The sequence below is a fragment of the Akebia trifoliata genome, chromosome 9, assembly GCF_017979445.1.
Source record: "Akebia trifoliata isolate Shusen 1 chromosome 9, ASM1797944v1, whole genome shotgun sequence".
Taxonomy (NCBI): Eukaryota; Viridiplantae; Streptophyta; class Magnoliopsida; order Ranunculales; family Lardizabalaceae; genus Akebia; species Akebia trifoliata.
In genome coordinates this window covers 20,670,079-20,813,375 of record NC_141383.1, presented here as the reverse complement: position 1 = coordinate 20,813,375, position 143,297 = coordinate 20,670,079, and the positions used below count along the sequence as shown (strand labels likewise).

The following is a 143,297-nucleotide window of genomic DNA, read 5'->3' as shown; positions in this document are numbered from 1 at the left end:
CAGTTTTCTTTCTTAGGTGGTACCATAGAAAGGTGGACCAAACACCTTGCATGACTGCCAAGAGGACAGTTTAGATAGTGTAGGATAAGCAAAACAACAAAATTGCCCTTACAATTATCTAACATCACTTGGATGACCAGTGATTAAGGGCAAATGATTTGTATAGAGCTGCTATTGGCACCACAACTTTTACTTTTACTTTTTTTTTTTTTCTACCACTCTTTGGTTGAGACTAATCCCACAGTCATAGGCACTACCCCTTGGAAAGTCCTACGTGCAACTGATTGAGTCGAGGGTCAACCAAACCTTGGAGGGTGCAACCCCAAGGAATTCATAGCTTTGTGGGTTTCAAACAGTTGACCTAAGCTTCCTAGGGAGCTTGTCAAGGTTGGGATGCCAATAGAAGCTCTTTCTTGTTATTGTTGTTTTATGTTGTTAGATTTTTATTTTTTGGGTTTATAATTTTATATGAGTCTATTTATAATAGTAAACAACTACTAAAATTATTTGAACGAGTGTTATAATGTTTTGTAATATTGAGATTATAATTTGAGCCAAACCTTGGTAATGTTTGAAGGGTGTGTTTTAATCTTTAATTTGGGTGTGATAAATAATTTAAGTAATTGAGGTGTAATAAGTAAAAGTTGGGGTGCCAATAACATATCTCTGGATTTATTATCCATTTCTTCAATCTCTAGAACCATTAGGTAATAACCAAATTTATAAGGTAGATTCTGTATTCTTTGAACCAAAGACAATATGTTTTCAATCAGATGTTTTGTTTCTTACCCTTTGTTTAGCTGCCTTGTACGTCCTTCTTGCTTCTTTTTCTCTCCATTGACAAGACTTGTTTGAGAATTAGGTTAGATTTATAAACGCCCTTTTTTATTTGGAGATTTTAGGTTTATCTCTCTATAGGGTACCCCACAAAATGCAAGATGAGACTTACCTCATAGATCAAAAATCCCCATCGCCCTACCTTGTGGTGAGATAATGAAGAATTTGAATTTTTATTTCCATATTTCAATTAGATTAATTTGTTTAATTTATTTTTGTTATTGAATAATTTAATCATTTATAACTTTTCTTCACCATATCATATCGAATCTAGTTGATACTTTATTCTTACGTGATTTGGCAAATTGTCTACATCCATGAAGGAGAGGGAGAAAAATTCACTATCAACAATAAAGATTATAGACTCTCTGTCCACAACTACAAGAAATTTGATAGAACAAAAAACATAAAGGAATCCTACTAGAAAAGTCTAAGCCTAATAAGAATACTAGACATCTCAAAAAAAACAAAAAAAATTAAAATCGCTTTAACCATTGGTCCCCATCCTTCATTCTACCTCTTCCTTGTATATTCATCTTTAACAATCTCAATAGTCATCTTAAAGTAATCAAACGAAATTGAACTTAAAACCTCTTAGTTCATCGAATTGATAATTGTGAAAGCACTTACTTGGGTAAGTTATTTATTATTATTATTAGAGTTTTTTATTATAAAAATATAAAATCATCAAAATTCTTTCAATAATATTGAGATGTCCCTTAAACATGTGTTTTACTTGAAAAATAGTAGAAAATGACCCAAATACCCAATTATTTTGATCTCTTTATAAGAATCTTTGATTTTTTTACTCTCAAAAATCCATTGTCATCAAGCTCTGGGACAAGTACTTTTTACACTCATTTTTAATCTCAAGATGTGCAATTTGAGTAAAAAATTTCATAATATCAATTTTTCACAAATAGTGTTAGCCAATCAAGATTTTGGATACTGGAAATTAATTTTAAAAAATAAATTGATTTTGACAATCCGTAATCATAATGGATAATCAAGTTATACACTCATAAGTTTTGCTGAATTAAAACTCTATTTTCTATAATAATAATAATGAACCCCGCGGGATTGGCTCAATGGAAATTTAGGACCAATAAGCGATTAATGCCCATAGGTCGTGAGTTTGATACTTAATATAAGCATTAATTCCTCAGGGGCCACCCAAGAGAGCACACCCTCACTTACCTGGTGCTTGTGATGTGGGCATTGCACATGCCCCAAGACTAGTCTTTGAAAAAGACCATGGTCTAGGATTGAGCAAAACTCAGATACAGGTCCGATCTGCTGTCTTCAAGGATACTCATTATATAAAAAGAAAAATAATAATAATAATAATAATAATAATAAGGGTTTTCAATTCAGCACTAATTTAACACTACAGAAGGGTATAGTATGAATTTTGTTTTATTGTTATATTTTGATAGTTTCACCGACAAGAAAATAAAATTAGTATTACTTTTGCCGTGCCTGTAAATAATAAATCATTATAGCTTAATGATTCAGATCATCCGATCAAACGCAATTTTTGACCCCAAATGTTTATTGATCAATCCTTCAACATGTGCGGTGCAAATACATCAACATTACTCATACTAACAATTATTTGCTAGAGGTCAAAAAGGTATCAAGTAAGTGAGGTTGATATATTTGATTGATTGGTCCAAAAACACAAGAATATAGAGGATTTAATCAAATGAGTAGCAAATAATTGATGAATTTGAACGGTGGAATAGAGCTTTCACTTCAATTTGACACTTAAGAATTCAGTACAGAAGAACAAGATTCAAAATATATATGCATGTATGAAATGGATCGAATATCTGCTAAGAAAATATTTGGTGGGCCTTTTCATAAAAGCAAAAGTATAGAATAGATTCTCATATAAAGATAAAGGTTTCTTAAGCTGAAATAAAGTTGTTATAGAGACCTGACATTGGCTTCACGAGGCTCTTAGTTTGTCGATTTAATAACTTTATTTCAACTCCACTTGTGATTGATTTATTATCTCTTTCAATTTATAAATTAGTCATCTGATCAGTTACAAAAGCAATCGTGCTATGTAAGTTAGATATGATTGGTTTCAATAAAGTAATTTAATAATATTATAAATTTTAGAAAACTTAATGATAATTTTAAATAAATTGAAAAATTATTTTGAAAAATAAAACGATAATATCAGAAGTCTATCGGGTTATATGTAATAAAGATAAAAACCTCTTTTGTTTTCACCAAAATAATTTTTTTACGAAAGAAGGTTGAGAGTTCAAAGTTAATATTTTCTAGATGTCGATTGGAATTAGGGCTTGCCTTGCCCCAACATCTTAAATGAAAAGTAGACGTCGTAAAGGAATCAGACCAGCTTCTTCAAGAAAGTTTTGCATGTTAAATGTTACTTGCTTGAACTTTCCCGTTAATATTTTCTAGATGTCGATTGGAACTAGGGCTTGCCTTGCCCCAACATCTTAAATGAAAAGTAGACGTCGTAAAGGAATCAGACCAGCTTCTTCAAGAAAGTTTTGCATGTTAGATGTTACTTGCTTGAACTTTCTCGGGAAAGTGCATGTTTCCATGACCGCCTCCCATTTTTGGTCACAAATAACGTCTCAAAAAATGCAGACAATCCCCATATTAGGAAACTTGCACTACTTGAAAATTAGAAAATTTGACAAAAAAAAATTGAGGGGCCAAAGGCCTACGAATTTTAGAAAATGAATTTTGACGGTCTAAGATCGTCGAAATTCTTGATATTCCCAGATTTGACGGCTTAGAGCTGTCGAATTTCTCCCATTCTTCATTAATTTGACTATTTCAATCTGTCGAAAAAAAAAATTTTGACAATAAAAAATTCAACACCAATTCGACCATCAAATTTGGGTTTTTTTCACATTATGTTGCAAGTGTGATCCTAACTGAAAATTTTGTTAAAGGTGCAATCACTAATTAGATGACCTTAATCATTGATCAAAACATGATCTAGATCAGTTTGTAATATATCAAGAAATGATCTTGATCATTAATCCGATTACTGTGTTCGATCAAATCGTTAGACGATCTTATCATTGATCTGATATCATAATGTTCAATAAGATAAAAAAGATGACATTAATCATAGACTAGAATTTCTTTTCCTTTCTAAAGAGATTGAAAGATTTTTAAAGGTAAAATATATTATATAATAAAGTAAATAGAAATCAAATGTGGACAAGCACTTACATAGTATCAATATGGGATAAAGATTATGTGAGGAGACATTAGGGGGGCCTACCTCTTTTACCATGAGATGCATGATATTGAACCCTTTTGAAAGACCCCAAACATATCTTAACCAAGTAACTTTAACTACAATCTTCCTTCACGAATAATTTGGTCCTTTGGTCTGTGTCAGTCTGCTTTTTTGTTTCTTTAATGATTTATTATTATTTTGTATTTTACTTTTTTCATTTATTTGTCATGTTGATCTAACCCCCTATCCATACTTTAATCTGTCAGAAAAAATCAGATATAAAATATTTAGAATTATTGGCAAAAGTAAGCAAAAGCATCAAGTAATCAAAGATTGAAACAATTTAACAAAAAAAAAATTTTAATTTATATTAAAAATAGAGAACCAAAAAATCAAAAGTGAATTCTCAAGTAAAAATTTGTTGTTCATAATTCGAGTGTGTTAAGTTGTGAAATCCTCAGTGACCAGAGCGTGGAGTAGGTACGAATGCAGATGTGGGAACGTGGGAATATCAAGTTCAAAAATATATTAGGGTGTAGAACGCCTCCCAAGAATTATATATTGAAATTCAAGTATTAATTATATTTTTTTTATGTTTCATTTACTTATTTAATCCATCACTACTCACTCTTTCTTGCAAAAAAGACATCTTTTGCAATCTACAATTAATAATTTTTAAGTAGATAAATCCATTTTATTTAATAAATTATGTATTAAAAATACAATCATGAGTTGTTATATTTTCACTCCCCCTATGATAACAGCTCCGTTGTTTTTTTTATTTTATTTTTGTATTATTTATATAACTTGACTATATCACCAGTGTCATTATGTCACTGACAACCACCGATTAGTTATAATAAAATAATTCTTGATTCATCTTATTCCTATTATTTGTAATTAATAATCAATATATGTTTTAATGATTGAAGCTTCTTCTAATTTCAACGTTTTAAATTAGGGCGGCTCTATTTGAACACACCAAAATGACTCGATGAACCCACTTACTTTCCATACCCACCCTGAAGACGAAGTGTCTAATTGCACACGTCTAATTCTTCTTATTTATTTATTTGTCTAGTTCTCATTGCACCCACTCTAGTGACTACCGAATCTTTCTCATGTTTGCAATGTTCAGTAAGTACCTATCGACCTTATACACAGAGATTCAAAATTAGCATGACAAATGCAAAGATTTACTTGAGAAAGTTTTGTTCGGCAGTTACCTACTGATATATGTTTGATAATATTCGATAAGTACATACCAAATTAGTTAAAACAAGTTCAATCTAAACCTATCATACAAAATTTGTCAAAAAAATGTAAGTTCTTTGATTTAAAATCATCGTTCTAAAGGTTTTAATAGTGATTTTTTCATCTTCCTTAGTGATTAAATCCAAATAATAATAATCGAAATTTCAAAGAAATAAGATAACTTAAAAAAAATATAAAATCAAATCTCTATTGATTCAACTTCTCATAAAAGCTCAAAAGTAAAAGAGAGAGAAGAAGAATATGAGTGATTTCGAGAAGAAAATTCAAGGGATTTTTTTTTAAGTTGAGAAAATGGCATTTGAGGCTTGTCGTTCACATTTCAATTCATATTACAACATTGACAATTCAAATAGATATGGCACGTAAGTTTATTAGAGAAGACCTAAGTCAAGAGGCAATGTCATCAGTGGGAGTGGGGACAATTGTCAAATATTAATCAAATAGAAGAGTCCTAATAACCCAAAAACTAGAGTAGCGTGCGGGTGGGGACAGTTGCCAACAATTTTGTGGGGGGGGCAAACATGAGGCTAACTCAAAATATATCAAATCGAAAAGGAGAAAATATAATTTTTTTTTAAATTCAAATCCACCCCTGCCTGTGGAGAGGAAATTATTTTGGGATGAAAACTATCCGTTATCACGGTGTGAACTGGCTTTTGGTTATAAGCCGCTCCTCAGTTTTACTTTTACGTATAAAATAACATTAAAAGGCGTATGGTAAGTATCTTAAATTAAGTGAAATTTTTTATGAATATTTTACAGAGATTCAATTGCCAGAACAACTTTTACTAAGAGTACCCCCAACTTTTACCCATGAATTGGCGCACATCTTAGGGTGCTCTTAGTAAAAATTGTTGACACACCTTAAGCATTGTCTTTTCTAGATACTAATAGATAATGATTAGGGCAAAAAATGGGTCAGATTTTAATGCAAGTGATCTGGATCTGAATCCGATTTTAATGAGTTTGGTTCTTTGGATTATATCCAAATGAAAAAATGGGTTGATGTCCCTTGATCCTAGTCAGATTCGAGTCGGGTATGGATCCATCTCTATATTAAGGTAGATTCAAATGATATATTACCTTGAAAATTATTTTTTTATTTTTTCTATTACTTTAATATAACACGAATTCTTATAAATAAAAAATTATAATTGTAAAATAAAATAATATAATATAGTTATTAGAAAAGAAATACAGTAAAAAATTGTTCAACGGTCTGAAATTATCCAATCGAAATTAAGTAATTTGGTCGGATTGAATCTGGATATGGGTTTAGTGATAGTAAAATGGTTCGGATATGATTTTAATTAATAGGATCCGAGTCGAATTCATATCTTGATTCAGATAAAAAATCGGATCTGGGTATCAATATAATTAGATCTGGCCTGAATCCAACCCATGTTAAGTCCTAAAAATGACCAATCCCAAAAATCAATCATCTTTGACATATTCAATGTTTAGGATAAAACTTAGATTTATTTGACAACCCTTGATTTTTGTACTTAAGAAATTTTTTATTTTTTGATTTTTGATTAATTAGTGTAAAAACTTCTTTTTTATTTTTTCTCATTGATTTAAAAGACGGAGCAATAGAGAAAATCAAGTAATTGATCAAATCATCCTTGAGTGCAAGGGATGAAGCCCAAATTCAAAAATGATGGATTTCAAGGGATAAAAAAATCAAGGTATCTCACAATACATTGAAGATAAATTTATTAAGATTATTGGATTCCATATTTACATAGTCGGAATCATGGTTATAAAACTCATTTTGATGTCTCATCTCATCCATGAACAAGACCGAGTCATCTCGGACGATTTTTCTCATTCAACAATGAGATAAATGAACCATGGTTTTAAATCTCGTCTTATACGTTTGACTTATCTATCCGTCTCGTTAGTTGATAATTCCAAGACGTTTCGGACGAGTTGTCTCGGTCTCGTACGAGATTTAAAACCATGGTTGGCATCATGTATTTTTTTCACGAGTCAGTACCAGAACCTGAAGCATAAAAATATTATATATATATATATTGTATATCGAATTGGGTTCAATCATACAAGGATTATTGAGAGATCCGATATGAATCCATCAAATCCGATAAATATTGGATCGAAACCCCCCGAAAATTACTTCACCCCCACCCAATGACACCTATTTAGATCATTTGGTACACAAAAACATTTATGGGAAATGGACTACATGATGGTGACAACAACTAGATAGTGATAGATCAATCTATATGGAATTTGGACTGTGTGTTTAGTTGGTCCCCTCCCCTCCCCACACCATGACCCCAATTGTGCTTGATCATTTAGTGGTAGAGATAAGGAACAACTGTTAAGGATCACAAGTTGCTGATTTTTTGTCACACTTATAGTTTTCTTGTGTGTTTTTTCGAATGTTTGCAGAGAATTTGAAAATGTCAGTGAGAATTCTTCATTTTCGTTCAAGATATCTGATCTCGATCTTGAGTTCGTGCTCAGCTCTATTTTCATTCCAGAATTTTCCAAAATCAAAGATGATTTGAACAATTTTGCTAAAAATACATTCAAATCCTCATTTGATCGAAAAAAAAAAAAAAAGAATGCTCAATTTAAGGTTTAGGCCTGGCCCAGCCCATGGTATACTGAATTTGGGTAGTGTTCCTAGGCCCATTTAGTACCGGACCGAGTCAGATTATCCCAATTCATTTTTTAGAGCTGGGCTCAGTCTTGGGAACTATACCCATCAAGTGCCCGAAAAGATTACTTATAGAATAATGCTGAAGTGACCTCAAGATTGTACCTCATATCGTACATCCTGACGTGAAAGGGTGTACGAACCATCGATGCTTTTTGACTCGTAGGCATCTATGGTTCCTACACACTTTCATGGCAAGATGTGTGATATGAGGTACAATCTTGAGGTCACTGCAGCACGATTCTTCCTTATGTGATAATTTTATTTATAATACGTTATGGCTATATTTATAATATTTAAAAATTGGGCCCATCAAGTTAGCCCATAAATAGGCCCAAATATGACCCATAAATAAGCCCACAAAAATTACCAATGTCCAATATCTAAAAATTGGACTGTAATAGCCCATATTATGGCTTTTACTTATGTGTAGGCTGGCCAGACTTGGACATTGGTAATTTTTGTTAGACCTGGCCGAATATGGGCTATTACAGTCCAGTTTGGGCTTCCCCTGCACTGTAACCAAGTTTGGATCCCATAATTATTTGGTGGGAGACAATTTTGTTACTTTGTACAAAAATTCATTAAACAACTATTTTCTTCAATTTTTTGTGGGCTTGTTTAGACAAAATCTATCATCTTCAACTTCGCTAAAAACCCAATCTCATTCTCGAGATTTGAAAGTCAAAGAATATAAAAGGTTGAGGTTTGAAGGATATAAAATTTACCATATTTGGAGATTAATTTGGCAAAACATTGATTATTTTATTATTTTAAAATAGGAAAATTTTCTTTATAAAGGGACATCTTTCATAATGCTTCCTGAGTTTTAGAGTGGTGATGCATGGAGAAGAATAATCTTCCAATTAATTCGTCTATCCTTAAAAAAATATTAGAAAATTGGGTGTCAAAACTCTTTTGATTCACATAGAATACCCTTGAGATGTTGAGATGTTACTACAGTATCACGGTTTTTAAACTCGGTATTTCATCTCGTCTTGTTCAACTCCGATACCAAGTCGTCTCAGACGAGTTTTCTAATACGTTTGAGACGTCTCATGAGACAAATCAATAAATTGAACTATAACTTGTAAATCTCGATCAAAAAATGACTTTGTGAGTTGGTCTCGATCAGCTCTGATATCGAGTTAATTCAGACGAAACGTCTCGGTCTCAGACGAGTTTAAAAAACCATGTCCAGTATGCATGATTCAATTTATCTTGTGCATGCACATAAGCGTATATCCGTCATCCCTTTTTATTTTCAAGCATTTGTCTTTTTAGGCAAAAATTGTTACTATGAAATTGAACTTCATGTTTGCTTATTAGCATTGTTACCAAAATAATTTCTATGATTTCAGAATGGATTACAGAGTACTTTCTATAATTTCTATATATTTTATAGCTGATATATGTGGTTGAAAAGGATAGAATCGAAAATTTTCTGGGTTTGATTTAGTTGATGGCTCTGTTGGTTAGTTTTAACTATTTCTACTTATGCCCATAATGATTAATTTATTAACAATCTCCAATTTACTTAGAGAGCTGCAATTGGCAACCCAATTTTTACTTGTTACACCCCAATTCCTCAAATTTTTTATCACACACCAATTTAAAGATTAAAACACACTATTCAACCATTACAAAGATTTGCCTCAAGTTATTAATCAACATTACAAAACATTATAGACTCATTCAAACAATTTCTTTAGTTTTTTACAATTAGTATTAGGCTCATATAAAATATTAAACCTAAAAAGTAGAAATCTAACAAAAAACAGAAGAAGAAGAGAGGAGATAGCATTGCCATCCCAACTTTTCCTTATCTCAACCATTCACTTATTTTTAAATGGGTTGTAATTAGTAAAAGTTGGGGTGCCAATAGCAGCTCTCTTTACTTATATCATGTAGATTATTATTATTCCCTGCTTTTAAAATTTGAGACAAAAATTATTAACTGTTGTTGTAATTGTGAAGGAGATCAATAGTTTTGTTCCAAAGGAGGATTTCTTTCATGTCCTAATGCCCTATTGAAATATTTGACATAGCTCTTGAAAGAAAATATTTAGTACACACTATTTCTTATTTCTGATATCTCCATCTAATTATCACCGTCGTTTTTTTCATTTTTTTTTATTATATGAATTTAAATTTTGGTTAATGTGTTGGTGTTCTCGGAGTACCGATCAAATTGAAGGGAAACCTTTACAAGGCAACAAACAATAAGACCTACTATGCTAATCCAAAAAAATATATATGTTATCTGCTAATCTCATTCTATTTTTACCTATGAAGTGTACTGAATAATGTGTGGATCTACTTCAAAGCTTGAGTTTATACTACAGACACTGAATAATGTTGCAGAGATAATGATGTTGAAGAGCAAACTCGAGCAGGATAGAAAGTGGATACAGCAATTGAGAGCTGCCCGGAAATTCAGACCCTACGGATTACTTCAATTTCATTCAATCTTGGGCAAAGCCGTGTTACAAGTTTAAAAATATTTTAAGATGTAAACTTTTTGGCTGATTTAAGATGATTAAAAAATTTTGTAATTGCATGAGTAAATCATGCAAACCTGTTACACTACTAGTCTCTTCTTAGTATTTTTCTTTTATCTTAATTGGGTCATATTGAAAATATTCACCTCACCATGTGCTAAGGTATGATGATGAGTATGCATTTTTTTTTTTTTATGGGGGTATCTTTCATCTAAATTTCAAGAGAACTTTCGTAAAAAAAAAATTAGTTAATTTGATTTTTAATCATAGTTGTTTGCCTATGAAGAGCTCAGCTGGTTGACAAGCATCTCATCTTGCCGTCTCACGCTCGTTGTCTAACAGAGACGTTCTGCTCGTCCTCATTTAGCTAAGACAACCTGGAACATCAAACATTTTAATTTTTTTCTAAGCCTACCCACCTTTTAAATGAGATCATGAGTAACAAATAGTTAGCATTGAATCAAATTTCTTGATGAAGACTTGGTAATCATTAATTAATTATGTATGATCTTTAATCCCAAATACAGAAAAATAGACAAGACATGCAGAGGGATTCCTCCTCATCACAAGATGTGTAGATTCCAACAAAATCTCTACCATCCCATCCCACTGTTTGGATTCCTTTCAGACGTTGATATATTCTTGGAAAAGCACCTTCAATGCTTGCCCGATGTCTGTTTCAGCCTACTGTCCTGGAGTTGCTTCCCGTTTGATTCTGCAGGTTGAATTTGTTTCCCATTTCTCTTCTCATACTCTTGCTTGAACTCCTCCAAATGTTTGGAAACCTATTAGTCGACCAAATCGAAAAATTATGATGCAGAAGTCGAGAATAACCCATTGAAGAACTAATTACATTCTTGAAGTATACTCTTCCTGGGTTAGTGATACCATTGTTTAAGAAAACAAAAAACCATATACCATGGATTGAAATCATGGACGTGTCTGTTTAGTTTTTCATGGTGGTCATCAACAGAAATTTTCCAGATGATTGGTGCATATTGATTTGGATTACAAATAAAACTAGATATGTTTCAACTTCTCCAATAAACGTAGTAGGAAAGTTCTTTCACGATCATGATACTCACATGACAGATTTTCATGTACATCTTTGATGCGTTAAGGTCATTGAGGAAGCCTACTACATGCCGCAAAAAATTCATCCTATCTATTGCACATGCATGTCTACATACATAAATACATAGATATGTTTTGAACGAACATCCCAGTTTACCATTTTGTTTTTTCTCGACTAAAACATTGCATTGAACAAGATTTTAAGCCTTTAATAGCATGACCTGTAGAGTGAAAATAGTAACAATTTGGCATACTTGCCATCTACGGGGCTCTAGCATCTTTCTAGGCTTCTCTACTAAAAATGCATACCGATTTTCTGTTAGCATTAGCTATTGTTAATGGAAAACTATCTGATTCATAGAAAGATACTCCTAAATGTAATTTCAAATAAAGATCAAATGGTAATCCCAGGTTTTCCAACGTGAGATACGTTTATAGAGATGAAAAGAAAGATGTCAAGCTGGTGATAGAGATTCTAGAAAAGTGGATGATAGAGCATTTTTAAATAGAAGTCATACTATTTACTTTAATAAATACTTGCTTGTCAGGAGAAAATAATCAGAGGAAACTCGGTGATAAGCAATTATCAAAACATAATCACATAAAAGTTTAACCATCATGAAATCTCAAGTCTTAAACCAATCCAGTACAGTGCAGGATTGTTTGATTCGCAATGGGAATACTCAGATTTGGGCTTCAGGAGAAACTTCAATGACTAGGAAATAACTAAGGTGGCTTCTCTCCTAGACCTTCTTAATTCCAATCTCATCGGTGATGACGAAGAGGGCAGAAGAGAATGGGTCAAAGGTTAGGGCAGAAGAGAATGGGTCAAAGGTTAGGACAATCTGATTTGGTGTAGTTAGTGTTCCCAATTTTTGCTCCCTTTGTAAGAGAGATGGGGAATCTGTTGATCATATTCTTATTCATTGTCCATTCTCGTTTGCAATCTGAACGCACTTCTTGTCTCTTCTCCAGGTGGATTGGGTCTTCCCTCGTTCGTTGTTTTCACTTATGGTAGGGTGGACTCAAAACGTCTTCTCCAAGAAAAAAAATATATCTTTGGGCTATCCTTCCTTTTGCCATCTGTTGGGGTCTTTGGAAAGAAAGGAATAAAAAGGTGTTTCGTGGAAAGAGAGAATCCTTCCCATGCAGTAAATCTAGAGATCTTGGGATTTTTAAGTCTTGGCTTCAGGCCCTCTGTTTGTTTTTCTTTTCTTTTCTTTTTGGTTTTTTTCTTCTATATCGTGGGCTACCTTAGCCTCTTTTCTTCAGTTTTTAATAAAATCTCTTATATTTGTCCCCCAAAGAATGACATAGGAAAAGAAGTTAACCTTGATTGAGAAAGCCATCGGTAATAGTGTATCTGGGTTCATAGCGTCCTCAGGGAAATTTCGTAAAGCATGTATGAGCTTCTCGAAAGGTAATTTTACCTGATCAAGACCAAATTAACCTTTAAATAATCAGAATATAATAGTAGTATTTTAAGTATAAAAGGAATGTCAAGCACCATCATACTCACTAAATCATCATGGCAATATTTCAATAGGGCCAACCCAACCTGAAATACAATCTTAACACCCTGAAAAAAAAAATTATCTAGCTTTGAGACAGATATAAAAAGGATGCTTAAGCAAAGAAAGAAACTACTCTGTATGTTTAATCCATAGAATAGTGCTTATAAGATAAAGCTAGAGAATGTGGAAATCGCACATAATTCGAAATTTTAGATAACTAACCTCATAGAGAAAGACATCCCAGATTCGAAGAGCCAAATGAAAAGGGAAGGAGTAAGAGAAAACGGTTATGAACCATTGGCTAGCATACATGCTTGGGTTTATCATTTCTTGGGAAAAATGCTCTCCCAGCTTCGGCAAATTCTGTCGCACCAATTGCTCAAATTGAAAGAGGTATTGTTGTACAAGTGGCAAACCCGCCTACTCCACAAAAATAAAGTAACCAGTCAGAGTAGCAAAATAAAAGAGGGAGCATATTGTAATAATTCATGGGTTATTTTGCAAATTTTTGGGATAAGGTTTTGATGACAATAAGTTATTTCTATTGAATTCCAGTACATAAGGCTCTCAAAATAATTTCATTACATAGTAGAGAAATAAAGTATTTTAATAAGCTACTAAATATTAGAATCATGTATGCAATATAAATATTGAACAAATTAAGATGTTTTGAAGAAGTGTGTTGGCATGTGTCTGACACATCAATACCACTCAATATTCAACACAACAAATTCTTGACGGAGTGCCCTTGTTACATAGAAGTTGTAGCTTCTCCATCAGATGAGTGGAGGTCTTCTTTTGTGCAAGCGATAATCAATTCTTCCATTTCACAGCCTAATTCGATTTTGAAAACGAAAGGAGTACGTACACCATACTCATTTTGAATCAAACGTGATTCTATAGCCTCACAGGAACTTGGCTTCTATTGCGGCATATAACATACCAATGTCAAAGTTGTAATCCAATTGTGAGGATTCCAACGAATATATGACTTATTAGATTGCCAATTACCATCCAAAATCTAACTAGAAGGCAAGCATGCTTCATATTTTCCCCCACAGAATATTACTGAGTACATACTCAGCATTTTTCAATCTTGAAATGCAAGAAATTGTACTCTACATGTAACTGTAAGTATATATTCTAAGAATGAAATCCACATCTTGAAATGGAAAGATTACCAAATACAATCCCTCCATTGGAGCCTGAACAGCTCCTTTTAACAAAGCAACCAATAGCCAAAATGCGTCTTCCTCGCTCATATAAAGAAGCAAAAGACCTGCTAAAAATCCCATTCCCTGCATTTCAAAGAGCTATTAAATGGTATTCTAGAAACTTAAAATCAATAGAAGATCTCTATTACGAACCAAAACTAGTGTAAGTCAAGATGTAAGAATGTGATACAAAATGGGTCATACCTGAACATATCCAACATCTCTGTCGTACACAGAATATGCCTTTAGAACATTGTAGAGGGACCTTTGTCCAGGTCCATGTCTCTGCTGAAAGAAAACATGCGAAGGGAAAGTACGAGAAATATCTCGAATTATGTCCAGTTCTGCAGCCGATGTCTCATATATCACTAGTTGCTGCAGCACAAGCAACACATATCAGGACATTAAGTAAACAAGAAATCAAGGTTAGGAAGAAGAGAGTGTCAGTTTTAAGAAGAGATCAACACTACAGTAGGAGTCCAAGTGGTGTTATTTAGGCAGCGTTGTCACCAAAAGTATAAGAGAATTTATTTTTGTTTTAATTGACCAGGAAGGAATTTGAGACGCAATTTAGGTGGACTTAAATGCTTACTGGAATATAACTATCTTTATTCCCAAGTGTATCAACTTAACCATTCTGGATTGAAATTTTGAACCCCCAACTCAGTGCTTATAATGTTTGGTGAAGGAATCTGTGTCGTTATCGTGTTTTTGCACATTTATATGGAAGGACCACCATCTATTTAGTAATAGTGTTGGAAATACCTCATGCATTCATGGGGAACGTGAAAACTATGTTCAGATAGTTTGATATCTCCTCCCCCAGACACACACACACACACAAATAAATACACATTAAAACTTGCATCATAAAATAAAAAGTTCTAACTTCAAGTGATAAAAACATTAAATCTAGATACAAAGCAAATTAACTTCGAGAAAACTTGAAGTAGTTGGAGCATATTAAATATTCAAGGAATATCGCATAACTGGATAAATAGCGCCATGTTGTCAACATGGACAAAAGTTTATGACCCATATGAGATATAGAACTCTCAGCTTGAAGGTGTTAGCTAGCTTAGTTGGTAAAGTCTATATAAGTGATGATACCACAGACCTAGGTTCAATACCCGCCATCACCAAGTTACTAATCTCATTAAAAATATGTTTACTGATAAAAAAGAAAACTACTTAGCTTCCTTGTTTTCCAAAATGAAAAGGTTTGTGTAAATATAAATAGTGGAAATAATCATGTTTGCTAGAAGCTTAGAATCGCTTTAAACCAACCCTAAATTTTTAGGATGGTTAATATTTTCTTATGAAGAATTCAACCACAAAACAATATCAAGCATATTACATACACAAACAATGTAAAGTATAAAGAAAAATAATAATGAAATAAAGAAATACAACATAACAAGCCAGAAATTTTTTCAGGACAAATCATTTAATGAGATGAGTGTCTTAAAAAAAATGGTACCTCATAAACTCCTGGGTTCATTAGCAAGAGATCACGACTTCCAGAGATCAACTGCCAAACAAGACCCCTTAAACAATCAGGAATTCCCTTTCTTATACGCCTTTTGACCACATGAGGTTTCCTTCTGACATAGTGCTTCCAATCACTTCCACCAACACCAATCATTTTCCTCCACTTTCTAACCCTTCTTTCCTCCCTGAGAATTTCAACAAGTGTAATGCTAACTAAATGAAATGGCGCATAATGCATGGGGGAAAGGTACTCCGATATAAAAAATAATATCTCATGAAGAATTTTTATCAACCAAACAGAATAGAGTGTCTCAAGATGATTGTACTCCGAGATTTTCATCATTTTGATCACAAAGAGAAGTGTTAAAATAGGTTGGTTGATCATACCAAAACAAAATGAAAGTACACATGAGGGATATTAGTAGACTACAATTAAAAAGTTCTCCTTCTAAAATACTGGATGAAAACCACAAATAGAGGAAAGGAATTAAAATTAGACAACGCAGAGAATGGGGAAGAGGAATGGAATTAAAAAATTTACTAATAGGAAATATGTTAATATCCACAAATTATAGAACAACAAAAGGATAAATTGGTGCACCAAAGGTGAATCAAATGCAATATGAGATATTAGTACTCTAGTTTTGAAGCAGAATAGGAAGCAGAGGTGAGATTTTGAAGTAGAAGTGACACCTCGGGTAAGACCATTCCTATATCTTCAAAATCAGTGTCTAATACTAGCATGATTATAACATAGTAGTAGCCACCAACTTCATCATTTAAAATTTTAAGATACATATAACATCAAGATTAACGCCAAGAAAATCAGTATCTAATTGTTACCAAAGTTATTGCTGAAAATCTAGGCAAAGATTAACACCAAGAAAATTATCTATCTCATAAAATCTATTCAGGGTCACTCGCATTCACTGATTTGAACATTAGAATAAGATATGGTGTCAGGAGCACAAAGGATTAAAAAGGACAACTACAACAAACCATACCTCTCCTGTTGATTGGCGGAACCACCCTTGTTTAACCCTCGCGGGGAATCATTGGGGTCTTGCTTTACAAATCCAAATCTGTCCAGTGGTCTTGTTGGTGGAACTGGTCCTGGTTCAATCTCGTCTATCTTTTTCCTCTCCATTACACTATCTGATATAATCACTCCCATTCCAGAGGGAGGGCGAAGAAGATCATTTGTTTTCCCTTAAGATGATCATCTGTCCAATTTCTAGACAAGAAAAAACTCTATAAAACTGAATTATTTGAAACGAAAAACCCATTGATTTGGAAAGAAGTGATTTGTTGCGAAATCTTTCACTGTGTTGAATCGAATTAGATAAACCGGAATTCAAACTCAACACTCAGAAATTATTCAATTGATCCAAGATTTTAAAATAGAATTGAACTTCTGAATTACATATACAAGATGGGAGGTAAAACCCAAGAAAATAGAACAATAAGGGAGTAAAATTCAATACACCATACAAGAATATGTTCTCTATGCCACCACTACACAACTCCTTGGCAACAACATACAGAAGATAGCTTCTGCGAAATTTAGAAATCCTACACTATCAATAACATGAGAATCAAATGCCCATCAAGAAAAAAACAAAAGAAATCTATAATCCAAGAAACCAAAACAATGAGAGAAAAAAAAAATCCAAGGCCCCATACAAGAATATGCTCTTCATGCCTCCACAACACGACATAAATAAGAGAATTACTATGAAATGTAGAATTCCAACACTATCAATAACATGAGAAACAAATACCCATCAAGAAACAAGACAGAAATTAAGCCATAAAATCCAACTACTTAGAAGAATGAAATTCACATGGTAAACATGTAAATCAAAAACCCAATAAGAAACAACAAAAGAGAAAGAATTTAACAATGAAATTTAGAAATCCAACACTATAAGTAACATGTGAAACAAATATGAAATACCATACCCATCAAGAAACAACAAAGAAATTAAGCCATTAATAAAAGAAATACTACGAAACGTAGAAATCCAACACTATCATTTACATAAGAAACAAATACCCATCAAGAAATTTAGCTATAAAATCCAAATACTAAGAAGAATGGATCATACATAGTAAACATCTAAATCAAAAACCCAAAAGGAAACAACAATATAGAAAGAATTTAACAGTGATACTTAATGAAAAAAAAGGTTCAGAAGAGTTAAAATTAAAAACCCAGAAATCTTTTTCAAGAAAGAGGGATGAGATCACGTAGAATTTGGGTCGGTTTAAGACCAATAAAAACAAAAATCCTATTTAACAAAAATAAAAATAAAAATAAAAAACGAAATCTGAGAAAACCAACCTGAATTTGTGTTTCTTATCATCTGATGTGAACAAAGCGAACCGATTCTCGCATGTTATAACATACAAAGCGTGCAGAGATTCAGCACTTACGGGTATTGGGTTGCAACCGTACTCCAAGTCTCCTGTTTGGTGTGGTCTCTCAGTTTGACCCGCTAACCCGACCCGGACTGGATGACCCAAAAAAAATATGTGAAACCCTTTCGTTACTAAATAGATTTTGAGCCTTACTAAGGGTTAGAAATGCAACACCACAGCCCTCTACCCCCTTAAGTTTCATCCGAAAACTCTGGAAAAAAAAATTTAGAAAAAAAAAAAAACAATTTCTTTTGAACTAAATCCAAGATTTTGAAAATGGACGGCGAGTGAACTTCCACGTAACTCCCAAATTAAAAATTGGCATTCAACTGTGAAAAATAACTTCTTTTTTTCTTTTTTTCTCAAAATTCAAAGAATTTCGTCCTCTACAACCTTGAAGCATCGGATCATGTTTTTTTATGCCAAGAGAAGAGCCCAAATCTTAGTAAGGTTAGGGGGACTCAAATAATAATAAGATTTAAGGTAACATAAATCTTTTTATACAAATTTGTTTTATTAATCCTTGGAGATTGCAGCCCATTCGAACAATGGATGAGTTAAGTCTCAACCACTAGCAGCCTAAAATTTCTTTAGTTTTCTTCTTTTAATTTTAATATTTTCTAAAATTAATCCTTTAAGGTCACTTACCAGGCATGAATTAATTACTTTAGAAAAAAATTTAATTCCAAGGAAACAAATCAAGATTAGAGATGCCTTTATACATTCAAATAAATGCCAAATCGTATACACAAGAGCTTATGTCAAGTGCTAATTATGTATACACACACTTGACAAAAGAAAACAATCATTACCATAAATAGGGACTAAGGGTATTGATATTTAGATGAGAAATAAGCACCTAAGAAATCATACACACATGACAACAATCATGAAAAACCAACCACACGTGCTAGCTAGTCATTCCATACCCGACAAAAGGCCTTGTCATGCCTCTCATGAATCTCTCATATTTGTTGGTTGATAGAAGAATCAAGGTTCACATTTGTGAACACAGAGTACATCCATTGTAAGGTCATGGTAGCATTACAACATCTACCAACAAACTGTTGGAAAAGAACAAATATTTTCAATCACACCTTCTAACTGCTTCCAATCTCCTCAAACTGTTCGTCTAAGACAATATTACTAGATTTTCCATCCAATCAACTGCTTAACCTAGATGCCTATGCAAGGAAAATACTTTTAGCAATAATATATAAGTTGGATTAATCAAGTACAAGATGACACCATATAAAAAAAGAAAAGTACAAGAATGACAGTAGTATATAAACCAATAATATGAAAAAAATCACTTTTGATACCCGATATATATTCGAATATATTGGATTTTACCTATAGGACTGTCAATTTTTACCATTAGTTTATTAACCACTTTTGATACTCGATATATATTCGATCTATACAAATTTTATTAGAAAAACTAACTTTTACAATGGAGGGAAGAGATTTCCATATGAGAAGGAAATATAAAGACTAAAATATAATAATGGACCACAACCACAATCGACCCAAAAATGTTGCATACTTTAATCCTGAATTAAGTAACTCCAATTATCAATGAACTCTAAAATTTACCTCCCTAAAATCATTCCTTATTGATGCCAAGTCAATAAGGTATGATTGGAATATCTCAATACTTTTTTTTTTTTTTTCTGACTAGGAGGGAATATCTGAATATCTGTTTTTGCGTATGTTTATGAGCGCAAAAACGGAGTCAAAATATACATGTAAGAATCATTATTTATTTTTGATAAATTCTATTTTAATTTTTTTTTTTTTTTATAAATTCTATTTTAATATATTTTAGATTATTTTAAGTTCAATTTTTATTTTAGATGATCATTATTAAGTATTATACTTAATCATATTTTTGGTCAAGTTTATTATTCTCTTTATAAATCAACTTGGCTTTCGATGAGGAATTTGGGTAGAAATTAGAAAGATTGCATTAGAAATGGTATTCAAAGGTACCAACAAAAATGAAAACAATTGGATAGAAAAGGCTTCATGGCCCCTATCTGTCAAAGTGTGTATTTTCTCATTGTTTTATAAGTATTTAATTGTATTTTTTAACTGAAGAGATACGATTTATTCATAAAATCGTGCACACTAGTAAATTCATCATAAGTTATATTTTACTGATAAAATTACATGTATTTTCATGAATTTTTAGGATTTAATTGTATGTCTATTTCTTGCAAACTAAACAGATGAAAATTAAATAATCAAAAAGTGAAAAACTGTCAAAGTCAAAGCACGATCCAAGAGATTCGATGATTCCGGATTTACAGAATCAAGTTCTAAATCTGTTATGTCATACCATTTTGCCTATAACTTTTAACTCGCTTATAAAAATAAGATGAGGTCAAGAGGCATTGAAAGATAAATTATTTTTCATCTGTTTATTTGTTGATTTTCTAGAACGAGTCTTGATTAATATCTCAATCTAAGGAGATTGATGAAGCTAAGATGTTTAATTAATTTTTATTTTTATTTTTAATGTTATTACATATTTTTTAAAGTTCTTAATAGATTTCTATTTAACAAATCACATTTCTAAAATTCTGTTATTTATTTCTCATTATCCTTCATTTCTGGCGTAATCAATTACTATTAGGGAGAACCTATTACATCAGATGCTCGATGTAATGTAAGATCATTAGATGATAAAACTTTTAAAGGGAAGGAAATCTTAGCAAATTCTTAAATTTGTGAAAAAATGAATTTTTATTGTTAAACTTTTCGAATTAAAAATCTTTGTTAGTTTCTTAATTTAAGTTATCTTAAAAGAACTTGAAAATAATTTAATTTAAATTAATTATCTTTGGTGGATTCAATCTGCTTAGATGTTTCAATTCAAAATTTTATTTTAATTAATTTAATTATTTTTGATAAAATTTAATTTTTTTTCTTCCAAAATTATATCATTTTCCTTTGATTTTCTAAAATCTGAAATATTAGTCCACCAATCCTCAGTGGAACGATCTACTTACCAATTTAAAGTAGATATTTAGTTTAATTTTATATTTTGTTATTGTCCTTTTCAGAGACATCTTACTCGACTAACAATTATAAAATAATAATTTTAATCTCATCTCAAATTATTTTTCTACCAAGACATAGATTAGTCCCTTTTTTTTTTAGTTTATAAATTGATCAATTTTCATTCAAATTGATAGAAGATTCCTTGATTGCAAGTTTCTTTGTGAGAATATAGAACATGACCAAAATTACTTTATAGCCTTTTTAACCAAAACCCTTTATTTTCTCCCCAAAGTCTATTTTAACTCTTTCAACTTTACCTTGGAAACTTCGATTTATTTGGTAACTATCTGAGTTAATTTTGATTCATGAACTTCGACATGAAGCCTTCTATTTATTTGTTGTGGTACTCTTTTTAGTAGGTTTGTTAACTTCTCTCACTAATTTGAATTTTTTTTTTTGGTGCTTACCCCCCCTCCCTCCCTCCCTCCCTCCCTCTTAGGGATGGCAATGATCCAAAATATATTCGATGTTCGAACCAATTTGATCTGAAAAAAATATGAAAATTTTGAATTTTCAAATCAAATTCGGATTGAAATCTTAGATCTGATACAATTTTTGGGTTGGATGTATCCCAATCCACTCCAAAAAAATTCAATCCGAACATTTTTTATATATTTTTTGAATTCTTAATTTCATATAAATACTCATAGATAAAACATTTTAGGCTTTTTAGTTTCCCTCTGTATTTGTAGTTGAAAATTTTTATATTTTATATTTTATATGATTTTATATTTTTTTTAAATTTTGAACATTGATAATTTGAAAATAAGGCATGTCTTTGGATTGGTTTTGGATTAAGGATGAAATGAAACGAATCGGATTCAATTCGCACATTCATTAATTTGATAAAATCGGGTACATGTTTTAAAAAAATTTCGAATCGATATTGGAGTGGTATTGATCTAGTACCAAATTGATCCGTTGCCAGTCCTAACCACCACCCTTCAAGTGAGACTAATCCCACGGTCACATGCACCCCCCTCTCCCCTCTCTCTCTCTCTCTCTCTCTCTCTCTCTCTCTTTCTCTCTCTCTCAAGTCCTACATGCAATTGGTTGAGCCAAAGATTAATCAGACCTTAGAGATTGGCCCAAGGATTTCATTACTTCGTAGGGTTTTGAACCTTCGTTCAGTTGGAAAAAAAAAAAAAAGATTTAGGACCTTGATATTTAATCTATTGGGCTCAAAAATTTTAGTTCGTTAAAATTCCAACCTACGAATTAGAACCATTCTAGAGTGATGAATCATAAATCCAAATTCGAACCAACTAACCGGGTAACATAAGTAGAGATAACTAAAATTGGTGAAGTCCATCTTTTTTAGGGGTTCAGGCCAGACTACTTGCACCCACCCATCACTTGTGCTCACTGCACCCACTTATAGCACATATTGGGTGCACAAAGGTTACTGCGTGCACTGAGAAAAAAGGTGGGTGCAAATAGAACGGTCCTATAGAACCCTTATTACCTGCCCCCTGGCCTATAGATCCTTTTCCCCTAAAGATAACCAATCCGTATCCGACCCTAACCCGATCCACTAAGAGCCCCACTCTGTGGATAAGCTGTGAAAATGAAGAAAGAAATCCAATGGTAAGAACTCAAAAGCACTTCAATACAACCTCATAAAAATTTCAAGATTTCTTCTGTGAAACAAAACAAAACCCACTTCTCAGAATTCATTTCAAGCTGAGAAAACCAGGTATCAACATCTCTCTATCTCTGCACTTCTCTTCTGATCCATGCCTATTTCAAAACTGTTGTGAAATCTCTTTTCTTTCATTAGGTCTCAACTGGTTTTTCGTCCATCCATGATTAATATTCAGATAAAAAAGAAAAAAGTTCAAGATTTTTAGTCCAAGGAGGAAGAATTCCTATCTTGAATCCAGATAGTTAAATGGGTCTCTTAGATTTTGTGGAGAAGTTGCTTTAAGTGTTCTTTGTTGAAGTAAAAATGACTCATTTTTCTCTAGTTTCCAATTATAGAGTCATGGGCGTTCATGTTTCTTGTTTCAATCAATCAATGATTTCATGTAGTGGAGATAAATTGAGAGTTCATATTGGAAAAAGACAATCTTTAGAGAGGTATAGAGGAATTTCGATTTCCTATAATGGTTCAATGTGTTTTTCTTCTTTGGGTTGTTATAGCTGTTGTAAATCTCAATATGGGTTGTTATGTAACAAGAAAATTAGCTCACAGATTGGCAGGAATAGTGAAAATAAACAAACCCGTTTGGAAAAAAATGGAAATCGTGATTTAAGAAAGCGGTTTTCGTTGAGATTGCGACCAAGATTGCGTCTTTTATCAATGAGATTGAAAAAGGTATCATTTCAAGCAGTGTTAGAGGAGTTCGGGACATTTTTGCGAAGGAATTTGAAAAGGGTTACTCTTTCTACATTCATTTCTGTAGTCTTGGGGTTATGCTATTTGTTCCTGAAGTTTACGGCCGTGCCTACTCCAAAGATTGTTCCTTATTCGGATTTAATAACGAATCTTCAAAGTGGGTCTGTTGCTAATGCTCTCTTTGAAGAGGGGTCTCGTCGTATATTCTTTAACACAGTCTCTGAGATTCCTGATAATCTTCAGACATCAGAGAATCAATCACCAATCGAAGATACGTTATCTCAAAATGTGGGTGATACTGTTGTGGGGGTCGATGATATGAAAACTCGCAAGGTACTTGGTGTGAATGTGTTAAAAAGATTATTTAGGTCCCGGGTTTCTGCCCCGGAGTGGCAGTTCTCGACAAGAAAAATTGACCATGATGAGAACTTTCTTCTTAGTTTGATGAGAGAGAAGGGAACGGCATATAGCTCAGCCCCTCAATCGGTGCTTATGTCAATGAGGAACATTTTGATAACTATTTTGTCTCTATGGATTCCTTTAACTCCTTTAATGTGGTTGCTTTATCGTCAACTTTCTGCTGCCAATAGCCCAGCAAAAAAGAGGCAACCTAGTAATCAGACAGTCAGTTTCGATGATGTGGAGGGTGTTGATACTGCTAAGACAGAACTCATGGAGGTAAGCTTACTCTCTTTTCTTGTAGTTAACTTCGAGATACAATCATATATACATGCGTACATACGTTACATGATATTTATACTAAAAATCTTTAACTAACCGTCGGCTCAAGGATTACACTTTAAAACCATTGATAAGAATAGGAATTAAAGACCTAAGAGGAATGAAAATAAAGAAGGTATTATCCAAGACTCAAACTCACGGAATGCAACTAGATTTTTTGTTGAACTTGTCTGATTTGGAAATTAACAACAGCTTGTAGTTACGAACTAGTTAATATCCCAATTCATTACATTATTAGTCTCTATTTGCTGTATCTGCGTAAAGGCTAGGAAAGGTCCTTATTCAGTGTTGTGGGAAGAAACTTACCTAAATGCAGAGGTGAGAAAACATTTGGAAGTAATAAAGGTAATAGTCCCATTAATATTCAATAACGCAATATTAGGTACGTACCCAATGCAAATTTGGTATCAGTTCATGATTTCCATGCTATGTAAATAAATGAAATATCTTCTTGGATTATTTCTTGAAAAAAAAAAAAAATTCTATTGGATGAGTGAGACTTTTGATGGATGCTCAACTATGAAATTGGGCCATTGGGGGGTATGTTTATGTGGGGTGGAGTGGGGGTAGATATTAAAAATGTCAATGTGGAAGGTCTTTCAAATCAATCGGAGATGTGAATTCAAATGAAGCGGATGTTCAAGCCATTTTCAAGGTCTTTAGTTATTTTTTCCCCTAGAGGCAGAGGGAGATTCTTTTTATTTTTTTTTTATTTTTTTTATTTTATAACTTACGGTATTTGACATCTTTTGGGACATGGACTAATCCCTACAGCACACGCTCCGACCCCAAGAAGTTTCCCGACGTGCTATAGGGTAAGTCAAGAAGCCACCTAGTTGTGAATACACGACAAGAATCAGAGGGAGATTCTTGCAATGTCATGAAGTGGGGTTCTTATAAAATGATGGTCCTTGGAGATCGGAGGACCTTATTCATCACATTTTGTACCTCTGCTCTGGCAGTGCTTCACTCTCTCACTGCTTGGTTGCAAATGAGATGGAGAATTCACACTAATAGTGGTGTTCATAGACATCATCTTTCTTTTAATAAGGTTTTCTTCTCAACTGTAGAACCTCTCTTGATGTTCTTTTTATAGAAATAGTGGTCTATTAACTGATAAAAATTCTAAAAGTGCTAAAGGGCACTTAAATCTCACCAAGGCACTAAGTTCAAGAGACGTGTGTACTCGTTGCTTCGTTTATGGCCTAGGTGAGTGCCGGAAATGAGTCTCAAAACTCCCCAACTTTAAGACCTAGAGCAGACTTTTGAATTATTGAATGAAGATCTGCCTTCAGTTTTTTTTTCAGTTCTTTTGAGAATTTTGATTGCCTGGATTAGTACTTTTCAGGATATTTTCTTGGATTCCTCTAAATTTCGGCTGAGTGATGATCTGAGTTTTATTTCTTACTTTGTTACACCATTCTTCAAGCTGCTTTGCAAGGAAAAAATTTCCCCTACATAAATAGTTCAGTCTTTTTTTCAATTTTCACCAGGACAAGTGAGTATGTTGATTGCTAGATAAACCCTCCAAACACTCTTAAAGACCTCTTCAAGGTCTCCAAAACATCAATTAGCCTTCTTCCTGATTCTAAAAGTGAAAAGGGATATCTCTTAATCTTTCTGAGCTTCATATTTAGAATGAATTTTCTTTCACACACTTTTGGAATAAGGCTTTGACAAGTTTTATGGTTATGGAATATTATGGACTTAGTTTTAAGCATAAAAAAACAACAACAACAAAAAAGCTCCCTAGTATAGATTAAGCTAGTCGCTGTCAAAATTATGGTCCCATTAATCATTCAAAGCATCCTTTCCTGAGTTGTGGCAACCTTTGTAACAAGGGCATGGTGGCACGCCATTTTTTATGAATCTTCCATATTGGATTCACTTGTCAGATCCAACTTACTTTTTTCAAACTTACCTTATTTTTATTTAAAAAATTGTTTTTGGTTATGTCACAAGCAGTGCAATGAAAGCACAGACAAGCGCCACATGCAAGGAAACTTGCATGTGTGATTCTGATAAGGGACCCTAATATGTTGGAAATATGTGTAGTTCCCCTAAGTCAAGTGAGATTGTCATACCACTGTTATTTACATGTTATTTTTATGATTTTATAGTATATCCTCTTATTTAATTGCGTCAACTTAAAAAATAAATAAATAAAATAAAATAAAATAAAATAAATCCTCCCAAAAGTTGGATTGAATTGCACGAACTTGTTGGCATATCTGGTTTCTAGGTATGTGTCTGATGCTTCGGATCAATGTTTCATTCCAACACACGCCCCATGTCCTTATTGCATGTGTGGCAACCAATTTAGCACTTTTTTCACTTTTCAGCATATAATTCCATCCATTTGCTTCTAGTGACTTTGTTTTAAGATGAGATGTGGTTGTATATGGATAGATTTGTTTTTTTTACTTGTCTACTGATATCTTCTTGCATAGTATTGTGGTACCGAAGCTTAAAATAATTAATTTGTTTTCCTTTTCTGTTTATAGATTGTTTTGTGCTTACAAGGAGCTATCAACTACCATAAATTGGGAGCAAAGTTACCCCAAGGCATACTCCTTGTAGGACCCCCGGGAACGGGGAAAACATTACTAGCCCGCGCTGTGGCAGGAGAAGCAGGGGTACCATTTTTCACAGTTTCTGCTAGTGAATTTGTAGAGATGTTTGTTGGAAGAGGAGCAGCACGCATCCGAGATCTTTTTAGTGTTGCAAGAAAGTGTGCACCATCTATCATATTTATTGATGAGCTCGACGCTGTTGGAGGAAAGCGTGGTAGAAGTTTCAATGATGAACGGGACCAAACACTAAACCAGGCAACTTTTCCATGTCCAATTTTGTTGCATTTCTTATAGAGTTCCGACTAACCTTACCAACTTAATAAGATTTCAACTCTTACTAAGCGTTGTTGAGCTCACCTTGTGGCTTCCAAAAACATGATCTGATGATGCCACAAGGTTGTAGAGGACAAAATTCTACAAACTTTGAAAAATAAAAAATTAAAAAAATAAAATGTTATTTTTCACCTTCGAATTTTAATTTGGGAGTTCGGTAGCCGTCCTTTCAAAACCTTGGATCTAGCCCCCAAAAAATTGTTTTTGAATTTTTTGGATCTGAGTTTTTCCATGAAATCTAGAGGGTTGTTGTACTGAATTGCCAATGTGGTAATCCATTTGAGCTCAAGGACCCTTAGTAAGATTTCAACTCATACCAAGGGTCGTTGAGCACTTTGTGGCATCCAAAAACATGATTCGACACCACAGGATTGTAGAGGACAAAATTCTATGAACTTTGAAAAAAAAAACGTCAAAAAAATGTTATTTTTCACCGTTGAAGTTTAATTTTTTAAATTTGGGAGTTCCTTAGTATGAATTTTCAATAGTCATCCATTTTCAAAACCTTGGATCAAGCCCCACACCCCCCACCAAAAAAAAAAGTCTTCTGATTTTTTTTTTTTTTTTTGAGTCTGAGCTTTTCCATGAAATCTAGAGGGCTAGGTGTTGGGTTGTCAATGTGGTAATCCATTTTTGCTCAAGGTCCCTTAGTAAGAGTTAAAATCTTACTAAGTTAGTAAGGAAAGTGTTTTTCTTTCTTATAATAGGCATGATAATTCCATCTTCTAATTTTGATTGTGAAAGTGTCTTTGCTTATGCAGCTTTTGACAGAAATGGATGGATTTGAAACGGACATGAAGGTGGTTGTAATTGCAGCAACTAATAGGCCTGAAGCATTAGATCCGGCTCTGTGTCGTCCTGGACGCTTCTCAAGGAAAGTATTTGTTGGAGAACCAGATGAAGATGGAAGGCGAAAGATATTGGCCGTACACTTTAGGGGAGTTCCTTTAGAGGAAGACGTTTATCTTATATGCAATCTGGTTGCATCTGTTACCCAAGGTTTCGTTGGTGCTGATCTAGCAAATATCGTCAATGAAGCTGCTTTGCTTGCTGCCAGAAGAGGTGAGTTAAAAGGCTTATTGACCTGATCTTTGTATCTTCGACCTTACCCGTAGTTCTAACATGATGCATGCTAGATTTCTTGTATAGGAGACATATTCGGCAGCCCACATTAAGGAGACCATGTTGGGAGCCAAAATTTGTCTTATATGGGTTTAAAGTATTGGAATGGGTTGATTTTTTGTGAGCATGATCTCTATGGCGAGGAGATCATCCTCTCAAAAAAACAGCACATTCTGAAATTTCTTACCCCATAAAAAGTGGTTAACAAGTTGAAGAATTGTGGACCGTCGATTTTTTTTCCGTTAATTCGTGAACCACTTTTTATGGGATTAGAAGTTTCAGAATGTGCTGTTTTTTTGTGAGGATGATCCTCCTCACCATAGAGATTATCCTCACATAAAATCAGCCCAATCCCAAACTTTTAACCCATATAAGACAAATTTTGGCTCCCAACATGGTCTCCCTAATGTGGGCGGCCAAACGGGACCCTATATATATATATATGATAATGGATTGCATAGACCAAAAAGGACCACATATCCATATGGACTGTACATCCATGTGGTGCCCAAAAACATGATGGGGTGCCACATGGATGTAGAGAACACAATTTCAAGAATTATAAAGGACTTTGTGGAACATTATTCCATTCGTGATTTGTTGGGGCCTTTATTGTATCTTTCAAGATAAGGAGCGGTCATTGCAGGATTTGATCATTTCAATAGTGGGTTTTCTGTGGATTTTTTTAGTGAGATGGGAGAAAGTTTGTAACTTAGTGGAGTCAAAATTTGTGTGTTGGGGGGGGGGGGGGGGGTGCCTTGGTATTAGGTTTTTGTATCTAAGCTTGTTTCCTTGACCTCTCATTTCATTAATATAAATTTTATTTATGAAAAAAAAAACGAATTTTTTTCACTGTTGAACAATGCATTTTAAATTTGTAAGTACAGTGGTTCAAAGCCTTTGGTCATGAAAAAAAATAATAATAATTAAACCTAATTATTACCTTGGCTTTATAACTTAACATCTTGGTGGGAAACAAAATCTGTGATGAAGTATTATTGCCAATTTCTCATTTTTATTCTTATATTGGTTTATGGGTCTCGTTAAGCTGTAAGTAGGATCATATATCAGGAATTACAAGAGCCTCCTAGTATTTTTCATAAGCGTCTAACTATGACATTATGCACTCGATTCAATTTATGGAGTTGTCTCTCTTTTCAGATTTTGTTCATTTTTAATGCTTCACCCATTTCTAGACTTGCATCATCTACTATTCAATTTATGGAGTTTTCTCTTTTTCACAGGTGGCGAGAATGTGACTCGTGAAGATATCATGGAAGCTATAGAACGAGCGAAGTTTGGTATCAATGATAGACAGTTGAGTCCTACCACCATAAGCAAAGAGCTTGGGAAGCTATTTCCATGGATGCCGTCTCTGATGAGAAGGAACGATACAAGAGAGAATGGATTGGAAGGGCCTTTGGGCTACCAAACATTAAGCTGATGGGTATCTTTGTTTCCCTTGGTGCCTTAAATCTATTCTTTATTATTGCAAAACAAAATATGATGGATTTTTTATTTATATAAGAAATTTTTAACTATGGTTGGAGTTATGACCCCACTTTTCGGGATCACCAACCAATGAGTTAGAAGGGAAGGATGTAGGGCTGTGATCATGTTTGAAGATCTGAGATTGAGATGTTCAAATAATTTTCAAACATTTATCTGAGATTGCTGTTTTGATTCTCATTGTACCCTTGTTGGTCATCTCAACAACGTCTTTAGTATTATAATGAGAGAAGACAGATTAGAAATGGTTCAACACCAAAATTTGGATTCCAAAAATGCCCGTACCTTAATATTTAACCATAATATAATCAAGGTTATTTTGGTCAAGAAAATTGCAATTTAATATTTTAAATTATAAATAAGCCCTTTGGATACATGACCTTTTAAATCATATTGGGCTTAAAAATACTAAAATGTTTGAACTTATTTAATTACTTAAAAACATTATTTTTCAATCCTTAATTTTTTTTCTTTCTTTCAACCTTCCCAAAATTAAACCGAATTGACTAATTACCGATAGAGTGCAACTATCCTTACTAAGGGTTCTTAGGTTCAACTTGTGGCATCTAAAACCATGATTAGAGTTGTAGAAGACAAAATTCTATGATATTTATTTTTTAATTAAAAAAATTATTTTTCACCATTGAATTTTAATTTTAAATTTGAGAGGTAGGTTTAAGTTTGGTAATAATCCATTTCCAAAGCCTAAGATCAAGTCCAAAAGAATTTTTTTTTTTTTTTTTTAAATTTTAAAATCTGAATTTTTCTATTAATTCTAGAGGGATGTGGTAATCCATTTGAGCAAAACGCATTTAGTAAGGCTTAAAATCTTACTAATTAGTGTATTCTTCTTGACCATAGTGATAAAAGTCTGGGATTTTTTTAAAAAGTCACAATTAAATCATGATTTTGATAATTATCTATTAAATCACAATTTTTTCAAAAAATCATAAATAATAGTGATTTAATCCTGATTTTTTTTAAAATCACATATTATTTTTATTTTTAACATTTTTTATTTAATATATAAGATATATATTTATTTCAATATTTTTATATTTAAAATAATTATTTAATCTATCCGATGTTTTCGCGACTTTTATTGATTTTTTTTTTTTTGAATTTCTGTTGCCGAATTATTCCCGAATCCCAACTCATAAACTATTTTGTCTGCCGTTGATCAGGTTCACAAGGGTACCAATCAGTGTCTGAAGTGGGGCCCTTTGGAGTCTGGTATATATCCACGTGTCTCGCAACAATTGGTAACATTGTGTCATAAAAAGTCAACGTGTCAGTGTTTGATTGGTGATAAACATTGGAAAATTTTTAACAGCTTTGGAAAAGCCGAAAAGCTGACACCAAATTTTGGCATGCGTGAAGGGTAAAATTTTACGCAGAACAAGAAAACAAGTTTTGGGCGAAACGATAGATACCAATGGATCGGTTTCCGGGATGGAATCCAGATCCAATCCATTCTATTACAAGAATTCAAGGCTTGGAATTGGATTGGGATCATTAAATACTGGATCCATTTTGGATCGTTCCTATCGGATAATGTAACTGTCAATGGGCAAGCTCGAATCGGATCTTGACGAATCCTAACCCAGTTGTACCTCAACCCTATTAAGAGCAACTCCAATCAATCTCTATATCTCTAAATTTATACATAGAGACATCCAAACCTAGCTCCAATCGGTCTCTAAATCTCTAACAACCTCTCTAGTTTACTGTTTATGTCTCTATATATATATATATATATAGAGATGATGAGAATTTTTAGAGGATCTCTATTTCACTATTCATCATTTATAAATCTCTATTTTATCTCCACTTTTTTACATAAATGTCATTCTAACTATTATTATTTTTAATTTTTTTTATTCAATCTCAGCTTTAGAGATTTGGACGGAGACTCTATGGAATTCAACTTGATTGGGAGGAGAGCATCTTCTCTAAAATTAAAGAAGATATCAATATAAAGACAAAAAGTAGAGAGTTGCGTTGGAGTTACTCTAAGCTCCTATCGATTTTATCGAATTTCGGTTACTTTTAGTTTTATAGCAAATTTAGCTTAATTTTTTTTACAATTATTTCATGAAAAAGGGGATTTATTCTATATTCCAAGCAAAGTGGATAGAAAATGAAGGGCAAAAAAAAAAAGTGATTTATTTTGAGAGTTGCTATTGGCATCCCAACTTTTACTTATTACACTTCAAGTTCTAAATTATTTATTAGGTAAATGACACATTTGGCATAAGTCCTTGTTGACCTCCTAGTATTTTGATAATTGCATTTACCTCCTTTATAATTATTTAATGGGCTCATTTACCCCTTTCCGTCTATTCTACTTGTCGTCAGCCAAGAATTTAAAAAATAATTCTTATTTTTATAAAGTTTTTTTTACCATTTTTTAAATATTATTTTTCTTAATAAATAAAAATATCCCTATGAAAAATGGGTTTGTAAGACTATGAATGCTTTGACAGGGCATTTTTAATTATCGTTTTAAAAAAATAGTAAAATATTAGTTAAAATAGTATCCAACCATAACAAATTATCCTCGAGATACATAATTTTAGAATGTGCATAAATCTAAATCATTGGATTTTAACGGTTTATATGATCGGAATCATGTAGTTTTACACAAATCATTTTCTATTAATCACTTGAACTCGATCCTATGGAATACACATATATACGATTATAACATACGAGTCAAATAAAAATATGATAGATTAAATTTAAGTCTAAATGTTAAATTTTTTACCAAAATGACCCTAATTATATTAAGTTTAAATGTTTAGATGAGGGCATTTTTGAAATCTAAATTTTTGGTGTCAAATCATTCGACCAAAATGACCTTGATTATATTATATTAAGTTTAAATGTTAATGTGAGGGTAATTTTGGTGCTGAACCACTATCTACTCTGCCTTCTCTTGTTATAATAGTAAAGATAATACATGTCAGACTGGGCATTGTTAGGTCTTCAATAACTAGAAAATACATCATTTTTGTCAGCTAAAGATCAAGATCATAAACCTTATTTTCATGGTGGGCCTGATTAGCATATCATCCGGGCCAAATTGATAATCCCAAGCCATCATTAACGCCTTAATTAATTCTGAAGAAATATCTTACGTTTAACGAATAGCGTCAAACGAGGTTTGAGAATAGAAAATTCCATTTAAATATGGACCTATCGTTTTGGACTTTTAGTTTAACCGAATAGAGTCATTGATAGGTTCAAGGCCCAAGGATATTTGATGCGTTTGAAAATATAGGGGCTATCTATAATATAAGCAAATTAAAGGGGGTAAATCAAAATTCCCCCATTTCCCTATACATCTGCCTTCCGCTTGTACTTCAGAGCGGGAGAGAAATCTCGCTAATCGTCTCTCTCTCCCTCTGCAACTCAAAGGTGCTTCAGATCTCTCATTTTCTTCAAGTTTTTCTCTCATTTGATCTCTCCAGATCTGACATTTTCTTTTTCTTGTTGTTTTTCTCTCTAAATGTTTCGTTTTTTATGTACACTTTAATTTACAATCTGTTTGATCTTCTTTTAGGGTTGTAAGTCCCTGATACAACCCCCCTAATCCTTTGATTTTTAGGTTTTCGTTAAGGAATTTTCAAAGTTGGAAGGATTGGTTTTCTTTCTTTGTTAATTTTTGTAGAAAAAAAAAATGAATTTTTCTTAATACTAATGTTTTATGTTATTTGAGCAGGTTATACAAGTTGCAGAAGTAAACTTGATAGATCTCTAGAGAGAATCTGAACTTACATTCAAATGGGTTACATTGGATCTCACGGAATTGCAGCTCTGCATAGATACAAGTATAGTGGTGTAGATCACTCCTATGTTGCAAAATATGTCTTACAACCCTTTTGGGGTCGATGCGTGAATCTCTTTCCGCTTTGGATGCCGTAAGTGTTTCGTTAATTACAATGAACTGTGTGTTTTCGTTAATTACAATGAACTGTGTGTTTTCTTTATATGTTATGGTTTGTTGGTTAAGAATTTAATGATTTATCATCCATATGTTAATGAACTTTATAGGAAACAAAATTGGCTTATGTGGAATTTTATTGAGTTTGATAAGATCCAGCATTTCCATATCTGCATCGAAAAAGATACTATTTTTATGCACAAAATGCTTCCAAAATATGTTTTTTTGGTGTGGCAGTGATAATTCAAACATTGCAAGAATCTCACCTTACATGGAAGATGATAAATTTAAAACAATTTGAATTATGTGAAGCCCATTTTTTTAATCTGTATCTCTATTTCAAGTTGTTTAAGGAGTGTTCTTTGAGGATTTCATATGTAGATGGAAATGAGTTTGCTGTATTTTGCTCGAGTAATGGATTTTTCTGTGTTGGTTTGTCGCTTGTTGTTTTCTCTTTTTGTGTTTTTAGCTGATCATCTTGACCAGCTTTCTTTAGTGAATTTTTGCTATTGTATGGCTCTAGACAGTGTGCAAGTTGTGAAAAATTTAAGCCTGGTAGAGAAAGTTGGAGTGTGTGTAATGATTTTGCATTCTAGAACACTCTTGAGCTATATTGAGTCCTTTAAATATTAATAATGAGAAGTGGGTTTGGAGAAATTTCAAATTTAGAAAAGAGAAGATATTTTGGGAGATGTTATGCATGGCACTAGGGAAATTTTAGATGGGAATGTTAATTGGGAGATTGTTTTTATGCACTCATTTGTTGCCCTTTGATAAGGATAATATGAGCAGTGAAAGAAAGGAATTGATCTTTACACAATGCTAGCTTCTTCAAAATTGATGTTGTAGTCTAAACCGATTCATTGATAGATGGTTTACCAATGCAAATAGGACAGCTTATATTCAATAAGGTATCCTTTGTAGCACTTCATTTTTTGACTGTCATCAAGTGGATTATCTCCATTTGAACACCTAGACTCTTATGTTGAAGCACTTGGCATTACTCTTCTTACTTGGAACACTCAATTTAGTCCCAAAGAGACGTGGGCAACTTTTGGGACCCCAAGTCATCGGTGTGGACACCAAAGATGGACAGAGAACCAATCATTAAAATTGGTCATTCTCTTCAAAACATTTAGTGCAACACTTCACTTGGCCTCTAATGTTTACTCCATGAGCATTGGAAATATTTATTAGTTGGTTACTAGTTGTCTGTCTGCCCAATTCCTATATAGATGTATGTCATTTTCTTTCAATCAATTTCTGAAATCTATTTTGTATTTACTCTGCATCTGCATCAGCATCTACTAGGACATTAGAAGTTTAGGATACCTTGTAACTAGCTTCTATTTCATTATGCATCACATGTGGTTATTAGATTAATTTTAAGTTCAAATCTAGCTCTTGGAGGAGGACTATTCTTGAGTAAAAGTTGCTAATTGCATTTCTCTTTTCTATGTTTGATATTTGATATTTGGATGCTTCTCCACATCAGACCAAACATGGTAAGACATTCTTTGATGATCACTCGTCTTACATTACTTTGATTTATTTATTTATTATTTATTATTTATTTTGAGAAGATATGTTTCTGTGTTGCTTATTTAGTTACAATTTCTGCTATTGTGTATTTGTTGCCCAGATAACACTCATGGGTTTCATGTTCTTAGTTACATCAGCATTGCTTGGCTATGTAAGTGGGAGTTTCTCTTACTATCACATTCTTCAAATCTCATACTATTACGTTCTATGGATCTTGCAATCCTATTTTGGTCTTCGTACTACTATTGTTATCTCTTTCTTTCTTGATCTTTTGAATGACATCTTAAGTTGTGGCATGGTTATGCATTTGGTATGCCTAGCAAAAAAAAAATGTTTATGCATTTGATATGCTGCATTGTTAAGCTTGTAATGGCTCCATCGTATTGGTTTCCTTGGTGAAAAAATTCCAGTGACCGGTAATGATGGAGCTCCATAGAAGCATGATCTTGATCGACTTTCAGAAATCTTGCTTAATTAAACTGAAAAATGCAATTTTAGTTGGTATAACCATAGTGGGAGATCTATATAATAAAGCCATACTACTAATTACTAATACTAATGGACGTAAAACAATTTTGGTGTTTGATCTGCAGCTTTGGACTATCTTACTGTTGATCATCTCATATGCAGTGTTGTCAAATGCGATCGCATATGCTATTTTCTATAAGTAAATCACATATGCCATCATGGCATATGCGATTTAGGGTTTCTGGTTCATTATGCCATGGCATGCGATCGCATATTGTAATATGCGATGACATATTTTACTCCAATGGGCAATGATTTGACTATTGGAGAATTAAATTCAAGTTTTTTTTTTTATCTATCTTCTCCTACAACTACTCTATTTTCACCCCTTATTCATGTATTATTCTAAGCTACTTCTTTTATTTTTTCACTCGCATATATTCTCTTCGAATCTTATTTTTACTTTATTTTTTCAAAATATTGAGTTTACGCATTCTAACATAAGATAGTAGTATCCAATGATTAAACTATTAAAGCAGAATCCACTTTAATTATCTAGAACTAGAATAAGAACTTGATAATTAAAATAGGCCACCTTCATAGCATGAATAGTTTATATATTATTGACTATTTACCTTCTTGAGTTCTTTTATTCTTGTTACTAAATGACTAGATGTAATCAATTTTGAAAAATGAGTGCTATCCAAAATCCAAATATATTGTTATAGGTTTGTTTTTATTTCTTATATTTTTCTGATTTTTTAAATATTTCCCCCCCCCCTTTTTTTTTTTACTGTTTTTTTTTATTTATTTAGAATAAAAATATATTTTGTGCAATACGTGACCGCATATGTCATATGTGATTTCACATATGCTATTTGATAACATTGCTCATATGCCTTGGGAATATGATTGTTGATCTGTGCACCCTTTGCAAAAGTAATGGTGAAAATGTCCATTTACTTATTCGTTGTGAACAGACCTGTACTTTTAGTTTTATCACCACAAACTATAATTTTATCATGTTTTGTTGATGCATGATTTATTAAATAAAACATAAAAAAGCAAAGGTAGGTTCTTTTTAGAGGAGTTACACATTAGGCATATTTACATGCTACATGGCTAATTGGCACAATCATTTTGTGTACTCCATACTCCTTCCTGCATTTGTGAAAAGTGGGTAACAATATGTACAGAAATTTCCAAATCATCTTATGTTAAGGTGATTAATCACTTCTTTCATTGACTTCATTTCAAATCTTTGTCATTTTAGATATATTCACCTCATTTGGATTCAGCTCCTCCAAGATGGGTACATTTTGCACATGGATTACTTCTCTTCTTATATCAGGTTTGCTTAAATTTTCCTATGAGAAGTGCAATTATGCATCTCTTTTATGCTCATGTACTGTTTTTTTTTACATGTATTTTGTCCTGTGGATTCCTGCCTCTTTGAGCTTGATTTGGTTCTATGTCCACATCTACAAACAAATTTTGTTAAGTATAAGTGCTTTGATAATTTTACACACCTTGCAATTCTTTTTTTTTAATGATATATTATATTTTTCACACCTTTTCCACATGCAGTCTCCTCACTGATGTATTTCACACATTTTCACTGTTCTTTTGGGGAAGGTTGTTCAAGGAGTTCAAGGGTGTTTTCTTTGAGGATGTTCTTGTTAGATGGGATGACATTTGTAATTTGGTGTCTGTGTAGCCTTTTAATTGTTTTTTGGTGGGATGGTCATCTCGACCCTCTCTCTCTCAATATATATATATATATATTTCTTCGGTCAGAAAAAAAAATCACTCGCACATTTGGTTCTATTTGACATCTACTGTTGTGCCAAGCTTGCTATTGAAATTGATATAGCTGATTGCTTTTAATCTAGCATACTAACACATTTGACTTTAGTATATTTTACTTGGTGTACCTCAATACAGAGGATACTTATCTTGTTATACCTCTGTCCTCATTGATATGGGTCAATTAAATTGTGAAATTAATGTACAAGGCTTGGTATATTGATGGAAGAGAAATAGTGACAGCTCATTTTCCTGTTTTTTCATGCATCTAGGCTGTTGTTTGGCAATCATTCTCAACATCTATAATATCTTTTAGAGTTTAGTGATCTGATAAATTTGGACTCATGCACTTTTGGTTTGCTACTTGAGTGACAATTAATTTTACTTGAAATGGAAAAACACTGGATCTCCTCATTTGCATGCTCTACTCAGAGCTTTGTCTAGTTCATTAATCTTTTTTTAATTGATACTTCTATCAAAATGTTTGGTAATTTGAACATTGTGGAAATAATGGTGTAAGAGGCATCAATAAATGATATGTTATGCTTGTGTCCTACCATTACTGTTGAATTATTTAACGGCTATTTGACTTTAACACATTTATCTAATGAGTTGCTTAGAATGCTATATTATTTGTGCTTGTTAAGTATTTCATAAATTGTTATTCCATTGAGTGTACATATGTATGATTGTGTGTGTCAGACCAGTTAATGCACATGTACACGTAGGAAAGCTTCCATATGAATCAACTGGGTTGCCGTCAAGGGGAACAGAATCTCTCTCCCAAAATCAACATGCAGTTATTACTATCCCTTTGGTTTGATTGTTCTTCTAATCATATTCATGAGCTTCATATAAAAACCTTATCCCAAAGATTGTGCTGAACAAATCATGTTCCCCCGTTCTGTTTTGTTTATAGCCTCAGCTTTTGTTGAAAGTTGTTCGTATCCTCTCTCACTACCTTAGTCCATGCTCTTTTGGGTTTTCCTCTTGCTCTTGTAGAATTTTCAACTTGCATATTCATTCTAAATTTGGCTTTAATTGGCATTCATTGAACGTGCCCAAACCATCTCAATAGATTTTCTATTTGTTTCTCACCTATTGGAGCTGCTCCTACAAAAAAATTTTGATTGCTTTCATTTTAATTTTATCTTAGTCTTTCCACTCGCCCATTTCCACTCCTTCATCTCCGCTATACTCAAACACTCATTTTATTAACATGATACTTCTTGATTGCCCAACATTTCATGATTTAACTCCATAAATATTTATTACTAATAAATAATAATATTGATAAAGAATTGTGGTTGTACTAGTCGGAAGATTGAGTAGAATAGCGACATATGTGATATTAGTTAAATCATAAGAGAGGAAATGCGACCAAGATATAGACATGGAATTAATAAAAATATAATTGAGCTATGGAGCATACTGGAGTCATGATTATCTTTGTCGAGAGACATTTAGTTAAAGATCGTTAGTTTCAGGTTGTAGAAGAGAAGGCTCTTTTAGAGATAGTAAGAGGAGAGGGAATAGGGAAGCAAGAGTAAATGTTCTAGGACTAGACTGATATTGTGTATATGGTGCTCCTAAGGCACACCACACCCTAGGTTGTTATTTGTTAAATGCTCCCATGATCCCTCTCCCACTCTTGTACCTGCACCAAAAAATGGCCAAAAAAATGATCAAATCCATTCACCAAAGTGTGGAACAATTCACAGGTCAGTGGAACTAAATGTGCGCATGTGACACCAAACCATGTCTTGCATTTATAACCTTCCCTGTTTATCATCCTTATATATCCTTATATATATATATATCCTTGTATATTTGTTGTATTGCTGAACTAGAGCACTTTTTCTTTTCTATATTTCTTCTGTTATTTTTTAAGATTTTTAAAATTTCCGAGGAAATCCAAAAGTATCTTCCAGTATCAATAAACTTCTGCTCCTCCCTACCCCATTTAAGATTGATATTATTATCAATTTTATATACACTTACGAGTTGAGATTGTAACTATTAATTAAAAAAAGAATGAAAAAAAAACTGTTTATTCTCAAAATAAATTAACTCCTTGCATTTAATTACATTTTTCTTATAAAAATCTAGGAGGCATACATATAAAAAGAAAAAAGAAAATGAAGGAGAAATTGCATTTTCTCTTCCTTGTTCATTGTGAACTTTTTGTGTATACGAACATGCTTTAACAGTTTTACAACATGTACGCCAGACATTTGATGCTGTTGATGGGAAGCAAGCAAGACGTACAAATTCCTCCAGTCCATTGGGAGAGCTTTTCGATCATGGTGATTTTCCTTTCTCATGTATTTTTTCTTTACTCTATAATTTTTTTTAATATTGATGGAATTCCAAATTCTCTTGCAGGATGCGATGCACTTGCATGCGCGGTATGTGCTCTCATAGTTGTTTAGGATTTTGTATCCGTGGAAATTGCGTTCTCTTTAAAACTTGCTTTCTGCTGTTTCTCAGTTTGAAACTTTGGCTTATGGGAGCACGGCAATGTGTGGAAAGGACACTTTCTGGTTCTGGGTTATTGCAGCCGTTCCATTTTATTGTGCAACATGGGAACAGTAAGTTGTCATAATGCTACTTGTTCGATCTTGTGGTTTACTTTGTTTGCCTTTTTCTAGATACAACAATTGGCTGTAATTAGCTTTTGTGGAGGACCATATACCTATTGTTCCTTTAGAATGCCACTCTATTTTTTTTCATTAGGTTTTTAGTTGCATCTTGTTTATATATTGAGCATATCAAAGATGAGGATGGGGTGATGGATGAATGGAAATACTAGGAAAGATAAATTAGAAAAGAATGCATTCAAGAAAATGTAGGAGTAGCTCCTCCAATAAGTGATAAACTAGGATAGGAGAAAGTTGACAATGATTTTGGCATGTTGAATGAAGGCCGATTAAAATTCCAGTTAGAAGAAATATTCAAGTTGGAGGCACTAAAAGAAAGGGATTAAAACCTAAAAAATGTGGACGGGCATTGTGAAAATAAATATGAACCTTCTTTCAATAATAGAAGACGTGGCTCTAGGCAAAGTGGAATGGAGGAACAAGATTTGTTTAGTTGACTCCAAATCTTTGGGGTGAGGCATTGTTGTTGTTATTAAGTTGTATGCTTCCTTTAAATTAGAATGTTATTTTTTCACATGAATTGTACTTGTTGGAAGTTATGCTAGTGAATTTACTGATAAGTTGTTATTGATCCAGCTTTTTCACCAATACGCTTATTCTTCCAGTATTTAATGGACCTACTGAAGGCCTCATGCTGATTTATATGTCCCATTTTTTTACATCTATTGTTGGTATGGCCCCATAATTTTAATTATCAATCCAGTACCGATCTAATTTTATATACGGCATTCTGTTTCAATCCAAATAATGCTTTATATGCCTTTGAGTCTTGTATTTCTTTTGTTCCTTGGCTAGTTCTGTGACTACTTACTTTGTCAGGTGCTGAATGGTGGATTGATCACTTCGGGAAGTCTATGCCTTTTCTGAGTTGGATACCATTTATTTATGGTAATATTGTCCTCAATATTGCAAATTGTCTACTAACAGTTAATTCAGCTCTAATCTAACTGTCAAGAAATTTCATGGAATATTATCTTGCCATATTGATCATGTATTTGTACCACTGTACTTACGCTATAAATGTATTTTCCATATAAATTTTCAAAGCTGAATGTTTTTTAACTTGTTTGCATATAAATGTTAAACTCTTATGCTATCCACTGTTGAATACACTGATTTTACTGGGGTACTGTACTAGTTGAGTGTTTTTTATTTTATTTGATTCTTAATCTGGCTAGATTACTTAGATTTTTCAGCCTAGGAGTCTTGATTACTTGTACGTGACATCTTGACGGGTCTAAAATCATACCATTATTGCATATCATACATTCCATGTGCTACTGTTCTCAGAAATGTTGAAGCCCTTGTCCTAGTTAAAAGATTTTTCCTCCTTGTTCTTACACCACATTCTATTTCTTTCTCTTCCCAATTGTATAGTTACTTTTTACCATTTCGAAACGGTCCTGCTCTGTGGTGGAATTTGGATTGTGTTGTTTCTTTTTTATGTTTCTATCTTTCCTACAAATTGCCAGTTCATACTTCCTGATTATTCAATCTCTACTTTTTTTCAATTTACTCACTTTTTGTGTGTGTTTTATATGTGTATGTTTTGAGAAACTTGACATGCATTGTTCTTTTTCTTTAATTTCAGCAATCCCGACATACAGAGTTATCTTATTTTCATTGGCTGCTTTTGGTGTTTTACCAACTGTAACATTCAAGTAAGTAGTTTTTCTTATTCCAAATGGTTTAGTTATGAACCTGTTCATTTGTAAGTCTATTTTCATATCCTATTTGTTCTTCCCACCAAAAATATTTATGTGACTTCATTCTATGCTGTGTCATAAGTGATAGATTGACTATACATGGTGACCCTTTTATTCAAGTCTCCTCTCATACCCATTTTGGGCAATAAGACAATGTTACGGGTATGGGGTTTGGGGTTTGTTTCTAATATTTAACGTGAAACACTAATAAAGATTTAACAATCAATCACAATTTTTTTTGCCTTATATTAACGTTGAAATATGACAGATAAATAGTTTAATTGTATCGAATTCTTTTGGTGCTTGCCCTAGCTCATTTTCATTACTTATAGCTTTCTTTTAAAAAATAAAATAAAAAATAAAATGATAAATTTCTGTGAATTTCACTGACTTGGCATCTTGTGTGTATCCAGTGTTTACAATGTCTATAAGGTCATTCAAGCAAGAAAAGGAAGCATGTTACTGGCATTAGCAATGGTACTGCATTTTTTGTCTAATATTTGTCTATTAGATTCTTGGTCATTTAATTGATGGATCTGTTTCTTGCCAGCTTTACCCTTTCACTGTGCTTGTAGGAGGAGTTCTAATCTGGTATGATTCTAATTTTTTTTTATCTGTCCTATTTGTGCTACACATGATCTATTTTTTATTTTTCTGTATCACATCCATCTCTATACAAAATATGATTTCTTTCTACAGGGATTATTTGTCTCCATCCGATCTCACGGCCAACTATCCACATTTAATTATAGTGGGAACTGGTCTTGCCTTTGGATTTCTTGTGGTAAGATATCTGTACGAGAAATCATTTGTAATCATTTTCCTTAATTATTCAAACAGCTCAACAAATCTTTGCTGGTTTCAATTATGCTTTGAGCTGAAATTTACTTGGAGGGAGCGCTACATCTATCGTCACAAAAAGTGTTTGTGAGGACAATCAATAGATTTAGAAGGTGTTTAATGATAAAGTTTGAAGTTCTGTGGTATTGATTCTAAATGAGGCAGATTTGTGAGGTGACTTGTTTTTGGGGGAAGCGTACAACATGTGGATTAAGTGGCCGCCACCCATAACTGTTGAGGGCTTTTTCAATGAAAACCTGCGCTAGGGAGCTCCTAAAGGAACTAGGTTAGTTGGACTATAGATATCAGAATAATGGGCATCCAACACAATGATAATTGCACTTCTTTAAGATTGAAACATAATTTGTAACTTTAAGAAACTATCACCGCTTCAACTTTCTTGCTTCTTCTCACTCTTGCGCTTCATTTGGTTTCCTCTCAATATTTTCTGCATTTACATCATTATTAGTATTGTTATGAGCAAGTTCAAGAATATCAGCAGTCAGTTTGGTTCGATCTAGGAGAAAATTTTCAGTAAAAGAGTTCTTGATTTATTGAAATTGGAAATGATTGGTTGGTAGAGGGAAAGAGTGGAGAAGCCAGTCGGGTAATGGATGACACTGATAAAAGCTACTCTGGAGCTTACCTTTGATGGTAGTTGACTCGGTTATTTAGAACCTTTCAATAATGGTGAGACTATTTCAAGAAGAGAAGGTAGAGTGGTGTTTTGAGCCTGATTTGGCAATTCTCAATGTAATTGCATGCATCCCAAGAAAGTACGAAATTTCATGGAGGGTTGCTTCATTGACAATACTTGGATGGGTTTGATCATTTGTATGATTTAGGATCTATGAGGGTGCCAGTGTTCCAATTTTGTTGGCTATATTTGTTTGATGATTTATTTATTGATCCATACTTTACTAACCCCTACCAAAACATATCTAATAAAACAAGATACTGCATAAAATATTATAGTTCACGTATCATAATAGTAGATAATGGAGTAGAATCCTCTGTAACAATAAGCTTAATCTGATCACTGTACGATGATTTGGAACTTAGGTGTTGATGGAATGTTGCAGGCGGGAGATGGGCCATTAAAATACATGAAATGCCTATTAAATGTTGTTCTATGTGAGAACAGTTATCATTAATTAATGTCTACATGTGACTCAATCTCTTTACGGTAGTCTATTGTCACCCCACATATGAACTGATTTATGGATGCCTGTTTCCTTTTTGGGTAGTTCTATTTACTCTACTTATATCTTTTACCGTGGTTTGTATTGGTAAATTATATTCTTCCTTTTCAGTAAATATTTTAAGAAGGAAGACTTGTGTATTGGCAGGGAAGGATGATTTTGGCTCACTTATGCGATGAACCCAAGGGCTTGAAAACTGGAATGTGCATGGTATGTTGCAGTTTAAAATAATTTTTATGATACAAGTCTGTTAAATTTCATATATTTTGTTTGTTCACGTTTCATTTTATAAAATGTTGGTTTCCATTCTCTGTATACAACATTTCTACCTAACAATAATAGCAACTTTTTGGAAGAAGATGACATTAATATTCCACAAATCTCATTTCCCGCACATTTCTTTGAACCTTAGATATATTTGACACCTTGTAGGTGCCTAAACAAGAAGTTGGTCTCTTTTTTGCACTATCTAAATGATGCTTTCATTTGAACTGATGTTGAGGATTCACAGCTTTCGTTTTTTGAGTCTAACGAGTTCTTTCCCTCCCAAGTCCTTTTAAATTACTTTCTCCAATCTTCCATTCCTGTTCCTGGTTATTTGTGAATATTGGATGCCAATTTCTTCTCTCTCAACCTTATGGTCAAAACATTTTTATGGAAAGTGATTCTCAAGAATTACACTTCCAATGTCCTCTGGAAAAGAAGGAAAATTTATGCCTTCTTTTCCCCTGTGTATTCATTATTTGCAAGAATGGTGGCAAATCTATAAATCATATGTTATGAGCTTTTAGATGGGTAAGAGGATATGGAATGCTGCTTTATGTTGGTTGGGCTCAATTGGGTCTTCCCTTTTGACAAATGAGTTGATCAGTTGATGGAAAGGATTCCAATGAGGAGATTGTGATTGATTTACTTGAAACACTTTGCTCAAGAGTATTTGGGAAGAGAAGAATGTATTTCAGGTTCATGGAGGAACAACTCTCTAGAATTCTTCTCTAAGGTTTCCCAAATAGTGATCCCTAGGCTTTCTAATCATGTAACCGTGGTTTGTAGTTGTGGAGGTTTATTTGCTTACCAATTGTTTTTCCTTTGAGAATATGTAACATTTGAATTTCATCACAAAAAATGGGAGATCAGGGGAGTTCATTTTCCTCTGAGTGTAGAGAAGAGATGACCTTTCTTGACAATAAGGATGAGGTAGCCTTTACTTGGAGGAAAATATCAAAAGATTGGATGCGAAATGTTAGTGAAATTAGTTGTGTAAATCTAGGATGAAATGTTTGAAAGTAATAACAACAAAAAATTCATCCATTGTATAACTGATGTGCAAAAGAGATCTAATAACATATCAAGTCTTACAATTAATTGTGGTCATTTTGGAGAAGGGGAGGATTAGTAATGAAAAAACATGTAATCATGCAAAATTATTCCGCTTGGATTCTCAAAACTATTACTCTTTCCTTGTTTTCTGAAAATCTTGCACGATAATAAAAAAATATTAATCTATTTGTCACAAAGGTTTCATGATACTAACTTCAATTTATTGTTTTGTACAGTCACTATTATATCTCCCATTTGCCATTGCAAATGCACTCACTGCCAGACTTAACGGCGGGTATGTTAAGAGTTTGATATCAGTGTGGAGTTCACTAAATGCACCTTTCCCTATCGCGATTTATTGACATCACAACTCTTTTTCCTCTTACCACCTCTTTCTTTCCCTCATTTTGTGGCAGAGTTCCCTTAGTTGATGAGAGCTTGGTTCTTCTTGGGTACTGTGCCTTCACAGGTAAAATAATTTTATTATTATTATTATTATTATTATTGTTGTTGTTGTTGTTGTTGTTGTTGCAACAAAAAGCCCTTGGTGGTTTTGAATCGAATCTCCAAAAGCATGTTTTAGCTTTAGTTTTTGGCATTTCAAAGTTGCACATTAAACATATATCATATAATCATATATGGTGCCTTAACATTTTCTTTTCCATGAAATCAGTTGCTCTGTACTTGCACTTTGCCACATCAGTCATCCACGAAATCACCACTGCTTTGGGAATCTATTGCTTCAGGTGAGACATGTTATACTCAACCTATGCAGGATAGAGAAAATTGAATTAATTACTCACCAAAACAATGATCCAATAATTCCGGATCCTATCCCATAATTTATTCTTTTAAAAGAAAAAGAAATTTTTTTTTTGTGAAAGTCTAGAGGCTCTACACTGCCCACCTCTTTCATATCCCCTCATTCATTTAATGGGACTATAGTTTTTTCACGTGCAGTATCCATATTGCCTCTTTAAAACCCACTTGAGGAAAATAAATGCAGAAGAAATTGTAAAACTGATACTCGAGGCAACAGTTGTAGGAATTCTCAGATATATTTTTTTTTAATTTGCTTTTCGTGTCTGAATGTAGGATAACAAGGAAAGAAGCTTGATTGATAACAGCTGATGTTTTGAGCGAGTGAAGAATCTCAAAAATAGGTGATGTTTTGAGCCTCTTGGTTTATGTTTCTCCCCAAAATATGTACAACATATATTTTTTGGCTTTGCCAATACCTGGGAAGGCTTGGTATCTATGGTTCAAGGACTTGGGCAACCATCGCTCAAAAATAACTTTTTGAACGCCCTTCGCCCTTACTCTCATTTTTTGGGATTTTGTAACAAGATCACATTGCATTTTAATTTATGACTATTGGACTTATGTTCATTTTATGAGAATTTCCAGCAAATTGTTGGATTCAACCTTGTGACCTCAAGATTACTTGGCTAATCAAGTATCATCTAAGTGGGTTTCATTGCGGTGTCATTACAGGATCCAATGCACAATGAATTTGATTCAGTTGCACCCATTGTTGCAACAGATACATTAAATGATTCTCATTTCGATGCTAAATGGAGGTTTTTCATTGTTTCCAACTGGTGTTTGGTTTCAAGTTTATGGTTCTGATAGTTTGTTTCTGACCTATGATTAAGTTCAAATTTACACTTTGGAGGAAGTTGTTCTGTTATATAGGTCTGTCAATGGATCGGGTTCAATTTGCGGCCAATCCGATAAAGGCTCTGATTCAATAAGAGTATTGGATTGGACCATCAGGTTTCTATCCAATCTTAGTATTAGGATCCAAATCTGATCCAATAACAATTGGATTGGGTCCAGATTGGATCAAATCTGATATGATACACAAATCTAAATAAACTCCATATATTTTGTAGTCTCACATAGGATTTGGTCTCTGTCAAATTGGGAGATGGTTGATCCTGATCTGATCTAGTAGGTTATGAAATCTGATCTGTTTCAAAACCCAAATCCCTTATCCAGACCCAAAGTTATTTGGATTGGATTTTGGATATGATCCGATCCATTAAAAGACGTTAAAGCTTCTTATCTGGATCCATGTGAATAGAATAGGCACAATTTTAATGCCAAAGCTAACAACAAGAGCAGAGTTGAAAGATTTACCCTTGTTGCCAAACAGAACCCCATGATTCAACCTAGTTGTAAAGTAAGCCCAATCGAATCTCTGAAGTGGGTCTGTCATGGTTTGGGTTTGACTCGGTACCGTTCTGATAAATATTGGATCAGACCCATAACTGAACTGATAAGCATTGGTTGGTTTGAATTTTTATCAGGTCTGAATATTAAGATCCAATAACAATTGGATCACGCCTGGATTGGGCAAAATCCAATTTGAAATTATCGGATTGTAACATGGTTGATCCAGAATCATTCCTATAGGATATCGGGTAGAAAGGATCGGATTTTGGGTCTGATCCAATCCATTGACAGCCCTACTATGAAGTCATGCACCAATAATACATGTACATCTACATCATATCATGTAAATTGTGGTGGAATCCCTCTCTACCACCACCCATTTGGAATCTCGCCTTTGTAACAAAAAGTTGGTTTGATTATGTGAGCATTAGTGCCCACTATTCATCAACTATTATTCTTTGTTGTGGGTGTGGGTGTGGGTGTTTGTCTCTGTTGATTTGTCTTGGAGATATTGCAAGACAATTGAGAACTAATTTTGGAGATTATCATACCCCACCTATAATATCAAATAAAGGCAATTAGTATCATAATTACAGAATTTACTCTCCAATTTTTTTCAAAAATTCTATAATAAAAAAATAAAAAAATTCTCCAAATAAGGGATTAGTCTATTAGCAAATTCTCGGATTTATTGATTCATCAATTAATCATTGAATATAAAAAATTTATTTTCTTCAACATTCGCATATGATGAACAAGATGGTGGTGTTTATAAAGAAGATGGGTTTTGGTAAGAAATCCAAAAATGTTATTTGTATATTTTTCAAGAATTTTATAGAACTTTTCTAAATTTATCCGAATTAAACAAATTGAAACCACCTCCAAACTTGGTTACTATGATTACGTTATCTTCAACATGGTGGAACTTTCCTTGCGTACACTTGTTCCTCATCGTTATCATTAAATTGTTATTCCAAAATTTTAATGTGGGTAGAATCGAATCTTGTTCCATCATGTAATCTTGTCTAAAGTTACATTTTCTTTTAATGTAATTGTGTGTGTGTCCATATTATAAGCTTTTATCACATTTCAATGCCCATCATTTTCAACCCTTTTTTTTTTTTTTTCTTTCATTTGTTTGTAACTTAAGTATATTTATTCTTTTAAATAGAATTCCCTTTTTAGCATAAAATGAATGGATTTCATTTTCTTCTAAATCAAGATGAGATTTTTGTAATGGAGAGAATAATTTCTTGACAAGGATTGTACCTCATATATCGCACATCGTGACGTGAAAGTGCTTTTTGAATCGTATCTCGATGAAAAGCATCTTTGATTTCTACACACTTTCACATCAGGATGTGCAATATGAAGATATGGCTATTTTTGTACATGTAAAAAAGATATGGCTGATTTAGTAATTTCTAAAAAATATATAACTGTTTTAGTAATTTCCTCTTTGGATTTTGCTCCTCCTCACAAGGGCTTAACAGGTCCCTTTTGGTGGATCCAACAGAATTCCTTAAATAAAATTGGGAAGCTCTTCATTAATTGGAGTGATGAGCATGTAACACACTATTGCCTTTATACGATAGCGATAATATTTAAAAAATTACTAAAATAGTTACGTAGATTTTTGAAATTACTGAATCAGTTTTTTTTTGTTTTCTTAAAGGAACATGCTCAAGTAACATTGAAATTGACATTGTTTCAGACATTGTTGACGTAGATATGTCTATAGAACCATACATGCTTTTCATTGAGATACAAGTGAGAAGCATCTATGATTCTGTGCACACCAATGTCCCAAACGATGTCAATTTCAATGTTACTCCAACACGATTTTTATTTTATTTTAATATTCATGAAAATAGTTATAGATTTGATTTTGTAGTTATTGTTTTTTACAAAACTAACATGGTTCTTGTCGTAGAAACCATTTGATGAATTTACCTTTATACCCTTGAGTTGAATGTTGATTTCAAGGGAGGTAAATAAGTAAATAGCAAATGTGATCGCATATCTTTATGAATACTTATTCGTTATTTTTTTCTCTAACCGATGGATTTGAATCCTAATAATTGGTCCAATAATAATTGAATTGGTGAAGAAACAACAAGATATTTCTTTTGTCCCTTAGAGGCTCACCAGCTCGAATCTATTGCTATTTATAAAAAATGGATGAAATAATAATGTTGTCTTTGATATGTGAAATATTATTTTATTGAATTTGGATATGAAATTAAGTGAGATAATTACATAATAAAGTTAAAAGATATATTATAATATTTAATATATTATCTTTAAAGAGACAAGATATGGATGAAGGATAGAGAGAATCATTTGAATGTGAGGAATGCTAGCTCCACAACATAACACGTCAAGCGAGAGGAGAAGTTGGGATTGGTTCCCATTTAAGAAATATAAGTTTTGAGTTTATTTGAGTATTTTATTTTTTAAACATTTGACTTTACGGTCTAGGGTTGCTACTTGGGCGGGTTGGGGGGTCAGCCTAGGCTCAACCCAAGTTATAGAATCTTTAATCCAACCATCAGGTTAGAGCTCATTAATCTAAGCTCAGCCTGAGATTGAGCTTCTAAAATCGGGTTGAGCTCAAGTTTGCCCAAGTTAGGTAATTTTGGGCAGATTGGACTCATTGAACAAGTCTAATTTCATTTTGATCAATAAATAAATTTTATTTTATATCTTAAAAATAAATACAATAAAAAAAAATAATAAATCACTAGTAAATAAATTTGCGCACAACCTCTAAATCCATTAATTTGTATATTATAATTTTTTTCCGTAATTTTACAAATATATTTAGAAAGAGAAAACTAATGTTTTTTTAAAAAATAAATAAATATGAGATTTCCTAACCCAAGCTCAACTCATTTTTCATATTACCAAATCCAGGCTCGCCTATTTGTAATTTGAAATATTTATTAAATGGATTTTTAAGATTACATAATAAAAAATGGTAACGTTCGTAAATTTGAAAGATGAGCAACGAGTTGCAAGTTTCTTGAATTTTTACCAAAATGACCCTGATTATATCCAATTTAAATATAAATGGGCGGGGGGGGGGGGGGGCATTTATGACCACTCAAATTTTGGTGTCGAACCACTTCTACCCCGCCTTCTCTCATTATAATAGTACAGATAAATGTCTCACTCAATCTACAATGAAGTGAGGAAGAAACATTGTTTTAAAAATCAATAAACAATATATATATATATATATATATATATAATTTTAAAAATTATCCGAGAGTGAGATAATTCGTCTAAGTCATCTCGATATTGTTCGTGAATGAGGTAGATTTACATGCGAATCGTCCTTCACATTGGAATATAAATGACCTATCCAATATTTTCAAACTATCGAACGAGTTAATAAAACTCATTCGAATCGACCAAGTGTTTTTATAAAAATATTTAACTTTTAATAATTTAAATATTTATTTTCTAAATATAAAGATCTTGTGACTACCTCCATTAAAGAGAAGTAAGCTATCGAATAGGCACATTGACATTTACATATATGTCATTATCTAGAGATGAAAATCACAATGTTTCTCTCTCTATCTCTCACGCACGCGCGCACTATAATAATTATACATAGTTCTTTAAAAGAGTTCTAGAAACTTCTTCGGTATTCCTAACTGTAAAGTTCAGACTTTGTTGCATCCTGGAGGTGTTTTGTCAAGAATCTAATAGTAAACTTTATTTGGCGTGGAGACAAATAACACCTTAAAGATAATGTTTCGTGCGCGTCTCAAAGTCTTAATTTTAGATTAATTATATTCTTCTTTTTCTTCATTATTTCTTCTACTTTGTTCTAACACTACCATCTTCTAATCACGATACTTTATAATAAAAAAATTATATATATATGAGTCGGGTTCAACAGTCAAAGTCCTGGACAAGATTTTGTCTTATATGAACTAAAAGTTTTGGAATGAGCTGATTTTTTGTAATGATGATCTCTATAATGAGGAGATCATCCTAATAAAAAATCAGCCAACTTCGAAACTTCTAACCTCATAAAAAATGATTACAAACTAACGATTCAAAATCGACAGTCTACAATTCCTCAACTTATAAATTAAAGTTAGAAATTTTAGAATGAGCTGATTTATTTGTGAGGATGGTCTCCTCACCATATAGATCATTCATACAAAAAAATCAGCCTATTCCAAAACTTTTAGCCCATATAGGACAAAACACTTTGTCTAGGACTTTGACAAAAGAACATTACTTCTATATATTATAATGAATATTTTTGTACCTTTTAAGGCGACCCTCACGAATCGACTTATCTCATAAATTTAGAGGGAGGGAGTCTTTTAAAAGCATGGGTGAAAGAGGGTTGAGCTGTAAAATTGAGGTCATAGGTGAATTTTTTTTCAAAATATATCAGCTATTATTTTCTTTTAACTTGTTTTAAATGGTGAAATAGGAACAAAACCCACGTTCTCCTCTACACGACATATCAAGCAAGTTACAGCCACGCTCCTACTAAGACTTGGGACTTGGGATTCACACTTCAAATATTTATGAACATGCGTGCGTATGTAGAATTCCAAATGCCACAATTTCCAATACACATGCAATCAATATTCTAAATGATTTTATTTTTGTGTCTTTTTAATATATTTCTTTATTAAGTCAATGGATCCCAAACCCTATCTAAAATCCTATCTTTTGTTAGTATAATTTTATTTATATCAATTATTAGTATCTCAATCTACATTCTTTCGAATCAAGTTTTCTTAGTTTATTGTCTACCGACATTGTTCCTACATTTTCCCTAATGTGTTATTCCTAATTTTAGCTAATTCTAGTTTGGACCAGTGGAATCAAGCCCTCCCAAACTAGTACAAATCGATTTGTCGATTTGACACCTACAAACATTATCTTTAGATATCAAAAGATAATTGATTTTTAATGTAACTTAATAGATTTTACAATCACAAATTTATATTAAAAGCAAACATCAAAATCAAAACTCTCACCTAGATCAAGTTGTTTTTTTTTTTGGCCGGCTGCACATACCAACCACCTTAGCACGTGTTTAGCAGTTAAATATAATCACTTTTATGTGGAGAGGAATACAGAGATTCAAAGGTGTGACTTGGGGAGCAAACCCAATCGTCCTTACCACTTAGCTCATCCAGATCAAGTTACTAAGCTGAGTTTTTGCAAAAATTGATCGGATTTTACAAACAACGCAAAATAAAAATCTAACGTTGCAAATGTACTATCATTTTTCCTGTTATCATTGATAATTAACTAATAAAAATGGACGTGTATTGAAATAATGAGAACGGATTCGAAGAAACTTAAATCAATATATAGAAGATATGACTTTAGACAAGATTGAATGGAAGAACTTTATTCATTATGCCATGCCCCAAACTTTTTGGGAAAGTTTAAGATGTAATATAACCACAAAAGCCCACAATTTATATTACAAACAAGGTTGAAATAACAAAAAACAAATATGTATCCCCCATTTACATCTTAATATTTCACAAAAAGATGAGCTTAATGGTGAATGGAAGTCAGCAATCACTTCCCATAAATGCAGCCTTCAACCTCCTCTTTAATTCTCTTCTACAAAATAAATAATAATAAATAAATAAAAGAGTTAGAATTCATTTTCATAGAAGGAAACAAACTTTCAAGCGGGCAGCCCGTTTCAAAATTTTGAAGAAACGCTCTCCATTAAATTACAAGTGGCGTTTCTAAGGTAGTATTTCAAATTTTTGTGAAAATGTAAGGGTGCAAAATAAATTCAAGACACCACGTGTCTTGTAAAAAGATGGGTTTCTTCAACTTTTGAAGCGGGTTGCCCGCTTCAAAGTTGGACTCTCATAGAAGGAAAATGATAATTCCTAGACATCTAAGTTTTATCCAATATCAGAGCAAATTGACCTTGAAATATTGAATATTTTTTGGAAGCCTAAGAATATCTCGACTGAGAGGCATAATTTTTCTCCTGATCGAGACAATGCCTCTCGCCGAGATTTTAAATCTCGAGATTTCTAAATTCATATTTTTATTTTTTTCCTAATGTGAAGTACCTCATCAGTTGTCTGTCCAAAGTTGAAGCAGATAAGAGGCCTCTATTCTCTTCAGCTCTCCTTAAAAGATAGGGTATAACCATCTCAACTGGCCCATAAGGGAGGTATTTGCTGACTTGAAACCCTGCATTTCTCAAACCAAATGATAGCCCTTCTGCCATTCCCTTTAATTGAGCAAATTGAAGCTTATGGTTCCCTTTTCCGATCCCTAGCGCTTGTGCCTTTTTTGCTGCTACTCTCCCTATTGACCATAGAAACACCCATAAGAAATTTTTTACTTAGTATTACCTATAAATAAATGAAGGGTTTTGTTAGGAAACACGTTAAAGTGCAATAAATACACTTTGGGAATAAGTATTTGAGAGCATTTTAGTAAAATATATATATATATATATATTTATAAAGGCATTTTCGGTACAAAACACAATTTCCCAAGTGTATTTATTGCACTTTAACGTATGCCCTTAATGAGACCTTTAAAGAGTTTTGTTAACATGGTCCTAAGGGCACATGTTAAGCTGCATTAAATACACCTTGGGAATAAGTATTGGGGGTAATTTTGGTACAAAGATCAATTCCGAATGTGTATTTAATGCATTTTAAAGTGTGCCCTTAGGCACATTTAACAAAACGCAAGAAATTTTATAAAACTAAGACTTCGTGACATTGGCAATCCAAAACATTCATGAATAATTCAATATTTTGGAGTCGATGTTTTGTTCCGATCTCGACTAAAACATTTTAAAACTAAACTAAACTTTGAACCATGAGTATTACTCATAAATCAATAAAATATATCAATAAAATTCTTACCCGATTCAAGGTTATGAGTAGCAAGTAGGACTCCGGCCGATCCCCTAGAAACCTTCTCAATCATGAACGCGGCACAGTCGTTGTAGCATCCATGGGTCTCCTGAATACTTCCATGAATTGGAGAATCAAAGCCCAGTGAAGAAGCTAATTGTGTTTCACTTGACATATAAGCCCCTCTCACTAATTTAAAACCAACATTAACTCCAACTTTCTCCGCAGCTTGTGTTGCTTGAATGATCCTCATTTTTGAATCTTTCAAGTAAGCTTGAATTGTACCATAAACGATCGGATTATCGTCTCTATTGAATTTGATCATCATCAAGTACGTTAAGTAATCGATGGCAGGTTGTACTGATGTGTATTCTGCGTCGACTAATAAGGGTAAATTCATGTCAAAGCACTTCTCGGAGAGTTCGATTAGTCTTTGATGAGCTTTTTGAAGTTCTTGTTCTTCTTGTGGTGTCAATGGGTTTGGTTTGTTAAGAGTATGATAGAATGGGCTTGAATCGGTGAGGAACGGTAACGTATCGATCTTCCATGGAAGATGAAATGTAGGATTTTTGTGTTCCCATCTTAGTAAATCACTTACATGTTTTAATAGAGAAATTGGGCAAATTGCAGTGATCTTCACACATGCGTAGCTCACCTGTTGCAGGGGAAAATAAATAAAATTAATTTTTATGTAACAATAGTCTCAATAATTAAAGGGTAATGTAGTCATCATGTTAGGATGGTCCAACCCAATTTTATATAAAATCAGTTCGGGCAATGAACCATCGGTTTTTTTTTTTTTCTCATTTTATAAATTAATAAAGAGGTAATTTAGCTTAAAAAGATATACTATATAATTAAGCTTTTTAATAAATGTAAATCGGTCCAACCAATCGGAAAAATTGTTGTCTAACCATTGTTTCGGTTGGGTCCAACCGGGTTTTTATTAAAACCGGTTTGGTTAATGAACTCATGTTTTTTGTGGATATTATTTAAAAGAATTGAGATAATCTGACTACCCCTCGTGACACACTCAATCGACTCTCCTGACGTGACAAGTTTGGAAATCGTAGATATGTACGTCTTGGGATACAAAACTGCACTCCCCCATAAAAAAAAGTGCATCCCAAGACATACATATTTACGATTCCCGAACTTATCACATCAAGAGAGTCGATTGAGTGTGCAACGTGGGGTAGTCAGATTATCACAATTCTATTTAAAAATAATAATAATAATCAAGTAAAAAAAAATTAATTAATTTTTAATATAGATAGTCACTCCAACCATATTGAACCGAGGTTAGACCATTGGGGTCAATTAGACAAAAATTTTAAAGATTTTTAAGACAAATTATATTTGGGTTTTACCTTAAATTTTTACAGGAGATTAATATGCCAAAATTATTACAAAAGAATCCATAAAAAAAAATTAAAAAAATTACCTTTAAATATTTTAAAAGTGAATAAAACAAGCATATTTTTTTGCCTAAAATCTTCAATAAATACAAATAGATCAGACCAAATTGAACCAAGACTTTATTGTGGTCCCCAAATTTTGACAAGTAGTCTACCGAACTATAGCTTTGTTTTTTAAGAAAAATGGTCCACAATTAAAGGTATATTGTATAAGACTATATACAATGAAAGGCTAGCATCGATGGGGGAAGATTCAACCAAATTGACAACCACAAAGCATACCGATCAAGACGACAAACGACACATATTGGTCAATAGGTTGAAAACTTGATTTTTTATCCCAAACTTAGTAAAGATGACCGTTACGTGTCGAAGTTGGCTGACACATAAAAACTTTGTCATCTTCATCCTTCTCATAACTTATCTCAATAAAGTGGTCGTTGCGAGCCTTTGTTTGGCATGTAAAGGTGGTTAGTAGTCTACATGAAGGTGGGTTCAAAGAAATTTGAATCTAGATCGTGTGATCAGTGCTCCACACAGAGGGCTTTTATAAACTTAGGTAAGTTGACACACTATGGCCTTTTTTTTTTTTTTTTTTTTGTGTGCTAAGTACACACTAGGGCTATATTATGTCTACTCTTTAGAGAAATTTTTTATTTTCCTAAGAAGTAATAAAAATACGAAAATAAAATAAAATGAAGGGAATTTGATGAAATCCGTCATATATACCCTATTTTGTAAATTTTTATTTAAAAGGGGTTGGTTCTATAATTTCGGCAAAATACATAGTTGATTTAATTAATTTCCCCAAATTTTAAGAACATAAAAATTGGAAAGTTGGTCAACTATTTCCATAACTTTAAAACAGAATCCTTTTATAGATCAAGATTGAAAAGTTTCTTACAAAATCAGGCCAAATATCACCTTATATTACCAAAATGGGGTGGAAAATCCATAAATTTAAAAGAAATATATAAAAAAATCATGAAATTCTCTAAGTTCTTATCAGAATGAAATCTTACATCAAACACTTCTTCTTTAACTGAATTTAAATCCCACTTTTTAATCTACCAAAGAGAAATAAAAAATCTTTACAATTCATGTTAATTAAGCATGAATTCATGAAAAATAACAAAATGATTTATTATTTCTATTCTAATAATAAAATCTTGAATTCTTATAAATTCAAGATGAAATTAATCAAATTTGAAAATAAAATAAGGATACTAAACTTACAGAAGAGGGTGGAAGGAACTTTGTCGATTCGACGGTCTTGATAAATTCTTTCAAATTTCGATCACACGAATTGTTATCGGTCGCATCTTCCAATCCATAATCCAAAATTCCCTTCAACCCATCATCCCAAAGCCTTTGAAGTGTTCGATTCGCTTCGTCTAAGTTCTCGCCCGCGCAAAAATGATCATAAAACGTTTGCTTTACAGTTGATAATATAATTTTTCTAAAAATCTTAGATTCTAACATTCTAGACTTCATAACCCAAACACCGAAATCGACGATTGGATCGTAAGAAACCATTTGAAGATTTGATAATGATCTTAATAACTTGGTTGTAGAAATTGATGAAAATAACTTCCCACCATCATCAAGATCAATGGTTTTGTTAGTTGGTATGATTGGTTTTTCGATTGAAATGTCGAGCTTTTCTGATAAATTTATAGGAGAAATGGAAGAATTCAAGAATCTAACAAAATATGGGAGGTTTTGGAGATGTTTTGGGGAGATTCTGATTGCCATTAAAAGATACAGAGGTCTCTCTGATTCTTCTCCTTGTTATTCTCCTTATTCTTCTCTTTTTAACACATCTCTTGCAAAATACAAGATTGGGCATTAGTTTTATAGACATTTTTTATGGGGGGATTTGTAATTTGGGAAATATTGGAGGGCTATCTTTTTAAGAAAAATAGATGTCTGTAAGTGGAATACGGAAATTGTGGAGAATCCAACACCTTTTCTGAAGATTCCGTGCTGACGTCAGCATTTTGATGAGTAGTTCGACTCTTATGGTTAAAATTTATGGCAGATTTGATTCATAAATATGATGTATATTAGATATGCCTCCCTAACTATGAAAAGATTTATAATATCCTCCCTTGTTTGGGATAAGAATTTGTGAGGAAATTACAAAACCACCCTTTTCTTGTCAGAAAGTAATTTTGTTAATCAAGGCCTGTTTGGGAAGATAGTTGATTTGTGATCAACAAGTGGCAGCCATGAACCCAGCAAAATTTTGTAAATATTTGCGGAGAGGTTATTGGAGCTTTCATGCTCACTCAATGATGATTTGAGGTTGGGGTCAAATGTGAAGTTAAAGATCAATGGAGGAAATTATAATATGTCGAATTATTAAAGAAGGTAAATGTAAAACTTTTGAAAATTGATGTAAGAAAAGATCCTACCAGAATTGCATTTGAGATTGTAATTAGGGCTTAAAATGAGTAAGATTTTATTCAAAATCTAAGTGATCCGAATCCGATTTTTAGTGGATTTGATTTTTTCTAGTATATCCGAATTAGAATATGGGTTGATGTCCTTTGACAGGAGTTCGATACAGACTTATCCCTATATCCGTCTATATCTGAATGATATATTATTATGTATGTTGTATGTTATATTTTTATATTTTTTAATCCATCATTCGTCAACAAATGAGATCTTGAGTTCAAATCACATTTAAACCACATCCACATTTTTTAATAAATTATTTGATAATGATTTGAAATTATTCAACCCAAATCAATTAATTTAGTTGGATCAGAAAAATCGGATATGATTTGAATGAGTAGGATCCGAATTAAAAAAAATTTGAATATGAATATGGATAAACATATATCCGACCCAAACTTGACTTGTTTTAAGCCTTAATTCTAATGCAAGCTACTATTTTATGAGATTCTATTGCACATAAATCTAAATAAATTGGATAAGGGAGCCAATGTGAGTTGGGTTGGGTTGGTCGATGGGTTGACCCATAGACAACCGGATATCAGTATTGAACCTTTAGGGTGCCAATGTGGGTCGGGTTGGTTTAGGGGTGATCCATGGACAATCCTAGATGGATTTTAGTATTGATTCTTGAGCATAAATAAGTGAAACAGTTAGGAGTTCCTTCTCTTAACCTTTAAAGTCGGACCTTTACTCTATTCCTTATCAGGCATAGGAGGTCCGATAAAGAACTATAACTACACTTACACTTGAAGCTTCCATTGGAAAGGATGGTAGGAATCAAGAGTGAATAAGATTCTCGCCAATTTCAAGGCTTGAGGTGGAAGTCAATCAAATGCAAGCAACAAAGAATCCATCAAGGAATCTCAACTCCTCGGTTCGGAAGCAACATCGATGGGAAATTGCATCCTATTATTGATTGAACTGGTCGAATGCTTCGCAGTTTATAATGATTGATTTACATATATTTAAATTAAATTAATTATAATTTTTTAATAAAGTAAGATAGATTAGAAAATGTTTAGCCATAAAATCATGTTTCAATTATATAATAAATATTTAAATTCTAAAAAAAAAAATTATTTTAATCAAACTCTACAAAATCCCGGTCGACTTGGCCGAGTTTTATTGATTCGCTCGAGATTTTCAGAATTTCATCCGAGACATCTCATTTATCTTGTGAGATGATGTGAATGTTGAGACAAAATGTATATTTGTATCGTTGTTGAATGAGACTGAAATGACTTGAGCAAGTCATCTCGATATCGAACAAGATTTAAAATCATGTTCTAGATATGTTTGAACTGATCATATACCCTTCATTCATAGACTTTTTCTTTATGATTATCTAATTTGATGTATATTTGATTGAAATTAAATCATCAAGAAATTTTCCTACAGACAACAATAGTTCGAAATATTTTATTGTATTATGATCCAAAGAGAAAAATAATTGAACAAAAATGAAAAAGATCACAATAAACTTTTGATCAAATTTATGTCATTGTCTGAGCGAGGATAGCATTTTTCTTCTGCATCTCCATAAAATTTTAAAAAATCCAAAAAGTATTTCATATGCATTAAGATTCCATTAGGATTCCATTGATGACAAACTTCGAAAAGACATAACTCATGGGATCACTTTTAGTGTAATTTTTAGGTCCACATATTTTGTGCACTTAGTTGGGTCTTATAGTATTTGGGTAAATGAAACAATCACCTCAAATATCCCATATAGATTGTTTATTACTTTTTTTTTTTTTTTAATCTCACATGGAATGAGTATGAAAGTAATGTAATATAAAATAGTTTTTGCTATTTTACTTAATAAACAAACAATCATATACATCATAATCTAATTCTATAATAGAAAAGAAGTATTTAAAAAACAATGCAAAATTTTGTTTCTCTTACTCTTGTATGGTTAACCATCTAATAACATCGATCAATCACGTTTTTCTTTTCTTGGATAAGCAAGTAGGTTTGTAGTTAGTAATAAGTAGGTGAAAATGAGTTTTGAACCCATGACATGGTATCAACACTCATAAAATTTAGACAATTTAGCTAATCGGCACCTTCAAAGAGGCAGTTATTGGCCTAATCCAAAGACTTGTTGAAAATTATAAATTAGGATGTCAGTCATGAATTGTACAATATGACATAATTTCTCTCTAATATATTTTCCGAATTAACTTTCAAAACGAGAAATGTAACTGCATGATTGCAAACATTAAAAAAAAATTAAATATTAAATAAAAAATCAAATAAATGAATAAAGAGTTGCAATTGCCGCACCAACAGTGGGCAATTCTTTGGTGATTTATAAAGGAATTGGTGTGGCATTAGTAAAAGTTGGGGTGGAAATAGTAACTCTCTTTAAAAAATCTTCAAAAACCCTTCGTTTTTTTTATACTAAAAAAATAAAGTAATATCCCCAGGTGGTAGGCTCAATGGCAATTTCAGACCAATAAGCGATTAATGCTTGTAAGTCATGAGTTTTTGTGCTTTACTTTAGCATTTGGGCTCTAATAGCACTATTTTCCTTAATGCATGTTAGCTCTAGCGTTGTGCTCTTTGCTTTTAGTCTCACTAGCTATGAAACTTCAACATCAAGTGCAACAGAAGAATTTCCACGCCTCCAGTATGAGCATTAATTCCTCAAGGGCCACCCGAGAGGGCACACCTTCACTTACCTAGTGCATGTGATGTACGGGCATTGCACGTGCCCCAGGACTAATCTTTGGATAAGACCATGGTCTATGGACGGGGCAAAGCTTAGATACAGGCCCGATCTGTTGCCTATAGGGATACCCAACTATCGAAAAAAAAGAAATAATAATTATTTTTCATAGGCATTTAAAAAAAATATAAGTTGTGAGATTACTAACATCCCCATGAAGCCTTGGACGCTATCAATAATATATATGTTGAGCTTGATGCAATCCTTACTATTTTAAGTATTATCATCACGTAATGTGAGCACCAATAATCTAGACCATAAGAACAAGCATGGGCTATCCGATAACTTGGGACCTTGGGCCTATGGTCTATCAAGGCCAGGAGCGGGTATATAGCGGGGGCAATGGGGGGTACTTGCCCCCACAAGAAATTTTTAAAAATATGAGAATTTTTATTCTACTATGACTAATAACAAATTAATAATGGTAGAAAGAAAAATCTATCGCTTTTGCCCTCACAAGAATTTTTAATTGCCCTCACATTGACAAAATGTTAACTCCACCCTTGATTGATGTTGATAATATCATTTTCCTTAACTAAATTTCATGTCTTCTTAAGTAAAAGAGTGACTTACAGTTCCATCGAAACCCCAATCTTTTTCTCTGAGAAAACTCAAAACCTACTCTTTTTTGATATTTTCTTACAATGTCTAATCAAATACGAGCATTTTATTAGGACTAGTAGATAGAAAATTGATTTCCGTGACAGCTTGTTACTAGAAAAGCTTACAAGAAAATCAATTTTCAGGAAAAAATGCTATTTGCAAGCGTTTAATTTGGCATTTGTCAATAGCATAGAGTTTATGAGTAGTTCTTCTACATTTTTTTTATTTTTTAATTTTAGTAAGGAGAGCCAAATGAGATACAATGGTAGTAGTTTAGGGCTGCAACTTGAGTGGGCTAGGGATCAATTCACACCCAATCCACACTAGATAAACAACAACCCACGCCTGCCTTCAATCTAATCTCAGACATGAAATGCTCAACCCGAGCCCAACCCAAATTGGGTTGGTTTGGTTTGTTCATTTCTCATTAATACTAGATAATTTAGTGATGATAAGAGCTTATATAAAGATAAATGGTATATAAAAAATTATAAAATTTGCAATTATTTTCCCAAAAAATATAATATATAAAAAAGAAGATGATGATGATTAATAACTAATTAGTTCGAAACGTGAATTGTGAATGAGAAAAAAAAAAAGATATTTGAAAATATTTTTAAATTATAATCATATTAAGTTTCTGTTCGGGTGAATCATACAACTTGATTGATAAATTTGTCAGAAACCAATCCAATTTAATTCGATCTTCTTCTTTTTTTCTTCCAAGCTCTAACCCATGGTCAGGTTCGACCCCTTGAGTTTGGGTTTCACAAGCCCAAGTTGCAGCCCTATAGTAAGTGCAAGCTAACTTAGTTGATAAAGTCTATGAGTGATGATATCATGAATTGGGGTTCAATTTCTAGCAGAGTCGAGTTACTAATCTCATTAAAAATGAACTTGGGTTCGATTCTTCATTTGTCGAGATCATAGAGTAGACCATAAAACAATATGACTCTAAATGGAAAAACTTTAAGTGGGCAGCCTGCTTTAAAATTTTGAAGAAACCCACTCCATTGGATTAGACATGGCATTTTCAAGAAGAAATTTCAAAATTTGGCAAAAATTTAGGGGTGTGAAATAAATTTAAAATGCCACTTGTCTTATTACAAGGAGGATTTCTTCAAAATTTGAAGTGGGCTGCCCCCTTCAAAATTTGAAGCAGTAAACTGAGAAGATCAATGTACCTCACCTAACTGATTAAAGAGAAAGAAGATCCAACAGGAAATTTCTAACCTCGATCGACATTGGACGCTGTGTGTCCAACCAGCGACTCCGATGTAAAGATATTCTCTAGGGATTCCGTAAAAATGGATCCCAAGAATACCTATAGAACTTCTGTATTAGTTTTCTATCTCAACCGTTCAATTTTTCAGGTCATCCAGATCAATGTACCTCACCTAACTGATTAAGTGTAGACCCCCAAACTAGTTGATCATGATCATCAATCACTGTGATCCTTGAAAGATGGAAAATCTAAGAATCAGTCAACATATTGAACGGTCAGGATAAAATATCCAAAGGACTATAATCAATCCCTATAAAATGGGTAGAACGAGTAGCTCAATGGTTCCTTGTCAAACGGCTAGAAAATCCTACACTACGCCGCACCACAAGATGACACGTGGCAGAACTTATATGAATCACCATAATACGTGTCAATCAAACGGGTCATTAACAAAGACTATAAATTCACCTCGTACGACTTGGCTTTGCAGAATCAGAGGTAGAGAAAGAGAAAGAGAGAATTTGATTTGCTTTGCTTTTGTGTTTGAAGAATCAAAAAGAGAAAAACAAAGATGTCTGGTAACTCTCAAAGCATGGGTTACAAAGCTGGTCAAGCCAAGGGCCAAGCTGAGGTGAGCTTTCAAATGGAATGGTTCATGATGCATGATGTATTATCACATGGGCAGTACATGATGTGGTGCACTGTGCATCATCATGTTATAGTTAATATTGATTTTCTATGTATGATGTTGATGATGGGTTGTTGTTTTACAGGTTAAGACGGATCAGATGGTGGACAAGGCATCCAATGCTGCCCAGTCTGCCAAGGAATCATGTCAAGAGGTTCAAAATAAAATTAATAAAAAAATTCTTTTTTTTTTTAAAGACCAAAATTAAAACCAATTGGATGATCTTGATTCTTGACCATCAATTGAAAACCTTCTTTTTTTCTTTTTTTTAATTTGAGGGTCTGTGTGTTATAAAAAAATATATTGGTGTGGCAATATCATTTTCTTATTTTTTTCTGTTAGTGATTTTTTTTGGAATAATTGTGGATAGGCTGGTCAGCAAATGATGGAGAAGGCACAAGGAGCAGTTGATGCTGTGAAGGATGCAACTGGAATGAACAAATGAGATATGATGCAATTTTGACTACCAATCATCCTCAGCTTATGATGTGATGATGTTTTGCTATTTTTTATAATATTTTCGGTCATTTTAGATGCTCTTCAAGGCCATCTGATTTATGTTTTTTTGTTTTGGTTTTGAACAAAGAAGACTTCTCCTTTTAAGAGACTCCTATGATCATAAATCTCCTTTTAGGTCTATTAATGATGTAAGAAGGATATCTTTATTAATCATTTTTATATTTTATTTAATCTTGATTCTCTACTTGCTTATCGACTCTAATCCTCTAGTACATTACGATATGCTCTAAATGGCTACTTTAACTCTCAAAATTTCTTCTAAAACGTTTCTTTGCATCATCATCATCAAACACATATTCCACAGTTAAATATAGTCAATTTTATGTGAAGGGACAAACATTGAGATTTAGGCTATGTTTGAATTGGGAGAAGTGGAGAGAAGAGAAATTCAATTTCTCTCCACCATGTTTGGATTGACAGGAGAGAACTTGAGACAATTTTGAAATTTTAAAATATCTTAAAAGAGATCTAAGGGTAGAGTTGGAATTATAAAATATTTTAAAAGGGTTTCTTTCTACTTTTGAAGAGAAAGAAAATTCACTTTTTTTTCTCTTCAATTCTTTTCTCCTCTCCCCACTTAACAACCCAAACAAGCATGAACCACTATCTACAAGGCCATGGTCTATGGAATAGGCAAAGCCTAGATACAAACACGAACCACTATCTACAAGGATACCTGGTTATCAAAAAAAAAGTAATAATTATTTTTCATTGGTATTTTTAAAAAATATAAGTTGTGAGATTACTAACATCCCCATGAAGCCTTGGATGATATCAATAATATATATGTTAAGCTTGATGCAATGATTCCTATTTTAAGTATTATCATCACGAAGTGTGAGCACCAATAATCTAGACCATAAGAATAAGCACGGGCTATCTGATAACTTGGGACCTTGGGCCTATGGACTATCAAGGTCAAGGGCGGGTATACAACGGTGGCAATTGGGGGTACTTGCCCCCACAACAAAAATTTTAAAAATATGAGAATTTTTATTCTACTAAGACTGATAACAAATTAATAATGGTAAAAAAGAAAAATCCATCTCTTTGGCCCCCACATTGACAAAATCCAAACTCCACCCTTGATTGATGCTGGTAATATCATTCTCCATAAATGAAATTAATGTATTCTTAAGTAAAAGAGTGACTTACAGTGGTCCATCGAAATCCAGATTTACTCTTTTAATTTCTAATTATCTATGGTTGTATGAGAAAGGAAGTTGTGATTTTTGGGTGTCTCCTTGCATATTTCATGAAAAAATCTTTTTCTCTAAGAAAATGACAATAACCTTCAACCCAAACTCAAAACCTACTCTTTTTTGACATTTTCTTAGGTCTAATGTTTAATCAAATACAAGCATTTTATTAGGACTAGTTGATAGAAAATTGATTTCCGTGAAAGCTTGTTACTAGAAAACTTACAAGAAAATCAATTTTTAGTAAAAATGTTATTCGCAAGTGTTTGATTTGGCATTTGTCGCTAGCATAGAGTTTATGAGAAGTTCTTCTAGGTAGATTTTATTATTATTATTATTAATTTTATTAAGGATAGCCAAATGAGATACAATAGTAGTAGTTTAAGGCTACAACTTGGGTGGGTTGGGGATCAATTCACACCCAATCCACTCTTGCGCTCAATCCAATCTTAGATATGAAATGCTCAACCCGAGCCCAACCCATTTGGTTTGGTTTGTTCATTCCTCATTAATACGAAATTACCGTTAGTCAACGAATTAACTCATTCAACAGAGATGACCACGACAAGCAATAGTAGTTTGGACTGAGCTAGGAGATGACCACAAGAAGTAGCCCTATACTTTCATGGGCGGATGTAGCAGACGACATCGAACTTATTGGGGCAGGAGATTCTTGATTAGGAGAAGATATGCTAACTGGACTGAGTTAAAAGCATTCACTTCGGAGAAAGGAATCACTTCGGGAAGCCTCCAGCTGATGTTTGTAAAAAAAACTGTAAACATAGTAGACATGGATCTAGGATTTGATCTTGAACAAACAATAGAATAATCGAAATCGAAATAATAATTGTAAAAAACCTGGATTCGCTTTTTCGATTATCCGTGAAGAATATGTTGATCTTGATCAGCGAAGAATATGTGTATTACCCCAACTCTGCTTACACTTTTGGTGATGGAAACCTCTATCTCAATAATAGAATAATATGTGTAGAGAGGGGGGGAGGGGACGACCACCTATTTATAAAAGAGGATACTAGATTTTCTACCCATCATAGAATTATAGTATTAGGTGAATACCACTTAAATTTTGATAGGATGTTCACTAACCCATCATATTTGATGTTGGTAACCAATGTTAGACCACTAGCATGATTTCCAATTTTATCTTTAATGTTTTGAACAAAATTACAATCTACTATTTATATAAAATTTGTATATGTGAAAAGGCCATAAAATAATTTTGATAATGAAAATAGACAATAAATATAATAATTCCAATAATCTCCCACTTAGCCTTTATATATATCTTTTATTTAAAACGACTCTCTGGATTGTTACTTTTTGAATAATCGAGTGTACTCTTTTGAAAAATAATTGTTCAAAATAATTCAGATAATCTTTAACTATCACCTTCATTCAAAGATATCACTAATGATGGATCATGGATGTAACAAAATGCTCATTTGTCGGCTCTAAGACAATTTCATGGTCTCAAAACTAGTACCATCAATAAATTTAGGAGTTTACCTTTACGTGAACTTTCTTTGTGGTATTAGGGCAATGTACACTCATCAATGTAGTCTGTATGTACATTCCTTAGGTGTCTAGCTTCATACTCATCGTATGTCATTCTAATATCTTACTAACAACTAGCTATGTGATATTCCATCACGTTTCTATCTAGAATGAAGCCTTCATCAACATGATGTCAAGTCACGTCTAGTCTAAGCATTTCTTCAACACTTTACGAGTACATCTATTCACAGGCAAAGATAACATGTGTACATAATAGTGCATATAATGACTAGTCATAATCAATTTCTTTAAGCAAAAAATAAATAGTCTATCAAGAGTATCAAAACAAACATAAAATAAACTCAACACTTAAATAACATGAACAAATGATATGATAACTCTCATACGAGTCACATGTTTCTTGAAAATCTTTGGTGGGAGTCATTTTGTGAGAGGGTCAGATTTCATATTGCTAGAATATATCTTGGTAATCTCGATCAATCCTTCATGAACCTTTTCACATACTAAAAGGTATTTTATTTCGATGTGTTTGTTTCTTCTGGTTACTCTTTCATTCTTTGCAAAATCAGTAGCAATCTTGTTATCACAATAAATAACAATATGTCTATCATTGGAATCCACAATCTTTAATTCACCGATGAAATTCTTCAACCAATCTGCTTAGCGAATTGCTTCATAACATCCAATAAACTCTGAATACATGGTCAAATCTATCAGAATAGTCTATTTTGAACTTTTCCATGAGATTGCTTCATGCCCAAGCATGAAAATATAACCAGAAGTAGACTTCAAGCTATCACGACATCCAGCATGATCTGCATCAGAATAACTAACAACTTGAAGCTCATTCGATCTTCTGTATACTAACATAAAATCTTTTGTTCTTTACAAATACCGAAGTACTTTCTTTACTGCTCTCCAATGAGCAATACCGGAGTTTGTTGATATCTCCCAAGCATACCAACGATGTAACTGATATCGGGTCGGATGCAAATCATTGTATATGTAAGACTACCGACTACCGAGGTATATTCTAATGCATCGACCTCCATCTTCTCAAACTTGTTCTTGGGACACTGATTTTAGCTGAATACATCTTCTTTTACCATAGGAGCCTCACTAGGAGCACATTTATCCATACCAAATCTTTTGAGTACCTTTTCAACGTATGCCTTCTGTGACAAATCCAAAAACTCAACTTGTCCATCTTTGTGAATTTTAATCCCTAGAACATATTGAGCATCCCCCATATATTTTATATCAAAACTTTCTAACAAAAAAGACTTTATATCACACAAGAGATGAACATCATTGCTTGTCAGTAATATATCATCAACATAAAGTACAAGAATGATGAATCGACTCCCACTCATTTTGAGATATATGCACTTATCGATGATATTTTTTTTAAATTCGTATCCGGTCACCACTTGATCAAATTTCAAGTATCACTGTCTTGATGCTTGTTTTAACCCATAAATTGATCTTTTCAGCTTGTAAACAAAATGTTCTCTTTTATCAACTTTAAAACCATTAGATTTTTTTATGTAAATTTCCTCATCCAGTTCACCATTCAGAAAAGTAGTTTTTACATCCATCTGATATAAATCTAAATCATAGTGTGCCACTATCGTCAAGATGATCTTTAGTAAATCTTTAGAAAAAATTGAAGAATAAGTTTCATTGAAGTTAATACCTGACTTTTGTTTGAAATCCTTTGCTACAAGCCTTACTTTAAACTTCTCGACCTTACCTTCTGAATTTCCTTTAGTTTTAAAAACTCATTTTCATTCTATTATTTTATAACCTTCTGGAAGCGTCGTTAGTTCTCATACTTCATTTTTTTCTATAGATCTTAATTCTTCTTTCATTACTTCCTACCATAATTGAAATTCATTTGAGTTCATTGCTTCTATGAATGTTAAATGATCATCTACATTACCTTTGATAACATCTCCTCTTGAAAATACACCTTATAATCATGTGTAATAGCGGGAATGTGTTCTTAAGTAGATTTCTTAATGGGAATAATTGGTTGTGGAACTGGAATCACCACTGCTTGAGGATTGAGTTCTGGTTGGATTGCTGCATCTTCTACAATGACTGTACGAACAGGTGATGCCACCAAATGAGGTAAAGATTGTGGAATAAAGCATATTGGTGGATCACTACGTTTCTCTTCAAATATAATCTTCTTTCGCTTTTCACTCCCACTGTTTTGATCATATTTAAGAAATCTTATAAATCAGTAACTCTAGTAGCATCAAGCTTCCGTTGCTTAATTATCTAGTAGATATGGATCTAGAATTTGATCTTGAACAAATAATAGAATAATCGAAATTGAAATAATAATTGTAAAATACCTGGATTCACTTTTTCGATTATCCATGAAGAATACGTTGATCTTGATCTACGAAGAATAGGTGCACTACCTCAACTCTGCCTACACTTTTGGTGAAGGGAACCTCTATCTCAATAATAGAATAATCTGTGTGTAGAGAGGGGGGGACGACTACCTATTTATAAAAGAGGATACTAGATTTTCTACCCATCGTAGAATTCTAGTATTAAGTGAATACCACTTAAATTTTGACAGGATGTTCAATGACCCATCATATTTGATGTTGGTAACCAATGCCAGGCCACTAGCATGGTTTCTAATTTTATCATTAATGTTTTGAACAAATTACAATCCAGTATTTATATAAAATTTGTATATGTGAAAAGACTACAAAATAATTTTGATAATGAAAATAGATAATAATAAATATAATAATTCCAACAACTGATCCCCCAAATCCTATGCTTAATAACTTTGAGAGAGGAGCAATTGGTGTTCTTGTAGCTCGTCATCCCCCCTCTCCCTTAGGGAGGAATATGGACAACGTTTCTCTATTCAAAGGGTTACCTCCAAATGCTAATGGAGTGTCTCCTCAGAAATTTAGAGAGTTGGTAGAAGGAGAGGTTCAAATTTGTGTTGGGGACAAGGTGTTCGACGTTTTACCTTACCCAGCCCCAGCATCTAATACAGATTTACACGCAAGAGGTAAGTTAACTACTGAGCTGAGACGTGAAAGGCTAGATAGAGGAGTTAAAACCTAGGCTAACATTGTTGGTGGTCGTCCTTCATCTAGATGGGAGTCTAAGCTAGAATTCTTGCCTCTGGAAGTGAAGGAGGGCAAGACCTTCATTAATTGCCCAAAGGCTATAGAAGAAGAAGGCATAATAGACTAGGAGGGAACCTTGGTGGGGCATTTTCTGAATCAAAAGCTCCATTTTCCACTTAGTAAAAACCAACTCTCTCTAGGCTTTGAAACTTAAGGGGACTTTTGAGGTTTTCTCGAATGATAATAAAGTTTTCCTCTTCAAGTTTAATGAAGATGAAGACAAGACAAAGGCCTTAGAAGATGGACCGTGGTATATGGGAGTGAAGTTTCTCCTTGTAAAAGCTTGGAAGAAATTTATTGAGTTGGATAAAAGAGAGACAACCTTTGTGCCTTTTTGGATCAAATTATTTCGAGTTCCTAAGAAATACTGGACTATAAAAGCTTGGGTTGTCTTCCTAGTGGGGTGGGTAAACCCTTTTACCTTGACAAGCCACGAAAGAAAGAAAGAGGCTTGCCTATGTTAAAGTGTATGTTGAAGTCTCAACAGAGAATGAGATCCCTAAAAGTCTCCTCATCAACATGGGAGAAGGTAGAGTTGTCGAGGTTACTGTCGAGGTGGATTGGATGCCCCCAAAATGTTCAACCTGTAAGGTCTTTAGGCATTTATCTTCCAAATGCGTAAACGTGATGAAAAAGGTTTGGGCAGTTAAAAGCAGGAACCAGCCAGTAGCTATGATAGTACACAAAACCAATAAAAGGGATTGGAACATGGAGCAGGGGAAAATAAGGGTAAAATGATTATTATAGGGGTAGAATTCGACTACAACACTACTACCAGGGAGGAAGGACAAACTTCAGGCCACATCAATTCTCAAGCTATTCAAGTGACTCATCAACCCTTTATTGAGGATAATGTTGATTCACATAATAATCCCAAAGTTTGAGCACCTCTATTATCAAATGCCACCATAGTTACACAAGTTGGCTCAAGTCAGAGCAAGGCAGCTAAGAAAAGGGCTAAAAAGAGACAAACTCAACAGATGGAAAAAAAATTTAATACCACAGGTAATAGATTTGAACCTTAAATACAGTAGATGACTTTGGTAATAAAGAAGGAGTTCCTACAACCCCAATAACTTGCACTCAGGCAAATAATGAGGATAATAGGCCTCTTAACAGGGTTAATAGTCCCAACACAGTAGGAAACATAGCTAGTGTAGGAATCCCTTTTACCCACAAAACCCTCTATGTGGATGAAAAAGAACTTTTACAAAAAAATGGGCGGAAGGAAAAAAATTGACCTTAGGTAAGGATGCTGCTCCAGCTAACAACACTAAAGGTTTTTGAGGGGTGAGGGAAATGGGGCCACTTGAGGGTTCCCAATGATTTTTGGAGCTTGGAATATAAGAGGGCTCAATGACCCTTTCAAGTAGTTGGAAATAAATAAAAAGTTGATTAACAAAGAGAAATGTACTTTATTTGGTATTTTGGAAACTAAGGTTAGGAGTGTTAACAAAAAATTTGTCCTAACCAAGATCAAACCAATATGGGAGTTTGTAGTAAACAATAGTGAAGCTTTTAACGGAAAATATGGGTTATATAAGACTACCCAAGTACAAGTTAAGTGTATTTACAAGTCTGATCAGGTCATCCACCTTCTTATGGAACCAGTGGGGGAAAATGTTTTAGTAATATCAGTTGTTTATAGTTTGAATGATATGGGTGAAAGGAGACTCCTGTGGAGAGACATTGAAACTATGGCTGCAAGATGTACCCTACCTTGGGTTCTATTGGGGGACTTTAATGCAATATTGTTGGCTAGTGAGAAGATTGGAGGGAGGAGAGTTAACAAGGCTGTTGTTAAGGAAGCTTGTGAGGCCATGTGGAGAGGAGGTGTAGTTGATCTAAGAGCAAGGGGATGCAAGTTATCATGGTGCAATAACCAAGAAGATAGGAGGATTATGTCCAAGTTAGACAGAGTAATGGTGAACCCAGAGTGGACCAGATTTTTCAACTCTTCTGAGACGGTGTCCATTCCAAGTGGAATCTCTGACCATTGTCCCATGCTAATTGATACGTAGATTAAGAAAAGTCGGGGAACCAAGCCGTTCAAATTCTTCAATCACTAGACTGATAGAGAGGAGTTCCAAGAGGTTATTAAGTAGGCTTGGTGTGTACAGATTAGAGGCAATCCCTTATTCCAACTTGTGATGAAACTCAAAAGTGCAAAAGCCCATCTCAAATTATGGAGTAAGCTCAAAGTTGGGCTCCCAAAATGAAAGGTTAATAAGCTCAAAAAATCCATAGACTTAATCCAATTAGAAATTCAAAAAGCTCCTATTGACCTCACTCTCATTAGAAGATAAAAAGATGTCAGAAAAGAGTATAGCAAATTTGCAAGGATTGATGAAGCTAATGCAAGATAAAAATCTTGTGTTCAATGGTTGAAGCCTGGGGACCAAAACTCATCCTTTTTTCATCAATCTTTAAGAGTTAGAAAGGCCAGGAATTCTATAACTAAGCTGCAGAGGATTGATGGATCATTTACTAAAGATGAAAAAGATATAAAAGAGGAAGTGCTGAGCTATTTCTGGAAGATGCTAGGTGCTGGAAGTGAAGTGCATGACGAAATAATCCCAGATGAATTGTTCAATATGGGGAAACAGTTGTCTGTAAAGGAAGTGTCCTTGACTAGGAACATAGACGATGATGAGATTAAGAAAGCTGTATGGGAGGTTTGGATGGCGACAAGGCTCCTAGGCCAAATGGGTTTACATCCCTATTCTTCCAAAAGTCTTGGGAGATTATCGGGGGAGATGTATGCAAAGCAATTAGAAGCTTCTTTAGAAGTGGGAGCATCATCAAGGAAATCAACTCAATAACCATTACCCTTGTTCCCAAAACAAAGTCTCTTAATTCCATGGAAGATTTTAGGGATATATCTTGTTATAATACCATTTACAAGTGCATTGCTAAAATCATAGCTAAAAGGCTTAGAACTATAGTTCATAAGCTTGTTTGTCGAAACCAATCAACTTTCATAAAGGGGCATAAAATCGTTGATAACCTCCTTTCCCATGAAGTCTTAAAAAACTTCAACATATCCCATCAAACCCCTAAATGTGTGGCTAAAATAGACCTTAGAAAGGCCTATGATAGTGTTAAGTGGAGTGCTATTATCACTTGTTTACATAGCTTCAAATTCCCCCTTATGTTTATTAAATGGGTGTTAACTTGTATTTTCACAACTAGGTATTCTGTTAGTTTGAATGGATGCCTTAAAGGTTTTATTTAGAGAAAGAAGGGTCTGAGACAAGAGGACCCCTCATCCCCCTACCTCTTTGTGGTTCTTATAAATTTTTTCTCTGGGTTTTTAGGTATAGAAGTTAGGGATGGGAACTACAAATTGTTAAATAATTGTAAAAATCCTGAAGTTTCCCACTTATGCTTCACAGATGACTTAATGACATTCTTCAAAGGAAATACAAGCTCAGCTCAAACCCTTAATATAGTTCTTACCAAGTTCAAAAGGCTCTCCGACCTTCAAGTTAACATCTACAAAAGTAAGCTTATCAGTACAGGACTGAGTTTGGACAATTTAAACAGGATCCTAGGCACTCAAAACTTCAAAAAAGAGGAATTATCAATTAAATACCTAGGAGTTCCTCTCATCTCCACAAAGCTCAAGAATGAAGTTGTGACCAATTGATAGAGAAGATAACCTTTCGGATTCAAGCTTGAAAGGGTCGATTTCTATCCATGGCTGGTAGACTAGAGCTTATTAGGTCAGTGTTCCAAAGCATGCATGTGTTCTGGGCAAACTGCTTTATTCTTCCAAAAAAGGTATCTAAGAAGATTGGGAAAATATGTGTTAGGTTCTTATGGGCTGGCCCCTCCTTACAATCTAAATTGCATCTTGTCGGTTGGGATAAAGTGTGCAAGCTGAAAAGAAAAAATGGCTTAGGGATCAAAGACATTGAAACTTGGAATAGATAAGTCATATTTAAACAAGTTTAGGACATTGCAATTAAAAAAGATTACCTTTGGGTGGATCATGTACAGCAGAACTAAGGACAAGCATTTTTGGACTCTTGACCGCCCTGCCAATTCCACTTGGGTGTGGAGGAAAATCCTCGGTGCTAGGGAAAAAGTTGTAACAATGATAACATATAGCATGGGTGATAGCTCCTCCATTCTTCTCTGACACGACTCTTGGCACCCTCAAGGCATATTGAGGAATTTATTCCCTCAAGAATTACTTTATAGTTCACGGCTAAACCTATAGGCTAGAGTGGGTTCCTTCTTGAATGATGGTTCATGGATGATTCCCCCTTCCGTTCCTAGATCTATGGATCGGATATGGAAGGAAGCTAGAATCGTGATAGTCGATAGAGAGGACTCAAATAAGATGATTTGGACTCCATCCACCAAAGGAGATTTTTCAATCAAATCAACATATCAAGGCCTTCTTCCTCAAGGAATAGATAAACAATGGGCGCAAATTTTATGAAACAACCAAGGTATCCAAAGGCATTGCTTCATTGCATAGCAGGTTATAAGTGGAGGCATTAAAACCCAAAGTAGGCTTATGCAAAGAGGTATCATAAAATAATTGATTTGCCACTTTTGTAGAGTAGCAGAGGAAAATGATGACCAGCTGTTCATGGGATGTGGGTTTGCTAAGGAGCTTTGGGGCAGAATTCTCCATAAAATGAATTATATAAGATCGGTCGGAGATTAGAACTCATAACTTCAATGGGTGTGCGACAAATTTAGAGGACGATCATCCATTGATACCATCAAGAAAACTATCTTTTGTGCTTACCTACACTATCTTTGGAGAGAAAGATGTAGAAGAATCTTCCAAAATGCCTTCTCAAATCCCATTATGTTGTTTAAAGTAATTGAAAGTGACATCAAAGATAGGTTTGACAACCAAGGGCTTTTGGATTTGGATGTGCAGCATAATAGAGACTTTTTAGATAATTGGGGTATCTCAATGAAGCTTAATACTCCTTTCACCTTAGTTTGTAAATGGATGGCTCCCGAGGCTGGCCAGTGGAAGCTGAATTCTGACGACTCTTTTAGAGGGGATGTTGGTGGGCAAGGGACTATTATCCGCAATTCTAAAGGGGAGGTAGCGAGTGCTCTTGCGGAATGTTCTATAGGTAAATCAGTCCTCTGACATGAACTCAAAGCAATCTTGGAGGGTATTCGATTAGCTAAATCATTGGACCCGTAGCCACTCATAGTGGAAGCCGACTCATTGCTAACTATTCAAATCCTTAATAAGAAATTTCGTCGCCCATGGAGAGTCAAGCTCTTAGCAAACAAAATTTGGGCCCTATGCTCTACATATGGAAACATTCACTTCAAATTCACTTTTAAATAAGCAAACAGGCTTGTGGACAAACTTGCTTCATTATTAACTACTCAAGAAACTAGAATTATTTTCGCTTCTGATCTTTCGTTTAAGATGAATTCCATTGTAAGGGAGGATGCCTCTGGGTTCCCCTATGTGAGATTGTAACTCTTTTTTCTCTTTTCTATATATTCTGGTCAGGGGGTGCCTCAACCCCCGATTACTCTTAAAAAAAAATTCCTCGTCAATACTAGAAAATTTAGTAATGATAAGAGCTTATATAAAGATAAATGGTATATAAAAAATTATAAAATTTGTAATTATTTTCCAAAAAAAAAAATAATATATAAAAAAGAAGATGATGATTAATAACTAATTAGTTAGAAACGTGGATTGTGAATGAGAAAAAAAAAAGATATTTGAAAATATTTTTAAATTATAATCATATTAAATTTGTGTTCGGGTAAATCGTACAACTTGATCGATAAATTTGTCTGAACCTAATCCGACTTAATTCAATCTTCTTTTTTTTTCTTTTACAAGCCCTAACCCAAGGTTAGGTTCAACCCATTGACTTTGGGTTTCGCCAGCCCAAGTTGCAACCCTATAGTAAGTGCAAGCTAGCTTAGTCAATAAAGTCTATGAGTGATGATGTCATGAATTTGAGTTCAATTCCTAGTAGAGTCAAATTACTTATCTCATTAAAAATGAACTTGGGTTCAACTCATCATTTGTCGAGATCATAGAGTTTACGGGCAGTTCTAAATCATAAAAGAATATGACACTAAACGAAAAAAAAAAAAAAACTTTGAAGCGGACAGTCAGCTTCAAAATCTTGAAGAAACCCACTCCATTGGACTACACGTGGCATTTTCAAGGAGGTATTTCAAAATTTAGCAAAAATTTTGCGGCGTGAAATAAATTTAAAATGCTACTTGTCTTGTAACAAGGAGGGTTTCTTCAAAATTTGAAGCGGGCTCGGACTCGACTCTTAACTAAGTGGAATAAAGGAACATGATTTGTTTAGCAAATTTCAATTTGTCGGGATAAGGGTTTGACCAGGATTAAAGAGAAAGAAGATCCAATAGGAAATTTCTAACCCCGAACAACATTGGAGGCTGTGTGTCCAACCACCGACTCCGGTGTAAAGATATTCTGTAGGGATTCCCCAAAAATGGATCCCAAGAATACCTATAGAACATCTGTATTATTTTTCTATCTCAACCGTTCAATTTTTCAGGTCATCCAGATCAATGTACCTCACCTAACTAGTTGATTATGACCATCAATAACTGTGATCCTTGTAAAATGGAAAATCTAAGAATCAGTCAACATATTGAACGGTCAGGATAAAATATCCAAAGGGCTATAATCAATCCCTATAAAATGGGTACAACGTCTGACTATTGAACGAGTTGCTCAATGGTTCCTCGTCAAACTGCTAGAAAATCCTACACTACGCCGCACCACAAGATGACACGTGGCAGAACTTATATGAATCACCATGATACGTGCCAACCAAACGGGTTATTAACAAAGACTATAAATTCACCTCGTATGGCTTGGCTTTGCAGAATCAGAGAAAGAGAGAGAGAGAATTTGATTTGCTTTGCTTTTGTGTTTGAAGAATCAAAAAGAGAAAAACAAAGATGTCTGGTAACTCTCAAAGCATGGGTTACAAAGCTGGTCAAGCCAAGGGCCAAGCTGAGGTGAGCTTTCAAATGGAATGGTTCATGATGCATGATGTATTATCACATGGGCAGTACATGATGTGGTGCAATGTGCATCATCATGTTGAAGTTAATATTGATTTTCTATGTATGTATGTATGTATGTACGTATGATGTTGATGATGGGTTGATGTTTTACAGGTTAAGACGGATCAGATGGTGGACAAGGCATCCAATGCTGCCCAGTCTGCCAAGGAATCATGCCAAGAGGTTCAAAATAAAATTAATAAAAAAAATATTTTTTTTTTATTTTTAAAGACGAAAATTAAAACCAATTGAATGATCTTGAACATCAATTGAAAACCTTTTTTTTTCTTTCATTTATTCCTGACCATATCAATTGGACAAATAACTTTCTCAAGCTGATATTACCACACCAACCTTTTCTTCAACACCACACCAATATTTTTTAACCTTCCACCATAATACATTTGAGTGGTCTGTGTGTGTCCTTATTTGGAATATAATTATATGTGTTATAAAAAAATATATTGGTGTGGCAATATCATTTTCTTATTTTTTCTGTTAGTGATTTTTTTTGGAATAATTGTGGATAGGCTGGTCAGCAAATGATGGAGAAGGCACAAGGAGCAGTTGATGCTGTGAAGGATGCAACTGGAATGAACAAATGAGATATGATGCAATTTTGACTACCAATCATCCTCAGCTTATGATGTGATGATGTTTTGCTATTTTTTATTATATTTTCAGTCATTTTAGATGCTATTCAAGACCATCTGATTATGTTTTTTTTGTTTTTTGTTTTTTTTCTTTTTGAACAAAGAAGAGTTCTCTTATTAAGAGACTCCCATGATCATAAATCTCCTTTTAGGTCTATAAATGATGTAAGAGGGATCTCTTTATTAATCATTTTTCTATTTTATTTAATCTTGATTCTCGACTGACTTATCGACTCTGATCCTTTTAAGTATCTTTGCATCATCATCAAACATGTGTACTAATAGATTGATGAGATGTATGAGATGATGTAAATGGACAATGCTACATCAGTTAAATATAGTCATTTTCATGTGAAGGGACATATGTTGAGATTTAGATTTAGTTGAATTGAAAGAAGTGGAGAGAAGAGAAACTCAATTTCTCTCCATTACGTTTGAATTGACAGGAGAGAACTTGAGGTGATTTTGAAATTTTAAAATAGCTTAAAAGAAATCTAAGGGCAAAGTTAAAATTATAAAATATTTTAAAAGGATTTCTCTCCTCTTCTTTCCACTTTTGGAGAGAGAAAAAATTCATTTTTTTTTTCTCTCCAATTATTTTCTCTTCTCTCCCCCACTTAACAATCCAAACAAGAGAAATAAAAAGAAATTCATTTATTTTCTCTTTACGTCTCTCCATTTCTCCCAATCCAAACACATTAATAATATGTGTCAAATGTCAATTTAGTTGACCAAACCCGACGCATCATCAAACCTATGCATCATCATACATAGGCTTCATTGACCAAAGACAACCTAATTCTACTCAGAGTTCAACAAATATGAGAAACTTTATTGAACCAACCAAAACTCTCAAAAAGATAGAACATATCAAAAAATAAAAGCCCAATTTTTAAAAATAGTAATTGTGAAATTAAAACAAAATAGTATGGATGAGAATTTACTTAAACCTCGTGTTTTACTATACGCTGTAAATACATATTTGATTGAAAATAACAAATGAGACTTCATAAAGAAAAGATGGTTTGGGCATGCTCAAAAGATTGATTACAGCCCCAACGCCAATTAGAAAAAATATTCAAGTTGAATGCCCTTAATGAGTAAGAGAAAGACCCAAAAGAATGATAACGGAGATATGAACTCACTGTCAATAATAATAGAAGACTTGACTTTCGAGAGAGTGGAATGAAAGAACAAAATTCATTTAACCCTACCCAAATATTTGGGATAAGGTTTTGTTGTTGTTGTTGTCGTCATCATTATTAATGGAGATATGAACTCACTATCAATAACAGAAGACTCGGCTTTGGAGGGAGTGGGACAGAAGAACAAGATTCATTAGCCGAATCCAAATCTTTGGGATAAGGCTTTGTTGTTGTTGTTGTCATTGTTTGTGGTTGATTCGCTAAAGAAGTAAATTATTATGCAATTAACCAGGTACTCCGTACTCTCCTCAAAACATCACATCGTAGTGTACAATGGATGAGTCGACATGTACATGCTCTAGAACCAATATCAACATCACATGAATGCACATGGTGTTAGACACATTCCAAGCAGATTTCTAATACTATGGCTCCATTTTTTTTTCCTGTATTTGCAGTACCATCCCCAAAATCAGATATGTAAGAGAATTAATACAGCATAAGAGACAACAGTTTAGTCCTTAATAAGACATGGCAATGTCGACCTCCAATACATAGCATCACAAGTATGGTTTAGATCCAACTATCATACATAGCTAGCAATAGCACGATACACTATTAGCAAAAATCACGTAAAACTATACAATAGAGGATACGAAGTACAACATTCACATTTTCTTCAACTCGGCTAAAAATTCATGAAGATCTTTTGGGTCTACATCATTGAGACCTACAAAACAAAAGTTACAAACATCATTTTTGATGTTTTTGAAAAGTAAAAGAATAATTTTAAGGAAGAAAAAAAAAACCTTTGGTACAATGCATCAAGGACTGGTTTTTGTTTGGATCGTATATCATCTCTGCTCTACGGCGTTCAAATTCTGCCATTCTTTTGATCTTCAGCTTCTCCATTTTTGCACGGAATTCAGCTGCTGTTTTTGCCATTTCTGCATACATCAAACAATCTATTTAGAGATTATTTATGCAAAAAATGTTGCATATTAGTATGAAATTCGCTACTTCTATTTAATCAAATGTAGAATTATTGTTCTATTTAGCGATTTTTTCACGGGCAACAAATACTGCACAAATCATTGAGGTTTAAGTATTGCTCCTGGTGTAGAATACACGTGTAAATAGCAAATAATATGTCAAGGCAAAATATAAACGAATCCAATCAATTCCTACAATCGTAAATTGCTTTTCAATAGCTAATACGTGACTCGGTCACCTCTCTCAGACTGAATGAAGTTTGTTTGTATACCTCAACAAACAGAATATTTCGCTCATTATTCACGAACTAGCTAACAAAATTAAACCAATCTTGGGTCCTGGTGCTTTGTATTAAATTTTCCTTTGGAAATCTACAACACACTTCACAACTAGTATGAATTTTATAGTGTTGTTGGGTTTGGTAATATAAAATCACCACATACTTTTCGGTGTTGATGGGTATTCTAGAATGCATTTTCATCAGCTTAAAACAAAAGGGGGTTCATAGATAGTTGTTATTGTCCATAAAAGGGGGTCTATCTAAAGGTGTTTTTCTCTCTTGTAGAGAGTGAGAAAACATTAGAATCTCTCAATGTATGTTGTTCTTCTCTTGTAAAAAACCAGAAGCTCAAGGTGGTTGAGTGTGTCATCGCATTGTCGTCACGGGATTATGACAACTAGAGAGCTTGGTGGGTTTCACCAGAGTGTTGGAAGTGAGTATTGACCTCCATTCCTATAACCTCCTTCTTGATTTAGTAGATTTTTACTTGTTGGCTTGCCCATGGATGTAGCCCCATTGTGGGTGAACCACATATATCTTGTGTTGTAGTTATATCTTGTTTCTCTAAAATCTTTATTGTTTCTTACACTTGCTTTTCACACTCTTGGGGTTTAAGTTGTTGGAATTAACCAATTGACTCTTAGGGGAGATTGAGTTTGATAACAGGTTTTCCGTGTGTGGCTTGGGGTTTAGCGATAACAATGTTCTTATGAATCTTAGTTACAAGTACATGCCCAAAAACATAGAAGAATCAAAGGCACAGGAATTCAGTCAGGGTTTAGGAAAGCCAATGTAGTAATTATGATCTTGGTAGAATATAGTGGGAAACATAAAAGAAGGTATAGCTTCAAATAAGCATTTAACATTTTTAATAATCATAATGTAGGCTATTGAAGCTGCCAGCTTTCTAAGTTGGTTAAAGTCCGTGAGTGTTGATACCACAATCTGGGTTCAAAACCCACCTTCACCCACTAATTACTAACCACTAACTTGCTTAATAATAATAATAATAATAAAATGTATGCTGCAAAGTTTAGTTTCTAATTTTCTGATGGAGAATGAGTTTAATATGTTTCTTAAGCTGAACAACAAAGATCCATTTGTAGGAATACTTAGTTATGTCCATTATGAATGGTGGAGGAGCCAGAGCACGAAATCAATTTATTTTCTAAGAAAAACCAAAAAAGTAGTTCTTACTCTTTTGCAGGTAACGTGGGAGCTATGTAACCCAAATATTTTCAAATGGGTGCCATATATGCATCAAATACCTCCATTTTAGATGTAAATATTTTATCCACACTGTATTGGTCCCATGTCATTGCCACATCATCGTTTTAGTGCAGCACCTCAATGGCCTTAATCCCTCTATGCCCAAGACTTCTTGTACTTTGTTTAAAGAGGAGTATTAGCTTGCATGTTTCATCAAATCATCAACCAAAAATCGATATAATGAAACTTGTAGAGATCTATTTATCATTCACAACCTAAGCTATTTTAGTACAAAATCATATAATTTGTGAACACTTTCATTGTAAAAACAGGTACTTTAACAATAGGATACAGAATTTAATGGCTACCAGAAACTACCTTGGAATCTGTCATGGACAGAATTCTGTTCAAATAGTTGTAATGCCTCGGTAACAGACTCGGCAAAACTATTGCTTAAAGTCGACTGCTTCTTCCATGCATGTAGCTCTCTTTGCATCTCACTGGACTCCTTTCCAACCTAAAGGTAACCACTTAAATTCTCACAGAAAATTACCTTACGGGAAAGTGGGGAAAAACGAACAAACGATACCTCAGCCTTTTTTTTCTCCTTTTTCGTTCTAATAATTTTTTACTTATTAAAAAAACAAAAAACAAATTATATAAATTGTTTAGAGATCAGGGGGTGCTTATTACCACAGAAAGCTTCTCCCTCAAGGAATCTAACTGGTTGTCCAGCTCTGGATCAGAGAGTGCATCTTGACCCATCAAACTGTCACTGGACGTACCCTGCTGGGAAAAAAAGAAGAAAGAAAACAACCTTCATGATTCTATATGTAATAAGAGGATTAATTGATATAAGGAGGTCGAGAAGACTTACCATAGTAAACAAGAACAAGAAAGCATAAAATAGCATTATGTTTCCCAAATAACTATGTGAGCCCCATGAAAATAAAATTCTTAAAGAGTAACAGATTGCACTTGATATTCGGCTTGACCATCTGTAAATCAACTTTGATGTTGATGATAATATAGTGAAAATGCTCATCATTCCTTCAAAGACCCTCGTGTTTCTTTCTTTCCAAAGACCCCACACGATTGCAAAAGGTAATAAGTTACAAATGTGCTCTCCTCTAAAAGTTAAAGCATAAGCATGCCAATTACTAAAGAGATCCAGCACTGATCTAGGTAATTCCAATGTTCGAAAAATCAACAATTATTCACTCGATTAATCAAGTAATCTGTAGTGAGGATTTTATCTAGGGAAGCCAACTAAGCAAAGAAAGAAACTTTGGAAGGGACTATAGCCCACCCGAGATAGTGGATTGAAAGTAGGAGGTCGACAAGGTGTAGAAAGAGTGGACGAAGGATTCATTTGATTCCTAAACTCACTCTATCATCACAAGCCAAGAGGGAGATACGAAAAATATCAACGTGAATTAGGAGGTTGGTAATTTGGTATATTTCCCAATCAGTCAAATTCCTTCTAAGACCAAAATCCCAGCACATTCTCCCTGGTATAGGAAATGAAGTCCTTTACTGGCCGATCCTTCCTATTCCATAGGGAATAAAGAGGAGGAAAAGCATGTCTAATGGCAGATTCACTGCACTAGAGATTTTCCCAGAAATGGACTCAATATCTCTTGCCGATTTGGTATTGAAGGCCCAAGTGGCTTTGCACATACTACATATGTCCCCAAGAAATGTAAGCAGGATAGATATCCAATCTAGGGTCATAACATTTTCCCAACCAAAATGCCTAATATCCTCTTCTTGAAATCCCACAAACACTTGCACAAAAGATCCATGTTCCATAGCCGAGAAATTTATGACTCCCTAAACCTCCACTTTCACAAGAAAACATGTAACATTTTAAGCTTCCCTTCGGAATCACTCGAAATGAATTCTCTAATTGACCTTTTGAGTGTAGTCAAATTTTGGATGGGATCCTGATTGCCAATGACTGTATTGATGCAACAATCAAAGAAGGGGTGTCAAGGTGGTTTGTAAGGTTGACCTTCAAAAATCCTATTACCTGTCAACTAAGATTTTTTGAGATATATGATGTTAAGTGTGGATACATATTTTTCCCACCTAAAGACTATGACATGTGTCCTCTCAGGATCATAAATATATCAAATCTTGAAATATTAATCATAACATAATAGTATTATCTCGGTAATAATAGGCAAATCAAGATTAATAGCCTAGTTATATAGAACATCATACCGAGAACAAATACTGTCTATTAAATATTTTATATGCACGATTAAAATTACAAAAGGAGAATCATAAACTAATTCATCTCATTTTCCGATAACGACCAAGCTCTTCATTTACTAATCATCTATACATGGCTTTGACCAATAACAAATATCACCACTTATAATTTGATTGGTCAAAACAACGATATTTTATACTTAGAAAAACATCTTGAAAAGTTAAAATTGCTGAGCAAACCAAATCCATGGAATCATATCTCAGGAAAAAATTGTTAAATATGAATTAGCTTTATCATATAACTCGGATAGATTCTCATCTATCAGATAAAACAAGGTCTGCCACCACCTTGTGCAAACCCACATGCCTCCAAACAAGATCAACACAATTATAGAAGAAGATTCTTTCTCTATGGTGAAGAGATCATCCTCACCAAAAATCAGCTCATTCCGAAACTTCTAACCCTAGTTTACAAGTTGAAGAATCGTGGAACGTCCAATTTTTGTAAACAACTTTTGATGGGTTTAGAAGTTTCGGAATGGGCTGATTTTTGGTGAGGATGATCTCCTCATCATAGAGATCATCCTTGCAAAAAATCAGCCCATTCCAAAACCTCTAACCCATACATTGAAAAAATGTTTGGCTCTCTTTAGGGCCTCCGAACGCCCCCCATATATATTAGTATAAAAAACTTATTAGAATTAGAGAAGGAAAAGAAAAAAAAAAAGAGGCTGAGGTAGCCCCCAAAAACAAGAGAAGAAGACAAGGAAAGAAGAAAGAAAATACAAGAAAACAACCCAAAAACAAACCCAAACCCCTAGACCAGCTACAAAGCACACAAGGAATTCCACTTGAACACAAATTTCTCAAAGAAAATTCCTTTAAAATCCTTGCTTAGCTTGCTCCAAAGATAAACCAGTCCCAAGATCTATCATTGAGCTAGATTTTTCAAGGGCGCTTTAATTGGTCTCAGGTCTCACCATTAACATGAACAAGACAAAGTTCTTGGGTGTTGGATCAATTCCTCACTCTGATATCTTGGTAGGCATATTGGGATGTTTCCTTGATACTCTAGCCTCTTCATATTTGGGTCTTTTCCTTAGGGCATCATATTGAGGTAGATTTATATGAGGTCCAGATATAGAAAGGATTGCCTGGAGGTCATGTTTGTGGAAAGGAGAGTATCTCTCTAAATGAAGGAAGCTAACCTTGATAAAAAGTACAATTGCTAGCATCCGAATTACCTTTTATCTCCTAACACAATTCCTGGAATTGTGGTGACGATGAAATTGGATAAGATAACTGGAGATTTTCTTTGGGGAAATAGGCTTTAAAATTGCAAGGTCCATACAGTAAAGAGGAAGTCATTTGTAAGCCTGGTGATCAAGGGGATTTAGCTACTTGAAAGTTGAAAGAAATGAATGTGGCTTTGCTCAGAAAATGGTTATGGAGGTTCAGGGTGGAACATCCCTGCTTAGGGGCTAATGTCTATAGAAAGAACCTTATATTAGGATCACTAACGTGTTGCTTTCACCTCATTGGGACCATTGAGTCTCGATGTAATGTTTATGTGCCATACAAGGTCCTAATTAGGGGCATTTTGAGGCATTGTGACAGCTAACCGGTTGAATATCATGAAAGATCAGCGCAACAAATTTTCAAAAACTCTGTGACCCCGCAATAAATTCCAAAATCATGTGATACTTAAATGTAACATCAGCTTTTTAAGCACTTATAAAATCTGCATCATCAAATTAAAGTGTTCGAATTCAGTAAAATATGATATAATAAAGATCTAAGGGAAAAAAAAAAGGAAAGAATGGAGAAAAGAAAGAAAGAATAGAGTTCCAACTAGAACAATACAATAAACATATGCCATGAGCACACTATTTAGAGTGAGATGAAATGAATATAATTATAATACAAAGAATGTTCTTACAACCAATGGCAAACCTTTTATTCACATTCATTAAGCTATGTAACTTACAGATTTAGGCAATGAGAAACCTTCGGGAACAACAAAACAATGCTGTAGGCAATACTTCTCCCACATACCCATTCGTTTGTCCAAACCTTCTTGAAGTATGTTACGAACAGAAGAAACACCCTGGGAAAGCAAACCACAAAGAATCAACAAGTATAACATGCAAAATCAAGAAACATCACATGGGGGGACATGGAACATGGCATAATCAATCTACTAAATGTATATATTACTAAGTGGTTTTGTGTCTAGAACCTAAAGCATGAACAACGGGGCCTCACAATTGGTGCCACACTTAAAAATATGATGTAAAATGAAGATATTTTTTGGTTGGGGAAGTACCTTGATTATGATTAGGACACATACAATTATAAACAAATAAAAAGGCACAAACAAGTAAATTCGCAGCAAATTACAAAATATGGATGTTTCAACAGTTTACGGATTTTTTGGTCAAACTAACAACATATACAAAACCAAACATTTTTCAATATATGGGTTAGAAGTTTTAGAATGGGCTGATTTTTGGCGAGGATGATCTCTATGCCGTAGAGATCATCCTCGCCAAAAATCAGCCCATTCTAACACTTCTAACCCCATCAAAAGTGGTTTACAAAAATTGGACGTTCCGGGCTGATTTTTTGTGAGGATGATCTCTACACCGTAGAGATCATCCTCGCCAAAAATCAGCCCATTCTAAAACTTCTAACCCCATCAAAAGTGGTTTACAAAAATTGGACAGTCCACGATTCTTCAACTTGTAAACTAGGGAGGAGATCATTCTCACTAAAAATCAGTCCATTCCGAAACTTCTAACTCATATATGGAAAAATGTTTGGCACAATGTTTGATTTTGTATATGGCCCTTGAACCCAACCCATTAACAAAATCAGAAGTTATATATGAAAATTGATTCTCTGATTTAAGCCATTACTTTATTTTCTAATACTCCTTACATAATTCTCTAGGCCTCTACTTGACATTAACAAAAGTTCTAAATCCACATTAGCAATCATTATCATCATCACTAAAGCCTTATCCCAAAATTTGGGTTCAAGTGAACAAAGCACCATTAACAAAGAAAATATCATATATGTGACAATTTTTAAATATAAAACAAAACTATAAAATGTGAACAATACTGAGGTAGCGATTTGCACTCACACCACGTGGTTAACACCGAGGTCATTTAAAACACACTCATGTGACTCTAAGAAAGGCAAGTCTGGGTAATAACAATGCACCAAAGTCATTTGAAACAAAATCGTGTGACTCTGAGAAGGATAAATCCGAATAAATCATAAGTACCAAGGTCACTTGGAACGCTCAAACAATTCTGTTAAAGTCAAACCTAAGGAAGGCCCAATGTAGGGATTGATCAAAACCAGCTCTGGGGCAAATGAGACGGAGTCATTTGGCAAGCTAGAGTAATAACAGCCTAAGGTGCTACAAGTCCTAAAAAAAAATCTGAGTATTGAAAAGCAAGCCAAGGCATAAATTGGAAGATGAACTAAAGAAGGGATCAAACAGAAGAAAAATGAAAGAGAAGACTCAAAAGGATAAGGAGAAATACCAGAAAACCAAGTAAAAGGGAAAAATAGAGAGTGGAGTAAACGGGAAAACCCATAACAACAAAAACTACCTAAGAAACCACTGAAAAGTGAAAAGAGGATTTAAAGTAAAGAGTTTACGAAAATCTGACTTGGCATTACACCTTGACCAACTGTGTGGTGACACTTGTCCTAGAGTCTGGACTATAAAACCCCCTCGCAAAGGCTAAGAGAGGGTTGAAAAATCATCTCTTACTCACTCTTAAGAGAAACCACCTCTACAAATTCACTACTCATCACCTTTTTCATCTAAATTCCTTGTTTTCTCTTGATCACCATTGTTTTTGCTAAGTAAATCTTCAGAGGATCTTTGGCAGGCACTACACCGGGACTTCTTTCTTCTACCTTCTCTCCTTGATCTAAGCCAAACAAGAGCTAAAGAAAAGCTTCTGGATCAAGATCATCACCATCATCAAGGTTTGAAGTTCATCTCGAGGAGTGGAAACTCAAAAAAGCATGCAAAAATAGCAAGTCTTATGGGTACCTTTCAAAAGCTTCAAAACATCAAATTGACACATCTCTCTGAGTTAAATCTAAACCCTAAATGCAATTCCATCCCTAACTTTCCATATAATGTCTTATGAATACCTTTCAAAAGCTTCAAAACATCAAATTGACACATTTGAGATAAATTAAATCCTACAACAGATTGGTGATTATTGTTAATAAATTTACCTTGCTTAATTCATCTGACCCATCTTGACCGATGTCACCCAAAAGCATCCACGCCTTCCTGTAAACCCATTATTGAAATTGCACAGATAAAATTGGGTTTCAATTAGAAACAAAGATTAAACTAAATGAAACAATGAGAGAGAGAGAGAGAGACATACAGTTCGTAGAACTCGAATGCTCCATCGACCACGTCGTCAACTGTGTTGAGAACTTCATTGATGAAGAGCTGAGGGTTCAGATTTAACAAAGCGAAAATTTCCTCACTTTGGGTTCCTTCCATTTATACTGGGATGTAATGAGTTTGATCCGTAATCAGAGTTAGGTTTCACAAAATCAAAGCTTCACCGTAAACCACAGAAGAAATAAAATAAAATTGGAGAATGAAATGGATCGTTTGGACTCTATTTGATAGAAAATCACAAACGGAATCAAAGTTTAAACGATAATCTGCTAGGAAGAACTTACCACAATCTCCTCTGCAAGTTTGAGTTTCTCTCTTTTTTTTTCTCCCGCCAATGAACATGACCTCACTCCTCACCCGGAGACAGATACGGAAATTAAGAGATGGTCACACCAACTTTTGCTAACACCACACCAATTCATATGTATATCGTGGTTTTTAAACTCGGTATCCCGTCTCGCCTCGTTCAGCTCCAGTACCCAGTTGACTCGGACGACATATCTCGTTCGAGTTGTTAATTGAGACAATGGTTTTTAACCATTTAAAAAATCTGAAAATTTCTGAAAAAATTCAGAAATGATTCCTATTAAATTATGAATCTAAAAAAATATAAAATAAAAAAAAATCGACTTGAGAATGAAATAATAAAGGGTTGAGACTTTAATTTATTTGTCTCGATTAACTTGGACAAGATTTTCAAAATCTCATCTGATACGTCTCATTTAACTCACAAGTTAAATATTTTTTGCGCTGTCTCATTCATATTGCTCGAGATATTGGAAAATATCGTTCGAGACCACTCTCTTATCTCACGATATGCGGTTGTCTCAAAACACTTTGTGAATTGGTCTCGTTGGATTTTGATATCTAGTTAACTCGGGCAATATGTCTCGGTTTCGGACAAGTTTAAAAACCATGATGTATATTGCTTATGGGTACAACCTGGTCCAGTTCAAACCGTTCATAATCAAATCAATACCTTTAGGCCGGTTTGGAATAAGTTGCGATTTGATTCCGGGTTAAGAAAATGGAAAACCCATCAATTTGAAAACAAATTGAAAATCTCATTACGAATTATTTTAGGATTAAGAAATAGATTAAGGATATTTTTATAGATAAATTAATGATTTTCTTATAAATAGATTAATGATTTATTGTATAAAATTTTATGCTTATTATTTATTTATTTTCATTAAAGATGTGTTCTTTTCAATTAGGTTTATCAAATATTGACAATCCATATAACCGAACCAAACTGAACTCAGTATGGTTTGGGTTGGTTCAATCTATTATTATTGCGGTTTGATTCTAGTTCTTATTTAGTGGAATTAACTTATGTTGGTTCGATTCCGATTTAGACACAAGTCAAACAAAGTTGCACCCCTAAAATCACCAAGCATTAGCACACATCTCAGGGTGGTGTTGGCAAAGTTGGTGTGGAAAAAAAATCTCTCCAAATTAAAAGGGCGTGACTTTTATACCCGACGTGTCATCTTAGCTCCTACTCACTCCAAATTGAATAGATGAAGTGAGTCATTCATCCACTAGGGGATTGAAGGAAAGTAGTGACTCTGGGTTGATTAATCCCGGGTTTGTGGAAAACAACTTTACTTGGTGTATCAATATAAATATAAGATGTAGAGAGTGAATCTGGGGAAGGCTTGATAGAGATTTATTCACCCATTTGTGGATCTCGATGATGGGAATTCATATTGCAAATCACCTCCTTCGTTGATCTTTAAATCACACAAAAATCTTGGTTTGCCTATCTAATTTGGTCCCCTGTGTGACAAGGATTTAGAGCATTATTAACCTTATCTGGTCGCATTTATATTTGAGGTATAAAAAATCCCATTTAGGATCCTCGTCGCTTACCTTTTGTTACTTGTCCTTTTGACATTTTCGGTACCTATTCTCGTTGATTTTGTCACTATTTTCATCTTCCTTCGTCTTACTTCTAAAAGTAGACAACTAACAACCATTACCTTATAATATTCACAACTTTCTATTATGGACATGTATTTTTGGACTTTTGTCCCACTATTATTTTGAAAAAATGTAATATAGTCGACTATTATATAAAATCAATAAAAATAAAATGATGTCAAAATTGAGAATCAAATTCTACATTCCGAACTGAAAACCTTGGGAACTCGTGGAATTTGATAACAAACTCATCTACAAAGACAAGAAATTGCATCATCATCACCATTTGTTGTAAGATAGTAAAAAATTATAATGTTCAAATTTATTATCAAATGGAATGGATTGTTATCACTTATTAACAAACCATTCATCGTCGTCGTCGTTAGACAACAACACTTGAAAAGTCCAAATAAGATACCTATACTTGTGATGTCAACGGGTCAATTTCTAAAAGGAATCAAAACCAGAACGAGATCTGTTAGTAGGCGTTTGGATAGGACTCCTTGGCTACTTCTGACTCTTGCGAGGAGTTAGAAGTCGTTTGGATGCGTTTGTATGAACTACTCCCTCGAAGAGTTACTCCGCGCAAGAGCAAGAAATTACTCTTTATGAAGAAGTCAAGAAAACCTATTTCTCAAAACTCTTCTTGCGGGGAGTCAAAATCTAACGGTTCGTTTTACCAAAATACCCCTAACTTTATTAATTTTCTATGAAAATATTTCTAATTCATTTGCCCTTAAATCAAACAAAAGAAACATTTATTAATATTAAATTATTTTTTTTTAATTTTGAGTATAATGGATTTAAACACATTATATTAATATTTAATATTTAAATTATTATATTATATTATATTAATATTTATAGTTAAACACATTATATTAATATTTAATATTTAAAATATTATATTATATTATATTAATATTTATTATATTATATTATATTAATATTTATAGTTAAAATGTCAAAAATAATATAGTTTGAAGGCATATTATGACACTAAAAGACAGTCTGTCAATTTTTTTTTTTAAATTTTGAGTATAATGGATTTAAACACATTATATTAATATTTAAAATTTAAAATATTATATTATATTATAATAATATTTATTATCTTATATTATATTAATATTTATAGTTAAAATATAAAAAACAATATAGTTTGAAGGCATATTATGACACTAAAAGACAGTTTGTCAATTTTTTTTTATAAATATTATGTCATATTATGTCAAAAACAGTCAGTCAAATTTTTTTTTAAAATTTAAGTATAATGGATTTAAACATATTATATTAATATTTAATATTTAAAATATTATATTATATTATATTAATATTTATTATATTATATTATATTAATATTTATAGTTAAAATGTCAAAAACAGTATAGTTTGAAAGCATATTATGACATTAAAAGATAAAAAACAGTAACTGGTATAATATAAGGGTATTCTGGTCTTTTTTCTAGAAGTCATGAGAAGTCAGTATGGTTCCCAAACAGACTTCCAGCACAAAAGTACTTCTACCAGTACTTCATAGAGTTGATTGCCAAACGTCATTTCTGCACAGAATTACTTTTCCAACTCCTCCATAGAGTACTTCAGCTTCTGTTCTTTGGAAGAGTAGTTCTGCTCCTGGTATCCAAACAGGCCCTTAATTTCCTTGACTCTTGATTATAATTTTCCATTGATGGAATCAGAACCGTCAAAATTTAACCTCTAAGGAGTATCAATTCTCGATTCATATTGATTTTGGTTCTCAAATAGTTCGACAAAACGGATCTAGATCGACCCTATAAGCTCTAGTTTCGGTTAAATGGGTTCCTATTGACACCCCTAAATTTTCCATAACACACCAGCCGTACGGGCATAAGTGAAGGGGCGCAGGTTAAGGCGTTGCGCACAACATGCGCAAGTTAAAACGATGCACACGTTATAACTTTACTAAACCCTAGGACATCGGATGCCACTCCCTTCAATAGAGCGCCAAAAAAGCAACTCATCTCTGCCACTCTCATTCTCTCTATATAAACCCCAAATTCAAAGCACCCCATTTGATTTCGCCCTTAAAATACTCATCCAAAGAGGGCGGGAAACGTAGATAAAGAAAACCAAAAAAATTCTAAACTGTACTTCTACTTCGCAGATGCGTAATTAGGGTTTTAATTTCATGGCGAATTCAGTCGATCAAGATCAGCAGTGGCTGCTTAATTGCTTGTCTGCAACTTTGGACACGAATCACGAGATCCGATCTTTTGCTGAAGCATCGTTGGATCAAGCGTCTTTGCAACCAGGTTAGATAAAAATTTGCAAATGTTGTAGTTTTTGATGTAATATTGATTTTTGTTTATTGGATCGCGTTTGATCTTCTTAGTTAGCTAAGGTTTTCAAGTAAATATTTGTTTTTCTTTTTAATGGGAATTTGAATTTAGATGAATCATTTGTGCTTTGGATTGAGCTTGGGTGGAATCACTGTGAGATGCTCTGTTACAATTGTAATTGGCTTAAACTTTCTTTAATTCTTGAGCTTTATATGCTCTAGATCAAGGGAAGAAGAGAAAACTTTCGAAACTATGTACCTCTATAAGCTGAATGGGGAACACTGAGAAATGTGTAAGTGGAGAATGAGGAGACTTACTTCATATAGAGAGAAAGGAAAGAAAGAAACAAACAAGCTAAAAGAAACAAACCACGAAGAATGTAATTGAAGACCCAAATCTAAGACCTCTTAATGCAAACTATCTCCCTAATAAAAAGAGAATTTTCGAAGAACAGACCATTAAAACCCTCAAATTACTTGCACAAAAAACCATGAGACTTAGGATATTGAAAATTACATTATGCCATTCACGCTCCTTCTCTCCAAACACATGACTATCATGTTCTTTCCATAACCATCAATAGACCCCCGATTGTGCAACCTTACTCAACGATATTCCTTAAGAGGTGAGATGGAAATAAAAAATAAACAATTTACCAAGCTATAAATGGACTTGACTTCCTAGCCATCGATATTTATATTGAAATTGAAGTCCCATGAAATTTCTCCTCTCACTTTAACCATGAAATTCTAGATAGGAAGATTTTTGTAAGAAGATATGCAATAAAAATTTGAGGAATGAGATTTGGGGGAGGAGAATCTACCAACAATCCTCCTAGAACTGGTCCTTGTTCCCTCTCCCCATTCTAGAAGCGATCTTCTTTCAAAATCTTGGAAGAACCTTTAGGATGGCCTTCCATATCTTATGCCCGCACGATGATCTTGCTTTCTCATTCCATGCCTGTATATTGGGTCAATGACTCTCTTCCAAAGGCTTTCATGATTTATACCAAACTTCCGCAACCATTTTCCAAGTGGCGCTAAGTTCACGATTCTCAATTTTCAAATCCTAGACCCTCATACTTCTTAGAAGTGTAGATTTCCACCTCACAAGATGTTTCTAGCTCTCTCTATATTGTTCCACATGAAATTATGAAGCATCCTATCTAGTTGGATTGCTACACTTCTAGGAATACTAAAAGGGGTAGGAAGTACACTTGTATGTTAGATATGATGCTTTTGATAAGAGTCTATATCCTGCATTTGGTTAGGAACCTAGAATGTTGTGGCCCGAGGCATTTACCTACTCTCTCAATGACCGGGTTCCAGATGCCTTTGATCTTATACAATCCAAGAGGCAAACAAAGGTAAGATGACAAAACAAACTCATCTTCATACCCAAGGATCAAGGCCAAGAAATGTCGGCTAGATTCCTAATCTCAAATGCCTTGCTTTTGGCAAGGTTAATGGTCAAACGACTTAGACCAGAGACAAATTTATAAAAGATCTAACTTGCTCCAAGGAAGCATCCAAAAACGCCAAGGTGTCAGCCAGCAAATTGAAGAGAAATTTTGGTGGCATGATGGTGGGCTTTCTTCAAGATTCATTTTGCAAATAATACGCAGGTTATTTGACCTCGTCGCACAGTCAATGCATTCATTAGCAATCAAGACGCCATCTAGAACTTGATGGCCTTAAGCAGAAACACATTGGCTCTGACCCAATCAAAAGTAGAATGACCTATCCTCTTTTCCTCCAATTTATTTTTCCTCGATTTCCATCTCTGACAACCAAAGCTCGACCTGGAGACACCTAGTGTGGTGCAATATCACTAACTGAATTAATAATTCCAAATCCTTCTCTTTTTTAAAGATAGACAATGATTTTGAGGGAGATAGGGATGTTTTGCTTATAAAAAAAAATAACCCACAATTGGAAAGTATATATGTTATACAAGCTCAGGTGTTGTTTGGCTTGGAGACATAATAAGGACGAGTTCATTTTTGAAGCTGCATTGTCCTTGAAAAGTGGATTTTTTTAAGGATATGAAGCTAAAAACCGTTTTCTTGGAAGAGGGAATGTTGTAGGGTTAAAAACAAAAGAAGCCAAACTTCCCCATAAATTTCAAACTCGATAGAATCTTATACACTGGCAATATTGACTTTGAGAGGTACTTAATATGTGGCTAAGCTGGGAAAATTGGGGAGGAAGTTGCTACTGGTTTTTTCCCATGTTCTTTCTCTGAATATTACTTTTGCTTCTTATTACAGTTGCACTATTGATACTTGTTAAACTTGTGAATTGTATTCTGTTTTTTTTTTCTTAACCTTCGTTCTTTTCCCCCTTTTTGGTAATAGCAACCATTGTATCTATCATCATCAATGCTATTTTACATTATGAATTATATCTATCAAAATTGAAAAAAAAAAACTGAGTTGTAAATTGTTTCATGTTTGCTTCAATTGTGCATTTATCTTGTTTGTGCACATTGAAATTCCTCTATCCACTTCTTCTGTTGGACCGTCTTCCCTCTATTGTATGGTACACATTCCTAGCTTTCTCTCATTAGTTTATGGCATTTGGAGTCTCTAATCTGCATGCTTCTTACTGTCCCAATACTAGTGACGATGATCATTATTAATTGCAAGCTCAGTAGGAAAAAAAATGAACATTATGATAGTTTGTATCTTCATTTATATTCCTATGTTCTTTTTTCCTACTAAAAGTTGCATTCTTGATTACAACAACAAAACTAATACCAACTGAGGGATTTTTTATTGTCATGAAGGTTTTGGAGGTGCATTATCAAAGGTTGCAGTAAATAAGGAGCTTCCATTAGGATTGCGCCAGATATCCTTTTGTCACTTTTGCTTCTTTTTATATCATCTTTATTTTCTTTTCCTTTTAATATGCTTGACTGCTGTCTACATATATATATCATATGCAAAGAGATTCTTTTGTCTTGTAAGACTTTTAACATTTTTCACCTAGCTGCAGTCCTTCTAAAGCAGTTCATAAAAAAACACTGGCAGGAAGACGAAGAGAATTTCCAACATCCAGTTGTTCCAATTGAAGAAAAGGTCTTTTCGATAATCTAGGGCATCTGCAATTAATGTCCTTGAGCTCTATTTAACGTCCTCGAAAATCCCGAAAGTTTCGATTTTGTTTTTTTCTTCGGATGACAATTAACTCATGGCATAATTCGAATGACGATTGCCATCATGGTTCAAAGTTTCGTGCCGTTTCGGAATGTTTTGGAAGAACACTCTAATTTAGGTTGAGACGGGACGAAACATTAAGTGCCTCTTAAACAGATTTCTCTCTCTGTTTTTGGTAGTGCAGGAACTGTAGATTTTCTTTTAAAGTTTTACATTGTTCTCTATCTTTACTTCTTTTCTTATTTAGTTATATTCTATTAAATTTCTCCATTTTCTTTTCAAATCATTTTTTTTTCTATGGGCTTTAAATTTGATGCCTTGAAACTTATAGTTGTCTTCTTTGGTTATCTGTACTTCTCTTCAAAATAAAATTAGATTTTATTTTCTATGCGCATTTCGGTTTCTTGTTTCAAATGCAACCATTTCTGTTCTTTCTTCCTTTCATATTCTTTCTATGATCACATCACTTATGTATCGAAACTACAATGTCAGGCAGTCATTCGTAAATTTCTCCTCCTATCATTGGATGATCCTCATGGAAAAATCTGCACAGCAGTTGGCATGGCTGTAGCATCCATTGCACACTATGATTGGCCCGAGGATTGGCCTGAATTGTTGCCAGTTCTCTTGAAGCTAATTAGTGATCAGACCAATATGACTGGAGGTAAAATCTTTAATTGGTTCTTAGTGGGGCCTATGCATTGCTCATCATATTGTTTTTGATGCCTTGAAGGAGACATTTTTTTGCTTATTAAGCTGAAAATTGCACGAGTTGATTCTGTTTTCTGCTTCGATGGAGCATGTACTGTAAAACAGTTGTTCATTGGCTTGTTTGGTTTTCCCACATTTGAGGTTATCAACCATCCGAGCGAAGGTTTTTAGAGAAATCATACAGGAGTTCAAATGGTGCTTTGAACGATAATTTGGAAGCTTTATGTTGACTCGCTCAACTTGTTTAAGAAATTTTTTCAGTTGGTAGAGTTGACCGGTCAGTGAATTTTGACATATTAGCTGCAGATACTACAGTTAAGCCATTTCTCTGTTTGTGCAGTTCGTGGAGCTCTAAGATGCTTTGCTCTTCTCTCTGGTGATTTAGACGATAAATCGGTGCCAGCATTAGTGCCAGTTTTGTTCCCTTGCTTGCATACAATCGTATCATCGCCCCAGGTTAATTTGCATGAAGTTTATAATTAAAATGATTAATGGTTATCCTGCTTGCCAGGGCTGTCAATGGATCGGATCAGACCCGAAATCCGATCTGATAATTTCGGGTTTGGATCAATGTTTTGGATTCCGATAAGGATCCGATTAGAGAAGGTTTCAATCTAATATCTTATTGGATCTGGATCAACCATGTCTTGATCCAATAAGGACCCGATCCGATAATATGTCAGAAATTGTATAAATTATATTATATATTTGTTGAGATATATAAAGTTTATTTATATTTTTTTTTATATAAAATCAGGTTTGGCCCGATCCAAATGTTAATGGATCGGATCTGGATCTTAATATTGAGATACGATAACAACCTGATCCAATAATTATTGGATCAGCCTCAAATCTGATCCTTATGGGATTGGTACCGAATCCACCCCGATCCTTTGACAATCCCTACTGCATGTTTTTACATAAGGTAAAAACTTCAAAAATAGGAGGCACTTCACACAATTTTGTACTTCCTAATTTCCCGGAGAAACATTCATAAAATTTTGTCAGGTTTTGGTGTTTGTAAGTTTCATTTTTTTTTTCAAAATAATATAGTTTCCAAGAAACAAACAAATAAAAACAAAATATCTTCAGCATTCCCAAGATATTCACTTGCAATGGATTCTTGAGAGAAATATTTGTGATTATGCTGTTAACTAAATTCCACCTGTGATAGTCGGTAAACAGTTTTATGTCTACCTCTGTACAAGACTTGTGACATTTGCTGAAAAATATAAGAAAGATAGCCTCCTATTAAAACCTTTGACCTGTGTACCATATGTGTTCATTTTCTGCTCTTAATTGTGCAGGTCTATGATAAAACTTTATGTACAAAAGCTATTTCAATAGTTCACTCATGTACTTCAATGCTGGGAGCAATGCGCGGTGTATATAAGGTATGGTGCGTGAAATCTGTTTCTGAGATTATTTTATTGGGCCATAATTTTGGTTTTCTTTTTGATTTAGTGCATTTCAAAATGAAATTGAGCTAATATCTCTTTGTCCAGACAGAAACTAGTGCATTAATGATGCCAATGCTTAAATCATGGATGGGACTGTTCTCCACTATCTTACAACCTCCAGTGCAATCCGAGGATCCCGAAGATTGGAGCATCAGAATGGAGGTAGTTTTTATGGTTTGATATGTAGACACTTCTCATCAGTATGTGGATATAGCTTGGATCATGAACGTATAATAGACAGATTCTTGTAGCGTTTGAGATTCTTAATTTTCCAAAATCAGGTATTGAAGTGTTTGAACCAGTTTGTTCAGAATTTCCCAAGTCTTACAGAAGCAGAGTTCTCCGGCAAGTCCTTTTACTGAACAAGGACAATCCTCCCATCCCACACAGTTTCTAGATTCAGCCTTTGTCATTTTTCTCAATTTTTCAAATATACCTGGCTGATGTTGTTTGTATATCACTGCAGTTATTGTTTCCCCTTTATGGGAGACATTCATCTCATCTTTAAAAGTGTATGAGATGTCATCAATTCAAGGTGTAGATGATCCCTATCTGGGAAGATATGATTCAGATGGTACAGAGAATAGCCTTGAGGCCTTTGTCATCCAGGTAAGGAATTCAATGGCTCATGCTCTTCTTCTGCATTACCAATCAAATATTACATTTTGGATTATGAGCTGACTATAATGAAAAACGGTAAATAAACCAGTCAAATGATATAATTGGAAGTTTATTAATACCAATGATAGTCCAAAGTTGTTTCATTCTCGTTATCAATTTTGCATATCACATGTTAAGCTTGTTCCATCAGTGCGCTCGCGTTCCTCTGATTTTAACCAATGTAATGATGACAGAGTCACTTTCAGCGTTTGACACAAATATGAAAACTCCAATAGATTCCATCTTTTAGCCAGGAGAATAACCTTGTCAAGAGATGACAGGATTTCATGGAGGGAGCCTAATCCCGAATTTCTCTAACTATATGAGACAGTCAATTGTACTTTACAAATACTCAGTTAATGGTGTTGTGTGTTTCCTGTCCTGAGTTCGAATCACTCCCTAGGGATTTATTTGACAAATTACCCGGTGCGTGTTGGTGGAGGGGACTGCATGTGCCCAAGTATTAGTCGAATGCTCTAAAAGGCCGAAACACTTCGGCTAAAAAAAAAAAACTTTGGCTTTGTCAGAGTTGCACTGTTCTTTTTTTTTTTTTTTTCGATTGGTAGAAGTAATTTATTAATCAAAAGGGAGGTTAAGACCATCCCAAGAGAAAACATTATATAACATTCTGCAAAAAGGCAAACTACAAGGCGATAAGGTTACAAAAAGAGAGCCCAAAACTGAGAATGTAAGATCCAGAGTGGAATGATCCTTATCCTAAAAAATATGGCTATTCCTTTCCTTCTAAAGACCCCAACAAATTGCAAACAACGAAAGGCTCCAAAAATGGGCTTTGACCTCCTAAGTTACTCCCCCGCAAAGAAAGCAAGACCTGAAAAAGCGAATGAACTGAATGCGGAAGGCACCCTTGCAAACCAAACAAGGAAAGGAAATGAGACCAAATAAGCCAATTCACAGGGCAATGAAAAAGAATGTGATCTGCTGATTCCCCATCTTCTTTACAGATGCGACATGAGTTAGGAGAATGAAAGCTTCATCTAATAATTTGATCCAAAGTAGGAATCTCCCCAACGAAGCCTCCCAAGTAAAGGTCGAAACCTTGGAAGGCACCTTTCCAACCCAAATGAAGAGATCAAGAAACACACGATTACATGGAAAAAATGAAAATTGACCATCCTTTATTCATTCCCAGTTCCAACAATCCTCCAACCCTTCACGGAGAATGATAGCCTTAGTCTAGGTCTTCTAAAACCAAGGCCCCAAGTCCTCTTGGTTCCTCCTGAACTGATGAAAGCAAAAATATTTTAACCCTTCTTAAGGGATACCTCATAAAGATTGGGAAACTGGTCCTTAAGAGGAATATCCCCACACCACTGATCCTCCCAAAATTGGACTGTAGTCCCACACCTCACCTTGAATTTAACCTTCTTACGAAAATTTGGGAGCCTTTGTAGAATCCCTTTCCCGACCCCACATCCATACGACCCTTTTGTAGTTCCACTCTCTTACCCCAACTCCTGTACACCTCAGCACTAAATCTTCTCCAAGGACTATCTTCCTCCACCCCAATTCTCTGTAAGCATTAAACTGTGGTCTACTGCAGTTTGCCCCATCAAAATTTAGGACTTGTAATATCTTTGAGCAACAGTTGTAGTCACGGTATTTGTCTTGATTTCTATTATACTTATATCTATACAAATAAACGAAGTGCCGTGCTATTATTACTTATTCTTTATTTTATTCATATTCCCTATGGCGAAGGCATAGTTTCTTTTTTCTCTCAAATCAATTAAAAAACTCATTGGTGCCAAGTGTGAGGGAATGGTAGACGTTTGGTAATTTCTCCTCTGACCAGGAGGAACATCCATTGGAAAGAGGGGAAACTACTATTGATGGATTCAACAAGTCAAAATTGCAGATGAGAAGAAATTGGTTATACAACTAGGGCTAATTGAGATCTACTTTGTTCATTTCCTTTTTATTTTGCAAGTTGTAGATATTCAATTTCAATCATTCTGCAGCCCAGACATTTTTTGGTAGCTCATTTCTTTTGTAATTGCAGTTATTCGAGTTTTTATTGACCATCTTGGCTAGCTCCAAATTGGTAAAAGTATGATCTGATTTATTCCTTTTTCTTCTTGTAACTTTTTCATGATTTCCTGCTATCCTGTCAAGTTGTGCATTGCACTCAATATCAAGTCTTGAAAAATGGTTTATGAAGGTTATCGTGAGGAATATCAAAGAGTTGGTGTACTACACTATTGCTTTTATGCAGATGACAGAAGAACAGGTAAGTTGTTAATCTGGTTTCTATCTTACTTGATCAATGCTTCTTTTGAAACAGGATATGTGGTTAAATTTTCTCTGCAGCCTGATCAGATTGAGTTTTGTGCAGATCTTGACTTTCCAAAATTTCTGTTTGTTTTAATCTTAATTTGTTGACCTAAGTGATCCTTGATTATACTAGCAACAAGTATACCTGCAGCTCTGTCAGCCATAAAAACCTCATTCTGACTCTGAAGTGAAATAGATAATCATGAGATCGATGTACATCAAATTGGGACAGCATAATATCATAGGCTGCCAATCTGTTTTCTAGATTTTGATTGTCCAGTTTCCTTGGGTTCTTCAAAAGTGATTATTTGGCAGGTACCAATCTCTGATTTCGTAACCCTGCTGTAGGAAAGGTGCTCTTGCTTGTTTCCTCTTCCTCAATGAAAGTAGCCAAAAGGCCTCTTCGAGTCTTGGCTAAGTTTTTGCGAGGGTTTCTCCTTGATAATGCGCATTTATGGTCTCTTGCTCCTTTCGCCATTTGTTGGAGTATTTGGAGAGAAAGGAATCGACGGGTCTTTGAAGGAAAGGAAGCATTGTTCGTAAGCATTGCTGTGTCAGTTAAAGGTTTTTTGTTCTATTGGTGTAAAGCCTTTGAAGAGTTCAAAGGTGTCTTTTTCAAGGACTATATGGGTAGATGAGAGTGGATTTGTAGATTGTCTTGATTTTGTTGGGTCTTTGTTTGTTTTCTCTGTTGGTCACCTCGACCACTTTCTAATGAAATCTGCTTTAACTGATAAAAAAGAAAAGAAAAGAAAGTAGCTGAAAGACCCAAACCAACAAGTTAAAATATGTGGATGTATTTTTAGCACGACTGTGATGAATTAGACTTTTAGCCCCAAAAGGATCCAGCCATCGCTGAAGGGATTTGGAGTTCTTTATGGATCCCCCTTCAAAATTTTTACTAGCCACTAGAAGGGGATTATCTTAGTTTTCTGTTGAGGAATGATAGCATTGTTCCTTTTTGATCCTTCAAAATGATGGATATTGAGTAGAAGGTGCCTTTAGCTAGATTTTCAAATGAATATAAGGATTTCAATTCTAAATCTAAATGGTTGTTGAGCAATGAAACCTCTTTTTAATTGTTCTTTAAAGTTTCACCACAAACCATGAGTTGCTACATAAAATGATTTAGTTTAGTAATTACTATGTGGACATCATGACCTTGTAACAATTGCACTCTTTTAGTTATGCATGTGGGGTATCTTTGAAGTTCCTTAGCTAGCTCTGAATCTTTCTTGTTTTTGATTTGCTTATACATTACTGTTTTATAGGTTCATATTTGGTCTTTTGATGCTAACCAGTATGTTGCTGATGAGGATGACGTTACCTATAGTTGTCGTGTTTCAGGTAAGCAGTACTAAACTGTCTCTCTTATTTATTTATTATGTATATGTTCTGTAAAGTTAATTGCAAAGGGATACTCATCATATATCAAAGAAAATAAGCGCATAGGTTAGTGGAGAAAATTCCTTGTTTGCAATACTATGAAGGTCTCTGTTAACACTGTTCTTTTTCCAGAGCATCTGCCAGATGGCCTAAATCATTTGTATTCCTCTGTACTTGATAGAAAAGTATTGTCCGTCTTTTAACCAACTTTGTGGTCATTTTTGGTGCTGACTTATAACCTAAAAATTTCGTTTTTGGATGAATTCCAGCCAGTGATAGTCCTGGTATGATACAATAAACCTCATCTCTGGAGTTTTCAGAAAGAAGATGAAAGTCAGTAGTGTTTATACTTAAATTTTGGGTGGTTAAGGTTTCTATTGGCTAATTGCAGTAGCAAAACTCCCACTTCGTACGTTTGAGCTCATTTCCTATTTCACTGTTCTGTATTTTTTAGTTTCCATGTGTGATGCCTTTGGAAGTCGATACTTTATAACTTTTCATGATGTTTGTCTCATTGCATGTTGATGCCGTGGGTAAATGATAGTTTTGTAGTTTGAAGATGTAATATCATGCTTCTTTGTTGATTCTTTTCATGGATTTTATGGACACATACGGATTCTAGTAAAATATTGTATTAGAAAATAAATAAGCTAAGGAATAGCCCACGTTTGAAATATCCTTATGTGCACCATTTTAGGCTTTAGAAGGAGCTTAACTATTTTGAAACCATCGGTGGGGATATGAAATATGCCACTTTGTTCTAGCTTTTTTGGGAAACTTTTGGATATGTTTAAAATTCTATCATTTATTTTATGAATTGCATTTTGTACATCTGTTTGGCGTGCTTGTATCAATCTTGCTGTTTATAATTGGTGTAACTTTCAGGGTCTCTCTTACTAGAAGAGCTGGTTAGTTCTTGTGGAGAAGGAATTGATGCCATAGTAGAAGCAGTTCAAAAACGATATAGTGAGTCTCAACAAGAAAAAGCTGCTGGTTCTGCAGGCTGGTGGAGAGTGAGTAAAGTCACAACTTTTTATTTATTTATGGCAATTACTAATATGCTGTATCCTACCTGTTTTGTTGTGGGTCATTTCACTCTCTCTTTCTCTTTTCCGATCAGTACAATTAGTTTTATAAATGCCCTTTTTTTTCTTTTTTGAAAATGGAAATGTGAAGTACGACATCAAATCTTTCTTGATCCAAATTGGATATTTGGTTGCTTGACTATTATTGACACCACCCCCCCACCCCCCCAATCCCATGACCATTTTGGTATCTTTAGAGTCCTTGCAAATCTTCCACTGGCATGACAGAATATTGAGGACAGTTTTGAACGTTGCATGACCTATATCCTCATTTGGCATATATAAGGCAATTCTAGCCCTTTTATATATGCATGTGACAAAAGTCAGTTTTTCTCTTTCATCGAACTTATTTTTCTTTCACACATTTTATTGTTCATGAGAGACGAGGTAAAACAGCCATCTGTTGTTACAATACAATTTGACATCAGAACTAGGGTTACAAAATTTGCCCCTATACGGAATTGCTAGCCAATACAGTCGTAGGGGTATTATTGGAAAAAAAAGGGGGGAGAAGAGGAAAGACAATATATAAAGTTGAAGGGGTATTTTTGGAAGGGAAGAGAAGGGAAGGGAAGGGAAGGGAAAGGGGGGGGGGTAGTAGGGGAAAAGCAATAAAGTTAGAGAGGTATTATTGGAAAAGGGGGAGAAGAGGAAAGGGAATATATAAAGTTGAAGGTGTATTCCGGGGGGGGGGAGGTAGAAGAGGAAAGGCAATAAAGTTGGAGGGTTATTCTTGGAAAGGGAGAGAAGAGAAAATGCAATAAAGTAGAAAATTGTCATCAAGATTTGTGGCGAGATTGAATCCCAACCCCTTTCTGTGGGGGGATAAAATTGAGACGAAAGGAGGGGAGGGGGACAAGCGTCATGTTTTATTATATATATGTTAGCTCCATTTTGTTTTGTTAGTGATTTTTTTAATATATATTTGATATTTATAATTTATATCATTGTATATTTTTTTTTGGATAGATATTATGCATTTATCTGTATTTTTCTTATATATTAAATGTATTTTTTATGTATACTTATATTTTAATATTATCGTAGTAGTTGTACTTTTCTTGAATTATATGTATAAGAGAAACAACATGCCGAACCAAACCAGTGAACCGAGAAATGAATTATCTCATCCTACGCCTACAAACCCAATTTGTTTTAGAGTGGTTAACAGAGAACTAGCATTCGACCGAAAAACCAATGAAGTTCCTGAAGGAGGCAGTAATACATTGTAAGGAAAGATCACCATGGAAGAAATCGGTGACTCAACAAGGAATTAAGATCGCTGAAAGAGTTCCAATTGCAAGGGTTACCTCCTGAGAATAACATTTTTGAGAAATGGGAGGGGTTCTCCTTGGAATCTTTAGATTATGTTAATTTCCAAATCTTGGTTGATATAGCATCTATAAATACCCTATTAGGGTTCATGTACTGATCGTCCAAGAATTTCAATAAATTCACTTTTTCTACAGTACCTTGCTGGAGATTGTTCATAGATATCTTTCTAAGAAATCTTGGCTTGGATGGTGATCAAGGTTTTATCTTTTCTTTTGCTACATCTTTCCTAGCTACCTGCATAGTGTGAGTATACAAAATATGCATGGCATTAGATGACTACTGGTTATAACCTACACAAACTTCTCTAGGCAAGTTAAGACCATCAGTTTGATTCCAAGGCCCACTACCTAGATAAATGTTTGACATTGACCAAAAAATCAGACCATTTGATATGATCCTGATTGAACCAAGCTTGACCAATTGGGCATGATATCTGGTGAATTATTTTAAAAAGGAAGTGTGGAAACAGGCAAAGAGGAGGGAAACATTTAGTAGAGGTTGAAGTTAAGAGTCTTATCTTGGGAAGCAGGGAGATGGGCAACCAATACATAGAGACAATAGGTAGGTTTCCTTGGCCTCCTTTTATTTCCTTTTTTGTTTTGGTTTAATAATGCATCTTATATTTATCAGAAAAAGGCATAAAAACAATAGTGCATACATCAGGAAGATGCGTTTTCTTTTTATCTAAGAAATGAAGATTCAATCCTTGGAAGATGGAACAATTGAGGAAATTTGGAAGAAGTTAGGTTTTGGATGGGTGGCTAAGCTTTGCAATGGGTTTTTTCTTTGTTTTGGCTATGCTGTGAAAGTGCGCACATAGTTTAGTGGTTATCTGTAAAATATTTTGGGGCTGGCAACACAAATCCTATTTAGAACTTGTAAGCATATTAGACAATATGCCATATCTTTTTAGTCAATGTGAGGTACATGTACTCGATATAGTCAGTTACACAAGTTTTGGTTATCTGGAAAATTTTTCCAAGATAAATTTTCCTTAAGTTATCCCATTTCTACTCAATCTCCACCTATTTTTAATTGAGTTATCAAATTTATCCCAAGATGCTTCTAGGGGTATGCATTGTCTTTGTTATTTTTTTCTTGCTTCACAATTTTTGGCTTGGAGCTTGGCTTATCAACCTTTATCTTATGTGTTTAAATGTTTCTACATTTGAGGTCTCCATTCCCTCTAATGTATGTAGTCTAGGGCATGATGGTGGAAGTTCTTTTTTTGGCCTCATTTGAGATTTGTTTATTTTAGTTAAAAGTGTAGTTCTTCGATGAATGCTGCTGAGGTTAATATTAATCTAGTGCTCTATGTTGTTCAAAAATCTTTTTTTTTATGGCATTGTTGTTTTCTTTAATGCGAGTGGCTGATTTCATGATCTTCTTTTGTGATATTGTTTTTACTCTTTATGGGTTTTCTGTATTTTACTCGTATGTTCTTTAGTGTTGGAATTCTCATTTTTTTTTTCTTTCACTTAGTTGCTAATTTCCATTTCAACAGATACGGGAAGCTATCATTTTCGCTTTGGCTTCTGTGTCAGAACCACTGCTTGAAGCTCTGGTATGTGCCCCCCCCCCCCCCCCCTCTCTTTCTTTGCCTGTGCTAACCAATATCAAAGTTTACATCACATGCTTTGCCAACCATTGCTTGAATATTTGTCATTTTTCCAACATTTGCCACTGTTTTCTAGGACTGTAATAATGTAGGATTCATAGTGTTTTCTATCTCAGTAAAAAAAAAACTCAGGTAGTATTTATTTTATTAAATTATTCTTTTATAGGTTTCAGGACCAACCAGATTCAGCTTAGGAAATCTCCTTGAGCAAATACTTACTGAAGACCTAGGAACAGGTAGCCTCCTTCTTCCTGTAACTCTGCTGTAATTAAATTGCTGATATTTGGGATTAATTGGGTGGTTTCATTCTTTTGTGCAGGGATACATGAATACCCTTTTCTTCATGCACGGGTATTTGCAGCAGTTGGCAAGTTTTCATCTGTGGTATGATTTTCTCTCGTCTTTCTTAAGTTTACTTTTTCGCATACTGTGTAATATATTTTTTGGTACTCTACAGATCAGCCAGAGTGTTCTTGAGCAGTTTCTGTATGCCGCTATTAAAGCTGTTGGTTTGGATGTGTAAGCACTGTTATTTTCCTGTGTTGATAATTTGACGTCTAAATAAGGAAAAACTAATTCTCATGGAAAAGTGTGTTATGTGAACAGCCCTCCACCAGTAAAAGTAGGTTGTTGTCGGATGCTTTCCCAGCTTTTACCAGATGCAAATAAAGGCATTCTTCAGCCGCATATAATGGGTTTATTTTCATCACTTACAGATCTTCTCAAGCAAGTAATATATCTTTATTAAAACTTCTCACACACTTGTTTGCTGAAGTGAAATAAAATGGATACATTAATTGTGATTCTCAGGCATCCGATGAAACCTTACACCTGGTACTTGAAACACTACAAGAAGCAGTCAAGGCAGGTTTGTATCTTTTGAGTTTGGCCCTATTTTTCCATTGTAGATTATTCTTCTTAATGTTTGACTGAAACTATTTCCCCATCCTCTTTTTTGCACGTTGAAGGTCATGAAGCAGTAGTGTCAATCGAGTCAGTTATCTCTCCCATGATCCTGAATGTGTGGGCACTGCATGTTTCAGATCCCTTCATAAGTATTGATGCTGTTGAGGTGTTAGAGGTAAGGATGTTCAGGTGTTTACTGTTGTAAAGGTGTGTTGAAATACTTGTAATTTTCCGTTTGGCATGGTGCTTATTCTACTTGTGAGTTGTATTTATGTCGTTGTACACAAAGTGGTCAAGAAGTAGGATATTATTAGGGTTGACCAAGGGAAGCTTGATGTGTCCACCTGCGCCCTAGTTTTACTTCTAATCTGAAAGCTGGTCCCTGGAACTCTTCTTTAAATGACAGCCTCACACTAGTCTGTATTCGTGCTCCAATTTACATTTACATGTAGCATGCATGCTTGCATACATTCACACATTACCTAAACATATATAGTTTAGTGTCCTAATATTAACTAGAGGATTCACCCTCAACAATTGTTATGGATCGATTTGTATGCTTGACATAGAATGCTAAGTGTTTAACTGACAAATCAATGACCACATTTAAAATAAAGCGTTACTGGATTTCTGCCTTTTAGCTTTTACATTTTCATGTTGGCATACTTTGTGATACTCTAAAAGCTCGATTTTTTACAGATCCAATACAAGGGCACCGTATACATTCCCCTTACAAATGAAATCCTATTGAACAAAAAAAAAAAAAATCCTTGAAAGAGAAGCCTCTGAACTCCTTCAAAATGCTTTACGCCAAATGGAATATAAAACCCACTGCATTGATGATCACTTCCTGGATTGAGTTGGTTTTGCCTTCGAACATGCTATTTGTCCTTTTCTTTCTAATGGCCCAACATGCAAAGGGAGTTAGGTTCCATAGAATTCTTACCTTCGAAAGGAAAGCATGGAATTGCCTAGAGTGAAAAAAGATAATTCCTTCTAATGCCTTCGAGGAGCCGTAGATCCTTGAGAAAACCCAAGAGAATTTCTCCCTAACAGGATTGACTAACAAAGAAACTGAGAAAGCCCCAGTTAGGAAATCCAACCTTATTGTGGGAAGACCGTGAACCCTAAACCTCTACCTTCCAAAATTGCATTTGAGATTAGGATCACCGAATTCTTCTCCTGCATACCGATCAATCCCTGATTTTTCATTACTTTTTTTCTCCCTGCTTCCCAATCCTCATATCTTCTACGATAGAATTTTAATCTCCATTTGACATTATTTCTCCCTCCCACTTCTACTAGCTCCTGAAGATCTAGAAGGGAGCTCAGTTGGATCCTTCCATAAGTCTTGAATCTTTGAACATTCTAGAAATAACCATATCTTTCCAAGCATGGCAAAAATAATTTAGTGAAGGACCACCTCGATAAAATGTATGTTTTCATCTACAAAGAACAATCCTTTGATAAGAAAGCAGCAATGATGAGAATACATGAAAGTATATCAAATTTTCTAGTTGAAGAAAGAAAACTAAGGAGGAGCAACTGAATGTACTAGAAGAAGCTTTGAAGGCTGAGATATTAGAGATTACAAGAAGTGCAGAAAGTCCGACAATACTGGGGAAGGGATGTCTGCAAAATCCTTTGTAGCCAAAATTGATGTTGAAGTATAGGCCAATTAGAGGGTTTCTTTTACTTGGATTGCCAAAAAAGTCTCACTTTGGTGGTTTTCTTTGGTGTTTTGAAGCGTTCTCAGGTTTCAGGTTGAACTGATATAAAAATTGCTTATTAGAATTGGGTAAGAAGGCCAAGCTTTCAGAGTTGTGCATCTTGGCCAGGTTGTCAGCATGGGAAGTTTTGATCTCATATCTAACACTTCCTTTGTGGGGTTGCTAAAGTAATTTGTGATCCAGTCTCAGGAAGATGATGAAGTGGTGTGTCTGAGTAATGTTCTCATCTGTTGAGTTTGCTTCTCATAAAAGATAATTGTAGATCATTTTCTCTGGAAATGATGATAGTATTGTGCGGGAACCAACTTTTAGAAGAATATTTTTGGATAGAGAGAGAGAGAGAGAAGTATGGGCAATTTTCCTAGATGGGGAAGAGTCATGTGTGGAGGAGGGATTCTGGGAGTGCTTTTTTCCATTTGCTCATTTTTGAAGTTGCTGTATAGATGATTATAATGGGGAAAGATCTTATTGGGAAATCAGTTTTTTAGTGGAGGCTTTTATTTGGATGGTGATTGTTGGATAGAGTTTTACATGTAGGCCATCTAAATAATTATAAAATGATGATGCCAAGGCATGCATTAAGTGCAAGCACAAGAGGAGGGAGCCAATCACTCTTGCAATGTGTCTTAAATGATGAGATATCTTGGAAGATTTTAAATTTTCTTATCTTTTCTTTTTTTACCTTGGTTGCTTCACTCTTGTAGGAGACAAACGATGTTTTTTTTGTTTGATTGGTATAGATTTCATTAAGGGTCTATTTGATTGCATGGACATTCCATGGAAATTTCAAATCCATGCGAAAAAGGGCAAGGTGGAAAAAATCACTTTTGGTATTTGATTGCATTTGAAAAAAATAGAAGATGGGAAGAGAGAGAGAGAGAGAGAGAGGGTGGAGGAGGTGGTGGAGGCAGATGAGAAAAGCGAAGAAGAAGAAGAAAAAGAAAGGGGGTGGAGGAGAAAGAAGAAGAACACGAGAGAGATAGAGGGGCTTACCAATGATGGAGGTGGTACTAGAGACGACGGAGGTAGCAAGATGGTGGTGGTAGTATGGAAGAATAGGAGGAAAGAGATGATTAGGTTTTGAGATTTGGTGGTAATTTGATGATGAATTTCATTTTCCTATGGGTGTAGGTGGGAAAATGAAATCCAGCCTTTGTTAGATTTATAGTTGAGGGTGGATTTTCATTTTCCATGAAAAATATTCAATCAAACAATGAAAAATACTATTTTCCATAGAAAATAAGGTAGAAAACCATTTTCCGTGGAAAATACCATGTTTCCATGTGTTTGATTGGTTTTTAGCATGGAAAATTATTTTTCACCACTTTCAAAAAATATAACAAAGTGTTGATTTCATTTTCCCACTTCTACGTAGAAAATGAAATCCACCCTCAATTTCCATCCCTAAATCACAAAACCCTAACTTCTCATTTCTCATTTTCTTCCAACACTGCCATCTATGGCTGATGTCGCTACCACCATCACCACCACCACCACCGTTGCTGCTGGTCGGTAAGCCCCTCTCTCTATTTCTTCTTCTTCTTCCTCCTTCCGCCCCCTCTTCTTCCTCTTATTCTTTACCTCCACCACCTGTTCTTGCCCCTCTCTTCTTCCTCATCTTTTTTTTCCCCCCTCTTTTGATTTTTCTTTTTTTTGGTATTTTTTCCATATGCAATCAAACACCCCCAGAAATTACATTTTCCACACTACCCATTTTCCACTTCAACTTTTCATGGATTTCAAAATCCATAGAAAATGACTTTTTATGCAATTAAACACACCTAAGAAGAAAATAAAGTAGTACAATTATAAAGAAGTTAAGAAGACCGTCCTAGAGAGACTGACGGTCCCAAAAGGGAACAAATGAGCTAAACCAACAAAGTAAAACCCCAAAGCCCCTCATTTGGTCAACTATTATTGACTCCCACTGGAAAATGAATTCTCAAAAGAGAAAACCCATAAATTATTTAGACACCGAACCCAATATTCTTAGGATAACCTCCCTATCATTGTGCTCCTTGCCCTCAAACGCCCTCCTATATTTCTTCATCCAAATGCTATAATAGTTTTGCAAACAGAATAAAACTCTTATGCTTCTTGAAAAGACATTGTGAAGCTTTGTTACCCTATTGGTTGTACGATTACTAACTATTGCTTGGCATTGAGGGAGGTTAGAGATGCTCAACTAGAAGACTTTGTTATCTATTGGAGAGATTTTATATTGAAGACCAAGCCGTTTTTTTTATTTTTTTATGTTGGTGATATTTTCTTTAATCTATTTATTGTACTTTGGGAATCCTTGTGTATTATTTAATTTTAGTAGTACCTTTGTAATTGTTTTATAAGGATCTTACTTTCCGTATAGCTTCAAATCTATTTGAAAGGCTACTAGTGCTCTATTCCTGGGCTTAAGTTATTTGGAGTAATGGGGGAGATAAGTAAAAGTGTCTACTTGAAATTAGTGGAATATCCTGGGGCAACAGTTTTTTTGATAAGTATAATTTTATTAAGAACAAAGAGATCAAGTAGACCTACCTGAAATCAAAATTTTACGACAAAACTAACTTTGGATAGAGCACATAATGTCCCATTTGCTCAATCTATTCAAATATTTTTCTATCCCTTTCCTCCCAAACCCAAACAAATCGCAAGGGATGTTAATGCCCACATGATTTTCTCTCTATACAAAAAGCCTTTATTTGCTAGCTTTTGATTATTGATAGGATAGACTTAGGAAGTACCCAATGAGTAAGGAACGACTATAGGAAATGCTACCATTTCTCCCTAACCTACTAGCAATGCATCATTATTGATTCCCCATTAGCTCTACAATGGAAACAAAAATTAGGCCTAGAGATTCCCTGCTTAATTAGGTGGTTGAAAGGGAGGATTTATCCAAAGCTGGTTGCCAAATTGAAAAAAGACACTTTTGATGGATCTTTGTGGCCCCAAATTGCAATTGTAGGGAATTACTGAGAAGAAGGAGAAATTAGAGACAAGCACAATGATTTAAAGTGAAAGCGTCTTCTGGTTTACCTATCCATTCTCATTGTTGCTCGTCTAATGACATAGTAAGAGTGATAGATAAATTGCTTAGTGAGATTAGCTAGATCTTGAACCTCCCAGTCATTGATGTCTCTTTCAAAACCAAAATCCTACGACAATACACCACCCCAACTATGATTCATGAAATCATCTACTAAAAAGATTGTTTTTAAAGGATATAGAGTGAAAATATGTGAATTGCAGAGATGAATTGAAGCATCATACCACCTATCATCCCTGAAGCTTACTCTATTACCGTTGCAAACCATGAATGCTGTCCTTCGGAACTTTGGAAGTACCTTATAAGGTCTTTCCATATACTACAAGCATAAGACAACTTTATCACTCCACTCTCCACCCAAAGATCCCTTTGCCATATTTCGGCTTAATTATCTTCCTCCATAGACTCACTTGATCTAATCCAAATATCTAGAGCCATTTTCCTAATAAAGCTGAATTTATGACTTTTTATCCCTTGATCCCCCCTCCCCCCCTCTTCTTATTTGCTGAGAAAATTAGTTTCCAATTGACTAGATGAAATTTCTGGTTTTCTTCCTTATTATCTTAGAGAAAATCTTTGATCACCTTTTCCATTCTAAGTTCAACACTTTGAGGGGTCAAAAATAATGGAAATTAAATAAACCGGAATGCTTGCTTGAGTACTTTTGATTAATGTCAATTTACCCCCTATCAGTAGATACTTGTCTTTCCATGAATCCAATCTCTTTCCTACGCTTTCAATGATTGGATTGTAGATGCTTTTGTTCAATTATGCAGCCCCAAGTGAAAGTCCCAACTAGGATGCTAGAAAGGAGTCCATTTGACAACCAAAAGACCTTTCCAATTCGTTAAGGTTGGAAAAATACTCCATCCCAGACACCTGGGTCAGCAATCTTGCTTTGAAGTCTCTAGCTTGCTTTGTGTTCTGGCATCTGAGCACTTAATAATCTACTTGTATTCGCTCCCCTAATCTTCTTCCCTCACTATTTTATGGTGTGGGAACACTTGCCTGCCATTTACTTATATTATGTATTGGTGAGCTTTTAACATACATTTGTGTCTACCGTAAAATGCTTAAAGTTCAATTATGTTTATCAGAGGGATAAAATCACGCTGGGCCTAGAATTTTCAGTCAAGGTTACTTAGGGCTTCCTCTTTAGGGATTATAATATTGGCATTTTCTCTTTCTTCTTTTCAGGTGATAAAAAATGCTCCTGGATGTATGCGGCCTCTTGTTTCTAGGGTTTTACCTTCTATTGGACCTGTACTAGAAAACGTAAGTGTCCTAAAAGTTCCCTAACTAGACTTGTGTCTGGACTTGATGATTTAGATGTTGTACTTTTTTGTTTCTGATACATCTTGGCGACATATATCAGCCTCAGCAGCAGCATGATGGATTAGTAGCCGGCTCATTGGATCTTTTGACTATGCTATTGAAGGCAAGTTTTTTTATTTTTATTGATCTATTGAAGGCAAGTTATATAGCTGATTGTATGATTATGGTTCTTTTTAGATGATTGGTGTTGAGTTTAGTCCCCAAATTGGACACAAATTGCCTTGTCTCTCTCCTTATGAACTCCTAGGCCTCTGCACTCATCGCCAGTTGGTTTTGAGTTGGACCTCCAAATTTATCATGGTATCAGAGCGGGCCTTTCTCTCCTCCTTGTTAGCCAATTCATATTTCCACGTGCTTTAGCCCAGTCCGGCCCACACGTGCGGGGTGTGTTGATTTTAGTCTCACATCGGACACAAATTGCGTTGTCTCTCTCCTTATAAACTCCTGGGCCTCTCCACTCATTGCCAATTGGTTTTGAGTTGGACCCCCAAATTTATCAATTGGTCCTTCGGCACTCCACTATTTTGCATTATTAATTAGGTTACATTTCTACTAAACTACTGATGGGGTTTTTGATAGTCTATTACAGAGTGCTCCTATTGATGTAGTAAAAGCAGCATATGATGTTTGTTTCTTTCCTGTTATACGAATAATCCTTCAAAGCAATGATCATAGTGAGATGCAGGTAGTCTTGCAATCCTAAAATGCTGTATATTTGTCTTGTGATTGGTTATCATTTTTGTAATGGTCATATTAGCCTGTAAAATCTTTGCTAATAATACTGCTGTGATATGTATTCCGTACAAAACCAGAATGCAACAGAATGTTTGGCTATTTTTGTATTTGGGGCAAAACAAGAAATGCTTGCTTGGGGTGGTGATCCGGGGTTGACAATGAGAAGTCTACTTGATGCAGCTTCTAGGTAGCTTTCGGTTGTCAATTTTTTTTCTTGTTTTTTGTTTTGTAATCCTTGAAAATCATGCTTGTGCACAATGTTTAAAGTGGTTACTCTGTTGTCTCTCTTTTGTTTTTTCTTTGCAGTATATAATTATATTCTAAGATGCCATATACGAAAAAGGAAATCTGTGTGAAATGGGGATATCTCTCCGTTTCTGTAGTCCTGGGCACATATATATATATATATATATATATATATATATATATATATGGATACTGGAATTCTATCCTATGTTTTGATAGCATTCTTTGCTTTTAGCTTTTTTGATCTATTGTTTTTTTGTGTCCACAGAATGCCAAATGTCATATTACTTATAATATTGCAATTTTTTTAATACTTGGATCTGTAATACTATTCAGTGTTTTTAAGGGTGTGTGGGGCATATGTTTTTAGGTGAGCCTCATGGCTAGCTATAATTGCCCAGAGGAGCAAGGAAGAAATATGATAACAGTTGAGGCATATACTTCAAGCCAAGAGGCATGGGCCTCGCTAGTTAAATTACACTACTAATTAGGACTCTTTGTTTAATTCTACTACTATTTAGGGCTCCTAGTTTAATTCGACTATATTATTGGGTTTAAATATATTTATGTTGGTGCTGGATTTTCTTTCTTATAGAGATTATGATGAACTTGAAAGATTGTAGAGCAGCCTAGACTTTGTTTATGCAGAATTATATTGAAGGAGTAGTTATTTAATCCCTCTATTTCTTCTGAGTCCTAGTAAATTTTCTACAATTTTCTCTCTACTGTGTCGAGAGCAAACTGCAGTTTGCATTAATATTGACCGTATTTTCTGTTTTCCTTCCTATATCTTCTTCATTGCTTTTTTATCTCCTATTTCTTTCTTGCTGTTGGCATGCAATATATTTGGAAAAAAATTTGATGGGTAAAAGAAATTTTGTAAAATGTAAAATAAGCATGATCAGAGAATTTAGAAATAAATTTATATGTAAAATAGTAAAATTTGCAATAAGTTGAATTGATTCATAAAGAATTTTTTTAGTATTTAATATTATGCAGATAAATTTATCAAAAACAATATTTAGTTATAGGTTGCAATAAATATAAAATAATTATTTATTGCAGAAACTTTCAATTATTCAAATATTTTGAATTTATAAATTAGAAATTTATCCATGTAGTAACGTGCACAATTATCAGAAATCGATAATCAACATGGATGCTCTGGGCATGCAAGGATATAGGTGTGAGATTCACATTGTTAGAAGATTATATCACATGCCCAAATATTTTAGAGAGATTCTATTGCCACACCAACTTTTGCTAATGCCACCCAATTCATATGTAAATATCCAGGAATTAGTACACATCTTGGGTTGGCGATAGCAAAAGTTGGTGTGGCTATCGAAGCACTCATATTTTATAGTGGCCTGGTGTCTGGAGGCTGATTATTGAACAATGTGCATGCAGGCTTCTGGACCCTGACTTGGAAGGCTCAGGATCGCTTTTTGTTGGTAGCTACATTTTGCAGCTTATTTTGTACATGCCCTCACAAATGGCTCAACACATCCGAGATCTCATCGCTGCTCTTGTCAGACGCATGCAGTCTTGTCAAATAGCAGGATTGAGAAGCTCACTGCTACTTATTTTTGCTAGATTGGTAATTCTCTTCTCTATGCTTACCTCTTGTGTTGGGAAAACGAAAATTTCTCCCAATGCCTTCTATATCTCGTTGGTGCCCTTAGTATCTCCATGGTTTATATGTGTACTTTCTCTAACGGTGTTCCATATGACAACTGAAAATCTCATTCCTAAGGTTGAAAAAAAATTAATTTTTTTGTAAGATAATTAAATTTGAAGTATTTATCAATGTTTTCTCAAGATGGTTTAAGAAAAATATCAGCTTCCTTAAGCTGACATAAGAGACCTATTATGCCAAATCTATTGTCAGTTCTATTAGAACCCCCAGCTAGTGGCATGTCTTGTTTTGCTTCCCTCTTCATGCAACACTGCATGAGTAGTAGCGCACCCAAGTTCATTAATTATGTTTCATTCCCATTGCCTTTGACTGCTATTGGCCTTTGTTCATTTTTTTTTTCTTTTTTGATAACAAATTTGTTTCTGCTTTTGTGTGATGGAAATGTTAAAAGACTGCATAAAGTAGCAAATGAAAATTGGCCTTCGCCTAGAATAGGGGTTGTCAGAACATCATGTTAATCACCTTGAACATAGTTGAATAAAAAGGCATGGGGATATATTTTCTTTTATTTTTGAAAATTTACATGACAAATGAATTTCTTGTTATTATTTTCTGGATAGGGCTTCTAGCAATTGAATGACACTAGAGCAGTATATACTTTCAATTGTAATTTATATGTTATTAAGATCAGGCAAGGGTTGCCAAACCCCAACTTTACAAACTTAAAATAACGCATCTAAAACAGGGTAGGGGTGTTCCATCCTTCACACACTATGAAGAATAAACATAACTTTTTTTGTTTGATTGGTTTAAGTGGTATTACCATTCACAAACTTTACCAATTTTCCAAGTTGGCACCTTATTTTTAACACAACTTTAGTTGTTGATTGTCTTTCCTCTTATAAACTTCGTTTTTAGATTTTTTTTGATAAACAAGTAACTTTATTGAAATTTAAAAGCATGGTTGAGGTGACTAGACATAAGAGGTACGAAAGAGAAGACAAACAAGAAAAAACAAGAACTCAAGGCTTGATTACAAGTTACAACGTAGTATTACACACCCACTCTCATCTCTCTATAAAATCCTCAAGGAGAACCCCTTTCGATTCCTTGACTACTTTGCTCCAAAGGAAGATAAAGCCTCATGACTGATCTCTACAGACTATCTTGATTACACTCAAAGCTCGACAACCACTTACCTGAAAGGGCTTTATTTATCTGTTTTGTTACGAACATCAAAACCGTCAACTTTCTTTGGTAGGTCGATCCGCTTCCCAATTAGCCAAGTGGAACTTCCTGCTATCATTTTTATCATGCCAAAGGAAATCCATGAACATTTTGCTCAAACTCAGTTCCACACTTCTAAGAATATGGAATAAGGAGAGAAAATACAATGCGATGCTTGAGTGAGTGCTCTTCACTAGAGTCACCTTCCCACCTTTGGAAAGATACCGAGCTTTCCAAGATGTGAGTCTCCTGCGAACCTTTTCCACCACAGGGTTCCAATAACTTTACTGGAGTAGACCACTCCTAAAGAGAGCCCAAGAAAAGGGGAGGTATCCCACTTGGCAACCTAATGATGCCCCTAGAAAGTCGATGTTATCCACCTCTCCAATGACAAACACCTTATGTTTCCTAAGGTCCAGAGGGATTTCAAAAAAGGCCTAAAAAATGAGAATTCCACTCAGAAAACAAATCTACTGAACTAAAGCGTCCAAGAAAATCAATGTGTCATCTGAAAATTGAAGGTGAGAAACAAATGGACTGTGGGGTCCCACAGCAAAGTCGGATAAGTCTTTATTTGCCACAGCCTTAGCCACCATCCTCCCAAGAGCTTCTGCCACAATCATGAAAAGAAAAGGAGACAAAGGGTCCCCTTGCCTTAGCCCCCTCAAAACTCCTAAACCAATCAGCTGGGGAACCGTTGACACTTCATTACCCAGTGAGGCGGAGGAGACACTTCATTACCCAGTTAATCCATTTATGCTCGAACCTCTTACAACCCGTAAGGTACCTCAAGCAATTCCAGTTGACATCGTCGTATGCTTTCTCCAAATCCACCTTACAAATAACACCTAGAGTTCCTGCTTTCAATCTTGAGTCAATACATTTGTTAGCCATAAGCATCCTGTCCAATAGTTTGCCTACCTTCAAACAAAATATACATCAGTTAAAAAGTAAAATTATATTTCTTTGCTTTTTTTTTCCATGTACCTTTTTCTTTGTTCCATCTGTAGTACTCATGCTGAAGCAATGCACAAAAGAGAACTTTTCCATGTGCCTTAATTACAAATAACTGCACAAACATAAAATTGTCTCTTTTTCCATGTTTGTTTTCCAATAAATCGTAATAATTTCAACTCATAATACATTATTTAATATCCTAGATTTCTACACAATTGAGGGCATTATTTGTAATTTCATTCTTTTTCTTAGAGGTTTTTCAGAACCTGACGACTTTCAATTAGTAAGTTGCTTTGTAATAAGAATATAGCCATTAGAAAGCTTTGCTGAGTTTTTTACAATGATATCCATTGTTAGCTATTTTATTTTCATCGTAAAATTTAATATTTATTCTAAAATTTCCTTTATTATCCTTGAAATTTTGATACTTTATGAATAAAAGAATAGTAACATGGTTATTTTTGTAGCTGACATACCTTTTCAATAAATGTTCTACTTCATTTATCTGAAGAAACTCTTTTATTCATGAAAAACAACTTACGCAATTTCATTATTCGAGCATCACAGATGCCATTCTCCCAGTCTTTTATAATGTAAAACACTGTATGTGTCGCTGCCTGTTAAAATGACCCGACTTTTTTTTTTTTTTTAATTTCATATTTTTATTCCCTTATGGTAATCACTGTTTACTACAATGAGTAAAATGCCTCATATTTGCATTTTAGGGGGCCATTTCAGTTTTGCAGTATGCACAATTTTTCGTACAATCTTTATATTCTTTCTCTTTTTCCAGGTCCATATGAGTGTTCCGAATGTTGAACAGTTTATTGATTTGCTGATTACCTTGCCAGCTGAAGGCCATGAAAACTGCCTTGCTTATGTAATGTCAGAATGGACCAAACAACAAGGTGAGAATCCTTCAAATAGATTTTGCTTTTAGCAGATCCTGGTTCCTTCAAAAATTATTATTCTTTGAACTTACTCCAAAAAAAGTTACAGAGACCCTTTTCTTACTATGATAGTGAGGAAAAAGGCATTACTAACCCTCATCCACTGTCAAAAAGATCTCGAGATGTATAAAACAAGACCTCAAGATTTGTTACGAATCTCAAGGAGTTGTTTTTGCACATCTCGAGGTCTTTTTTATGGTGGATGAGGCTTAGTGATGCCTTTTTTCCTCACTATCATAGTAAGGTTAGTCAGACTCAAAAAGTTATTATATTCTAACTGCAATTTTGAACTGTTGTGTTGCATGTTGCTCTGTATTTTCTTTGAAAATTATCAAGAATGCCTATTATTTTTCCCTTCTTTTGATAAGTGAAAATTTATTGATAAGAAGAAAAGAAAGGAGGACTGGTCGAGTATATGTAGAGCCAAATACAAGTACAAAAAAGAACAAGAAAAGAAAACGGCCAATAACTCATGACAAATCTCTCCTCATCTAAGCCAAAGATCTTCAAAAGATACCCCTTTAAATTCTTTAAACCCTTTTAAATCAGAATCTCTCTCTCTCTCTCTCTCTGTCTTTCTATATATATAGAGGAGGTCTATAGCTACTCCCCATTTGTCCTCCCTATTTATACACCCACAATCCATGCTTGATGAAGCAAAATCTACGATTTAAATTAACGCTGATGTGGCAAACTAAATTGGTTATTTTTAGTGTATGGCTTGGCTGAAGCTGAGCCAACGTTTTGTCCAATATGGGTCAAAAGTTTCGGAATGAACAATTTTTTGTGAGGATGATCTCACCGAGGAGATTATCCTCACAAAAAATCAGCCCATTCTGAAACTTCTAACCTCATCAAAAGTGGTTTACGAATTCACGGTAAAAATTGATGGTCCACGATTCTTGTAAACCACTTTTGATGGGGTTAGTAGTTTCTGAATTGGCTGATTTTTTGTGAGGATGATATCCTCACCATAGAGATCATCCTCACACAAAATCAGCCCATTCCAAAACTTCTAACCCCTATAGGAAGAAATATTGGCTCTCAATGTTGGTTGCTGAATGGGATCCGTATATATATATATATATATATATACCACAGTACTTATGATGTGTTGATGATGTTATACTGGAGGGAGTGCTCTTTCCCTTCAAATTCTCTGTTGTTTTTCCTTGCAAGTGCCCCAACATATGGGAAATTGCACCAGGCTCCAAAGGATTCTTTCTTTAGAAGGAAAAGCTAAAATTGGTCCACTTTGGGAAAAACTATAGGATGAATCTAGGGAAGCACCAAGTATGGAATAAGGATCAAAAGTGCACGCAAATTTCCCAAAATGAGTTATACCCCTATCAATGATACTATCATAAAAAATTTGAAAGTTGGTTATTTTTATCAAAGTTACCTGGGTTCAGCTGGCATCACCACGCTTACAGAGGTATTTATACATAGTGAAGTAATACTGTGGACTATATCCCCAATCTGTGATGGATTCCTGCAATACTGTAACATCACATTACCAAATTTGGAGTAAACATCCTGTCATTCTGTAAGATTTTGGTTATTTCTCTCTTGATGTATAAATTCCTAATCTGACCAACTATCCACTAGCATGCTTTATTACAATATTGAATTATTTATTTATTTTCCTTTTTCTGACTAGTGTAACTAGTGATTTCTTCTTTTTTTCTTATTGCTTCCTATTGTCAAATTGATTTTGAGAATGTATTCAAAGGAACCTGTAGCTTATTTTTTCCCCTCATTCTTTGACTATAGAAGTTTGTATGTGTTTTGTATCATTTTCTTTAATTGTTTTTATTAGTGCTACCTTGATGAAGTGGCAAATTCTGTGTGTGGTAATACCACCAGACCTGGGATAAAAAAGAATCTGAATTTGCTTTTAACGAAAATGTGTGCTAAGCTAACAAATCAATGGCATGATGCCATGTGTACAAAGAAAATGGTAAAATATAATACCTTAGGTGTGTAACCATCTTCTACTGCGATTTTTTCTCCAACTAACCAATTCACGTGGCGTCATGCCATTGGTTTAGCAGCTTGGCACATTTTTTTGTTTACAACAAATCTCAATTCGTTCAAAAACACCGTCTTTACACTTACGCCTATAACAAAAAAATAAAAATGTAAAAAAAATACTGACCTTTTAGATAAAAGGAAATCTGTTAGATCCTGTATGCCAGTTCTATTAAAATAACATCTAGTCCAACTATTATTTGAGTGCAGGGGAAATTCAGGGGTCCTACCAGATTAAAGTTACAACAACTGCTTTAGCTTTATTGCTCTCCACGAGGCATGTGCAGTTGGCAAAAATTAATGTCCAAGGTCATCTCATTAAGGTTTGCATGAGATTAACTGCATAGGATATGGATACACACTGTTCTTCAAGATAATTAATGTGCATTGTCTTTCTGTACAGTCCACCGGGATTACCACTCGCTCAAAAGCTAAATTAGCTCCAGATCAATGGACATGGATGCCGCTTCCTACAAAGGTAAATTTTGAGTGATGTTTTTGTTTCAGAGCCAGTACAGGTTGCTACATATTCTTTCCAGGTCAATGAAAGAAATCACAACTTCCAAGAATGTTTATGACTGAATTTAAATTCTAGCATTGATTTTTTTTTTTTTTTTGATCGGTAAAGATAATTTATTGAAACGAAAAGAGGGGGTCGAGGTGACCAGCCCAAATACAAAGTAGACCAACAAGACAAAAACGACAAAGCAAAGGAAAATAAGAAAACAAAACGGAGCTCGACCATCGAGATAGTCTCGCTATAACGAACACACCCTGTCCCAACGCACGACAAAGTCTTCAAAGAAGGCCCTTTTGAAATCCTTATAAAGTTTACTCTAGGAAAATATGATCTCCAAAACTGAAAGAACTAATGCTTCCAGCGTAGAGATTTTTCCATCAAAGATACAACGATTGCGATCTTTCCAGATACCCCAACAAATTGCAAATGTTGTCAAGAACCACAAAACCCGTTTAGAAGATGAGAAAGAAGCACCCCACACCAACCAGGAATCCCGAACCGACTTGATTGAACGAGGAAAACAACTCACAATCCCGAATAAGACCATAAAGTGTGACCAAACATGATAAGCCACCCTACAGTGAATGAGTAAGTGATCCACCGTTTCCGCCTGAGATCTACACATACAACATTGGTTTGGCGAAATGAACCCTCTTCTGATCAATTGGTCTAGAGTTGATCTTCATAGGAAGGCCTGGGCAAGGTCTTTTTTTATTTTTTATCAACAATTCAAGAGTCTTTGCGTAGAGGCGTGGTTGATATGACTTGTCCAAGCCAAACAAGTTCTCATATGCAGTCAGATTCAAAATCCTAAATTTTTTAAAATTTATAGTCCTTTAATACTTCATGGATGCTTGCTATTGCATCGTGCATGCCGAGCAATTTATTTTCATTATTCATTATTCATTTGAATTACTGCTTTATGGCTAGTGCTTCTAGAAGAGTCCATGAATCAAACAAATTTATTTTTTGATTAAAAGAAATAAAATGAGAGGTTGAGAGCTTGCTTACATACAAAAGGATAGGAACAAATTTAAGATAGCAGTTGGTATGCCACTGAGGCTAATTACAAACCAAATCCCATCTAGACATAAAATCCTTACCTTAAAACTCATTGAATGCCTTGCTTCAACGGAACATGTGCCCCCACAATATTGGGTATGATCTCTTGCACGGAGTGCTCCTTCCCTTTGAAGCACCTGAAATTTCTTTTATTCTAGATCCCTCAATAGACTACAAAGGGAGTAGTGGGCCACAATATGCTTTCTTTTTGACACGAGATTTTCATCTTCCTACATTGAAAAACAATCATTGTGGAGTTAGGAAAACACTTGATATTTGGAAGAGGGATAAGAAATGAGCCCAAATTCTTTTGTAAAAGAACAATGAACGAGTAAATGATTTGGTATTCTCCATTTGTTTTGCACATGTAACATAAATTTACCAATGTAATACTCCTAATTATAATGTTGTCAATGGTGTGGGATTTGTTTCGAACAACTAAGCAAATAAAGAAGGAAACCTTAGAAGGAACTTTTGAACCCCACACAATGAAAACTGGATAAGATGAGGGTAAAGGGACCTTGATAGATAATTTTCCTTCCCACTTCACTATCCAAACCCGTCAATTCTTTTCTTGAGGGAAGATTGGAACCTCGAAGACTAGATTGGTTAGAGAAGCCAGTGACCGCATTTCTCAATCATTAAACTTCCTTCTAAAACCTTAGTCCCAAGATAAGTCTTCCCGTGCTTGAATCCTGAAATCCTTACTCGGCAAATTTCTTTTTGAAGACAACGCCAAAAGTCTATGGAATTGGGCTTTCACTCCCAAAGCGGATTTTATTTCCTTTTTCGACTTGAAAAGCAATCCTATTCTGAAATTGTTGTTTAGATAGTCCCTTCCACACTCCCCACCCTAATGTGAAATCTGAGACTGAACTGTGTACCTGTTCAAACTTAGCCAGATTCGAATGCTTATTCATGTGATTGGAGTTCCTTTTTTGTGGTTTTGGTGTTGCAGATCCTTGCAATATTGGCAGAAATGTTGATTGAGATTCAAGAGCAAGTTTTGGTTGGTGAAGACGAGGTTGTGCTTATGGTTTAGTTTTTCTTTGTATTGAAAATTTTACTTTGGGACTCAAACTTTGATCCCTTTTATTTATTTCCTTTTGTTTGTCATCATGGCAGGACAGTGGCTGGGAAGAAGTACAAGATGTGGACGGTGACACCGTCCAAGATTTGCTATTTTCAGGTGTTACATCATGTGGGCGGCCTAAAATTGAGAATCTTGATGCGATGGCCAAAGCCTTTAGTGAGGTACCCTTGGGAAGCATTATTATTGGTATTAATTAATATTATTTTTATAATCATTATTTATTTCAAACCAAAATGGAGAAAAAACAGAATCCACCAATCGTAGAGGTTGAGAAGTACTAGGGGGCATACAACACAAAAAGAAAAGAAATCTATATAATAAAACACAATGGTGGACCCCATTCCTTTGTCTCAGGATTTATACCCCATAAACAACGTATCTCGACGATGGTTGTCTCTTTTCCTTTGTCTTCTCTCTTCTTCCCCCTTCCCAAGAATACCCTTAGTTTTATTGTCTTTTCTCTTAAACCCCTTTCTAAAAACACCCGTACAATTTTCTGTATTTCTTTTCCTCTTTTCCAATAATACCCTTGCAAAATTTATTGTTTTCCCTCTTTCACCCCTTAAACCCCAAAGAGGATGCATTGGATCTTCTTTGGAGTTTAACATTTTTACCACTCAATTTACCTCATTATTTTCTGTGTTTGCTCGTATCGGTCTTGTGATGTTTATTTCCATTTAGGGATATATACTAATACAACATTCTGTGTTTTACATGCAACCTTCAGAACCAGGACGATGATTACGATGACAGCATTCTATACAGAGCCGACCCTCTTAATGAGGTTTGTTCTATACCCTAAAGTCAACCACCTAAAGTGATCATATCAAACGCTTCCCTTAATTTATTTTCTCTATTGTCCACAGATTAATCTGGCCAATTATTTAGTGGATTTCTTGGTCAAGTTTTCGGATAGTGACCGACCAATTTTTGATCATCTTTGTCAGGTATACATCGCTTCAATAATTAAATTTATTTCTTGACAAGGATTTCATTTTGGATTATTTCTATATCTTAGTTTCTTTTCTATTAAAATTGCAGAATTTGACAGAAACTCAGCGGACTGCTATACGAACAGTAATAAATCGGTGAAGAATTCAAGCTTTGTAAATTATGAATTCTGTTATAATGTATTATCCTTCCAATTTATTGATTCTCCATAATTAAAATTTTCCCATTCTTGCTGAACCCACCGGCGTGAGATGTTGAGGCCATTGGTTTTGAGTTTGTAAAAGTGAGATTTTGTGTTTGTGATCCAACTGTGTCAGGTTTTTCGATTTCCTTACTTTTGGTTGTTGAACCCATAATGATATATCTTGTGATTTTACCTTCTTCATTGTTGGTTGAAGCATAAACATGAGTAGTTTCACATGCCTAATTAGTAGATTATGAAATGACCAAATTGTCCTTTAATCCTATTGTATGGGTTGAGGTTAAAGTCTATGATCCCTTGTATGGTGTTGTAAATGATCTCTAAGGCACCAAATATTTGCTCTATTTCATTTAACTGGACAAAATAGTGTTTTTTTTTTTGAAAAATTCAGTTATGCTTGTGTGTTTAACTCTTAGAATTTTTTAAAATTATAGCTGTCCTTTTTAGGTAGGCAAGCGAGATTAGTGATCAGTGATAAGTAGACGAAAGAGTGTTAATCCAAAACCCGATTTTTTAAAGAAAAAAAACGCTTTCCTGACTACGGGGAAAGTTTCATGAACTCACCTCCAAAAACATATTGGATGCCACATGATGTAGAAAACACTTCAAGAACTTAAAAAGATTTTAAAAGAAGATCAACTTTTCAACGTTAATTGGATTTTAATATAAACTTGGGAGTTCGGTGGTTGTCCATTTTCAAAGTCTTCGTTTTGATGATTTTGTTACAATTTATCTCTGTTTCAATTGATATTATTAGAGATATTTACACTTTTATAAATTGGTGACATGCCTACGTTGACCTAGGTTTTGTGTTACAGACTAACATAAAATAACCTTCCTTCAATAGACCTCTTGTTCAAATCTGTTCAAAAAAATCCATCATTTTGAAGTTGTTAATATAGACACCCCAAATTGCACAAATCATTCTTGGATTACTAATTTTTTTGAAAAAAAATCAGAAGGTGAGTTGTAGGAGTTTATTTTTACTGAATATTCCCATTTTTCACCATAGTTAAAAGTGCACCTAAAATTGAAAAAACAAATTCTTAATGAGGTGAGGAGATCATCTTCCCAAAAAACATCAACCAATCCTTAAACTTCTAACCCCACGATCGTGGATTGTCAGTTTTTGCCCTTAGTTTACAAACTATATGTTTGATAGGGTTAGAAGTTTTGCAATGGGCTGATTTTTCGTGAGGATGATCTCCTCATCATTGAGATCATCCTCCCAACAAATCAGCTCATTCTATATCTTTTAGCCCATATGAGATAAAACTTTGGCTGTTGAATTCGACTCTATATAGATTTCTTTATCGCCTTATTTGCATTATAAATATCTTAAATAAATGGAACGTTTGCTAGGATGATATTTAATGCAAGTAATTGCATAATACATTTAGTTGTAGTAAGAAATAATTAATAAAGAGGAATGCTAATGTCCAATACTTCACGAGGATGTTAGCATTGTCTAATATATTTTTTTTCCATAATACCCCTTATTGATTTGTCTTTTAGTGAAAAAGACAATGGTGTATTGGTCTTTTATACAATAAATGGTTGTTTACATAATAAATATTATGATCATTCAAATATTTTAAATTAAATATCTTTTTTTTTGTAATAAATGCTTTGACAATTAATATCAACATAATAAATGCAATTTTAATGGTATAATAAATGCATTATTTTGTAAAAGATTAACATGTTTTTATCTTTTTCACTAAAAGACAAAATAAAGAGAGATATTGTTGAAAAAAAGTGTTGGACATTGCTAACGTCCCCATGAAGTTTTAAACGTTAACATTATCCATTAATAAAATATTTTAAAAATAAATAAAATTATATAATTGATATAAAAAATATTTATACATTATGGGTCCAGTTCAGCAACAAACATTTTGGCAAAACATTTTTCAAAACATGGGTTAGAGGTTTTGGAATGGGCTGATTTTTGGTGAGGATGATCTCTACACCGAGGAGATCATCATCACAAAAAATCAGCCCATTCCAAAACTTCTAGCCCCAGTTTACAAGTTGAAAAATCGTGGACCGTCCATTTTTTATAAACCATTTTTGATGGGGTTATAAGTTTTGGAATGGGCTGATTTTTGGTGATGATGATCTACTCACCGTAGAGATCATCCTCACCAAAAATCAGCCCATTCCAAAACCTCTAACCCATGTTTTGAAAAATGTTTTATCAAAATGTTTGTCAAAATGTTAGTTGCTGAACATTTCCCATACATTATTATATAATATTGGGTTCAAGTATAGTTGGGTTGGCCAAACCTCAACCCAAACTCAACTCATGTTCTGAATAACTCGGCCCATGCTTGCCCATCAATTGGGTTGAGTAGGCCAATGAGCCCATGTAGCCCTAACATTAGGTTTAAAAGGGTCAAATATTTATGAGTGGTTTAGAAATACCTATTTGTCAAATTGGTGAAATTAGACTTATCTCCCTTGCAAAATGCAAGATTAGGTTTACCGCCTTGACCTTAACTCAACATTCGTTTTCTTGATGATTTAATGGTAAAATTTTGATGTTTTTTAAAATGCTCTTCAAATACTTAAATTACTAAATCAAAATTTCACTGTTAAATCATAAAAAATAAAAAAAAATAAAAAAACATTGACTTACGTTAAGGGGGTAAACCTAATCTTGCATTTTGAAAGGGGGTAAACCTAATATCACCAATTTAATAGGGGTTCATTTGAAGGTGGAGGGTTTGACTCGGACTCGTTTAAATCGGATCAAAGCGAATTGGCGCGTTCTAAACTGATCCGAACACCCGGTTTTTAAAACCCTTCGTGTCTGTACAAGACTAAGTGTACCGGTCATTCCGGTTACCACACTCTTAACGAACAAACAAAGCCCTAAACGCTCATCTTTGTCTCACCAACGTTTCTGAGTTCGAATTCTAAAAGAATCCAACAAAGAATTTCTCTTAAAAATCCTCACAAGTCTCTCTCTCTCATGTATGTATATGTTATCCCTTTGTTTACTTTCTCTCTCCTAGGGTTCCATTCACTTTCTTCTTCTGCCTTTTTTAGGATTTTTTATTTATAGGGTTTTTTCTTCATTGAATTTTATGTTATTGTTAGAATATGAAATTGTTCAAATTCGTAGCTTGATATTTGATTCTCTCTGCTAAAAATTTGTGATCCAAACGGTCCCTTAGTTTATTGAATTTATGGGTTTCTTTAGCTGATCATATTTTCTTTCTTATATAATTTTTTTAAATTTGTTTTCTTGGATGCTTGGATGGATTTTTTTTTTTTGCATTGTTAGTCAAAAATGCTTTTAATTTTCCCCAATTTTTTTTTTTTTTTTGGTTTGCATTGGTAGACACACTTGGGTGTGAATTATTTAAAGGGTAAATTACAATTTGCCCCCCTGTTGTTTGGCATAATTTCATTTTGACCCCTAATGTTTTGATAATTGTGCTTACCTCTCCTTTCACTAACGGGGTTAAAATCCAGGTGTAATTTTACTATTTTACCTTATTATTTTATATTATTTTTATTAAAAATAAATAAATTTTAAAACAAAAATTAAAATACCCTGTCTAAAGCATTCATTGAACCTATTTTTTCTCACGCTTATTTTTTATTTGTAAAAAAGAGTTACATTTTAAAAAGGGTAAAATGGTCTTTATAAAAGCAACCTAACTGTTAGTTTGACGGCAATTTGTCTGAAGGGGTAAGTGAACCCCTTATACAATTATAAAGGAGGCAAATGAAATTATGAAAATATTAGGAGTCAAAATGGAATTACACCAAATTACAGGGCGTCAAAGTGTAATTTTCCCTTGTTTGAAATAAGCTTAAATTATAACTTCAAAAAATTGAGACTACAAATTGAAAGTAGGAAAATGCTCAGGTGACTGTGCAGGAGGACTACTGCATTGGACATTGAGCTAGCGTGGAGGCGTGCATGGAACCATAGACGATTCCTCGAGATACGAGTGAAAAGCATCTACGGCTCAATGTCTAATGCAGTGTCCTGCGCAGTCACTCTAGGACGACTCATTGAACTAATATCATCCATCAGATGTAGCCTTATAATGAATTGCCTATATAAAGAATAGTATTTCAAATTCAATTTTATAATAAACCCAAAAAGAGAAAAAATAATTCATCCAACAGAGAAGGGATTACCCACGTCACAACTGGATTGGATTTGATAAACTTGGCAAATTGATGGCCATGAAATACCCCAATTAGAGGTATTTTCGGAATTACACCCCAAGGCTTTAGAATAAGTTAAGTAAGATAGAGTATATGGAGTGTGACTTTGGTAATGGCATCCATTGAGAGGAAGGGCTTATAAAAATTGATGAGTAGGAAATGCTTCGAAGGGCCCAAGGTCAATTACAGACCCAATTACAAGGAATGTATAAGAAATTGAAAAGTTCTAAAAATGTGGGAGGATTGAAAAGAACGTGGATGAATACGAAGTCACTTGAATTCTCTCCACTGGGATGGAAAAAAAAAGGTTGGAGAATTGATCTTTAAGATACAATTCTCCCAAAATTGGTCCCTATTCCCTTTCCCCACTTTGAAAACAATTTTTTTTCCCAAATTCAAAGAGCATTTTATCATCCCTTTCTGAACACTGCACCATATGAACTCGCACAACCGCATTCTCCTACCTCATGATATCAGACCCATTTTTTTTTTTTAGACTACTCTTTTCCAAATACTATCGTGGTCAGAAGTTTTTTCATTTTTGGAAGTTAAGAATTCTTGTCGTATTAACCGAGAAAACCGCCCTATTGAAATTAATGAACAAAATCCCACTCATACTAGAGATGAGGAATGTTGTATTGAGCAGCATGAGAACCAGATAGTGTTTTGGTTATTAAATCCCCTTCAACTACCTCTACTCTTTATTTAAATTTCCAAAATACTCAGGTGTAAACATTGGCCAATTTGCGGGCACGTTAGCTGGGGGTGCTAGCATCCAACATACTCTGAAGGGAAAATCAGAATGCTTCAAAAGTTAATGTTGGGACTTAATTAAGGGCCCATGCTTCTAATTTCAGAGATTGTAGGGTCAAGGATGCCCACCTTTTATAATCTTTTCAATTGTGTTGGATTTCAATTTTGAGTTTTTTATTTTATTAAATTATGCATAGTTGTCATATGCCATTGCATATGCCAATTTGGATCATTTAATCACGTATGCCATCATGGCATATGCTATTAGATCATTATGCCATCGTAAACGACAATATCCGATTGCATATTCTGTATGCAATCACGTATTTTCCCAATGGTCAATTTTTTTTTTTTTTTTTGATAAGTTGATATTTTATTAGAGAGAAAAACCGGGGTCGAGGTGACCAAAGGTAAAAAAATTTTACCGTTGGAAAAAATTGATTTCTTTCTTTCCTTTCTTAAAAAAATTAAAAAATTAAAAAAAAAAATCCACATTCCTACAACATTCTTACCTATTAATAAAGCAAGCAAATACAGACTCAAAACTAGTTCCTAATATAAACCAATTGTAATTAGGTATTCATTTGTCTGCTCAGCATTTTCTCTTATGTCACAACCCTATCATGTACTTAATTATGTCAATATATCCATTCGGGACTTCTTTCTTCTCAATATTCACCAAATTATCTCTCTACATATTTTGTCATTTGTTTTCTTAGGCAGTTCTTTTAAATGCTATATCTTCTATTAAGTCTTTAAATTTGTTTTCACTACATCAATCCACCACCTTTTGGTCTTTTATAACTTCAATCGTTGCTCTTTTCTTCTAATTGGCACTTTTATTAGTCTTTATTGCACATGAATAAACCATCTCGATTGACATTCCTTTTGTTTATCACCTATTAGGGCTATTCCTACATTTTTACAAATGTGTTCATTGTTAATTTTATTTTGTAGTCTTTCCACTAATCCATCTCTATAACATTTAATTTTTGAACATGTTGTATTGTTGCTAATTTTATTTTGTGGTCTTTCCACTCATCCATCTCAACATCCTCATCTCTACAACGTTTAATCTTTGAACATGTTGTATCACCACTTCTAAGTCTTGTATTAAAATTCATGTTACAGAAGTTTGGCCCATGTTTTGAATTCCAATATCTTGGATTTTTTTTTATCAAACCAAAACTATTGTTGAAATCGAGACTTGAAACTTTGATATGAGATGACTTAATGTAGTTATGCAGGTGCTGATGATAAGAAATGATATATTATATTCACTTCTTAGTTTCAATTGTAGTGGGATGTGGTTCTAGTAACGACAATTAGTTGGTCCTATTGTCTTATGGCTTTCGTTTACATGTCTAGTTCCTTCCTTGTAATTTTTCATTCATCTAGATGAATAATTGGAATTGGTAAATCAAAGGTATGAAGACCCTACCTCAAGGTATCGGTGAATCCGTTCTACATCACGTCTTCAAATACTAGAAAATTAGGTAACCTAACACCATCATTTAATCAAATGTTTTGTGGAAGATTACAATGTGGGATATGTAAATCCTCCTTGTTGATAGATAACTATATCTGTGACAACTGGGATCCACACACTGTAACAAATTGTCCACTTTATGGGTTAGGGCCCACTCACGACTTTGTTTTTTCCCTTACAGGGAAAATTTGTTGTTACAAGGTAAGGTCCAAGTCTCACTTATAGTCCAGGATCTCGAATGGTTCCTAATCGATGTGAGAAGTTTCACCCTTTCTCTACCATGCCACCATGAAACCACTTTCTTCAAACTCATGTGTCGCACATGCGTCTGAAGCCATGTGTCTAGCTTGTGCCGCATTGGCGAGAATGTGACAACTCACCCCACCCAGCAGGGAGAGCCTTCCTCGGCTTTGATACCATTTGTGACAAACTGGGACCCACACACTATAACAATATTGTCCGCTTTGCAGGCCAGGGCCTACTCTTGATTTTGTTTTTCCCTTTACAGGAAAAACACGTTACAAGGTAAGGTCCAAGCCTCACCTATAGCCCAAGATCTCAAACGGTTCCTGACCGATGTGGGGCTAAGTTTCACCACCTCCATGCCATTCCATATTGAAACCACGGGCTTCAAACTCATGTGTCGCACACGCGTTTGAAGCCACGTGTCCAACTAGTGGTGCATTGGCAAGGGTGTGAGTGTGACAACTCACCTCACCTAGCAGGGAAAAATGTCCTCAATTCTGATATCACTTGTGACAATTGGGATCCACACACTATGTCAGTATTGTCCGCTTTGCAAGCTAGTGCATACTTACGACTTTGTTTTTCCCCTTATAGGGAAAACGCGTTGTTACAAGGTAAGGTCCAAGTCTCACCTATAACCTAGGATCTCGAACGGTTCCTAACAGATGTGGGACTAAGTTTCATCCCCTCCCTGCCATTTCATCTTGAAACCACATGCTTCAAATTCACGTGCCGCACACGTGTTTGAAGCCACGTGTCCAATGGCGTACTGTTGAGGGTGTGACAACTCCTGTGGCAACTGAGACTCACACACACTAACAATATTGTCCACTTTGCGGGTCAAGGCCCACTCACAACTTTGTTTTTCCCCATACAGGGAAAACACGTTGTGTCAGGGTTACATAGCAGACTGGGCCCCACTCACAATATTGTCCTCTTTGGCGGTTCCACCTGTCTCACAGGCAACCCTTTGCTCAAGGTTTTGTTTCCCATTGGCAGGTCTCACATGCAGGTAGAACGCTTTGTTACAAGGTAAGGTCCAAGTCTCACCTATAGCCTAGGATCTTAAACAATTCCTGATCGATGTGGGACTAAGTTTCACCCCCTCCCTGCCATTCTAACTTGAAACCACGTGCCTCAAACTCACGTGCTGTACACGCGCCTGAAGCTACATGTCCAGCTAGTGGCGCACTGGCAAGGGTGTGACAATATCTCCATTTTTTCTTATAATTGTAACCCAAAAATATACTTTTCAACACCCCTGTATCGATTTTGTTTGTAAGTATTATTGAACAAAGAAACGCATAACAAACACCTTTGAATGACACAAATACAGTTTTTTTTAGTAGGTTAAAATTTTATCAAAATATGGAAGAGGCCAGTCTACAAAGAAGAAATACGACAACCCAATCCCATCTCCCTACAGATTCCTCAAAATAAAGTTCTGTAAAAGAGATATGTATTGTTGTTGAATATTAGAGCCTCTTAGAATGCAAAAAAAATAAAAAATTCTGGTACAAAAATGGGTGATATGATCCGATCTTTAGTTAATTGAATATGTGCTCTTTATTGAATTTCTTGTATACACATTTGCTCATATTAGATTTCTCTATTTTCTAGACTTTTGGAGTTTGTATGGATTTGTTTGCATAATTGTAAAACTGCTTTTTCTCCCAGTCTCTTTCATTTGTTGGTTCGTATTTGTGGATTAGTTTCAAATCTAACAAGTTTTTGGATTCTGTTTTTTTGGAGTGATTTTGGTTGGTTGCTTTCTGAGTCTGCTATTTTGAGTTGGGAAGCACTTCGTCTGATTAATTTATATAAGTTATACGTCTATAAGTTGCACTTCATTGAATACTTGATGAACCAATTTAGCAATATTTTTTTCGACTCAACCGTTGCTGGATTGGAATTCTTCTGTAAACTGAGAAAACTAAGTGAAGCTTAATTAGAAGATAGTAAGGTTATGCAGTTCAGGTTGCAGATGATGATCCATGTCATTTTTATCACTCTTTGTTCAAACCATCAATGGGTTCGTCTTTTGTTAGTATGTTTTATTCCTCATTTCATCCACATGAATAACTATGTTGGAAAACCATTTTTTGGGATATAGATCTTCAAGACAACTATCACTCATAAAAAAAAAGAACTTAATTATCACATGGAAGTTAAAACTTATATATGATTGCAAAAGAAAAGAAGAAAGACATATTGTAGCTTTCTGGATGGTATACATTTGGTGAGTGGGTTGTGGTAATTATTGCATTTCCTGGTAACATTTATTACCTTGTACTAGAATGCGGCACATGCAAAGTGCAAATGCACGTGTATCTAAAGGGCTTATTTGTAATTTAAAATAGTGATTAAAGGTTTTTTTTTTGTTACATAGTAAAAAGGGTATTTTTGTAATTTTGAAAACGAAGCAATGTGATCATACAGTTGTCGCAATTTTCTTGGTTTTTTTACCAAAATGACGTTGATTATATTAATTTTAAATATAAAAGTGGGCCCATTTATGGCCACTCAAATTTTGGTGTCACACCACATATACTCTGGCTTCTCGCATTATAATTGTAAAGATGACTAAATGTTGTTAGTGGATCCTCTTATCATCTGACATGCTACAATTTTTAGTGCTCAGGTGAAACTCGGTGACGTAACATGGGAAGCAAAGGTCGTATCCCACCTCATCTACGTGGGCCTCTTCAAGGCTCTGACATGATGCATCCTGATCCATTTGGCCCAGGCTTCCGCCCTCCACCGGGGAATTATTCTCCTTTTGATATGTTACCTCCTCCAGAACTCATGGAACAAAAACTCGATACACAACTTGGGGAAATGCGACAACTTGCTAACGAGAACCAAAGGCTTGCAGCTACACATTCAACTTTGAGGCAAGAACTTGCTGCAGCGCAGCAAGAGTTGCAAAGGTTTCAGATCCAAATAGGTGCCATTAAGAATGATAGAGAACAACATATGAGGGGACTAATAAATAAGATATCTAAGATGGAAGTCGACTTGCAAGCTGCGGAGCCTATTAATACTGAGTTACAACAGGCGAGAACTAATGCCCAAAACTTGATTGCGGCAAGACAAGAGCTAATTACTGAAGTGCAACAACTAACTCAAGATCTCCAAAAGACTCATTTGGATGTTCAACAGGTTCCCACTTTGATGTCAGAACTCGAAGGTCTCAGACAGGAATATCAACATTGCAGGTAAAGGACTATGCAACCATTGGTATCCCTTGGAGAAACTCCAACCAGTCTCTATATTAGAGAAACCCCCCTCTAAATCACTGTTCATGTCAGGGCCTCTCTAAATCACTATTCGCCTTTTTCAAATACTTATATTGCCCCCTTTTTTCTATAAATGCCATTTTTGACCTTCTCTTTTCATCGAACATGTTTTCAATACCATTTTTGTCCCCTATTCTTTTAAACTTTTTCAAGTGTATGAATAGTGTTTTAGAGAAGGGACCGGTTGGAGCTCAAATTGGTTCGGAGGTGTGCATCTTCTCGAAATTCAGAATTTGGAGCAAAAATTTAGAGACATGGGTTGGAGTTGCTCTGATACCCCTTCATTGAATCTGTCTTGTTCTGAAGATACAATGAAGCTTCTCGTAATTTTGATCTTGCAGAGCTAAATATGACTATGAAAAGAAACTATACAATGCTGATTATGAGTCACTTCACGTGATGGAAAACAACTATATTTCTATGGCGAGGGAGTTGGAGAAGCTTCGAGCAGAGTTGGCCAGTACTGCTGCTAAAATTGAAAGAGGGGGTATTTTTACTACCTTCACAAGCTTTACTTCTTTGGAACTTTCTGTTTCTTTCTTATTTATTGAATTTTACAGATGGTTCAAATATGGCAATTAATGCAGGAGCGCCTTATGGTGGCACTACGGGGTACAAGGAGAATGAGGCTGCCGGACATCATTCTGTTGGACAGAATGCTTATGAAGATGGGTACAATGTTCCCCAGGTGCCGTATCCATCTTATGCTATTTGTGGTTGAATTTAAATGTTTTTATTTTAGTAATTGCGATCCTCTCTGTTATATCTTATATGCCAAAAATAAAGGAAAAAACATTATAAAAAAATGCTGATCGCTGCAACAGAGAAACTGATCCCAGCTTGTTATTATCCCATAAACTAATTGATGCAAAAGATATTGAAATGCCATGGAGACCTACTCTGTTATTCATTAGTTATAGACCTCTAGTATAGGAATGACCGAAGAGTTTTGTTTTTTTTTTCATCAACTCTGGTTCTATTTCTTTTTAGGATAAGTGTAAAGATTTCATTAAAAAGGAGAACCAGATCAATACAAAAAAGAGAAAGAAGGATGCTGAGGTAGCCCTCAAGCAAAGAGAAAAAAAAGACCACAAAAAAAAAAAAATTGAGAAACAACCAGGAGTTACATGCCACACAAATTATCCCATCTAAAAACAAAATCTTGAAATGTTGTTCCCTCGAAATCCCTGCTGAGCTTGGACCAAAATATCCAAGAACACAGTTAAGGATGAGCTCTCCTTACTCTGGAAAATCATGTTATTCCTCTTTCCAAAGACACCAAGCCATGAAGAAGGGGAGGATCGCCCAAAGGTGTCTTTTTTGAAGCGCAAAGACATTGAAGTGTCTGGAAAATCATGTTATTCTTCTCCTTCCAAAGACACCAAGCCATGACGAAGGGAAGGATCACCCAAAGGTGTCTTTTTCTAAGCGCAAAGATATTGAAGGTCCGCCCTTCCAAGAGGGAGGAGAAGGAATAGGGTAAAATCCAATTCACATGGAAACGAGAGAAGAAGGTCATCAATATTTCGAGAAAATGAAGAATGGATTAAGAATATGATTCACCGATTCCCTATTGAGCACAAAGAACAAAAGTTTGGAGTAATCCACCCCTGGGAGATTAAATTATCCGAGGTGAGAATTCTTTCTAAAGATGCGAGCCACACAAAAAAGGATACCTTGGACGGGATGAGATTTGACCAAATGATAAAAGTCGAGAAGGAAGCTCCAAGAGGCGAAAGTAAACATTTGTAGAAAGATCGAATCGAAAATCTCTTGTCCTTCGCTTTGAACCATTCCCTTTTATCTTGATCATTCCCCTCAAGATGAAAAAAATTTAGAAGAATAAGAAGAGATATAATTTTCATCATCTCCCAATCATTGAAGTTCCTCCTGAAGCCCAAATTCCAAGAAGAAGTACTTCTGTTTCTAACCAAACTATCATTTACCGAGCAATGTTTTTTAAAGGAACAAGCGTACAAAAAAAGGTATTGGGTTGACAAAGACGAGTCACCACACCATCTGTCCTCCTAGAATCTAACCATCTCCTCCGACCACACTCTAAATCTAATTCACCTCTCGAATTGGTCAACTCCCTTAAGAATCCCCTTCCACATACTACAGCCTTAAGTGCCTTGGGCATTGCCACTACTCCAACCAAACTTCTTCTCCCCGTACTTAGCCTGAACTACCTTCCTCCGCAAACTACCCCTTTCCTCCCCAAACCTCCAAAGCTACTTACTCAAGAGAGTTTTATTTGTTAACCTAAGGCCTCTAGTTCCCAAACTTCCATTTCTCTTAGGGGTGCACACCAACTTCCAGTCACAAGATGGTACTTCCTACCCTCGTTTTTGTCATTCCATAGAAAATTCTTCATGAGTCTTTCTAAACGAACTTGGGCAAGGAGAAAAGAGAAAGAAAATAAATCGAAATACTAGACAAAGTACTCTTGATCAATGTAACTTTACCTCCTTTAGAGAGATATCTAGCCTTCCAAAACTTAATCTCTTTTCCAATCTTTCTACAATCTCATCCCAAATTCTTTTGTTGTTGTAAGGAGCCCCTAGGGGTAAGCCCAGATAGGACGAAAGAAGAATATCACTACTACACCTCAATGTGGTTGCCATCACCGGAAGGTCTGGCACATTGCCTACCCCGAACATCTTACTTTTCTGCAGATTAATATGCAAACTAGAAAGAGCCTCAAAACAATATAATAACACACACAAAACCCTCACTTGCTCTCTTGAGTGTTCCTAAAACACTAAGATGTCGTCTACAAATTGGAGGTGAGAAATCAAAGGACCCTCATTATTCACTCTAAAACCAGACAACCTACCTATTTCAACCGCTCTAGCAAAGAGTCTCCCCAAAGCCTCTACAACGACGAGGAATAAGAATGGAGACAATGGATCTCCTTGTCTCAAGCCCCTCGACCCCCTAAAGAAATCAGCCAGACAACCTTTCACTAAGATTTAGGAGGAAACTGTCTTGATACACTTCATAATCCATCCAATCCACTTTGGGCCATAGCCCATTCTCCCCATTTGTTATCACTTAAACTACCTTCATTTGCCTTGGAGGTCTGACTCCTAAAGTCCAGAGTATAGATGCGTATGGTTGTTGCCTTGAGTAGAAGATGCGCCCAAGCCAATTCAAGAAAACCATTTGTGTAAGTGGTATAAAGTAGAAATAATATTCTGAATAATGGCTGACCTTTCATATCGCTTAAGTTGACTGGGTGGGGACATCTGAGAAGTTGAGTCTGTAAAGTGAACCTTTAAACTATCTTGGCCAATGTTTCAGATGTTAAGGCGTGAGGCAAGGCACTAGGTTGGCAAGTGCCTCAAGGCATATTTGAGTAGTTGAAAGTTTTTATAGTTAATAACTATTTATTCCTGTATATAATAATATAATACTAAATACTATAAAAAAAAATGTTTATCATTCAAATCAACTCAATGACTTTCTTTGCGTATTTAAGTATTTTATATTCGAATTTGGTTTAAGTATTCCAATCATGTTGTAAAGTCTTGCTTACCTTAGGAAAACAAAGAAGTGAGGAAGAAGAAATGAAAAAAAATATTATTAAAAAAAAGTAAAATAAAAAATAATAATAATAATGTGTGACGTGAGCCTCACAGTGAGGCCTACACTTTTTACAAGCCTTTTGGTCTAAGGCGTAAGCCTTAGGTGTTCTTATGTTTCAACCTTACATCTTAGGATGTTTTTAATAAGCCTCATCCTGAGGCGCGTTTTGAGGCATAAGCGTCACATGCCTCTAAAAACATTGATCTTAACCACTTTTTTTACATTATTCAGGTAGTGAAGATGGAAGACTAACAAATTCTCTTGTTTTGTAAAATAGGGGGGTGTGCTCCCATCGGGTTCTGCACCTCCTTTTGCTGGAGGGGCACCTGGACCTGCTCGTGCACCAACTGGATACGAACCCGTCCCTGCACAAGCTGGATACGACGCACCGAGAGGACCAGTTTATGATGCACAAAGAGGATCCAATTACAATGCAACACAAGCAGAATATGAACATGCCTCTGCACAAGCTGGATATGACGCACCGAGAGGACCTGTGTATGATGCACAAAGAGGACCCAATTACAACGCAACACAAGCAGAATATGAACATGCCTCTGCACAAGCTGGATACGACGCACCGAGAGGTCCTAGTTATGATGCACAAAGAGGACTCGGCTATAATGCACCACCGAGAGGTGTTGATGGATCTCTAGGTCACATGGTGGCACCTGGAAACAGTGTAACTTTTGGATCAGCCACGCCGCCTACTTATCCTGTTGGTGCGGGATATGAGGCCCCCCCACCTAGAGGTGGAAATCCAGTTTTCAAATGAGGGCCTACCTGAGATTACTTACACAAGCTTTCATATGGATGGTGGTAGTATACTCATTGAAGCTCTGGAATGGAACCACATGGTTTTCGACATCAGTTGAAAGTGGGAGTGGTAGCTCTTGGTGTGCACAGGTACTTGTGCCTGTCTTTGGGTCTCTTGATTTATTCTTATTTTGTAACTTTATTTACTTTTCAGTGAAGGAAGTAGTGTTGATTTTATTTCTTGTGCCGTCCTCATCTGTGGTTTGATAAGCTCCAATGGTTTATTGGATCTGTTATGGTTCTTTCCTTTAGAACCTTATTGAATCTGAATCCAGTAGGCCAATATTATGATCAATTTTGAATTGACATCAACTCAATCAGTTTCGGATCCATCTAGTGCTCAAGGATAGAGCCCAATCTCTGATTTTGAATTACGTGCTTCCAATGGTGTGAAGAACTATTACAATATACTCATTGTTTGAAAAAGAAAAAGAAAAAAGAGGTTAGGGTCGGCTAAATGAATTGTGTTCCTCCACTCCACTCCATCAAAAGCCAAGTCTGTTGATATCTAACAGTATGCTAATGGTCCTAGCGGCAATTACTCATGCCGCTAGAAGGGTGTTGAGAAGTGCATGATGTTGTCAAGGGTAAGTAGTTGATGCATGAGGCGACCTATTTTCCAAAATTACTTGCAGAGTTATTCCAAAATTGTGTATGATGTGCTCGATGATCAAAATGACTTATTGGTCCCTTGCCCGAAGTCAAAGCGATGACTTCCACCGAATTTGTGCAGCACTCTGTAGCCATTAATGTCCAATATACGTTGTTTGGACTTTGGAGGATTTGAACTTGTTTATGCCAATGAGATCATTTCCCAAGCATGCCACAGACAACGTGCTTGTGCACAAAGGCCGTCCTTTATTTGGCATCGATGACTTCTGAACAAAGAGGACGGAGTCATCTTCCATTGTAAACCAATAATAATTCACTTCCAAGATTTGGCAAAATAACTTTTTTTTTTCCTTCCTAGATATTCGTCGGCATCATCATATGTTTTGCTTCTCTTCTTTGAGCACCAAAGCAAAAGCACCTTTAAAATCCTTCAGATAAAGAATCCCATTTTGGAGGACGAACCAAGCGTGATGTGTACTTCTCAATTTCATTCTTTTTGTAACAAACCCAAAGAGACAAGTTCTTAACTTTCCACACCTAGACACTTTTTTGTACAAGTTTCATTTCAATGGTTGGGTGGATACCATGTTATATACATCAAACCAAATTAGTGCGTCTTGACCACTCACTTGGCATGTTCCCCCATTGTCATTGATTGACCCTAGAGGTTCATAGATCAGGAAATAAGATATGTTCGTCAAACATATTTACTAGTTATATCATCTACAATAGTCTGATTTTCAAGACATTCTTCGAATCATTCATATACTCTATTGAGAAAGGTAAATCAAGGGACTCCCCTATGAGAACTATATGTAAGAATTTCATCTCATACAAATCAAGTTAGAAATACCAAAATATTGATTGCAATGGATACGAATCTATGGATGTGTAAAAGAAAGTTTGAAACTTTTTTGCTCCCTCGATTCAATCTTTGTTGAAGATACAAAGAATAAGAATTATACAAAAAACGAAGCTCTTCTTTGTGACGAAAATGCCAAAAGACCAAACAGCTTTATGTTGATCGTATAATATCGATCACTCTCTTGGCATTGTCATCATCGTCATTGGTTGGCCTAGAGGTACACAAATGAGGAACATCAAGTATTTCCATAAAGAATTGTTGTGGCCCTAAGAATTGACTCACAAAGTATAATGGATTCAAACCAAAAGCACATTATGTGGTCTGATGGTTAGTAGGATTGTACATCCCATTTGATTAATAGTGCCAAAAAGAAAAAGAAAAAGAGAAAGGAGGAGAAGATTACAGTTAAAATGCTATTATAACATACAACCATGCTATAATAAATTGTACTTATAATTAGGTTATGGAATCCCATGAAATGAAACATCTAGTGGGTTTCACTCATCTTTTTGACCTAATTGTTCAAAAGGGTTCATTATGAAGATATCCAAACCTTTATGTGTTTTTGACAATATCAAGATCTCTAGGACCAACTTGCCTTCTTTTTTAGCTTTCTTCCCAACCCATATCTTTTATCTTTAAATTCCTTCAACAACCACATGTTTTCAAAGATAGATCTCAATAGGATTTTATGGCTCAGTTTTTTCTCTCCCTCCTTCACAAATTTAAACCCAAACCTATTTTGGCAAGTTGTGATAGATAAAGTGATGTTGTTGTCATCAAGCATTATATACTCTCTTTGTAACTTGCTTAGGTTTGTGGATTAGGTACAAATATCATTTAATATATGGTTTTACATTGATGTTTTGAGGAATGTTTAGATCTAAATTGTTATCCTATGTGGGTCATTTTTATATCCACAAAAGAATTTTATTTATTTATTTTTCAAGTATAACCCATTTAATTATTCATCGTTTAATTTGTTAGGATTTATTTGATTTAATTTCTTCATTAATTAGGCTTATTATACATTCCTCAAGAAATGTTTAACCCGATCGCCTAAGACTATAGACGAACATTTTAATCCCTAGAGCGCGTGTCCCTAATTTACGAATATGACTTCGACCAAAGATGGTATTAGGCTTTGGACCTATAACTCAGTTGGTTGACACAGTAAGGCATGGGTTCAAGGGAAGCCTACAAACCCAAAAAAATAAAGATAAAAATTGATTATGAGACAGCCCTCAAATTAAAATAAAAAACATAATTGCCTTTACCTAACTTTGACTAAATCTTACTTGGAATGAGATTAAGTGAAAACTAAGGAGGCATTTTTAATATGCATAATTAACAAGGGAGGTATTTCGAAAACCCACACATACTATTCTTCATAAGATTCATGATTAGAACTTTAGAATAGAACCTTACCCATCATCTCATACAAATCAATAATTGTTTCAAATCTATGAAAATCTAATTAGATTCAAATTTTTTCAGAAAATTCTTTCATACCTTTAGGACATTAAAATTAATTGACAGTGGAGTAGATTTGACATGTAATCCATGACACTTTTTCCCCTATAATCCTAATTTATTCATTAGGCCAATTCTTATTTGTTGGAAATGTCACAAAATGATTATATAGTCAAAAGCATGGGTGTTTCGTAAAAAAAGTAGAAATTAAACTATTTTATGACCAGAAGCAAGAACATAATTCTAAAGTGTGAGCGACACATTGAGAATTTCATAAATGAAAATTATCTTCAATGATAGGTATAACTTCCCCCTCCCCCTAAACCATTGATACACATTGTTTCCATCACCACCATAGTCACAAAATTCTCTGAATTTTACAAAAAATTTGTAAAATTCTCCGAATTAGAGGTAAGTCGATTAATTCGTCATCCATCAGTTAATCATAGAATATGGTAACATTTTACTCTTCACCTCCAAAATTGTAGTTTTTCCAACATTCAAACATCATAAGAATATGGGACTTAAAGAGAGAGAGAGGTTGAAGACGAAAAATTTAGGTAAGAAATTCAATAAAAATATTTTGTATAATCTCCAAAATTTTGCCCATTTTTTTATGAAATTTTCTCGAATTTATCTGAATTGAACGCTCACCAAATAATTATCAAATCCGAACTATGTTACTATGGTCACCACCACCGCAACGAAAAAACTACAAAAAACTATAGAAGTAAGAAAGCAAGAATCCTTATATATCTTCTTGAAACCATTGGTGGAGACATCTCACAAAAACAAGAAACAATACTTTGTGTATATAAACTACAAACCAAAACACTCAAAATGCATGGCTTTTGTTCTTGGGAGAATCCGCAATCTTGAGAGTCTCTGCTATGAGCTTCTGAGCTTTCTTGCTTCTAATCTCCACTCTCATGCTTTCGCTCTTATCGATCTTATCATAAGGTTTCTTAGGCTTTAGAGCTTTCAGTTTAGATTTGAGACTCACCACCAACCTCTCTATGCCCATCAACACCATGTTTGAGATTGAAACCTTCACATAAAATATAAGGAGTTCAATCTAAGTACCATGAAAGAAAATAATACTTAAAAAGAGATGGTTTTTAGAGAAGACTTGTGGGAAGAACAAGTGAAGGAACAAACCTCAATTAATGGATGTTGAATATTTACCACTAACAAGGCTTTCTAGTTCAAGGTGAAGTATGGTGATTTATATGGAATTAATTTCCCAAAATACCCTTCTATTTAATTACCGAAATAGCTATAAAATATTGCAATTTTTCTATGGTGCCACTAAATAAGTAAATAATA

The 143,297-nt window shown here is 34.4% G+C and overlaps 9 protein-coding genes across 21 annotated transcripts; 6 read left to right on the top strand and 3 right to left on the bottom strand.

Annotated features, from left to right (window-relative positions):
* Positions 1–10,989: 10,989 nt before the first annotated feature.
* On the bottom strand, positions 10,990–18,311 carry LOC147394579 (Ypt/Rab-GAP domain of gyp1p superfamily protein). 3 transcript variants are annotated; one of them, XM_086453794.1, is made up of 9 exons: positions 18,172–18,311; positions 16,832–17,061; positions 15,817–16,012; positions 14,541–14,711; positions 14,304–14,420; positions 13,345–13,542; positions 13,128–13,187; positions 12,940–13,038; positions 10,990–11,319 (listed from the first exon to the last, which is right to left on the bottom strand). In XM_086453794.1, the coding sequence occupies exons 2-9, from the start codon at positions 16,999–17,001 to the stop codon at positions 11,191–11,193; spliced, it is 1,140 nt and encodes a 379-aa protein (XP_086309920.1). In that variant the 5' UTR covers positions 17,002–17,061; positions 18,172–18,311; the 3' UTR covers positions 10,990–11,190. The 3 variants fall into 3 exon arrangements, with proteins under 3 accessions (XP_086309920.1, XP_086309919.1, XP_086309921.1); XM_086453793.1 differs by lacking the exon at positions 18,172–18,311 and having other exon boundaries at positions 16,832–18,117; XM_086453795.1 differs by lacking the exons at positions 10,990–11,319; positions 18,172–18,311 and having other exon boundaries at positions 12,954–13,058; positions 16,832–18,119.
* Positions 18,312–22,914: 4,603 nt separating this feature from the next.
* On the top strand, positions 22,915–31,840 carry LOC147394578 (cell division protein ftsH). 3 transcript variants are annotated; one of them, XM_086453997.1, is made up of 5 exons: positions 22,915–24,330; positions 26,898–27,221; positions 28,061–28,361; positions 29,666–29,868; positions 31,822–31,840. In XM_086453997.1, the coding sequence occupies exons 1-4, from the start codon at positions 23,263–23,265 to the stop codon at positions 29,863–29,865; spliced, it is 1,893 nt and encodes a 630-aa protein (XP_086310123.1). In that variant the 5' UTR covers positions 22,915–23,262; the 3' UTR covers positions 29,866–29,868; positions 31,822–31,840. The 3 variants fall into 3 exon arrangements, with proteins under 3 accessions (XP_086310123.1, XP_086310122.1, XP_086310121.1); XM_086453996.1 differs by lacking the exon at positions 31,822–31,840 and adding an exon at positions 31,115–31,258; XM_086453995.1 differs by lacking the exon at positions 31,822–31,840 and having other exon boundaries at positions 29,666–30,115.
* Positions 31,841–33,195: 1,355 nt separating this feature from the next.
* LOC147394577 (choline/ethanolaminephosphotransferase 1) lies at positions 33,196–46,814 on the top strand. 3 transcript variants are annotated; one of them, XM_086453544.1, is made up of 19 exons: positions 33,196–33,350; positions 33,655–33,853; positions 35,372–35,381; positions 35,519–35,569; positions 37,160–37,237; positions 39,923–39,998; positions 40,078–40,100; positions 40,183–40,283; positions 40,929–41,023; positions 41,172–41,240; positions 41,944–42,013; positions 42,472–42,535; positions 42,609–42,649; positions 42,758–42,842; positions 44,248–44,310; positions 45,657–45,715; positions 45,837–45,889; positions 46,094–46,166; positions 46,516–46,814. In XM_086453544.1, the coding sequence occupies exons 2-19, from the start codon at positions 33,717–33,719 to the stop codon at positions 46,535–46,537; spliced, it is 1,170 nt and encodes a 389-aa protein (XP_086309670.1). In that variant the 5' UTR covers positions 33,196–33,350; positions 33,655–33,716; the 3' UTR covers positions 46,538–46,814. The 3 variants fall into 3 exon arrangements, 2 of the variants coding, with proteins under 2 accessions (XP_086309670.1, XP_086309671.1); XR_015181380.1 differs by lacking the exons at positions 45,837–45,889; positions 46,094–46,166; positions 46,516–46,814 and adding an exon at positions 43,064–43,184; XM_086453545.1 differs by lacking the exons at positions 33,196–33,350; positions 35,372–35,381 and having other exon boundaries at positions 33,671–33,853.
* Positions 46,815–52,980: 6,166 nt separating this feature from the next.
* Positions 52,981–57,748, bottom strand: LOC147394576 (proline dehydrogenase 2, mitochondrial-like). Of its 2 annotated transcripts, none has more exons than XM_086454384.1 (4): positions 57,146–57,748; positions 54,501–55,146; positions 53,688–53,928; positions 52,981–53,217 (listed from the first exon to the last, which is right to left on the bottom strand). In XM_086454384.1, the coding sequence occupies exons 1-4, from the start codon at positions 57,662–57,664 to the stop codon at positions 53,166–53,168; spliced, it is 1,458 nt and encodes a 485-aa protein (XP_086310510.1). In that variant the 5' UTR covers positions 57,665–57,748; the 3' UTR covers positions 52,981–53,165. The 2 variants fall into 2 exon arrangements, with proteins under 2 accessions (XP_086310510.1, XP_086310511.1); XM_086454385.1 differs by having other exon boundaries at positions 52,981–53,214.
* Positions 57,749–63,412: 5,664 nt separating this feature from the next.
* Positions 63,413–64,318, top strand: LOC147394575 (uncharacterized). The gene is made up of 3 exons (XM_086454218.1): positions 63,413–63,571; positions 63,714–63,782; positions 63,999–64,318. Exons 1-3 carry the CDS (start codon positions 63,512–63,514, stop codon positions 64,071–64,073), a joined length of 204 nt encoding a protein of 67 aa, XP_086310344.1. The 5' UTR covers positions 63,413–63,511; the 3' UTR covers positions 64,074–64,318.
* Positions 64,319–76,901: 12,583 nt separating this feature from the next.
* Positions 76,902–77,961, top strand: LOC147394574 (uncharacterized). The gene is made up of 3 exons (XM_086454207.1): positions 76,902–77,060; positions 77,223–77,291; positions 77,639–77,961. The coding sequence occupies exons 1-3, from the start codon at positions 77,001–77,003 to the stop codon at positions 77,711–77,713; spliced, it is 204 nt and encodes a 67-aa protein (XP_086310333.1). The 5' UTR covers positions 76,902–77,000; the 3' UTR covers positions 77,714–77,961.
* Positions 77,962–79,406: 1,445 nt separating this feature from the next.
* Positions 79,407–88,449, bottom strand: MIS12 (minichromosome instability 12 (mis12)-like protein). Of its 3 annotated transcripts, none has more exons than XM_086454616.1 (8): positions 88,340–88,449; positions 88,033–88,159; positions 87,875–87,932; positions 85,593–85,712; positions 82,082–82,177; positions 81,767–81,905; positions 79,716–79,853; positions 79,407–79,636 (listed from the first exon to the last, which is right to left on the bottom strand). In XM_086454616.1, the coding sequence occupies exons 2-8, from the start codon at positions 88,152–88,154 to the stop codon at positions 79,575–79,577; spliced, it is 735 nt and encodes a 244-aa protein (XP_086310742.1). In that variant the 5' UTR covers positions 88,155–88,159; positions 88,340–88,449; the 3' UTR covers positions 79,407–79,574. The 3 variants fall into 3 exon arrangements, with proteins under 3 accessions (XP_086310742.1, XP_086310744.1, XP_086310743.1); XM_086454618.1 differs by having other exon boundaries at positions 82,082–82,174; XM_086454617.1 differs by having other exon boundaries at positions 88,033–88,213; positions 88,340–88,415.
* Positions 88,450–91,938: 3,489 nt separating this feature from the next.
* On the top strand, positions 91,939–124,822 carry LOC147394572 (ARM repeat superfamily protein). Of its 3 annotated transcripts, XM_086454825.1 has the most exons (33): positions 91,940–92,275; positions 95,090–95,151; positions 95,289–95,381; positions 95,952–96,123; positions 96,511–96,626; positions 97,478–97,564; positions 97,676–97,792; positions 97,912–97,970; positions 98,092–98,239; positions 100,314–100,361; positions 100,473–100,541; positions 101,857–101,932; positions 102,857–102,984; positions 105,896–105,955; positions 106,176–106,245; positions 106,329–106,393; positions 106,467–106,528; positions 106,616–106,739; positions 106,820–106,877; positions 106,978–107,090; positions 112,889–112,966; positions 113,067–113,129; positions 113,616–113,711; positions 113,839–113,948; positions 115,418–115,607; positions 118,624–118,738; positions 121,022–121,134; positions 121,215–121,289; positions 123,352–123,417; positions 123,519–123,647; positions 124,214–124,270; positions 124,353–124,433; positions 124,528–124,822. In XM_086454825.1, exons 1-33 carry the CDS (start codon positions 92,152–92,154, stop codon positions 124,576–124,578), a joined length of 3,075 nt encoding a protein of 1,024 aa, XP_086310951.1. In that variant the 5' UTR covers positions 91,940–92,151; the 3' UTR covers positions 124,579–124,822. The 3 variants fall into 3 exon arrangements, 2 of the variants coding, with proteins under 2 accessions (XP_086310951.1, XP_086310952.1); XM_086454826.1 differs by lacking the exons at positions 91,940–92,275; positions 95,090–95,151 and having other exon boundaries at positions 95,956–96,123; XR_015181856.1 differs by lacking the exons at positions 124,214–124,270; positions 124,353–124,433; positions 124,528–124,822 and having other exon boundaries at positions 91,939–92,275; positions 121,022–121,120; positions 123,519–123,591.
* Positions 124,823–127,461: 2,639 nt separating this feature from the next.
* LOC147394571 (protein FLX-like 2) lies at positions 127,462–139,198 on the top strand. Of its 2 annotated transcripts, none has more exons than XM_086453629.1 (5): positions 127,462–127,618; positions 133,953–134,536; positions 134,959–135,104; positions 135,205–135,305; positions 138,483–139,198. In XM_086453629.1, exons 2-5 carry the CDS (start codon positions 133,980–133,982, stop codon positions 138,978–138,980), a joined length of 1,302 nt encoding a protein of 433 aa, XP_086309755.1. In that variant the 5' UTR covers positions 127,462–127,618; positions 133,953–133,979; the 3' UTR covers positions 138,981–139,198. The 2 variants fall into 2 exon arrangements, with proteins under 2 accessions (XP_086309755.1, XP_086309756.1); XM_086453630.1 differs by having other exon boundaries at positions 127,464–127,618; positions 133,960–134,536.
* The last annotated feature ends 4,099 nt before the right edge of the window (positions 139,199–143,297 follow it).

Bases quoted from the DNA above. Each gene is read 5' to 3' on its own strand.
- LOC147394579 (XM_086453794.1), bottom strand. From the start codon at position 17,001: ATGGGAGTGATTATATCAGATAGTGTAATGGAGAGGAAAAAGATAGAC. The intron at 13,543-14,303 runs GTAATCTTTCCA...TTTGTGGAGTAG, and splicing joins CAATGGAGGGATTGTATTTG to GCGGGTTTGCCACTTGTACA. The intron at 13,039-13,127 runs GTGAGTATGATG...GGTCTTGATCAG, and splicing joins AATATTGCCATGATGATTTA to GTAAAATTACCTTTCGAGAA.
- LOC147394578 (XM_086453997.1), top strand. From the start codon at position 23,263: ATGACTCATTTTTCTCTAGTTTCCAATTATAGAGTCATGGGCGTTCAT. The intron at 24,331-26,897 runs GTAAGCTTACTC...TTCTGTTTATAG, and splicing joins CTAAGACAGAACTCATGGAG to ATTGTTTTGTGCTTACAAGG. The intron at 27,222-28,060 runs GCAACTTTTCCA...TTGCTTATGCAG, and splicing joins GGGACCAAACACTAAACCAG to CTTTTGACAGAAATGGATGG.
- LOC147394577 (XM_086453544.1), top strand. From the start codon at position 33,717: ATGGGTTACATTGGATCTCACGGAATTGCAGCTCTGCATAGATACAAG. The intron at 40,284-40,928 runs GTAAGTTGTCAT...TTATTGATCCAG, and splicing joins TATTGTGCAACATGGGAACA to CTTTTTCACCAATACGCTTA. The intron at 41,241-41,943 runs GTAATATTGTCC...CTTTAATTTCAG, and splicing joins TTGGATACCATTTATTTATG to CAATCCCGACATACAGAGTT.
- LOC147394576 (XM_086454384.1), bottom strand. From the start codon at position 57,664: ATGGCAATCAGAATCTCCCCAAAACATCTCCAAAACCTCCCATATTTT. The intron at 55,147-57,145 runs GTAAGTTTAGTA...CCCCTGCAACAG, and splicing joins AGTTCCTTCCACCCTCTTCT to GTGAGCTACGCATGTGTGAA. The intron at 53,218-53,687 runs GTACTTCACATT...TTTATTTTGTAG, and splicing joins TTGGACAGACAACTGATGAG to AAGAGAATTAAAGAGGAGGT.
- LOC147394575 (XM_086454218.1), top strand. From the start codon at position 63,512: ATGTCTGGTAACTCTCAAAGCATGGGTTACAAAGCTGGTCAAGCCAAG. The intron at 63,572-63,713 runs GTGAGCTTTCAA...GTTGTTTTACAG, and splicing joins AAGCCAAGGGCCAAGCTGAG to GTTAAGACGGATCAGATGGT. The intron at 63,783-63,998 runs GTTCAAAATAAA...AATTGTGGATAG, and splicing joins CCAAGGAATCATGTCAAGAG to GCTGGTCAGCAAATGATGGA.
- LOC147394574 (XM_086454207.1), top strand. From the start codon at position 77,001: ATGTCTGGTAACTCTCAAAGCATGGGTTACAAAGCTGGTCAAGCCAAG. The intron at 77,061-77,222 runs GTGAGCTTTCAA...GATGTTTTACAG, and splicing joins AAGCCAAGGGCCAAGCTGAG to GTTAAGACGGATCAGATGGT. The intron at 77,292-77,638 runs GTTCAAAATAAA...AATTGTGGATAG, and splicing joins CCAAGGAATCATGCCAAGAG to GCTGGTCAGCAAATGATGGA.
- MIS12 (XM_086454616.1), bottom strand. From the start codon at position 88,154: ATGGAAGGAACCCAAAGTGAGGAAATTTTCGCTTTGTTAAATCTGAAC. The intron at 87,933-88,032 runs GTATGTCTCTCT...ATGGGTTTACAG, and splicing joins GCATTCGAGTTCTACGAACT to GAAGGCGTGGATGCTTTTGG. The intron at 82,178-85,592 runs GTAAGTTACATA...TTTTTTTCCCAG, and splicing joins GTTTCTCATTGCCTAAATCT to CAGGGTACGTCCAGTGACAG.
- LOC147394572 (XM_086454825.1), top strand. From the start codon at position 92,152: ATGGCGAATTCAGTCGATCAAGATCAGCAGTGGCTGCTTAATTGCTTG. The intron at 96,124-96,510 runs GTAAAATCTTTA...CTGTTTGTGCAG, and splicing joins TCAGACCAATATGACTGGAG to TTCGTGGAGCTCTAAGATGC. The intron at 101,933-102,856 runs GTAAGCAGTACT...TGTAACTTTCAG, and splicing joins CTATAGTTGTCGTGTTTCAG to GGTCTCTCTTACTAGAAGAG.
- LOC147394571 (XM_086453629.1), top strand. From the start codon at position 133,980: ATGGGAAGCAAAGGTCGTATCCCACCTCATCTACGTGGGCCTCTTCAA. The intron at 135,105-135,204 runs GTATTTTTACTA...CAATTAATGCAG, and splicing joins TGCTAAAATTGAAAGAGGGG to GAGCGCCTTATGGTGGCACT. The intron at 135,306-138,482 runs GTGCCGTATCCA...TTTGTAAAATAG, and splicing joins ATGGGTACAATGTTCCCCAG to GGGGGTGTGCTCCCATCGGG.